This window comes from Eublepharis macularius, chromosome 10, assembly GCF_028583425.1.
Source record: "Eublepharis macularius isolate TG4126 chromosome 10, MPM_Emac_v1.0, whole genome shotgun sequence".
In the NCBI taxonomy this organism is placed as follows: domain Eukaryota; kingdom Metazoa; phylum Chordata; class Lepidosauria; order Squamata; family Eublepharidae; genus Eublepharis; species Eublepharis macularius.
In genome coordinates, this window is record NC_072799.1 from 6,700,539 (window position 1) to 6,807,500 (window position 106,962).

Consider the following 106,962-nt stretch of genomic DNA (forward strand, 5'->3'; position numbering starts at 1 on the left):
GCCTCCGCAACCCTGGTCTTCGTCGGAGGTCGCCCATCATGTGTTCCTACATCACCCTGAGCTCTGTTGATAAAGGGAAGGATTAAAAAGTACCCATCTCGTTTCCTTTAACGTGTTCATGATGATACAGGATCGGGCAATTTCGGTTGGCAGAACCAGGTAGGGATTCAAGGGTTAGCTCCCATTTCACCTCCCCGCGTAGCCCTGATCCAAACTGGGGCTTGCACTTTGCATCTGAAGATGAGCGGAGATCTGGGATCTTTCATCCTGATCGTTTTCATTCAATAGCCTGTTAGCCTTGGATGGGGAATCTTTGCCTTTGGCTTACCAGGACTACCACTGTTGGGGGAGGCCTCCTGCCATTGGCCCGCTGTCTCTGTGGGGAAAATGGGGGAAGAAGAGTCATTGTTGCATTTTTATATTGGGGATTCCTCCAAAACTCTGTGGTAAAAACCCCACCCCCTCCCCCTCTGTCTCCCTCTGGTTGCAAATGGCTGGCAACCCTGTGGTGGAGAGTGCTCTCAAGTCACAGCTGACTCACGGCGACCCCTGGTGGGGTTTTCATGGCATGAAACTAACAGAGGAGGTTTGCCATCGCCTGTCTCTTCAACCTTGGTCTTCATTGGAGGTCTCCCATCCAATTAGTAACCAAGGCCAACCCTGCTTAGCTTCTGAGATCTGATGAGCTCAAGCTCACCTGGGCTGTCCAGGTCAGGGTATGAGACTATGGGGAGTGCCATTTGGATTTTCTTCTTCAAGTATCAAAATATCGGGAGCAATGAAACTTCCCACGCTGCCGGTGTGGTACTTTATTGCGATCCTTCTAGTTTGCCGCTTGGGTCGCTGGTGGAAATGACTGTGGAAATGCTACATGGGTATGCATGTGTGTACACCTGCGTGCCTGTCAACATGAACCTATCGTGGCTGATAGACCCATCCATTAATGCGTCTTGTTTTTTAAAAATAAATAAATGCTAGATTTTAAAAAATAAATAAATCCTCAGCTTGTGTCAATGAATTCTGTACATTAATATGCGAGGGGGGAAATGATTGTAGTAACTCTACAATGATCCATGAAATACAAACATTGTACAAGCACAGTGGGCAGGAAAATATGCACTGTTCTTTCAAGACACTGCGCTAAAGAGCTTGGGTTGCATTTTTTCAAAAATGACCAGAGTAAAGCTCATTCGGCAAAGAGTATATTAAGGACGAGGAAAACCTGGAAAGTGGACAATTGCAAACTGGTATTGTGTGGAAGCTTAAAAAAACCAGCGCTCCAGTTTGGAAGCCAAGGCAGAGAGGAGCCCTCCGTTTGGAAACAGCCTATGCTACATCTCTCTTGTGCCTGATGAATTTTGGAGTGCTCAGAAGCTTGCATGAAATAGGAGTCATGGGGGACGGGACATCTTCCTTTGTATTCACTGCTCCTCTCTGTCTCTCACATAGCAGCTCTTCCCCCCCTCCCCAGTCTCCAAGCCTCTTGCTGTTCGAGGCAGCTGATAGGAGAGCCTGGGTCAGAGACGCTTGCCCTTCCAAACCAACTTCATCATCTGGACTGTGGCACCAAAGACAAACTTGCCCTGTTTGTTGGCGACTTATTGGCCAACTGTGCAAAAGAGCATGCTGGACCGACGATCTGATCCGACCGGGCTTTTCCGATTGTTTTTGGAAAAGAGAGCCCACAAGATGGGCTATGCTTGGAGTGGAAAGTGTAGCGCATGTTGTGCCGCCAACCAGCTGATGGAGTTGGTGGGGGAAGGCAAAGCACCTCTGATCCATCCGTCAGCTAGATAGCATGGAAAGAGGCTTGGAGATGTAGGAGGGAGAGAGAGAAAGCACTGATAGGGGAGTGATGTCTCCTCCCTTTCCTACTACTGTGGTGACTTTCTCCTTCTTCTCTTCATCCAGCTGCTGCCTCCTCTTCCTCTCCACCCGCTGCCACATTGGATAGGTGCAGGGGTCATTTCGTAGAAAAAGAGCTGGAGGAACTCATTAGCATGACTCATTAGCATATGCCACACCCCTTGCCATCACCGGAAGTGTGTCATTAGCATGACTGATTTGCATATGCTACACCCCCTGACATCACCTATCCTGGCTGTTTTGGACCCAATCCTGGCCATTCAGGACCGAAATTGGGCCCAGAATGGCAAAAAGGGGCTGAAAATGGCCAAAAAGGGGCCCCAAATGGTCATGATCGGGCTGCTGCTGAGTGGGAGAGTGATCCAGCACCCGTCAGAGGCCCAATCCGGGCCGTTTCGGCCCCAATCCAGGCTGAAACGGGCCCAAAATGGCCGAGAGTCAGGTGGGCGGGGCCACCTGACATGTGACCTCTTTGGGGAACTGCCGGAACTGCGTTCCTGCGCGTCCCCCCTCAAAATGAGCCCTGCACAGGTGGATGGGGTGGGGAAGTTGAGCCACCCCCATAATGGCTGAGCTTTCACAATGTTACATCATAAGATCTATTTTTTCTTTTGATTTGGTTTTTTAAAAAATGTATCTCCATATTTGGGGGAGGGGGGAGTTGGGAATTTTTATGCAAACCTAGTGTTTCCCCCAAGATTGTAGAAATATCTCTCTTCTCTGTACACGGGGCCATTGTGTGAATATTTTGATCCTCGCTCTAATTGTCCAGAATTAGATATCAAGACAGAAAGATACTTTCTTACCTGATTTGCCCTGCAACTCAGAACCTATGCTTGGAAAGTTCAGCTAAAAGAATGCGCAAGGAAGACTTCTTTCACCTTCTCAGAGGAATGCTAAGCGTAGCCCGCTGTGCCCAACCTCTGACAAAAAGCATTGCGGAAAAGGCTTTTTAGCTTGCGCTGCTTTTTTTAAAAAAGGGTTTTTAATGTGGCTATTAAGATACGCAGCATTCTGAAGTGTCCTTACAACACACCCTTCCCCCCTTTTCTTTTTGCATAAGCAAACATTGGTGGGGACATATGTTCTCATTCAACAGCACAAGGCACAAATCAACAATTAAATCCATGGTGTGTTAAGTCAATACACACAGAACGATGGGCAGAAATTCAAAGTAATCCTTGCAAAGGCCGTGAAACGAGAACTGGAGTGGATAAGACAAGAGAGGAGGTCCAGATAATTGTATATTACGTAGTGGCAGAGCTCCTGTCGATGCTGGATTTTGGGGTGGAAGTTCACAGCCCTGGCTCACAGGGTGAGCAGAGGCACCTCAAAAGACAGTGTGGTGTAATGGTTGAAGCATCAGATTAGGATCTGGGCGATCCAGGTTTAAATTCCCACTTTGCCTTGGAAATCTGCTGGGCTACCTTGGGCCTAACACTCTCAGCCTAGCCCACCCCCCAGGGTTGTTGTGAGAATAAAATGGAGGAGTGAGAACATTGTAAGCCACTTGGGGTCTCTCCACTGGGGAGAAAGGTGGGGAATAAATGAAGGAAATAAATACATAAAAGCAGGCTACAGCTTTGCATTTGAAGAATGTATTAGGGTTAGAGGTTCACCAACCCACACCTCCACCCTTTTCTTCCCTTGTGTATGGTGGGCAGGGAAAGGGGGAAGGGTGCCCCACCTGGAATGCGGATATCCATGTTTGCAATGAGATGTTATTTTATTGGTTTTACCTATTGTACCTTATTTATGATTGTAACCCGCCCTGAGCCTGCTTGTGGGGAGGGCGGGCTAAAAAGCTAATCAATCAATCAATTATTGGGGGGCATAAGACCAATAGGTGCGGACTATAGAAAGTACCTAATTATGTGCTGGCCATTCATTAAATGACTGATATGTGTGTATGTACAGGCAACCAGGTGGGGAGCTGATGGTATTTTTATCAATTCAGGTTATCTTTGATTGAATGCTTACTAGCAAGTCTTTGGCAAGAGAGTAATACTGAACGGATTTTCCTGGCAACTGTACAGACTGCCATTTTCAGTACAGCCAAGTAAATCAAAATTGCGTTCCTTTTAACCAGACCACAGACGGAACAGGGCCGTTTCCAGACGGCTGACCTGCATGCAGGACGTCGCACCACCTTTCAGATTGTGCCGGGGAAAACGTGAAATATTGCGTTTTCTCGCTCGAGTTTTGCGCGACGTCGTGCAAAACTCGCACGAGAAAAAGCGATATTTTGCATTTCCCCCGGCACGATCCAAAACGTGGAGCGACGTCCCGCGTGCAGGTCAGCCGTCTGGAAACGGCCCAGGTGTTTCACTTTGTATCTTTGTAGTGAAGTCTGTTCCGTGTTCCGCAATTCTGTGATTGCACCAGGAAAGCTGTATGTGGTGCAGAATTCAGCACCGTGTAAACAAAACACAGAAAGCAATTTTCTGGCCCGTATGCGTGCAACATTTTATGCAGCAGCTTGTAAAGCTCGACAGAATATTGTAGTTAACATCGAAAAGTTGGTACTAAGCCTCTGTCAATAGAAGACACAAACTAGACGGCATAATTTTATAGGCTAATGCTGCCATAACTATTGTAACAACTTATTTGGAATTATTGTATTAGTTATATGTATATAATTTTTTAATTTTTTAATGTATAGGTATCACATTTTAAATCATATATTGGTTTTACGTTTTAAAATCATATTTTAGGTTAGTGTAATTTCTTGTTTCTGTGTTATGCTGGTCATTGACCATAATAAACAGATTGATTGATTGGTTGGTTGGTTGATTGCAATGGTAGGTTTGAACGTATGGGGCAAAATTCTTAGCAAAGTCATATAACCAAAGTCATATAACTTAGAGGTGGAGTGGGAAACTGTTTCTAGGCTGCTGGGCTTCACTTTCCCTGTGGAGCGTGACTCACAAAATCCAGCTTAACAACTAAAACAACCAACAGCAAGAACATTCACTGAGCTAAAGTATGCAGATTACAGAATTCAGCATTCATTGGGGGTGGTCTTTGAGATTCGTTCTTCAATGTATGCAGAGACTTGTTTGTAATGTGGTGGTGGAGAGTGCCCTCAAGTCATAGCTGACTTATGGCAACCCCTGGTGGCAAGAGACTAACAGAGGTGGTTTGCCATTGCCTGCCTCTGCAACCCTGGTCATCCTTGGAGGTCTCCCATCCAATTACTAACCAAGGCCAAACCTGCTTAGCTTCTGAGATCTGACGAGATCAGGCTCAGTTGGGCTATCCACGTCAGGGTTTTGTAAGATCCCCCTCCCCCAAAAGAAATCAGGCTGTTACGAAAGATAGTTTTCACTCTCTCTGTCTAGTCTTCCTTGCAAGGTTGTTGTGCATTTAAAGCTAGGTTTAGCACCTTAGGACTTGGAGAAACGATCAGATAAAAGTGTACTAGATCAATTCAAAAGAGAGAAATGGTCTTGGGATGGGGTGAAATGACCTTGATTTGGACTTCCTTTCCATTGGTTCATGTTGCACTGTCTCCGCCCCTCAAGCATTCCATCTTGTTGACATTTCCTTCCCACTATGGTTAACTGTAGTGTGTACTCTGTTTTCTGAGCAGAAATCTGTCCTCACCCTTTGGGCTCTTATTTCACCCAAGGCACTAAATTTAGGGATTGTTTACTGGCGGGACGTAAGTTGAGATATGTTTGCAACTCCAGGAGGAGGAGGTGGGGAGGGCACTTGAACTTAAATTAATTACCTCAAGAGGCGACCTCTCCTTTTTTTGCATCACAAGTAAGAGGAATTATAATATTTACACTTACGTGGCACTTGATCAAAGCAGGTTGTATTATCTCAGTTATTCTTACAACAAACTAGTAGAGTAGGCCAGCAGCTTACAATCACCTTTCCTTCCTCTTGCCACAACAGCACCCTGTGAGGTGGTGGGGCTGAGAGAGCTCTGAGAGAGCTGTGACTGACTCAAGGTGCAGGGGGTTGGACTAGATAACCCTGGAGGTCCCAATCCTATGATTCTATAATTCCTCCAAAACTCTACGGTAAAACTCTTACCCCCTCCCTCTCTATCTCCTTCTGGTTGCTAAATGAGTTGGTTTTATACCCCACCCATCACTACCTGAAGGAGTCTTGGAGCAGCTTACAATCACCTTTCCTTCCTCTCCCCACAACAGCACCGTGTGAGGTGGTGAGGCTGAGAGAGCTCTGAGAGACCTGTGACTGACCCAAGGTCACCCAGATGGCTTCAAGCGGAGGAGTGGGGAATCAAACCTGGCTCTCCGGATTAGAGTCCTGCCGCTCTTACCCACTATACCAAAACAAACACCAAACCGACCTGTTGAGCTCATGGCTGGGTTAAGATTTGACATAGGAACCTCTTGAGATCACTTCTTACACTGCTGGCTGCTACAACTCTACTAGTTCTTTGCCTAGGGAATATCAAATGGGTAGATGCTGTGGAGCCATTCTGTTAACAAGGATGCTTTCCTCTGGTAGAGGTGCCAGCTCTGGGTTGAGAAATTCCTGGAGATTTTGGGGTACAGCCTGGGGAGGGTGGGGTTAGTGGAGAGAACAGCTCCCAGTGGCGTATAATGCCCTAAAGTCTACCTTCAAAAACAGCCATTTTCTCCAGGTGAACGGATCTTTATGGGCTGGAGATCAGTAGCAATTCCAGGAGATTTCTAACCCCTACCTGGAGGCTGGCTTTTCACTTCTGAACTCCAATTTGCACGAGGGGCAGCGGCCCAGGAAATTTTGCTTTCTTAAATGCTGCCAGCTACATGTGATCCAAGCAGTATGGCTACCGAACCCAGGACATAAGAACATTCATGAGTCAACTTCTAGATCAGGCCAATGGTCTGTCCAATCTAGAACCCTGCACCAACCGTGGTCGACTGGGAAGTTCTCAGGGAAGGCATAAAGACAGTCTGTCTCCTGTGTTGTATGTTGTCAACATTGTTCCCTTAGAAGTACGCAGCTTCTGAAACTGGAAGTTCTGTTTAGCTGTCTTTGCACGGTCACAAATTAGTTTTTAAGGCCATCTAAAACAATGACCCTCACTAGCTCTTGAATGGCATGGGAGGGGGGGGAAACCCACTTGTCCTGGATCTTCTGCCAATTTATTTATTGGGATAGTGGGAGGGGGAGGGTATAGGCTTAGGTACAGAATGTTTCAGGTTCAATTCCCAGCAGGGCTTCTTTTCAGCTGGAACGTGGTGGAATGGAGTTCTGGCACCTCTTGAAAATGGTCACATGGCCGGTGGCCCCGCCCCCTGATCTCCAGACAGAGGGGAGTTGAGATTGCCCTCCACGCCGCTTGGCACGGAGGGCAATCTCAACTCCCCTCTGTCTAGAGATCAGGGGGTGGGGCCACCGGCCATGTGACCATTTTCGCCAATGGCGATTTAAACTTTAAAAAACTCCTCCCAGCCGACCCAAGCTGATGTCATTGTGTGGTCCTGGGAGCGTGCACACACTTTGCAAGCACGCATGTGGTACCAGGGGCACCACTTCCTGCCAGGAGTTGCCCCCTGTGCTGGCAACCCACTGAGTTCCAGCACCTCTTTTCCCAGAAAAAAAGCCCTGATTCTCAGAACCTCCAGTTAGAAGGATCTAGGTAATAGGTGATGTGAAAGACCTCTATCTGAACCACTGGAGAAATTCTTGCAGTCAGAGTAGTCTAGACTGACCTCGATCAATGTTCTAAGGCAGCTTTACGTGGTTGAAAATTCCTTAAGGATGAAAAAGGTACAACTCTGCTTTCTGTCTGAGAAAGTTGTAGCCGCTCTCAAGGGACTGAACCATCAACAGCCCTTTTGCATAACCTCGGGAGAATCCTCACAGGCCACTCTGTTTCTGAACAGCCATTTAAAGTCTATCCCACCATGTGGAATTTCTAAAATGTGAATTTATGCACAACTATTTATTAGGCACCGTTCCTACCTCCTGGCTGCTGTTCCTCACCATCCTTCTGATTTTTTTCATTTGGGGATGCCAATGGTCATGAGCGCATCTTGTGGCAAGGAGTACCGCATGCCAGCTACACATTGTATGCACTCTTTTTTGTCTACTAGCCCGCCAGTTTCACCCTACTTCTAGAATTTTGGAAGAAGAAAAAAACGTGTCCGAGGACACTATGTCACACCACAAAGTGTACAGCTTTACTCTTTTCTTATGTATTGCCAGCAGCTGAGAACCAGAGACATTCGGCCTCTGAATGCAGAGGTCCCACTGGGCTCTCATGGATAAGTGCCAGTGGTAGATAATGATGACATCTATCCCCCATAAATTTGTCCATACACTTTTTATGTCCATCTAAGCCGGTGGCCATGACCGCATCTTGTGGCAAGGGGTTCCGCACGAAAGCTACGCATTGTATGTACTCCCTTTTGTCTCCTAGCCAACCAGTTTCACCCTACTTTGGGGATTATGGGAGAAGAAGAAAACGTGTTTGTGGACACAATGCCAGTTCGGGCCCAAAACGGCCAGGATCAGACTGCTGCTGGGTAGGGACGTGTTCCCCACCCGACAGTGGCCCGATCCAGGCCAATTGGGCCCGTTTCAAGCTTGGAATGGCCAGGAGCAGGGGGAACAGTTTTGAGAACTGCCAGAATGCTGTTCCAGAGCGTTCCAGCAGAAAAAAAGCCCTGCTGCTGACTTTCTGGTGGCATTCACTCTTTCGTACCTTCCCGTTAAACGTGGGTTTTTCTCTGTCAGGGCTGGATTCCCTAACCATTAGCTATCAAGTATCTAAGGATTTGCTCGACAGGTGGCATTTGAAAGAAGTCTAAATGTATGGGAAACCCCCCTCCCTGTGTCACCTCAGCCCACTATTTGCAATAAGCGGGGGATACTGGACTACCTTAAAGGATTGTTGTAAGAATTACAAATTGATGTTAATTCTAGTTGGGTAATGTTGTGAAGTCCTGTGAACATTGGAAGTGTTATACAAATGCATATTACTGCTGAATTCTCTCAGCAAAGAGCAGTTCCTGTGCTTTTTGTCATAGCAGGATAAGATCCAGAAATGGGTAACTGCTGACATCTTGTGGAGAGATGGAAGAATGAAAGATATAGCCACTGGAGGGGGCATGGCAGCTAGCTAAAAATTTGAAAACGCAATCACTGAATTGTGATTGCTGTAGCCTTCCTTATCCCAAGGTTACACGTCATAGGAATAAATGTATTTAGTTAGGAATGATTTTGCTGTTTTGTGCATTTCTTGAGTGATTATTTGAATACTAGCAACAAAGCCAGTTGTGGCAAAAAAATACAACCTCTAGAAAGGGCAGGGGGGCTAGGGTGGCCATTGCCCCCTCCCCAGCCCCCCCAATCTGGGGTGGGCATCGAAGGGTGGGGCAGCATGCCCACCTCCATGCATCCTCACCCCCCAGTCATGGCTTTGGGGGGCAGGGCAGGCAAGTGAGGCATGCCCGCCACTGCGCCCCCTGTCCCCCCAATCATGGCTTTGGGGGGCAGGGCAGGTGAGCGAGGCATGCTTAACTCATTTATGCTGCTGGGGCTTCCCAGCCTCCAGAAGCCCCGAGGCGGCGGGAAGTCAAGCCCTATTGCCTCCAACTAAGTCCTTATCCCTGCGTACTGCACCTGTACAGGGATAAGAGGTGAGTCGTCGACAACACAGTTAGGCTAAATAGTTTTTAGAAAAAGCTAAATATTTTTTAAAAAATCAATAGACTTTTAAAATAAAAGCGACTGGAATTCTCAATTCCTGAAGGAAGGCAGTGCTGTTTAGTGGTTAGAGATTTTAAGCAGGATCTAGGAATCTCAGTTGAAATCCTCTGCTTAGCCAAGTTTAGTCAAGTTTAGTGAGTGATCCCGGGCCCTCTCTTTCCTTCAGCTTAGCTTGCTTCGCAGGTCTGTTGTGAAAATAAAATGGGGATATCATTTATATGTCACCCTAAGTTCTGGGAGAAAGGGTAGGATGAAAATTTAGTAATTTAGCACCTGCAAGACAGAAAGAAATGAAGCTGCATCACTGCATCTACTACTGGAAAGAGATAGTGATAAAGATACTCAAGGCTTGTCTCCCAATTGATCATGACGGTCAAATCCGGTATGTTAACCAGCCGAATATGTTTGCAACATAGTCTGCCGCATCCTATCCTATCACTTCACGTGGTGCTTATTCTCCTGGCCTTAAGATGCCAGGTTATGGCATTTTTTTTTTAAATTGCCCAGGCTTTTATCTGAGCTATCTCCAACCTTTTAGTTATTTTACAATTGGGCTATTTCAGGATTTCCATCTATTTTATGGCCCATTTATTTTCATACCGTTTCTCATCTTGCTTGCATTTACGACGATTCTGTACATGATTTAATTGTATTGCCTTTCTGCCGTTGTCTTGCTGTGTTGCTTCTGATTTTTGTATAAGGTCCTGCTGTTGCTTTGGACTGGTTTGCCGCTGGTTAGTTATTTCATTGACTGATTGATTATATTACAGTTTTATTTTGTTGCACCATTGCTGTCATTTCTGGAGAGGCAACAAAGAAACACACTGAGCTAAACAAATATTAAATACTAAAAAAATGCCACCAAATGCTATGCAGTATTGAAATAAAATATTCCAGGAAATTAAGAGCGAATTAGAAAATATTTGGTAAAAATGTAGCAAATATTCCAGCATGCAGAGAATATCTGTAAAATATTCCAACACCCACACTTAACCAAGAGAATTGGGAGAGAGAACAAATACATTTCCGTTCCAGTAAAAAAGAGCAAGAGTCCAGTAGCACCTATAAGACTAACAAAATTTGGGGTAGACTATAAGCTTTTGTGAGTCACACAGCTCACTTCTTCAGAAGTGGTATCTGAAGAAGTGAGCTGTGATTCACAAAAGCTCATACCCTAGCCCAAATTTTGTTAGTCTTATAGGTGCTACTTTTCTACAGCTACAGACAGACAAACACGGCTACCCATTTTGATCTATTTCAGTTTTAGTCCTTGTGACTCCTTCACTTCAAGTTTGTTTAGGGTCAGACTAAGGCTGGAGAGACCTGAGTTCGAATTCCTATTCTTCCAGCAACTTCCCTGGGTGACCTGGGGCAAGTCACATGGCCTACTCTACAGGATTTTTGCGAGCATGAGAGAGGATGAACCACTCATGCCACGTGTCGGTGGAAAAGAACAGGTTTTGTGTGTGAATGGGTCTTGATCTCTGGACTCTTCAATTAAATGGCAGCAGATCCAGAGGAATTAGCCGTGTTAGTCTGTAGTTGCAAAATAGCAAAGAGTCCAGTAGCACCTTTAAGACTAACCAACTTTATTGTAGTGTAAGCTTTCGAGATCCACAGCTCTCTTCGTCAGATGCATCAGATTTGGGGTAGGTGCATCTGACGAAGAGAGCTGTGGTTCCTGAAAGTTTATGTTACAATAAAGTTGGTTAGTCTTAAAGGTGCCTACTGGACTCTTTACTATTTTGAAATTCCAAAGAAGGAGGAGATGATACAGAAGCAGGTGGAACCAGCGGTTTGACTCAGTATGAGGCAGTTTCATGTCTTCCTACACCACCCTGAGCTCTGTTGAGAAAGGAAGGATTAAAAAGTACCCGTCTCTTTTCCTTTAATGTGTTCATGATGATACAGGATCGGGCAATTTTGGTTGGCAGAACCAGGTAGGGATTCAAGGGTTAGCTCCCATTTCACCTCCCCGCGTAGCCCTGATCCAAACTGGGGCTTGCACTTTGCATCTGAAGAGGAGCGGAGATCTGGGATCTTTCATCCTGACTGTTTTCATTCAATAGCCTGTTAGCTTTGGATGGGGAATCTTTGCCTTTGTCTTACCAGGACTATCACTGTTGGGGGACGCCTCCTGCCATCGGTCCGCTGTCTCTGTGGGGAAAATGGAGGAAGAAGAGTCATTGGATCATCTTTACGCTGGAGATGGTGAGAGATGGTGATGGGTCTGGAGGCCGAGTCCTATGAGGAAAGGTTGAAGGGGCTTGGTATGTTTAGCCTGGAGAGGAGACGATTGAGAGGGGATATGATAACCATCTTCAAGTACTTGAAGGGCTGCCATATAGAGGATGGTGTGGAGTTCTTCTCCGCTGCCCCAGAATGTCAGACCAGAAGCAACATGTTGAAATTAAATCAAAAGAGTTCTTGGCTAAACGTTAGGAAGAACTTCCTGACAGTGAGAGCAGTCCCTCAGTGGAACAGGCTTCCGCAGGAGGTGGTGGGCTCTCCTTCTTTGGAGGTTTTTGAAGCAGTGGCTAGACTGCCATCTGACAGCAATGCTGATTCTGTGAACCTGGGCAGATCAGGAGAGGAAGGGCAGGAAGAATTACATCAGCGCTTAGTTCTTGTGGCTCCTTCTTACATACCCAGGGTAATGCTGATCACCACCTTGGGGTCAGATAGCAATTTCCCCCAGGCCAGTTTGGCTAGGGATCCTGACGGTGTTTTGCCATCTTCTGGGCATGGGGTAGGGGTCGCTGGGGGTGTGTGGGAGGGAGAGGTAGTTGTGAATTTCCTGCATTGTGCAGGGGGTTGGACTAGATGACCCTGGAGAATGCCTTCCAACCTATGATTCTATGAAGCTAAGAGAGAATACTCTGACGAAGAAGAAGAGTTGGTTTTATACCCCGCCCTTCACTACCTGAAGGAGTCTTGGAGCAGCTTACAATCACCTTTCCTTCCTCTTGCCACAACAGCACCCTGTGAGGTGGTGTGGCTGAGAGAGCTCTGAGAGAGCTGTGACTGACTCAAGGTGCAGGGGGTTGGACTAGATAACCCTGGAGGTCCCTTCTGACTCTATGATTCTATGATTCCTCCAAAACTCTATGGTAAAACTCTTACCCCCCTCCCGCTCTGCCTCCTGGTTGCTAAATGCTGGCAACTCTAGTTATCACCCTACATTTTATGAAAATTCCTACCTGGATCCATTGTTCACATGCTAACTTGAACTTTGACTCCTGGGCAGATGGGGGGACCAAATGGTGAATCCAGATCTTATCCATGCCTGCCATTGATTTGGCGTCATCCCGATTTTCAAAGATGAAATATTAGTCTCTGTTAGAAAATGATGTTGTCCAGATTGGGAAGGAATACTTTTATGTTTTGTGCTGATGCAATTGTGGGTAAAGGAAAAGAAATACAAAACGATTGGAAACTCTCATGTGTGGTAGGAATCCTTTCTCCGTAGCCTTTAGTAATACTTACTGCACAGGAGCATTTCCTTTCCTTTTGTATCCTTTCGGCAGAGAACTTGACATGGGGATGCCAATATTAGAGGCAGTCCTGCGTCTCCTTCATGCAATGTTCTGCCCTTTCTTGGATGGAAGCCACACCAGTTGCACTGGCTCCTTTCACTCTAAGCCGTGGCCCACAAGAATCAATTGCTTACATAACACAAGACTTAAAACAACATTCAGAAATCAATTTGTCACATGACGAACATCATCACTGATGGGGAACAGACGTCATAGACAAGACACTTGCTCTGTCCTTTCAGCAGAGAACTTGACACGGGGATGCCATTATTAGAGGCAGTCCTGCGTCTCCTTCATGCAATGTTCTGACCTTTCTTGGATGGAAGCCGCAGCAGTTGCACTGGCTCCTTCCAAATTAGTGTTTCTGATTCATTCGTAATCTTTTGGGACTTGGGGGTTTGTGTTGGAAGGACTGATGGATTTAGAATTGATTTATAGCTTGTTTTGGCTTGGAAAGAGTCACCATGTGCCCTAAGCCGTTGGGACAGGGTGGGATCCTGATGGAGACAATGTCGCTCTAAGCCGTGGCCCGCAAGAATCGATTGCTTACATAACACAAGACTTAAAACAACATTCCGAAATCAATTTGTCCCATGATGGACAACGTCACTGATGGGAAACAGACGTCATGGACAAAACACTTCCTCTGTCCTGGGGCTGCCGATTTCAATGACAGCCAGGAGGACTAGCAAGTTTAGCATTCTGCTGGAGGAGAGTTTTCAGGCAATTTAACTCTGTCCAAATGATTCTGCTAGTTCCATCTCGTTTTGTGCTAACGATCTTTAGCTCATTATCTATATTGGCTGTGGCAGCTGTAGATCAATGGATGTCCTTGTCCCTTGGGAGTCACAATGGCAAATGAAGAGCGGAGACTGGCAGGATGTAACCAAGTGCTTTATCAGAATCAGACACCAGCTCCCTTTTGATGCCAGCAAGGTTTTCAGGCCTTGGAATTCAGCTCTGGGGGATTACTAGGATTCCCAGATGCTAGCCGGTGGCAGGCAAACTCCTGGGGTTTTGCCAGCTTGCCCGCTGACCCGCCAGTGTTTGGTGGGAAGTGGCAAGCTCCTGAAGGTTGCCCACCACCGACAGGCACCTCAGAAGCACGTGCCGTGTGTGCGCTCCCAACAGGCACAGCGACGTCACTTCCAGAAGCGATGTCATTGCATCGGCCATGAGAGCGTTCCTGTGCTTCGTTTGGGGCCGATTTGGGCTCCAAATGGGCTGAATCAGCCCTGCATGGAGCGTGGGAGTGCTCCCATGGCCGGCACGATAACGTCACTTCTGGAAGTTTGCGAAACGGTTGCAGGCTGTTCAGTTTCAGTTTTCTTGGTGCTTTTTCTGGGACCATGGAAAAGTGCGGTCACAGAAAAGGCACCAAAAAATGGAAACCACAACTGTTTTGCAAATGGAGATGTCTGGAATCCTGGGGAAAAGCTGTCAGTATTCCGTGAGTGGGACGTGCCTATAAGGGCGTGTGGAAACAGCCTGTGTGTGTGTTTGTGTGTGTATGAGAGAGCTATTTTTGATTTTTTAAAAAATCTCGTTTTAAAATATCTCCCTGCGCAGAGTAAACTAGCACATCAGGGGAAGAATGTTAGCAGAACGCTCTCCCTGAGATGCTGGTTCACCAGCGGTGGGCAGATACTGACATAGGGAAGCCATTCAAAAATACGGGCTCCACTTTCACAGTGAAATGTTACATTTCAGAGATGTGTAGAATCTCCCGACCGAGAAGTTTCTTAGTATTTTTGCAGCTCTTTTATGCCCTCTGTTATCTCTTAGATAGTGACCCCAAGAGGAATCCATACATTTGCTTTTGATTTCATCACAGGCAAAAATTTCATTGGCACTTCTGACTCCGAGCAACGAAGCCCTTCTTGATGCTGATAAATCACACATCACACCTTTTAAACAATGCACTTTCTTAGGCAGCATTGTGCGCATATTTGGTACAAACAAACAAAAAAAGGTGCATTCTGGTTTGGCAAGGTATACAGAAATCAACTTAGCAGAGTTTGCATCATGGAACAGGAAAAGAAGTTCCCCCATTCTGGCTAATAAATACATTTGCAGATTTTTTTTTTAAAAAAAAAGGAGAGAGAGAGAGAGAGAGAGAGAGAGAGCGAGAGAGAGAGAGAGAGAGAGAGAGAACTAGACATGTAATATCCAAAGATTTGTTAAAGGAAATGTACACTTATGTACACATCTGTAAACAATACAATAGAAAGGTTATAAAACGTCAGTCCACATAACTGCTGATGAAGTCGTCTTTCTTTTGTTGGCTGATGTATGGAGTGCAATCACATATTTTGAGCAGAGTTAGCTCACGAAGCAGAGAAAGAGAAATGAGGATGTCAGACCTGTAATTGCAAATTCTCCCCTCCCTACCAATCATACTGGCTTGGTTCCAACCAACTTTTTCACAGATGAAAAAGGATGGGGTGGTGGTGACTTTGACCACCAAAAAGACTATGTTGAAGGCCATGGGGGGTGTAATAAAGAGGGGAATTGTTTAAGTTTGAGCGACAAAGCTGGCCTGATCCAAGCCACAATATCTTGTAGAAGTTTCACTTGGTCATTTTTTGTAGTTCCCACTGACAAAGAGGTAAGCCTTTTTTCAAAATGAAGCCATGGCTTGTCTCTTTAGCGGTTGCCAAAGGACCAAGAGAACAGAAGTTCTCATGGCGTGCCTGTTTGCACCCGTCCCTTCTTTGGCTTCAGTTTACAGCCACAGATCCCCTGAAGTTCCAATCACACCGCTGCATTCCACACCCCAGGCGGATTCAAGCAAGTCCTTATTTGTAACCTGTCATCGCTCAACTTGATTGTGTTTTTGCAATATATGTTCCTGTGAATTGCTACCTAAACGGCCAAGTGGCAGATACTTTTTGCTGACCAGGCACACTAGGTATGCTCCTAGGGTTGCCAACTCTGGGTTGGGAAATTCCTGGAGATTTGGAGGTGTTGCCCAGGGAGGGCTTGGTTTGGGGAAGGACTTCAGCGGGTATAATGTCATAGAGTCAGTCCACCCTCCAAAGCAGCCAATTCCTCCAGGGGAGCTGATATCTGTTGTCTGGGGAGCAGTTGTAATACTGGGAGACCTCCAGGCCCTACCTGGAGGCTGGCAATCTGACATGCTCCTGAGAAAAGTGGGGTTTGTGTAGGACTTTTTCCAAGACGGAAGCCCTGCAGAGGCTTTGTATGCTACAGCTCAAATAAACTAGATTTATAACTTTGCCTTGCTGGTGTGGACTCCTAACATTAATTTTGTTCGCAGGTTTGCAGTGGTCCGAAACGTACATGTCATGTGACAAATCGAGACTGCAGTTCATTCCAGCAAGGACCTCGGTTTGCAGTGACTTTTCTGATGTGGTGCTGTGATCTGGATACACTTTTTTTGGGGGGGGGAGCATTGGTTAGACTCGTTTAGGTCTCCCTAGAAGCTGTGACCTGTCATTCCGGCAAGTTAAAAAAAGAGTTCTATTTAGTTCTAATTTGAGGGTGGGGTGGGTTGGTCTCGTGGCCTCCCATTTATGGATACTCCAGGTGGTCATAGAGTTGCCATCTCCAAGCTGGGAAATTCCGGGAGATTTGGAGGGTGAAACCTGGAGGCAGGGTTTGGGGAGGGAAAGGACCTCAGCAGGGTATAATGCCATAGAGTCCACCCTCCAAAGCGGCCATTTTCTCCAGGTGAACTGATCTCTGTGGCCTGGAGATCAGTTGCAATTCCAGGAGCTCTCCAGCTTACCGCCTGGAGGCTGGCAACCCTAAGTGGTCACTTTTGGTTTGGGTTGACTTCGTGTGCAGTTGGCTTCCACTTCTGCTACTGGTGCTCCACAGCAGAGCACACCTTTTGCATGTAAAAAAGGCTGGCATCTTCCTTTTAAAGGTCTCAAGCAGCAGGTGTGGAGAAAGCCCTTCCTCTGCCTGAGAGCCATTGCCTGAGCTAGATGGACCAATGGCCTAACTTGGTAGAAGGCAGCTCGTACGCTCTTTGGGAAGAGCTGTGGCTTAGTGATGGAGCACATACTTTGTGCACAGAAAGTCCCAGGTTCAAGCCCCAGCATCAGCAGGTGAAGGTTCTCATTCACGAGGTGATGGGAAAGACCCCTCTTGGCCTGAGAACCTAGAAAGTCTCTGCTAGTTACAGGAGAACCTACTGACGGATCCAGAATAAGGCAGCTTCATGTGTGACCCCAAGTTGTTGGCGTAATCGAGAAGGTAGGGCTTTGAGGAATCACAGCAATTTGGAGGTCCCTCAAGGTCTTAATTCAGACTACCTGAAGATGCATGTACAACTTCAGCTCCTACTGGCAACGGGAAGGAGAGCTGGAATTATAACCACCCCCTTAGATACTGGGCAGAAGTTGATCATCACTAGATATTAGGAATTGCCCGGCCATGAACCTCAAGGCATGAGACCAAGGAAACCGCCATGTGAGCATTTTGATGTCCTTGGGCACTTTTCTCTTTATAATTTAAATCCGGAGGAGTGAGCCGAGTTAGTCTGTAGTAGCAAAACAGTAAAGAGTCCAGTAGCACCTTTAAGACAAACCAACTTTATAGTAGCATAAGCTGTCGAGAGCCACAGCTCTCTTCGTCAGATGCATCGACAGCTTTCGAGAACCACAGCTCTCTTTGTCAGACGCATCGCCGAAAGCTTATGCTACTATAAAGTTGGTTAAAGGTGCTACTGGACTCTTTACTATCTTATAATTTAAGTTCCCTCTGCTTAAAAGGGAAGCGCAACCTCAGGAAGGTTGTTGGACTCGATTTCCTCAACAAAAGTGTTTCTCAGGACCTGAACATCAATTCCTGTGTGTACTGTGATCCCAGGGAGATCAACGCCCTGTAAAATGTTGAGCACTCCCATTACCTTCAGTTACAAATTTGATTCATCCCACACTGTCGTGGCAGCATGCACGGACACCTTCCCTCAGTTTCTTTTATGCTTCTGAGTAAGTCGGCTTCCATCTCTGGAACTTCAAGCCACAAGATAAGAGGAGCCCTCTTGGGGCTAGTTGTGCTAGAGTTCTATTGTGGTAGAGATTCTATTCCACGTTACTCCAGTTAAGGAAGCCATGTGGGTCACAGAGGAAGGTTAAAGGGATAGTTGTGTTAGTCTATTATAGCCTAGAAAAGTGAAACCGAAGTCCAGTGGTACCTTAAAGACCAAGCAGAATTTGAGTCCAGGGGTACCTTAGAGACCAACAAGATTTTCAGGGTGTGAGCTTTCCAGAGTCAGAGCTCCCATCTTCAGATACTAGCTTTGACCCATGAAAGCTTATATCTTGTTCATCTGTAAGGTGCTACTGAGTTCAAATCCTGCTGTTCTACTGCAGACCAACACGGCTACCCACCTAAAATTACCTTAAAGTCTAAGAACTTTTATTCCAGCATGAGCTTTTGTGAGTCAGAGCTCATTCCTTCAGGTGTCTGAAGCGATACCCGATATTTGAGGAGAAGCGAAGTGGGCTGTTACTCACAAAAGCTCACATCGACAAAAGTTGTTAGTCTGTAAGTTCCCACTGGACTTTTGTTTTATTTCACAGAAGAAGGGCAATGCTACCACCAAGATGTTTTGAGCAGAAGCAGGCCTTCACAAATGGTTCCTGTATCCCTACATTGTTGGAGAGGCAAATTCATCAGCAACTGTGCCACTCCGGTACAGAAGGAAAACAATTCCTTTGACACAGAAGGCAAACATGTCAGGGAGAAAGATTCTAGCCTAGCCTTCACCTTGATAAGCTGCTTCTCTATGAACAGGGATTTATTTATTTATTTATTTATTTATTTATTTATTTATAAGTTTTGTATAGAGGAGTCATGTGATTAATCCTATGGGCCTGTGTGGGGCGGCCACATTTCCAGATGGGGTTTCAAAGGAATGACTGGAGAATTGGCGATTTCCTCATAATCAACAGAAACTCCTAAAACCTTCTTATCAAGATTGTATTATTTTTTTGTAATTGTTAAGTGTTATCGTCGAGTAATGTTATATGTCGAGTAAGAAGATTCCCCCCCCCACAAAAGTTCAAGAGCTATAACTATTGAAAATGGACACCTTCCTCAAATTAAAAAAAATTGCTTTATTGGAGTAGCTGTAATAGCTAAAGGCCTTGGGCCAGCCCTATAGCTCTGTGGTAGAGCGTATTAAATTGAGGAGGGGTCATGGCTCAGTGGTTGAGCATCTACATACAGAAAGTCCAAGGTTCAATTCCCGCCATCTCTGGTTCAGGGAATAGGAGATGTCACAGACTTAAGAGAGTGCAGGGCAGGAGAGAAGTGACAATGGTAGCTCTAGGAATTGCAGAACTCTATGGTAAAACTCTATGGTTTTATCACAGAGTTTCCAGCAATTCCTAGAGCTACTATTGTCACTTCCAGTTTATACCCCAGAAGTGATGTTCTGGCAATAAAGACAGAGCCTTATTTCTATTTATTTTTCTCTCACTGTTGCTTGAAGCAGCGGCAGGCAACAGAAAAAAATTACCTCAGAAATTTCCCACCATAAACCGGCAAATGGACGTGAGACCCGGGAGATCTACTTGCGATCAGAGGAGACAAGACTGACCTTGACCAAACAAGGATCTGACTCAGTAGAAGGCAATTTCATATGAGAATGACTTTTAATAGGGCCAGTTAAATATGGTAACAGGGACAGCATTCGGGAACAGTCACCCCAAACCAAGGAGAATATTGGGTGGGGTTTGATGCAGCTGAATTTGGAAAACCGTCTATAGTGGACCCTTCAAAGGAACCAAAATGTTTGCAACAAATAATTCTCTTCTCCAGGTCTTTCCAACTGACTGGGATTTTTGACCAGGTGCCAAAGAGATAGCGAGACGGCTGGTAAAAATTTGCCTATTAAAACACACGTACACAGACTTGGTGCAATGACTACCAGGCTATTTCTAGCTCCTGGGTTGATTTACAGTTGCTGCAGGCCTTGGCTTCTTCTCAAGTCCAAATAAACAAAAGGAGGGGAAAAATACATTTTCCACCAAGAGGCCCCGTTGGGAATTTTGCCATCGATTTAACAAGTTTGGGGTCTAGAGGGTTTGCTCACCCGCTGTTTATTTCTAAGTATTATTTGGCAAATCTGTCTGTTATCTATCAAACACACGCAAGAGGGACAAACCAGCTGGGGCTATGTCAGTTCAGTCAGGGCCACTTTGGCCTGACACTGTTAGCTGCTGGGGAGAGGGGAACAAGGGGTGGGGAAAACATTTTGACAAACTCCAGAATCACTTCCTCTGTTATTAATCATTCATTGTAGCAGCAAGAGATAACGGGAACAGAAAGATCTTTTCTTCCTTCCCAAATGTTTCATTTTGCAAGGTCACAATAACTAGACAGGGGAAAAGTGTTAAAATACTTGCACTCTGACAAACTTTGCAAATGGTTTATTCCAGGTAGAAGGGCTGTATGTAACCCCTCCATTTTGGCAGAAATTGGGTTCATGATCTTAGGCACAAAACTGGGATTCCTAAGAATCTTCGCTGTTGTTTTTTTTTAAAAAGAGGGAAAAAAACTCTTAAGATTCTAGTCCATGTGGCAATACCTGGTAAGAGTAGACTCAATGGTAGCTGAGTAAAATATTCTGTTGTCGTGTGAATTTCGTCCCCTTAAGAACTTCTAGCCCATTCAGACAGGACTAGCAAATTATGCTAAAGATGGAAATGTAATATCAAATTTCCTTCAATTATCTGGATCTCAAATAGGGTTGAGATTTTGGGTGTGAAGTCTGGGGATTTGAGGAAGGGAGGGAGCTCAGTGGGGTATAATGGTGTACTAGAGACCCCTCTCCAAAGCAACCATTTTCTCCAGGGGAACTGATCTTTGTAGTCTGGAGATCAATTGTAATTTGAGGAGATCTTCAAGAATTACCTTGGGGTTGGCAACTAGGCTTACCAGATTCCTGCTATGGTGGAGGGCCTCTCTTGTTACCCGCTGTTGCTCTGAGCATCAGTGAGGGGAAATAGCGATGGCACCAATGTTACTCCATCTACTTCCAGGTACAAATCAGAAGTGACAAAAGGGTAGCTCTAGGAATTGTCAGAAACTCTATGGAAGTGACATAGCAATGTTGCCGATGTCATACCACCCATGTCCCCCTCCCAGCTCTCCAACCAGTTGCTTTGCAATTCTACGGGCAACCGTAATTTTAAAGTTCTGCTTTTCTTGGCGCACAGTTTTGTTCTTTTGAGGGGACACACAGAGTACACACAGCCTTGTCCTCATGAACTTTCTCTTTTTGGCATCCAGTCCTGTCACATTCCCTTTTTTCCAGTGGGCTCGTGAGGCAGGGCTAAGAAAACTAGAAGGTCAGTCGGATCCCCAGTTTAAGATTTTTGTAGTTCATTTTGTAGACAAAGAAAGAAAAACTGGAAAAGTGGCTCATCTCTTGAGCAGCAAAGGGACCAAACGGAGCTCTTGGTGGTTTTCTCCTATGTGTCCCTACCTTTTCCTCAGAAGTCTGCCTCAGAAAGAAATATCTACATCTTACATGATGCAGGTTCTCACATTCTCTCTCTCTCAGGGAGTAAAGCCATCAGAAAAGGGCAATTGGGTGGGAACAGCTGGGAAGAACTCATCCAAAGCTTCCCACCCAGCCACTGAAGCCTTGAGCACTTTTGGAAGTCTGAGAAAGCATAGTGGAGGCCAACACAAAATGGCTGCTGCGAATGGCATTCACAGAACATTTGAAGCTTCCAAGCCAAGCCTCCTGCTATGATTGGGGCAGCTACTTTAGAATGGTGCAGACAGTCATAGGGTCTTCTGAAATACCTCCTGCTCCAACAAAGCAGAGGAAAATCAAGATTGGCTATCAGGCAGAAGCCAAACGGGCACCAGGAAACACATTGGTGGGCATCATGGCACTCACCAGCGCAAAATGTGAGAGCATTGAACTAGCCCCTCTTCCCGCCAATCCCTCACAATCCTGGGCAGCACCTATAGCATCTTTATCTGAAACAAAGAGCCCTGGGAGGGGCGTGGGTGGAATCACAAAATGACTCATAGTTCTGACCTGAGATTAGAGATTTGGGGAAAATCTTAAAAATGGCAAATCGTTGGCTTTATTTTGTTGCCCCTGTGCAAGGCACGCAGGTGGATTTTCTGTCTCAGGAAGCAACACGTTTGGGACAAACCTATTCCTAATCCTGGGACTGAGATGCCGCTTTTGATGAACATTCGAAACTGTCAAATGCAGGCTTACGAATCTAAACCCTGATATCCAGACATCGATGTACTGAATCCAGAGCCTAATTTTTAGGCAGAAAGCAGTTCCGAAGCCTGTTTTGAATGCCAGGATCCCAATTCCAGAACTTTGTATTAAAAAGGGGACCTGCCTGTGAGAATGTACAGAATGTTTCCCCTTCATTGCTGAGTAACTAGAACCAGCCGATAGATATCTGGGAAGAGGGGATAGTATAGGATTTTCAGGGGAGAGACTGGGTGGAGATAGGCCATATACATGCAATGCACAGTCATCTATAAATAATCAATACTCTGTAGAGAACATCCACTAAAGTGACTTATACCACATTCCTGCAACCAACTGGAAATATAAAGTAGCTTGGAAACAATATATTAAGGAAATGTAGAGTAGTAGGGCATCTGGTGAAATCCTCCTAACCCCCTAGCAGTGACAAGTGCCACTCAGAGCATTTGAGGGGATCTTTCTCGTACTGGATACTTGCGCAGTTGGACCTTTTTTCCCTGTCTTCTGCTCTTTCAGGATTTTGAAAACTGTTCTCGGCCATAGAACCTGAATTCTTAAGATTCTTGGACCTTGCATTTAATTGTTTTGCAAATTAGGTTGGACAGTGGAAACCAATAAAAAAAGAGAGACTGCCTCTTTCTTGGTTGCTTTGCAGCAAAAGAGATCCTTTGAGTCCATCTCTTTTTCTCATCGACCCACACACACATAGCAGCTTGATCAAGGGTGTAGTGGATCTTCTGTGCTCTGATTGGCTACTTGCTCCTGTCTTTTCCATCTTGTCCTTCTCTACCCCTTCCCACTAACTGTACTTGCTTTTCTCTTCTATTACTGCAATAGCCCCCTAATCCAGAATTCTTCCATGAACTGAATAGTATGTACCTGATGGGCAAATTTAAGCAAAATCCCTATCAATTTGCATAATTTATTCCTGAACCTCGGCATAAATTGGGCTTTTCATGGTAACGTGTGAAGTGTTTTTGGCACATATTATGAAGAACGTTGCCTTTAATGTTAAGGTATCACCCCGATCTACCAGGAGAAATGGATATTTCTCACTGATTCCACACCAATCAGTTTCTCTACCCTGTCTCAAAGTTTGTGCAAACCGATTGTCCATGAGGCCAGTAGCATTTCCTCTTCATTAGGAGCCCATCCTAGATAGAATCCCAACACCTTCTTCCGTCTTCCACTCCAGATTTATCACCCAACTTTGTCAGGTAACCGCATGTAAGACAGAGACAAAGCAAAATGGAACCCAAAAGTTTATCCCTGGAGGCATTAAATATCAGTTTCACTGAGACCATGGGACTCTGAGTCTGTTAATTCATCGTACATTTGATAGTCAATCGACTCCATGAATTCATTGGGGATTCCTATGGAGACAGATTCCACCTCTGTTCGGTACGAGGCTGTCATGCCCCCTTTGAGGGATCCTCCCCGTATCTTGTTCGAGAGGCTGTTCATTTTTTCTTTCAGCTGCGTTGTAGGTTTTTGGAAAGGGGAGAAAATCCTCCACCTCTTGAAGTTTAGAGTTTTCCTCTTGCTGGATCTCTCCAAGCTGCTGGAGTTCAACATGAACGAGCCGTTAATGGTAGAAATCCTGGACCGTGATTCTCCATCAGAATCTTGTCCGGCACCATTGATGGAGGCTCCTCGCCAGTGATTACCATATACCCTCCAGATAGGCCTTCTTTTCCGACGGCACTGGCACTTTAGAAGCCTGATGAAAGCTCTCTTGAACTCTTTGCTCGAGCAAGGATAGATAATGGGATTCACACAGCTGTTGAAATAGCCCAGCCAGAAGATTATCTTGAAAACGATCTCCGAGGGCTTCAGAGAAGGAAAATAGGCACCTGAAAGGAAGACGCAAATATACTTAAGCATAATAGAACTGTTTTTTTTTCTGGATCAGACCGTGATCTATCTAGCATGTATGAGCGAGTGACTTGTCCAAAGATACCTAAGTGAGGTTCAAGGTTGAGCAGAGATCTGCACCCCCTGTTCCCCTAGTCTGGGTCACACACTAATCCATGCAGAGGTGCAGCCAACAGTTTCTTCTGTTGGGAAACATCCATGGAAATTAGAGATGCTGGTGAACATTTGCAACCCCTAAATTATAATCCTTGATTTAGAAGTCCCCTTCTGGAACGCCTGTTCTAGGCCTGGGCTTAGAACATCAGGATCCGGTATGAAGGGGATCTGAAAGCTCCTGAAGTCACTGGATTGTGGCTCAATGAATACATCCTAAACAGCTGACTCCACATCTAGTTTTCCACTTCAAGAAGGAACCCCCTAGCTTTCCCCTTCATAGTAATGCAACTTAAGGAATGCCCCATGTGTGGTAATGGCAGCCGGAATACGGATTCAGCTATCTTGACGCATGCCAATTATGTCATCATTGCATGCAAAGGCCTCTAAGGACCTGACTTTAGGCTTCCCAGTTGGTAAGGAATTCCCTGCTTCCAGCACCAGTCTCCCACTCTCAAGAAATTGAGGAGCAGGAGAAAAAAAAATAGCCTCCACAGTGACACTCTAGGATTTGACCCTAGTCTCTATAGTCTTTATCACAGAGATTAGAGGAATATTCCTCAAGCGTCCCTTGGAAGTGACACAACGTCCTCCCCAAGCTCTATTGCCTCCAGGCACTGCAACCAAATCCTTAACGGAAAACTCAGAAAGGGTTTTCTTTGCAAAAATTCTTATGTGAACTCACCCTAATATAAAAATCCTCCAAGAGCCTTTCTTGAGTGAAGGAGGGAAGGCAAGAGGGAAGGTCCAAGCAAAACACAGGACAAATCTTCTGGCCGTGGCATAATATTTATGGATACATGGTAATGGGTTTCTTTGCAGAGCTACCATCTGTTAATCTAGGTGTTTGTCCGGGTCTAGAGTGTAACACTCCCCAATAATGCCAGCAGGTGGCCCCCTTGTATTCCTTTACACGCTTGATGGCTATTGCCCAGGGAGTTCTAAGAATAACTTTCTGACTCAGGCTGAACGTCTTTTAATTTTAGATGAATCATGACGCTGCGTGACTGTGGTGTTAATTTGTATTATGGGTAAATAACATTCGCTTCCAAGGTATTGGCGCTAAACTCTGGTGTCAAAACAGCTCGGAGGGAAGCATTTGCCATCGCGAGCACAGAAGCATTAGGCACCTGAAAAGGGGAGTAAAAAAGAAAAGCATTTTTTCCCGAGAGCAGCAAGTTTCTAAAACGTTGTTGATGGGACCACAAACCACCGGAGCTTGTAATTACGTGCTTAATTCTACCTGACCGTTAGAAACATGACAGCAGCAGCAGCAGCAAGTGTGCTGCTTATATCTTACCCCACTGGACAGATGAGTGCCCCACTCAGAGCGGTGAACAAAGTGTTATTGTTATCCCCACAATACAGCTGGGGTGCTGGGGCTGAGAGGAGTGGCTTACCCAAGGCCACCTACAGAGCTCACGGCAGGAGTGGGAGTCAAACCAGCTGAGTGCTGGCTTGGAACCCAGCCACTTAACCACTGTGCTACAGCAGCGCCTATAGAGATGGAGGGGAGCCCAAGGGTCATCTAGTCCAACTCCCTGCACAATGCAAGAAATTCATAGCTACCCTTCCCTCACCTGCCCCCCCCCAGTGACCGCTGCTTATTGTCCAGAGGAAAGCCAAAAACCTCCAGGATCTCTGGCCAATCTGGCCTGGAGGGAAATTCCTTTCTGTCTCCAATCTGCATTACCCTGGGCGTAGAAGAAAGGGACATGAGACCCTAGCACCGGCTTATCCCTTCTTGCTTTCCCTCTCGCAATTGGTCTATATTGAGCCGTGGAATCAGCATCGTGCAGCTACTGTAGCATAATGGTGAAGTGGCTGGGCTGTGAATCAGCACTCTGCTGGTTCGACTCCCACTACTGCCATGAGTTCAGTAGGTGGCCTTGGGCCAGCCACTCATCTCAGTCCCAGCACTCCGGTTGTATTGTGCGTATAATAATAACAACACTGACTTTGTTCACCTCTCTGAGTGGGGCTCTAATCTCTCTAGAAGAGGGGTATGTAAGTGCAGTTTTTGTTGTTATTATTAAACCTTGATTATTTTTTGTTACCCTTCTCGCTACCTTTCCCAGCTCTAATATCCAGTTTGAGAAAGACCAGAACTACACACAGTATTCCAAATGTAGCTCCTCCAGAGTGCTACCCAACTTTTCTGGGTTTGACCTCTTAACACTCTGAAAGAGGATGCCCACTGAGTCTCTGAATGAGTCACTGCTCTGAGAATAGGATTACCTAGTCTCAAAGTGGCTGATGACTCTATGAAGTGCTGTCTGACTAAAATTGTTTTTTCCCCGCTGATTAATTTGGTTGATGAACTGATTGAAGTGATGACAGGTTTCACTTAAAACAGGATCTATTGGGAAGTTCTCTTGCACAAGCCCCATTGAAAACATGCAAGGCCATGACTTGAAGGGGTGCAAAGTGGGGAAGGTGTCAGTCCCTGAAGCCAATGAGTGCTGTACAGATCTCTGTGACGGCAGACTTACTTACTGTCAGAGATGGTGCCCATTGCATCTCTGGATGAGTCACTGTCCTGGGATGGCAGAATTACCTACCCTCAAACAGACTGTCTGTTGCCTCTCTTTATGAGTCACTGCAACAGCCTCTTTCCCATTGGCAGTCCTAAGCAATGCAGCCACTCGTCCAGAAATACAGGCAGTGGGTGTCATTGAAAGCGGGCAGTTCTTATGCCTTTAAATCAAACCTTTCCAGGCATAAGAATGAACGATTCCTGTGAATTTAATTCAGAGGGGAAAAAATTGAGTTGGCCATCAGAAATTTAAGAAGCACAGTTTGCAGTGCCTTGGGGAGTTGTCAGCACCATGTGCCTAATAATAATGAGAGAGAGAGGGGCTCGCGCTCAGAATCGGCTGACTTTAATTTTGGAATCTGATGCAGGGATGCGGTCAGAATCTTTGAGTGTCTCCTTCAGCCGCAATTGGCATGAAGCACAGCCTTTTGGAAGGGCACTCCGGATCGCCTGCCGTGAATTCCAGATTGGCCAGGGCCTTCCTCTCAGCTTGAGCTGCCTCTTGACCGTGTTCCATCAAACTCCTTAAAACCCACTTTTTCCGCAGAGAGTAGAATCTCACAGAGTGGGGCCGGGGTTTCTGAATTTTGGCACACCTCCCCAAAGGACACCAAGACTACTAAGCTCTTGAAGCTGAAATGAATGTGAAGTCTTGCCCTGGTTTCTACCCCCATCCTCTATTGCCTTCTGAGTGTCAAATTTGAGACTGCAAACTGTCCTGGGTAGGATCTGTCTTTTTATTTTTGCTTGGTAAAGAGCCGCGTGTATGGCTTGCTTGTGCACTAACCTTTGAAAGGTCAACCCATACATTACAAAACTCTTCTGTTCCCCCACACAACTACCTTGGGTCCTGTGGATCAAGTGTGTACTTGGAGATCCGTGCTTGGGATTGAAGTTCCAGGTGCACATGGGACTGCTTTGGATAGGGACCGTGGTGCATGGGAAGAGGATAGGGTTGGCAGATCCTCCCTAGCAACTGGTGGAGGGACTTACTGGTCAGCAGAGCTTGCTTGGGAAGTCGTTATGTTACTGGCGATGTGCTGATGTCCCTCCCTGTGTTCCTAGAAGTGACTGCAGTGTGTCGCCAAGGGATGCCAGCTGTACTGTGGCATTCGGGCAAAACTCTATGGTTAACCATAGAGTTTTGCCCAAATGTCTCTGGAATCCCCTGGTGACACACTGATATCACTTCTGGACACACAGGAAGTGATGTCATCATGTTGGGACACTGCCAATGTTCCCCGTTTCCTGCCATCCCCACCATCCCATTGGCCATCTAAGCGATAGTGGGAAGCATCATTTGGTGACGGGGAATCCCCTGCCACTACCAGGGGGATGACAAGCCTAAGAAAAGGGGAGTTGATCCTTCTCCTCCCCAGTGACCTTTTCCCAACCCAAAACCACCTTGGAGAGATGCTGTATTCCCACTGGGGAGATGTTTGTGTACAATAGGCTATATCTAAGTTCTCCAATGGGATAAACAGTAGCTTCTGGGAACCGTTACAATTGGGGGAAGCCGCACAAAGGGAGATCTAATCCCCTCTCCATATGCCCTACGATCCCAGTCTGAATCAGGCCTATGTACACCTGGGAATTCAGTTCCAAGCATGGAACTTCCTGAATATTGCAAGTGGGAGATGAGGATTTTGTAACATGTGTCCCTTTTTACCGAGAATCCAGACAACTTGGTTGTCAATCCCATTTTTTCCCATGTTGTTTCGCATCTTTTTAAAGACATGATTCAGGGTGATTTTCCTTCACAGCTTACCATGCAAATGTACCACAAAAGGAGTGGGCACATATCCTAAACCTCTATTTAAGGCCCGAATCTCTAAATCGTTAAGAGGTCAGGTTGACCGATTGAAAACAAGGTTCTCTTGCGATTTTTGCGGAATGGGCGTTGATTGCCTTTGTCTAAAAAAGGTGTCCTAGGGCCAGAGGAATAATTTCTGCTCCTAAGTGGACATACAGGTACCATTTTGTATATTGATGTTTATTACATATATTCATGTAGCACTTTGCACTTTGGAATACATTTGAAAAGCAGAAATGCATTTGAAAAGAAATACATTTGAAAAGCAGAAATGCATTTGAAAAGAAATACATTTGAAAAGCAGAAATGCATTTGAAAAGCAAAAATGCAAAAATGCAGAGGGGAACAATAACAAAAAATTCTAGAAAGTATATGTATATTTCCAGGGCTTTTTTCTGGACAAAGAGGTGGTGGAACTCAGTGGGTTGCCCTAGGAGAAAATGGTCACATGGCTGGTGGCCCCGCACCCTGATCTCCAGACAGAGGGGAGTTTAGATTGCCCTCCGCGCCGCTTGGCGGCGCGGAGGGCAGTCTAAACTCCCCTCTGTCTGGGGATCAGGGGGCAGGGCCACCAGCCATGTGACCATTTTCAAGAGGTGCCAGAACGCCGTCCCCCGCGTTCCAGCTGAAAAAAAGCCCTGGAAATATACATATACTTTCTAGAGTTTTTTGTGATCGTTCCCCCTTGCATTTTTGCATTTCTGCTTTTGTGGTCCATCTGTTAGACGGTTGCTTTGTTTTTCAGGTAACCACCATGCAAACGTAGCATCGGCCATGTATGGGACTGACAAAGCACTTATGAGCTTTTCCAAAGCAACTGTCCCTTTAATTTTTTCCCTCTTTGCCTCTGTTGATTTAAAGCAGCTTCTGGTTCGTAGCTCAATGAATTTCTTGCGGTTCAAACAGACCTTGAATCAGTTCACTTTCCAGGAAAGGAAGGTTGAAAGGCTTTAATTACTGCTTTTCTCTTTGGCTGCGGAATGACTGTGCACCCATTTTTTCTTTTTTTGAAAAATGATCTTATTTCAGTAACATGTGCAAAGACAAACCTAAAAAATAAAAAAGCAGTTTAACTCTGCAACCAAAGCAGGAGGGTCTATTTATTAAGTCCTCTTCATAGGGGAAAAAAGCAACTTGAGAATAGCAGGGACCAAACCCCAGGAAGGGAACAGGAATTAAGCACAGAGAAAAAGAGGCGGCGAAGGAGCAATTTTAAAGGGACAATTGCATGGGAAAACGAGACCACTCCTGAGTTCCATGTAGTTGTAATGATAGGTTCTTGCCCATGTAACTGGGCTGGCATCGCCAAGTCTTCTTACTCTCCTGGCAGGAGAGGAGCGGTCCTGGCACTTACTTCTGTCATAGAATCATAGGGTGGGAAGGTACCTCCAGGGTCATCTAGTCCAACCCCCTGCACAGTGCAGGAAATTCACAACTACCTCCCCCCCACAACCCCAGTGACCCCTGCTCCATGCCCAGATCCCCTCGCACATGTGCCCAGATCCCCTCATGTGCATGCCCCTGCTCCATGCCCAGATCCCCTCGTGTGCGTGCAAAGTGCATGAGCACTCCCGTCGGGCACAATGATGTCACTTTCACCTCATTGTGCCCACACTTCATAGGGGCCAATTTGGAAAGTGATGTTGTCGTGACTGATGGGAGTATACCCCTTGCATGTTGGCCCGGGAGGTTTTCTGCCTCCCGGGCCCATTCTCTGGAGCCTTTCCCCCCTGCCAGCCGGGTGAGTGGGAACAGAGGCTCCCCTGCCCCCACTGGGGGACCTGGCAGCCCCAAACTAGGCATCACTGGAGATTGGGGGGGGGGGATATATTTATATATAATTATGAGCATAGTTGCAAAGAGATGGTCAAAAACTCCACACAATGGCACCAGGTATGGATCAGGGAGGTTTTTTTTTATAAATTTGAGGCGACCCTAGGTTTTCAAAAAAGTCTTAATTTTTAAAAACGATGAGGTAAAATCAAAAAGTTTGAAAATGCCGAGATCTTGAGATTTCCTCATGAAATGTTGCCAGCCAGTTTGGATCGCCTGAGCAATAGCTTTACTCACCTGCAAGAGGGGCCTGGAGATCTCCCAGAATTACAACGGAGCTATAGATTACAAAGAGCAGTTCCCCTGGAAGGAATGGCGACTTCAGAGGGTGAACTCTAAACTCCCTCACCAAATCCTGCCCTCAGGCTCCACCCTCAATCTCCAGGAATTCCCCAACTCGGAGTTGGCAACCCCAGTAGGCAACTGTAAACACCATCCTCGTTGATCTCTGTGCTTGCCCAGGTAATCCAAAATGGTTGCTGCAGTTTCATTTCGAAACTTGAGGTTATGAAGGGCAGGAGAAGTGGGCAGGCAGGAAAAACGAGAAGGTAGATGGGTTGTATGAGGGTGGTGGTGGTGGTGGTGGTGGTGGTGGGGTGAAGCTAGTAGAGAGGGAGAGATGGAAGAAAAATGGAGTGCGGAAGAGAGAAGAGGGTTGGAGGAAGGAAAGGGAGCAGGGAAAAGGTTGAATCTCCAAGGTGGAGAGGGAGAAGGAAGGATTGAAGGGAAAGTGGTGGTCCAGGGATGGACTGAGAAAGGTGGGAAGGGTACAAGGAAACAGGGAAAGGGAGGAATATCTGGTGACTGCAAAGAAGAAGGAATTCTTCTGTCATATAATCATTGGGTTGGAAGGGACCTCCAGGGTCATCTAGTCCAACCCCCTGCACAGTGCAGGAAATTCACAACTACCTCCCCCCCCACTCCTCCAGTGACTTCTGCTCCATGTCCAGATCCCCTCGCACATGTGCCCAGGTCCCCTCATGTGCGTGCAAAGCGCATGAGCACTCCCGTCAGGCGCAATGATGTCACTTTCACAAGTAACCTCATTGTGCCCATTGGAATTACACGATAGAATTCACTTGGGGGTAAAAGAACCATATTAAACTCTGAGTGGAATCTTCATTTTCCTCTTCCTTTACTGCTTGAAGAGGGGTGCCAACCCTGGCTTGGGAAATTACTGGAGATTTGGGGTCAATCCCTGGAAATGGATGAATTTAGGAAGGGGGGAGCTCAGCATCACTCTAAGACTTCCATTTCTTCCAGACTCACATCTGGGATTACGAATCAGCACCTGCTATTTCATCTCCCACGACTGCCATGAGCTCAGCAGGTGGCCTTGGGTCAGCCACTCCTCTCAGCCCCAGCTCCCCAGCTGTATTGAGAGGATAATAATAACACGGACCTTGTTCACTGATTTGAGTGTAACACTCATCTGTCTAGAAGAGACAGTACAGTTATTATTATACAGAGCTGCTGTAGCATAATGGTTAAGTGGTTGGGTTGCAAATCAGCTCTCTGCTGGTTCGACTCCCAGTATTGCCACGAACTCAGTAGATGGCCTTGGGTAAGCCATTCCTCTTAGCCCCAGCTCCCCAGGTGTATTGCGGGGATAATAATAACACTGACTTTGTTCACCACTCTGAGTGGGCACTAATCTGTCTAGAAGAGCGTTATATAAGCATTGTTATTGCTATTGCTATTGCTTTTGTTATTGTTATTGCTCTTGTTATCATGGAGAAAGGCTTATTTCTCCCTTCCTGCATGCCAGGGCTTTGATCCAAAATAGCTTCCCCCACTGTATTCGAAAAATATTTTTTTAAAAAAAAATTACTAGGAGCTGTGAACATAAGAGCTAGTGGGTGACTTTTGGCCACTCGTTCACTCTCTCTCAGCCTGACCTACCTCAAAGAGTTGTTGTGAGGCTAAAATGTAGGAGGGGGAGGATGAATGAATAGATAAACGGGCAGAGCAGTTGGGGGGAGGGATTGCAAGGAGAAAGTGTGAAGGAAGTTTAAGACCCTCTCCCCTGCCGCTTCACAAATTGACAAGGAGATATTTTGATGCAGACTGTGTGGCCCAGCTCTTGCTTGGGTTTCTAAAAAAATAAATGAGGGAAGAGCAGCTGTAAGGATAAAGATCATCAAATCCAAGCATCCCAGACCAGGAACAAAACAAAAGCACTTCTGTCTAGAAAGGCAGGTCTGTAGCACCACCTCGGAAAGAAATCAAATCAGTCTGACTGGATCGTTCCCAGGGGGAATAATACGAATGCCTGTCTGATCTGAATTCTATTCATTTGTGCAAGGTGGGATAGCAAAAGCATTTTTTTGTTTAAAGTCAGGGCATCTTTCCTTTATGCCTTTGCTTTTAGCCGCTGGAAAAATGTACAAGGCTACCTTTCAGCGTGCCGTGAAATGTCCTGTTACACAACCAACAGTGAGATTTATTCCTACCCCGCCTCCCAGCTCTGCAGAGGAAAGCGGGCTTGCGTGTGTTGCTTGTGAATCAAACTGCCGGTTGAAGAACTGCTCGTACATTACGAAAGGCAACGATCGGTCCTCACCAGCCGCATGCCAGAGTTGCTATTCTTGGCACCCAGCTTCCCCCAGGGCCACATTCGTCCTGAAAAGCAACCCCTTTGCTGTGAATGAATTTGCACCAGAGGAGAGCTTGGCCCTTGCCTCAGAGAGCCATTAAGCTCTTCCACAGATTAAAATGTGGAGCAGGGAAACAAATCCAGGGATATTTATCATCCACTAAGTCCGATGAGCTTAATGATCAGATCATAGAAGCGGCCATTTTACCGATGAAGTACTACAGATGAGGATGAGCAACTGGGGGTCTCTCTATCTGCCTCCCAGGGGTGGCACAGTCACCATGCCAAGGGTCTCCTCTTCTTGAGTACTTCAGCTGAGCGTCGAACTAGGATTCAACGGTCAACATTGACCACGGAAGCTTCGCTCATCTGCAGGGCCGGATCGAGGGGGGGCAGGGGGGTAGCCTGCCCCCGGCACCGCCAAAAAGGGGGCGCCAGGCGCGGCTGCCAGCTGCCCGGGAGGCTGAGTGCAGGGTTGGGAGACCCTTGCCAGCCACGCTGATGGGGCGGCTGGCTGGCTTGCCGTGCAGGACCTCCCAGCCCTATGCTCAGCCACCAGCATGGCAAGCCAGCTGCCCCAGAGCACGCCCTTGCCACTGCCAGCTCCGCGGCTCACTGTGCGTTGGGCGGAACAGGGCAGCGGGGCACGCTAACTGCGTGGAGGGCCTCCTAGCCCTGCGCTCAGCTGGTCGTGCGGCAAGCCGGCCACCCCAGCACCTGGTGAGCCGCGGAGCTGTCAGCAGCAAGAGTGTGCGCTGGGCCAGCTGGCTTGCCGTGCGGGGTGGCTGAGCACAGGGCTGGGAGGTCCTGCGTGCGTGGCAAGCCAGCCAGCCACCCCAACGCACGCCCGCACCGCTGCCAGTTCCATGGCTCACCGGGCGCTGGAGCGGCTGGCTTGCCACGCATGGCTCCCGCCCTGCGTGATGACGGCACAAAAGTGATGTCATCACGCAGCGCCGGAGCGTGCGTGCAGGAGCGCCCGGGCAAGGTTTGCCCCGGGTGTCCGCGCGCCTGGATCCGGCGCTGCTCATCTGAACAGGGTTTCTTGCAGGTGCCAGCCTGCACATGGGCGAAATCAACTCGTACACGGGCCTTCCCTGTGGTGGCCCCTACCCTGTGGAACGGCCTGCCCGAGGAGGTCAGGAGAGCCCCCACTCTCCTGGCTTTCCGCAAATGATGCAAAACTGAATTATTCAAAAAGGCTTTTTACTCAGGTAGGAGGAGATGGTATTGTAGGGAGGGGGTCTCAGATGCTTCGGTAATGAGTTAGGGACCGTAGACCTCTCCACTATGTTGCCTTACATATTATTTGTTGCTTTAAATATGTCCTCCTATGCTTCATGTTGTCTAATGTCAATAGTAGAATTTATTATGTTCTGTTTCAACATTTCTTCAACTCTGTATTGGATCCTTGCTAATGCTATGTCTTATCCTTTGATTGGATAAACATATGGAGCAGAGGTCCATCAGTGGCTATCAGCCCCAAGGTATAGATGGAACTCTCTGTCTAGGGCAGTGATGCTCTGTATTCTTGGTGTTTTGGGGGGCAATCAGTGGGAGGGCTTCTAGTGTCCCTTCCCCACTGGCAGACCTCCTGAGGACACCTGGTTTTTGGCCACTGTGTGACACAGAGTGTTGAACTGGATGGGCCATTGGTATGATCCAACATGGCTTCTCTTATGTTCTTATGTACTGTGCCCTGATCTCCTTAGAAGGAAGGGCAGGGTAAAAATGTACTAAACAGACCGCTAGGGGTTGATGCATATACTACCAAAAGTATTTCAGGTTGGTAGCCATGTTGGTCTGTAGTAGAATAGCAAGATTCGAATCCAGGAGCACCTTAAAGACTAACTACATTTCTCTAGTTAGACTAAAGACTAGAGCTCATACCCTGGAAATCTAGTTGGTCTTTAAGGTGCTACGGCACCTGAATGTTGCTGTTCCACTATAGACCAATACAGCTACCCACCTGAAACCATATACAAAGGGTAGTGGGAGTTACTTTATGAAGCTTTGTGTTCTGTTGAGTGTTGACTTGAATGGCTGGTTTGCTGTCGAGTATCCTGTGGTCGACCATGGACTATAGAGTTGGAGGGTACTTTAGACTGGGGCGGGCAGATTTTTCAGTTGGATGGGCCATTGGCCTGATCCAACATGGCTTCTCTTATGTTCTTATGTTCTTAAATGTGTGTATATTTACCCTATGGCATTGTTTATGGAAATGTCCTTGACGCTGGATAGAAATGTCCTCATACTGATTGTACTATGTAATCCATCTTGAGTCTCAGTGAAAAAGGCAGACTATAAATGACATAAATAAATAAATAAATAACATAGGTTTGCCAACCTCCAGGTGAGGCCTGGAGAATTCCCGGAATTACACCTGATCTTCAAACCACAGAGATCATTTCCTCAGGAGAAAACGTTTGCTTTGGAGGAGGGGTGTATGGCATTATACTCCACTGAGGTCCCTCCCCTACTTAAACTCCACCCTCCCAGACTCCACCCCCCAATCCCCAGGAATTTCTTAACATTTATTTATGTATTTGTGTTATTTATAGACTGCCTCCCCCACTGAGACTCAAGGTAGATCGCACAGTGTCCGTGAATTGTATCCTGAGAATAGCATCTATTGTCTTCCGTTTATGAATATTGACTTTTAAATATTTGTGAGTATTTATGAGAACACACTAGTCACTTTGCGCCTTAATATAATTCCTTAAATATTCATTGTGGTATTTTGTTTTTGACTTTACCTCCAGTTGTGGTTTCACCACTGAGTGATTGGGACTGTATAACTGGGGGTGCCTGTTAGTTTACGAAATTGGAAAACAAGTAGAAATCTGATACAGAGTGGAAACGGCACTGAAACAAAGCATAAGCATTTAAACATGACATGTTAAATGATGCAGAAATGACGTAGTTGGAGCTTAGAGCAACAGACAGTACACAGCAGTATAGTCTACAGTCCCTATTCCTTTACCAAAGCATCTTTCGGAACCATTTCCTTGCAGTACAGGCCTCTTACCTGTGTCAAAAGGCCCTCCTAAATAATTCAGTTTTGCACAGCAAGATATGAGTAGCACCTTAAAGACCAACTTGATTTCTAGGTATGAGCTTTCGAGATTCAAAAGAACCCCTTGCCTCTCGAAAGCTCACACCCTGGAAATCTAGTTAGTAAGATTTGCCTAGTTTGTGGAAAGCCAGGAGAGTGGGAGCTTTTCTAACCTCATCATGTAGTCCGTTCCATAAGCCGGGGGCCACATCAGAGAATGCACACGTACGGGCAGTTGTTGACTCTGCCCATTTGCAGAGTGCCACCTGCAGAAGGCCCTGCTCTGAAGAGCGAAGCTGTCATGGCAAAGCGTAGAAGCGTGGCAGTCCTGCAGACATTAGGGGCCATGACCATAAAGGGCTTTGCATGTGACAGCCAAAACGTTGAACTGAGCCTGGTAAATGATGGGCAGCCAGTCCGTTGGCAGCCCTAGCAGTGGATATTGGCTGGCCCATCTTCATGATTACTATTTTAGAGGGGGGACTCTATGAAATAAGTGATTTAATGAACCCAAGTTGAAACTAACGAGAGCCTAGGTAGAATCTTGTTTCAAAGGAAGTCTTCCTCAATGTCAACTTCAGGAATTCAGCTTAAATTCACAATCAGCCTTCTTCAAATAACAAATAGCCAATCACGTTTTTCTAAAAGCAAAACAGACTTCCGATTTTGGCGAAGTTGGCAATGTTTCACTCTTTTCAGAACCATTCCACTTGGGTATATTCAGTTATAATTGGCAGTAATTTTCCCAGTGGTTTCTATATATGTTTGCAGTTGATTTTGTTAATTTTCTCGAACACAATTGTTTGTATAATTTTGTGCTTTAATTGTGTTTCCATTGTAATGAGATATAGCTTTACTGTCATTATAATAGCCTTATGGTACTGCTTTTGATTAACGTATGAGATTTTTTTTAGATTTTTAAGCCAATAATTTAATGGGTATAATTCCATGGAGTTTCCTTTTTTATTTTGTGACCTGTTTGGAGGAAAGGCAGAAGGTAAATGTTCCAGAAGAAAAGCAGAAATGAAAAGGAGGGATGGTCTCCGAAGGGCCCGTCCTTTTACATGTCCCACCTGTGCACTGAGATGCGGATGGTTTATACTGACATGTCCACTAATCTCCCTTACAGTGCAGTGGCGATTTGCTTGTGTGAATGATCCAACACCAGTACAACATCATCATCATCATCATCACTGCGCTTATATACCACTCTTCTGGACAGATTAGTGCCCCACTCAGAGCAGTCAACAAAGCCAATGTTATCGTTATCCCCACAATACAGCTGGGGCTGAGAGGAGCGGCTGACCCAAGGCCACCTACTGAGCTCATGGCAGGAGTGGGATTCGAACCAGCAGAGTGCTGATTCGCAGTCCAACCATTGAACCACTATGCGAGAGCAGCTCTCGTAACATAAACTTTTATGTCACCTTGACGTGGAGATGTACAAGTGAGCATCAGTAATGAGGGGTAGAAATTGTTGCCCTCTATACTTTTCCTTGGAAAATTTTCCATCTCACATATGCAAACATAGTCCATTTATGTATAGTTGCCTGGGCTGTAGCGCTGAAAACCAGACATTTTAGATGGGCTAAATGTGGGATGTAAAGCAGACCCCATTGCTTGTATATGGCCCAGTGTCTTTGTCTTCTTTTGATAACATTGTTTAAACTTTGCCCTGACCCGGATAGCCAAAGTGATCCTCATCTTATCAGATCTCAGAAGCTAAGCAGAGTTGGCCTTGTTTAGACCTCCAATGAAGACCAAGATTGCAGAGGCATGCAATGGCAAACCACTTCTGATAGTCTCTTGCCATGAAAACCCCACCAGGGGTCGCCATAAGTCAGCTATGACTTGAGGGCAGCACACTAACATCATTGAAATTATTTATTTGAATCGGAAAATTTTCCCATTCAAATTTTCTTGGAAAACCCACATCATTGGAGTGCATATGAGACGGCATTTTCCATGAGACCTCCTGAGCCCTGAAATACTTGCCCTTAGAAGCTCTTGTGTGCTGGACATAACGAAACTCTTTGTTTTGTTTAGCCTGGCTTGGAGTCATCAATGATAGCTGCATCTCCTTTCGGTTAATTGTGTTCTGGTTGTGATGTTTTTTATTGTGATATTTTTATGACTTTTAAACAAACAAGCCAAAAGGGTATGTTGCGTTTTAGCTAAGTATGTGGATTGGTGGTATAAAAATCCAAAATTGAATTAAAAGATGAAAGTTCCCTTTCTGGTCTTGCCAGTCTCTCCCCCCCCCCCCCGCCCGCCTGCCTCTCTCTCCTGGCCTGTTTCCAGCAATGGGAGTGGGGAAATTTGGGGCTGGCACCTGGCAAACCAAATGGCCATTCTCAAAGGCCGGAGGATAGCCAGCTGTCCTGCTTCTGGAGAACGCATGTCCAGACTTGATCTTTCCTCCCCGCTGTTGTGTGAAGTGATCCATACGTCCTACAGTTCTGGCAAGCAAACAGAGCAGGCAGGCGACAGCGCAAGAGAGAGCTGATTTAGCCGTAGCCTTTCAGAGGCGGCGCTAGAAATTCAGAACCCCCATTTCAAATTATGCCTCTGCTATAAGCTCAGTAGGAGGCAGTAGGCAAATCTCTCTCTGTGTTCTCTCTGCCCCCGCCAAATCTGAGGATCAGAAATCTGACCCTACCCACTTCACAAATATATTATTCCTTTACTTCAGGGCTCATTTTGAGAGGGAACATGCAGGAACGCAGTTCTGGTAGTTCTCCAAAAAGGTCACACATCAGGTGGCCCCGCCCACCTGATTTTTGGCCAATTTGGGCCCATTTTGGCCTGGATCGGGGCCAAAATGGCCCAATTTGGGTCCAAAATGGCCAGGATCAGGCCCAAAACAGCCAGGAGTGGTCCCGAAATGGCCAGGATCAGGCCTCTGATGGGTGGTGGATCACTCTTCCACTCAGCAGCGGCCCAATCCTGACCATTTTGGGCCCCTTTTCGACCATTTTCAGCCCCTTTTTGCCATTTTGGGCCCAATTTTGGCCCTGAATGGCCAGGATCAGGTCCAAAACGGCCAGGATAGGTGATGTCAGGGGATGTGGCATATGCAAATCAGTTATGCTAATAACACACTTCCAGTGATGACAAGGGGCGTGGCATATGCTAATGAGTTATGCTATTGAGTTACGCTAATGAGTTCCTGCAGCTCTTTTTCTACAAAATGACCCCTGATTTACTTCATTTATACCTTGCCTTTCTCTCCAGTGGGGGGCCTGAAGCAACATATTGTGTTCTCCTCTCTTCTATTTTATCCTCACAACAACCCTGTGGGGTAGGTTAGGCTGAGATAGGGTTACCGGGGGGCCCAGAGGCTAAAGTGGGAGTTCAGGGGCTTTGGGGGGTGGGGTGAGCAGCAGGGTACCGGGTAGAAAACAGAGAGAACCTCCATGTTCACAAGCAGTGTACCTCTGGAAACCAGAGGACAACGGAAGAGGGAGGCTGTGGCCTTCATGTCCTGCTTGAGGGTCTCTCGGGGGTATCTGTTTGGTCACTGCGGGAAACAGGAAGCTGAATTTGGTGGATTTTGGGTCTATTGTAACACCGTGCAATTTTGCGGCCAATATGTGGCACTCTCCCCCTGATTTTATATAGGGTAAAATCTTTGTTCAGATCACTACAAACTCAGCTTATTGTTATAACGGCATAACTGACGGTGATGTATAAAAAGGTACGAACAAATGTCGGAAACCAAATTTTCCTGTTAATGTTTTGTTTGTTACTGTTATATTTGAAAAACTAAATGAATATATATTTTTTTAAAAAGCCAGCTTCTTGACCTCTTCAGTTCTCATCTTCAACTCTAGCCAAGCTTTAAGTTGGTGAAACTGTCTTTCCTTTGGTCATAGATCCAGAGGAGTTAGCCGTGTTAGTCTGTAGTAGCAAAATCAAAAAGAGTCCAGTAGCACCTTTAAGACTAACCAATTTTATTTTATTGTAGCATAAGCTTTCGAGAATCAAGTTCTCTTCATCAGATGCCTGATCAGAACTGGTCAAATACAGAAGATCTACCCAGAAATACTGTATTTGACCAGTTCTGATCAGGCATCTGATGAAGAGAACTTGATTCTCGAAAGCTTATGCTACAATAAAATAAAATTGGTTAGTCTTAAAGGTGCTACTGGACTCTTTTTGATTTTGTCTTTCCTTTGTTTCTCTCTCTCTCTCTGCTTCCCCTGTATCTGTTCTCACTTGTAAGTTCCTCGAGGCAGGGACCTGCTTTTGCCAGTGATAAACTGTGAGACATCGTGTCAACATCTCTGCACAATCTATAACCTTAAAAAGGGATTTGGTCTCGCGGCCTCCTCTAATCAAACACAACACGCTCTCTATTGCACCTTGCTGCGAATTACACCATGCTATTTCTCAACCGTTTCGAATCTTAGTGGGTTGAGCATATTGTCTTTTTAAGAACGCACACACACACTCAACAGTCAGTTGAACGCTTTGCCTTCGAGTTTATCCAGATGCAAGCATGCTTTTGGTCATCCCACGGCATGACGCTGGAGCTGCTTTGGGAGCTGAAGGCAAGCTTAGTGGGATTCACTCATTTGGAGACGATTTCCAATGAGCTCGGCTTTAGCGCACCCAGCAGCTCCTCCATTGCTGGCTCAACAGGGGAGCATGTCCCCCCCATGCCTTTCCCTCTGCCAGCCGGGTGCCCAGGGCTGGGGGTGGCATGTGGGATGAGTGTTTTGCTGCCCACGGTGGAGGGATGGCAGGCCTAGGCTGAGATCCAGAGGAGCCAAGCCTTACGTTACAACCGTATCTGCTCCAGTTCAGGACTCCCACTTAAGAGATTTACAACAAGCATTTTTGGGGCTACGGTGCCCACCAAATGAAGTGAGGAAACAAATCAACAGGGCCAGACTAGTACCCAGAAACAGTCTGCTCCAGGACAAACCTAAAGGAACTAACAACAGAACACCTCTGGTTGTCACCTATAGCTCCCAGCTCAAACCCATCCAACGTATCATCAGTGATCTACAACCCATTCTGGAAAATGATGCCTCTCTCTCAGAAGCCCTGGGTGGAAGACCTCTCCTTGCCTACAGACAGCCCCCCAACCTTAAACGACTTCTCACCCACAATCATGAATCTGCTAGCAGAGTCACCAGCACAGGTACCAGGCCCTGCAACAGACCCAGGTGCCAGCTCTGCCCTCATATCTACCCAGAAATACGATTACAGGACCCAATGGCATCAACTACACTGTCTCTGGCTCTTACAGCTGCTCATCCTCCAACGTGATATATGCCCTCATGTGCCAACAATGTCCATCTGCTCTGTACATTGGACAAACTGCCAACCTCTGCGCAAAAGAATAAATGGACACAAATCTGACATTAAAAATGGCAACAGCCAGAAACCAGTGGGAGAACACTTCAATCTACCAGGACATTCCATCAAAGACTTAAGTTGAATGTATTGTCGAAGGCTTTCACGGCCGGAGAACGATGGTTGTTGGGGGTTTTCCGGGCTGTATTGCCGTGGTCTTGGCATTGTAGTTCCTGACGTTTCGCCAGCAGCTGTGGCTGGCATCTTCAGAGGTGTAGCACCAAAAGACAGAGATCTCTCAGTGTCACAGTGTGGAAAAGATGTAGGTCATTTGTATCTACTCAGGAGGGGTGGGGTTGAGCTGAGTCATTCTGTAAGAGTTTCCCAGGGTGTGGAATGCTAATGGCGGGAGGCTTCATTGTATCCTGAGGAGGTTCTTTTGCATATGGATTGGTGCTTGATGTGCTAATCTTCTCTGCAGGGCTATTGTCGGGTGTGGAGTGTTTTGTTGGCCTGGTGTTTTTCAGAACTGGAGCCCATGCTCTGTTCATTCTTAAGGTTTCTTCTTTCCTGTTGAAGTTTTGCTTATGCTTGTGAATTTCAATGGCTTCCCTGTGCAGTCTGACAAAGTAGTTGGAAGTGTTGTCCAGTATTTTGGTGTCCTGGAATAAGATACTGTGCCCTGTTTGAGTTAGGCTATGTTCAGCCACTGCTGATTTTTCAGGCTGTCCAAGTCTGCAGTGTCTTTCATGTTCTTTTATTCTTGTCTGGATGCTACGCTTTGTGGTCCCGATGTAAACTTGTCCACAGCTGCAGGGTATACGGTATACTCCTGCAGAGGTGAGGGGGTCTCTGCTGTCTTTTGCTGATCGTAGCATCTGTTGTATTTTTCGGGTGGGTCTGAATACTGCTTGAAGGTTATGCTTTTTCATAAGCTTTCCCATCTGATCAGTAATTCCTTTGATATATGGCAAAAACACTTTTCCTGTAGGTGACTGTTTTTCCTTGGTTGTTTGATTCATCCTGGGTTTGATTGCTCTTCGGATTTCATTTCTGGAGTAGCCATTTGCCTGAAGTGCGTGGTTTAGATGATTAATTTCCTCATTGAGAAAGCGCGGCTCACATATCCGTCTTGCACGATCCACTAATGTTTTCATTATGCCTCTTTTCTGTCGGGGGTGGTGATTGGAGTTTTTGTGTAAGTACCGATCAGTGTGAGTTGGTTTCCTGTAGACCTTGTGACCTAACTGAAAGTTTGCTTTGCGGATGACCAAGGTATCCAGGAATGAGAGTTTTCCCTCACTTTCTTTCTCCATTGTGAATTGTATGTTCAGGTGGATGTTGTTGAGATGATTCAAAAACTCCATCAATTCTTCCTCCCCATGGCTCCAAATGATGAATGTATCATCCACAAACCGGAACCATACACTGGGTTTGTGGGGTGCTGATTCTAGAGCTGTTTTTTCAAAATGTTCCATGTAGAAGTTTGCTATAACTGGGCTGAGTGGGCTCCCCATGGCCACCCCATCCATCTGTTCATAGAATTCGTTGTCCCATTGGAAGTAACTGGTTGTCAGACAATGATGGAATAAGGCTGTTACATCCTCTGGGAAAATCTGATTAATCAGTGCAATAGTGTCTTTTACTGGAACCTTGGTAAACAGGGATACAACATCAAAACTGACAAGTATGTCTTGTGGATTGAGTTTCAGAGAACTGATTTTGTTGATGAAATCTGCTGAATCTTTGATGTAAGACGAGGTTTTCCCGATGTGGTCCTGCAGGAGATCTGCCAGATGTCTAGCTAATTCATATGTCGGTGAACCAATGGCACTCACAATGGGTCGGAGTGGGACTGAGTCTTTATGTATTTTGGGGAGTCCATATAGTCTAGGTGGCTGTGCTTCAGTCTTGCATAGTTTGCTGTGCGTGTCGGGATGTAGTGAGGAATTCTTGATCAGCGCATTTGTTAGCCTGGTGATTTTGCAAGTGGGATCTCATTTTAGTTTTTTGTAGGTGGAGGGGTCCAGGAGTTCCTTAATCTTCTTTTTGTATTCCTCCGTTTTCAAGATCACTGTAGCATTGCCTTTATCAGCTGGTAGAATGATGATGTCTGGATCTGCATTGAGGGTCTTGATGGCATTTCTCTCCTTGCGTGTTATATTGCTGGTGGGAAGCTTTCCAACAGACCCGAAGATTGGAAACACTTCGGAACAAGAAAGCACATCTACTCTGTTCTTTGACCTTTCTTCTACGCTGCAGGGACACAAGAACCATTCCATCTTTTCTCACAACTAAAAGAATCTTCAAAACCACACAGGCGAACCGCATTTATGACCGTCTAGAACAGGCCCTCTTACGTGAGAGAATCCACACTACCCGCAGAGAACTTGCTGCCACAGACAAGGAGCTATTTTGCTTGCATATCAACACCAGCCATAAAATGAGAAGTCAGGATTGGGACAAGGTCGATAATCTCACCTACAGGAAGATGGAACAAGTGTTTACCAACCACACATCCAGACAGAAGCAGAAGTTTAACAAACTACAGGAAAAAAGACAGACAAGCCCAATGCTCGACAATGCACGCATTGTCATCAATCTGACAGACCGTCAACTCTCACCAGAAGAAACCTCCATCTTGGCAAAGGGAGGAAACTTTGCAGTCACCCCCACCAGAATTCCTGTGGAAGACATCATTGCAAATGTAGAAGCTGCCATCCGTCATCTACCTGAAGAGGAAGCTGAGGAAATAAGAGGAGAGACAGCCAGGATTCTACGAAAGGCAAAGCTTCCCACCAGCAATATAACACGCAAGGAGAGAAATGCCATCAAGACCCTCAATGCAGATCCAGACATCATCATTCTACCAGCTGATAAAGGCAATGCTACAGTGATCTTGAAAACGGAGGAATACAAAAAGAAGATTAAGGAACTCCTGGACCCCTCCACCTACAAAAAACTAAAACGAGATCCCACTTGCAAAATCACCAGGCTAACAAATGCGCTGATCAAGAATTCCTCACTACATCCCGACACGCACAGCAAACTATGCAAGACTGAAGCACAGCCACCTAGACTATATGGACTCCCCAAAATACATAAAGACTCAGTCCCACTCCGACCCATTGTGAGTGCCATTGGTTCACCGACATATGAATTAGCTAGACATCTGGCAGATCTCCTGCAGGACCACATCGGGAAAACCTCGTCTTACATCAAAGATTCAGCAGATTTCATCAACAAAATCAGTTCTCTGAAACTCAATCCACAAGACATACTTGTCAGTTTTGATGTTGTATCCCTGTTTACCAAGGTTCCAGTAAAAGACACTATTGCACTGATTAATCAGATTTTCCCAGAGGATGTAACAGCCTTATTCCATCATTGTCTGACAACCAGTTACTTCCAATGGGACAACGAATTCTATGAACAGATGGATGGGGTGGCCATGGGGAGCCCACTCAGCCCAGTTATAGCAAACTTCTACATGGAACATTTTGAAAAAACAGCTCTAGAATCAGCACCCCACAAACCCAGTGTATGGTTCCGGTTTGTGGATGATACATTCATCATTTGGAGCCATGGGGAGGAAGAATTGATGGAGTTTTTGAATCATCTCAACAACATCCACCTGAACATACAATTCACAATGGAGAAAGAAAGTGAGGGAAAACTCTCATTCCTGGATACCTTGGTCATCCGCAAAGCAAACTTTCAGTTAGGTCACAAGGTCTACAGGAAACCAACTCACACTGATCGGTACTTACACAAAAACTCCAATCACCACCCCCGACAGAAAAGAGGCATAATGAAAACATTAGTGGATCGTGCAAGACGGATATGTGAGCCGCGCTTTCTCAATGAGGAAATTAATCATCTAAACCACACACTTCAGGCAAATGGCTACTCCAGAAATGAAATCCGAAGAGCAATCAAACCCAGGATGAATCAAACAACCAAGGAAAAACAGTCACCTACAGGAAAAGTGTTTTTGCCATATATCAAAGGAATTACTGATCAGATGGGAAAGCTTATGAAAAAGCATAACCTTCAAGCAGTATTCAGACCCACCCGAAAAATACAACAGATGCTACGATCAGCAAAAGACAGCAGAGACCCCCTCACCTCTGCAGGAGTATACCGTATACCCTGCAGCTGTGGACAAGTTTACATCGGGACCACAAAGCGTAGCATCCAGACAAGAATAAAAGAACATGAAAGACACTGCAGACTTGGACAGCCTGAAAAATCAGCAGTGGCTGAACATAGCCTAACTCAAACAGGGCACAGTATCTTATTCCAGGACACCAAAATACTGGACAACACTTCCAACTACTTTGTCAGACTGCACAGGGAAGCCATTGAAATTCACAAGCATAAGCAAAACTTCAACAGGAAAGAAGAAACCTTAAGAATGAACAGAGCATGGGCTCCAGTTCTGAAAAACACCAGGCCAACAAAACACTCCACACCCGACAATAGCCCTGCAGAGAAGATTAGCACATCAAGCACCAATCCATATGCAAAAGAACCTCCTCAGGATACAATGAAGCCTCCCGCCATTAGCATTCCACACCCTGGGAAACTCTTACAGAATGACTCAGCTCAACCCCACCCCTCCTGAGTAGATACAAATGACCTACATCTTTTCCACACTGTGACACTGAGAGATCTCTGTCTTTTGGTGCTACACCTCTGAAGATGCCAGCCACAGCTGCTGGCGAAACGTCAGGAACTACAATGCCAAGACCACGGCAATACAGCCCGGAAAACCCCCAACAACCATCACTTAAGTTGAACTTCTGCAGTTCAACAGAAACCTTTCAAAAACAGAATCCAATGGGAAGCTGCTGAATTGGAATTCATATGTAAATTTGACTCAGTCAGGCTTGGATTGAATAGGGACTATGAATGGTTATCTCATTATCAGAAGTAACTGATTTCATTATCAGAAGCCAACTGATCCCATTATCAGAAGCTATGGATTGCATCTACTCCCCCCTCCCCTCCCCACTGGCCAGTTTCTTCATACCCTTCATGCATCTGATGAAGAGAGCTGTGGTTCTCAAAAGCTTATGCTACAGTAAAGTTGGTTAGTCTTAAAGGTGCTACTGAACTCTTTTCTATTATGCCTAGGCTGAGACCATGTGGTTGGCTGACGGTCAGCCAGCAAGCTTCCATGGCATTGGGATTTGAACCTGGGACTTCCAGGCCCTTGCCTGACCCTCTAACCACTACACATGCTGGCTCTTCAACAATATAGTTGAAGGCAGGAGGTAAATACTGTTATTGGATGATATCTGGGATTATATTTTATGGTGCAAAATGAAGGCGCCATCTTTTGCACACTCGATGGTTTGCTAATGGGCAACGCTTGTCTGTTGCTTTTTCCTGTGCCGGTTGAAGATGCTCAGTCATGGCTGAAAAGATGTTTGTGGGGTGAGCGAAGCTACCTCCTGCATGCTCTGATGGAGGCTAGGGAGACAGCATAACTGTTGGGATTTTAGCAAGTGTTTCCATTTCAGTCATGAAAGAGTTAAACTGTTTTGTGTTACCTAATGAGTAAATTTATTTGCATGTAACCACTTAGGCCTCAAATATGGATTCCCGCCATAGAAAGGGGAGTCTCTAAGCATAATGAAGTAGAATTAGGATTTTCTATGGGGCAACCTGTTTATTGTGGGGTCAATTAAGTGATGCTATATACTGAAGTTTTATTGTTCTTTGTCTTAGTTGTTCTCACGATCTCTCAGTTACTTTTCTAGCAAGATGTAATCAGTTTAGCAATTTATTATTTTTCTCCAATATATCCCTAATTTTTATCCTTTAGTAAAATATTATCACACAGCTACACTGCAGTGTGTGTCTATTCTCATTAATTCCAATGCACAATCTCTGCATTAACTCTGCAAATTTCTCAACAACAACTCATATTTTATTTATTTTATTTATTTATTTGATTTGATTTATACCCTGCCCTGATTTGATTTATACAGAGGGAGAAATGCTCTGAATTGAACAGCTGTATGGAAGAAAGAACTTGTAGGATGCTCCATCTGAATACTTCTCAGGAGCTAAATGGAACTTCCATGTTTAGAAACAGAATACCTTTAAATATCAGATGACTGGGGGAAACAATGAGAGACAATTACTGTATTTTTATCCTACTTGTGATAGGCACCATTTGGAAACTATGCTGATCTAAATGGGCTGTTTGTATGACCTAGCAAGGCTCTTCTTATCTTTTTATCATTTGCAAACATATTCAGGATAAGAAGTGGGAAACTGCGGGTGTATGTATGTGCACGCGCCATGTGTGGGCTTTTAACTATTTTTAAAAACGCCCCTCAACTATATCAGTTTTACATTTTATTTTTTCTGTCTGCAATTGCTTCTTCAATCTGCTCGTGAGTCAATGACAGTTTCTCAATAACGGCGTTCCTTTGCTGAATCATCCCAGTCAATCGGGGATCACGTAGTAAACACAATGAGATCAAGATGTCATATGGGATATCAAGCTGAGCTCTATGGCGACATCACAAAGCCAGTTGGCTGCAAAGGCAATTTTCCTGCCCTCGCTCTGAATGAGCGGTCACTTTCCTCCTTGCTCGTAGCCTTTCCAAAATCACCAGCGGGGGACACTTTTTACAGGGATAAAAGGGGGCATAGAAGGTGTTCCTTATTTTAGTTCAGCCTTAGCTCTTTTATTGGAGAACTGATGCTCCCTGCCAGCTCTTTTATGTCCAACATGTAAAGGAGCAAGTATAAGGGTAGAAGAAAAACCCAGAGCTCTTTTCTTCTAAAAGAAACCAAACCTTGTAGTTCGGCCTCCCGGGACCTTTTTACTGTTTGGGGAAGTAGGGAACTGTTTAATATCAAAATTGCTTTGACCACCACTTGCTTCTCAACGTGTCGCCCTCCTCCGTTCTTCCCCCAAACTTCACACACTCCTTGTCCAAACCTAAAGCCCTGCAAGATGAAACATCACTTCAAATCAGTGTTTTCTTTGAACTTGAGTGGAAATACCAAGAAACGCTTCCTGTGAAGGAGCAAAACGTGACTGTAGGAAATCGAGGAAGTGGGGGGCAGGAGAGGGTCCATGACAAACAAACAAAAAAGCCAGGGTGACAGATGCTCCAGCTCTTTGCAGGGAGAGTTGGAGAAAACAGCGAGGTTGCGGAGTGTCTCTCAAGGCTATTATTTGTGTTTGTTTTTCCAGCTTTGGAAGTTCTGCCCTCCCTTGGTTTTCTAAGAATGTGAACTTGGAAACGGACCCCAACTCTGTTGAAATTCTCATACATATGTAGATCAGGCTCAGCCATGAACCATCTGGAAAGATGACTTGGCTTGGAACTGGAACTTCATGTGTAAGCTTAAGTTACAGAAGGATCAATTTCACTTGAACGTTAGGAGAAACTTCCTAACGGAGAGAGAGCAGTTCAACAGTGGAAACTGGGAGTGGGGTAGACTCCATCTGGTTGGAGGTCTGCAAGCAGAGGCTGGATAGCCATCTGTTGGGGATACTCCAGCTTTGGATTTCTGCACTGAGAAGGAGATTGGACCAGATGGCCCCTTCCTACTTTTAGGCTTTATGAGTATGAGTCTCTCTACATGAGATACCTGGGCGCATGTTCATCAAGTGCTGAGAGATGCAGTGTTAGCCGGGAAGTGTAGTTTTAAAAGACAGAGCCGGTGCAGATTGCTCCGGAGGGAACAGATTCTCTCATAGCCCTCCACTGCCTATGGTATGCCAGACTGACTCCCCTTCCGGATCCTTTGCCCTGCCATCCTCACTGCTTAAAACTTTGAATTAACCCAGCATCAACAGAGACAGTCTGGTATGCCAGAGGAAGCAGAGGTCTGTAAGAGAATCTGTCCCCTCTGGAGCTATCACTGCCAGCTCTGTCCTTTAAAACTACACTTCCTGGCTAACATTGTCTCCCCCAGTACTTGACACACACATGCCCAGGTGTCTTGTATAGACAGACCCTATACTTCTGTTAGGATTGCCGGACCTCTGCCCTGAATCCCTGAGAGCTTTGGGGGGGCTAGGCATGGGGAAGAGAAGTGTTGATCAATGCTGTGATGTCACTTCTGGGTTACCTTAAAGTGATGTCACAGTGCCCTAGGAAATCCCCAAAACTCTATGGTAAAACCCAAAAGTTTTGGTCACTTCCTAGAGCGTCATGATGCGACTTTGGGATAAAGCCAGGAAGTGACATCTTGATATTGATTCTCTCATTTCTCCCCTGCTGCTGTTATGAGTGAGGGTGGGGGACATGGGAGCATTAGCAGGAGAATCCCCGCCACAGGCAGGTAAGTGGCAATGCTAGTTTCTATGCAGCTATGGAGCTTCCGTTCACTTTGAAGAAGTTCCATGCATTCAAGAAGGACTGTTGCCTAGGACTTCCTCCTTCACTGAATGGGGAAACATCTGTGGATAAGGGCTTCGTCTCCATGGATGTGGCTGGAGAAGCCTTTGTGGGCAAGGAAAATTCCTCCATAGAAATAAATACCGCATACTTTCTTGGGGAGGAGTGCCTGAATGAAGCAAACTTTAAGGGCAGTGGGGTGGACCTCTGACTGGAGCAGCCTTTGGGGCACGGAGAGCTCTCTGACATAGAAATGAATGGAGAAGCTCTTACAGGTGGGATAGCCTTTCCACAGAAATGAATGGAGCAGCCATTGTGGGCTGGAGGGTGCTCATTTTGAGCAAGAGAATGTTGTCAAGTTGCAGCCAACTTATGGTGGCCCAATAGGGTTTTCAAGGCAAGGGGCAGTCAGTGGTGGTTTGCCGTTGCTTTCCTCTGCATAGCAACCTGAGATGTCCTTGGTGGTCTCCCATCCAAGTACGAACCAGGGCCGACCCTGCTTAACTTCTAAGATCTGATGAGACTGAGCTAGCCTGGGCTATCTACATCAGGAAACGCTTAAGTTATGAAGGCTTGGTGGTGGAGAGTGCCCTCAAGTCAGAGTTGACTTATGGCGATCCCTGGTGGGGTTTTCATGGTAAGAGATTAACAGAGGTAGTTTGCCATTGCCTGCCTCTGCAACCCTGGGCTTTGTTGGAGGTCTCCCATCCAATTACTAACCAAGGCTGACCCTGCTTAGCTTCTGAGGTCTGATGAGATCAGGCTCACCAGGGCTATCCGAATCAGAAAATGCTTAGTTCATGAATGCTTAAGCCACTATACAGTTGTTACTCTTTAAAGTGCCACAAGCTTTGCTCATTTCACTAAAAATATTTACAGCAAATCTTGAGGTCTGCGCCGCAATCTTTCACAACATAGAAGTCTGGATTTTATTTCACATTTGCTGAGTTCATCACAAATTAAATTCTGGCAACATTTGGTTCTGGCTCCAAGTATATGTTCACACAAATGCATTCATTACCAGATGATGGGATGCTCCAGCAGTGATTTGCTTGGGTGGAAAAAGCCATTGGTAACCGACATCACCCTGTAGCATCTCACATGTTCCACATATGTTATTTAGAATTGGAGAAAAGAGTACAGATATGGGCAGTGGCTCACATGGGGCGTGATTGCAACTCAGTTTTAGGGCTAAATTCAGTCCTTTCCCATATGAAACTTGGTTTTCTTATTCTGATCATTTTAAACTTCACTAAAATTTCTTATATCAAGAAATTGTCTTTAAAGACTACCATGTTTATGGCATATTTGTGGCATAAATTTTGTCAGCCAGACCACTTCATTGGATCCATGAAGTGTTACTTACAGATCTGGTTTATGCATGCAAAGATTCGGACTGCCAGGTCTGCCAGACTGGTGGGAGACTATGTGATCAAGTGGAGTGCAACTGGAGTGCAAGTGAACAGGGAGGAATACACGTAAGTCATTCATCACTTGTAGCTTGGCCCTTAGTGCTTGCTGGCAGCCCTTATTCCTTGCTGACGTTCAGTGGGCTGGTAGGAGTAAAAAGGGTAGATGGGGGAATTGTCATCGCTGGCAACGCAGTGACATCTCTTCTGGCATGACTTAGAAGTGACGTCACTGCATAAAATGGAAGAGAGGAGAATGATGTGAGCCGCTTTGCGGTTTCCATTAGGGAGCAACGTGAGGAATAAATGAAGTAAGTTTGTAAGTAAGTAAATAAATAGGAACAACTCTCCAGCACCCCCTCTCAAACTCTATGATTAAACCATAAAGTTTTGGGAGAATGCTAGAGTGACATTTGTGTGTGATGATGTAACGTCCTGGTTGCACCAGAAGTGAAATTATTGCATTGTCAGAGAGGCCCCTCTCCACATCAGTAACAACAACAACAGCAACATTCAATTTCTATACCACCCTTCAGGACAACTTAATTCCACACTCAGAGTGGTTTACAAAGTGTGTTGTTATTATCCTCACAACAAACACCCTGTGATGTGGGTGAGGCTGAGAGAGCTCCGAGAAGCTGTGACTGACCCACAGTCACCCAGCTGGCTTCAAGTGGAGGAGTGGGGAATCAGACCTGGTTCTCCAGATTAGAGTCCTGCTGCTCTTAACCACTACACCAAACTGGCAGGAATATATAGGTCTAGAATAAGAAGACACCACTTCAGGTAGTAGGTGGTAGATTCCAGTTTTTAATATTCCTTTGCATAAACCATTCCTTGCTCATAGAAAACTAGCAACAGTGGGAGAAAGGTTCTACCCCTCTTTTTGCTTGCTGTGCTTACTTGCTATTTGCAGGGGAGCATTTCAAAATGGGATCCTCAGGTCTCCTCCATCTTCAGTCAGAAGTGATACAACCCATTCAACTAGTACTCTGCCATCTTGTTCCCCTGCATGTGTGAACCAGATCTTTTGTTTTGCAAGATGACCTTAAGATCTAGTGCGGCACAGTGGTTAGAATGCTGGACTTTGATCTGGGAGACCCAGGTTCGAATCCCCACTTTGCGTGGGTGATTTTGGACCAGTCACACACACACAACCTAACCTACCTCACAGGGTTGTTGTGAGGAAAAAATGGAGGTGAGGAGATCAATATAAGCCACTTTGGGTCCCCAGTGAGGAGAAAGGCAGGCTATGAATGAAGTAAACAACTTAAGGACATTTTTACAAAAGATTTATTTAGGAAACACTGTGAATATGAAATCTTTTGATCTTTTTTTTAGCTTTTAGGATACCTCATGGAATAGGATGAATTGATGTAATAGTGGGTTTTGTGGCTTAATATTCATCATGAGTTAGGCATTGAAGAAAGGGTTCATCATTGTGTCTTCTGTGCAGTCACACATGGGAAGTGCGCATGCGCAGTTCCCATGTGGGATTGCACAGAAGATCACTCGATGAACCACAGTTACAGGTAAGTCCAACCCTGTTTTCATCATTGTGTCTTCTGTGCAGTCCCATGTGGGAACCGCGCATATGCAGGCCGGCCTGCGCATGCGCAGTTCCAATGTGTGCCTGCACAGAAGAACACTCAATGAACCACAGTTACAGGTAGGTTACACCCTGTTATCGTCAAACAGGGCCAAAAGTTTAAATCTTGTTCTCCTGAATATCCAGTTGCCTCATGTCTGCTCTACAAACTGTATCCACTGGAACATTCGTCTCATGGGGAGGCCCATTTTGTTCCTCCATTTTCATTCTAACATGGGCTTACGGCTAGACATTGAAGTCTACATCCTGCGAAAGTTAAGCAGACACCAGTGGAATGCAGACCCGCTCTTCCCTAAAGTCCACCTCAGGCTGATTAAACTGGAGGGCTGTGACGGACTCAGCTTCAGAGGCTGAGATTTCCAGTCAGCGAACATATGATTGACATGTCCCGTTCCCCCCCAATGTGGCGAGCCTGAAATGGCAGTTGGGGGTGGCATGTTGAGGGGACTGTTAGTTGGAGATGGAGGGTAAACAAGAGAGTGGAAGGGAGTTGGAGCCTGGCTTTTGACCAGAGAGGGTCAGCCAGAGAATCCTCTGTGAGAGGAAATAATGTTTGTGAAATATTTTTAGTCTTAGGACTAAAGTGGGGGAAACCAGCACTAACTCCTACTCTGGGTCAAGCTACAAGTGACGGCAAGTGGATTGAGTGGAGGGCAAGTGAACAGGGAGAAATACACTTGCCGTTCAAGTGTCATTTGTCACTTGTAGCTTGGCCCTCTGACTCAAGAGATCTGGGACTTATAGTAGGCCAAGGAAGTGGGTAGAGAGGAGTCTCCCCTTCAGTGCCAGGAACAGGGTGATAGCTCATCATAACTATAATGCCTGCCCAGTATCTAGGAAGGGTTTGTCTCAGTGGAGCACCCTAAGGTCTGGAGAGGTGGGAAAGTCGTGCTGTGTCTGTGCTTTGAAAGTAGAGCATTTGTTAAGCAATGTCGACCTCTGAAATCAGCCAGCAACTTAGAGTTATATCAAGTGTTTTGGGCCTCACACCAGCGAAGTTTCTGTATAAAAACCTTTCTGTTACTTCACTTCAAACATCTGCCTACCTGCCCTCTGACTTTACCTACTGTAAATAAACCTTCTTTTACCTTTTGAACCTCCCCAAGCCTGGTGTGCCAGTTTCTGCTAAAGGGAAGCGCAAACCCCTGATCTGTCCCCTACTAAGACTTGGCTGGGTAACCATTTTTAATATTTCCTAAGGGTGGAACAAGAAAGAGAGTTGAAGCTACACGTCAACCATGCTACCAGAGGCTTCCCAGCCCAGTATACAGCTTCACAGGCTTAAAGAGGAGAAGTTTTACCTCAGGGTAGGGGAAGGTCAGCCTAAGCCTGAGTTGGACGTGGGTTTGTGGCAAGGGCCATTCTCTCCAAGGACTTCAGAGCCTCCTCCTGAATAATTTGACCCTAATGAATGACCCAGTTCTCCAAGACATATTGGACTGATCCCAGCCAGTTCCTCCCCTTAGTGATTGCACTTTTCTTCTCCCTCTTTAATATTGTTACTCACCCAACCTTAGGGCTGTGTTTCTCCAAACCTCCTCCATGAAGCATTTTTAACTTTTATGCAAACCAGGAAAACTCCCAGTTTTAGTATCAGCTTCCTCTCCACTTTATTCTCCAGAATTAGTTTTTCTGATAGCCTCAATGCCGAACAGTATCTAGAAGTTGATCAGCCTTATCACAGCTCCATCATCTTCCCCAAAACAGCCACCTGTCACTTCCAGTCTTTTGTTCACTTATCATCGCCCCACCTTATGACCAGCGTGTTCCAGATCATGAGTCTCTGTATCATAAATATTGCCCCCATATCTCCAATACTTGGCAGCATTTTTTCCAGCTACTGCCCCTATGTGGCACAGGTTCCTTGGAAACACAAGCTGATTTCGGTATATACACTCCACTTTTCTGCTATTCGAATCAGGATTTACCCACTCTATAGGACAGGTTGTATGCTCTCACCCTCCCCGCTTTTTAGGGTTTTCCCTTATAAACAGGTAGCTGTTATGGAAAGATTTTTGGTTTCCTGCTTTGCAACAGCTCTTTCTCACTCTCATTTCTTGTAACAGTTGTTTAATTCTCTTATAGTCAGGTAGCTGTTAGGGAAAGGTTTTTAGTCAGCTGCTTTGCAATCTCTCTCATTTCTTGTAACAGTTGTTTAAGTTGGCTTATTATCTCAATAAAAAACCCTTTTCATTTTAAGAGTGCTTATTTCCCCTTATTATTCTGGGCCAGATCTGGACCTTGTTATACTTAGATTACAGATCCCAAAATAGTACCCCACTGCATACATGTTTGTGCCTTGCCGGCAAGGGGACGCCTTTGCTTACTGGGGGCCTTTGCATGTATAGCAATTTGTGTAACAAAATCTAAACTGGATTAGCTGCTATAGCTTCTTCTCAAAGAATCCTGGGAATTGTAGTTCTGCAGTGACTCATGAACGTCAACAGTATTATGGTTGTTGTGGGTTTTCCGGGCTGTATTGCCGTGGTCTTGGCATTGTAGTTCCTGACGTTTCGCCAGCAGCTGTGGCTGGCATCTTCAGAGGTGTAGCACCAAAAGACAGAGATCTCTCAGTGTCTCAGTGACACTGAGAGATCTCTGTCTTTTGGTGCTACACCTCTGAAGATGCCAGCCACAGCTGCTGGCGAAACGTCAGGAACTACAATGCCAAGACCACGGCAATACAGCCCGGAAAACCCACAACAACCATCGTTCTCCGGCCGTGAAAGCCTTCGACAATACGTCAACAGTATTCTCAATAACTTCCCAAGCCCTGACTCCCCAGTTTTCTTGGGGGAAGTCATGAGAGTTTTAACAAGGTTAATTTGTTTAGTATAAATTTATGACCCTTGAACAGATATTTTGTATTCTCTACGCACTCCACTATAAATATTTCAGAGGCATAAAATGGGGGAAAGGGTAGTCTTCTCCTCCTAAATCTGGGAAAGGAGAATGGTGTAGGCATTGGAAGCTTCTCAAAAGGAGAACCATGCGTACGGGAGAGGGCATATTCTCCTATGTTTCCAGGAGCTGCAGACTAAGTGTGCCCCCAAATAGTTTTTCAGATCTCTCCAAATCGTTCCTGTTCAAGCTCTGCTGCAGCAGTTTGCCAAAAGGAACAGGGCTGACTTGCCAAGTCCCAGCCTTTGCCCAGCTGATTCCGTGTGAAAAAATGTACATAATTTCCCATATTTTTTGACAGCAGTGGGGGACCTCTGCTCATTTCCCTCCCCCCAACCCTTATTCTGTCTCCCTGGAATAACATCATTTCTTGAAAGTTTTCACACACAAGCTCGGCACTCTCGGCTTCTGGCAAAGCTGGAAAAGTTACGGCTTCCGAAAGGATGTTCTTATTTTGTTTTAGAAAAAGGGGGAAAAGAGGGTGGGTGGGTAAAACCAGGACACTGTGAATGGGTCTGCTTTGCTAGGCTGTCTGCTTTCCACCTTCTGCCAAAGGGAAGACAGGGGAGGCTTTGTTCTCCTGACCTTGATGAGCCAGATCTATGCTTCCACACACAATGAGTTACTTCCGATGGGATTCTTTCAGCTGTGTCCCCACCAGCTCTCCTTTGTATCTTTTCAGTTGATGCCTTGTTACTTTGGGCTATTCGTGTGCTGCTCTTTCTGCATTTGTAGTCTCAACCCCATGCAGGGATGGATTGAGGGGGGGGCAGGGGGGTAGTCTGCCCCCGGCGCCGTCGAAGAGGGGGCGCCGGACGCAGCTGCCAGCTGCTGGGAGCGTGACGGCGGCTGAGCAGAGGGCTAGGATCCTGCCTGCGCCATTCGCGGGGGCACATGGCAAGCCTGCTGCCCCATCAGCCTGCCACCCACGTGGCAAGCCGGCTGCCCCCTCAGCGGGGCAGGCGAATGGCATGGGTGGCCTCCCAGCCATCTGCGCTGCCGCTGCCAGCTCCACGGTGCACTGGGGCAGCCGGCTTGCCATGCAGGTGGTGCACTCCGCCCTGCGTGATGATGTCATGGAAGTGACATCATCACGCAGCACCGTGAGCATGTGCGCGCTGTGCGCACATGCACACGTGGCCAGACTTGGGTTGCCCTGGGCGCTGGCAACCCTAGATCCGGCCCTGACCCCATGCTAACCCCAACCCCAGCCAGTAGTTCAACATATTGGCTATCTCTAGGGTTGTCAGGTTCCCTTACCCTCCCAGTGGGATGGTGGGAGCGGGGGAGACCTGGCTCTTACCTCCGCCTTCCCCTCTTCATTATTTACTTTGTGCTCAGTCTTGGCTGTGCAGGGATTTCACTTCCAGTGATGTCACTGTGCAGGCTCAAGGTTGCATGCGTACTTCACAATGGGCCGATTGGGGCTTCAAATGGGCCCCATTTAGCCCATTTGTGGCCCAAACCATCCCACGGCAAAGCATGGGAGTGCTCCTAGGGCAATGCAATGACATCAGTGACATTGTTGCACTGCCTATGGAGCGTACCCGGGAGGCCTGTCCCCATGCCCTCCTCCCCTGCCATCCATGTATGTGGAGGTGGGGGGCGGAGGTTGAAAGTGGGGGATCTCCCACCCCCATCAGGGGAATGGGATCCCTCAGTTTCATATACAAGGCTCTTCATGGCCTTGGTACAGCATACCTATGGGACCGCCTCTCCCCCTATGTCCCTTCTTGGCAGCTTTGCTCATCTGAACAGGGTCTGTTGCAGGTGCCACCCTGCACATGGGTGAAATCAACAGCTGCACACACACGGGCATTCTTTGTGGTGGCCCCTGCTCTGTGGAACGGCCTACCTGAAGAGGTCAGACAAACCTCCACTCTCCTGGCCTTCTGCAAACAATGCAAAACTGAATGATTAAAAAAGGCTTTTTACTCAGATAGGAGGGCGGTATTGTAGGGAGGGGGTCTCAGATGCTTCACTAATTAATTAGGGACCATAGACTTCACCACTATGTTGCCTTACATACTATCTATTGCTTTAAGTATGACCCTACTGGGTAGTTCTACATTGTCTAATGTCAGTCCTAGAACTGCTTATGTTCTGTTTCAACATTTCTTCAACTCTATATTGGATCCTTGCTAATGCCATGTCTTTGTAAACTGGTATATTTACCCGATGGCATTGTATATTGAAATGTCCTTGATATTGACTGTACTAATTTCACACTATGTAATCTGCCTTGAGTAGGGTTGCCAGGTCTCCCCGCCACCCCCCGGCGGGAGATCAGAGACTTGGCACTTACCTTATACTTTCCTCTGTCATTCGCACACTTCTGGCTTGTGCTACAACATCACTTCTGGGAAGTGATGTCATTGTGTGGGTCATGGTTGCCCTGGGCCTTGCTCCTCAGGGGGCCCAATTGGGCCCGATTCGGGTCCGATTCAGCCTGATTAGGGCCCAAATCGGCCTGAATCCGACTGCTTTAGAGTACAGGAGCGTACTGCACTACCCAGGGACACGCCACACTGCCCGGGGCGCACCCCCTTGCCAGCCAGGTAAGCAGGGGCAGGGGGTTGAGGGTGGGAGAGGGGGATTCCCCAGCCCCCAGCGGGGGACTGGCATCCCTAGCCTTGAGTCTCAGTGAGAAAGGTGGACTATAAATGACATGAGTAAATAAATAAATAAACCAAAAAAGATGGCTGATCACCTGAGTCACAGGGAAGAGGGAAGGCTATTACTCTGAGGGAGAGCACATACCATTCATGTAGAAGGTCCCAGGTTCTATTCCCTGTTCTTCTGAGGGCCAAACTACAAGTGATGCCTGATACTATTTGGACACTTGTCAGCTTTCCTCAAGTTTTGATGGGAAATGTAGGCAGCTTGGCGGAACGTTGGACAAGTGACAGTTGAAAAGTCCATTGGACAGCCGTCGGAGAGCCAAGCTGCAAGACCAGGACGGCTACATTTCCCATCAAAACTTGAGCGAAGCTGACAAGTGTCCAACTAGTGTCAGGTGTCACTTGTAGTTTGGCCCTGAGTCTCAGGAGGCCCATAAATGACATTTCACCTGCTGTCGACTGCTCCATTAGGATGGATGGATTACCGGTCAGATGAAGTCAAAGGCAGCTTCCTATGGATGGTTGTCAACTCTGGGTTGGGAAACTGGAGATTTGTGGGGTGACAAGGTTCGGGGAGAGGAGGGAAGTGTGGATGTCATGTTCAACCACTGTAAAATTTAAGTACGTTTTTGGCAACGAATGACTTTAGGAGAATATTTTCTGTCCTAAGCATTTGAACATACGAAGCTGCCATCTACCAAGCCTGAACATTGGCCCATTTTCCTCAGTATTGTCTGAACTGACAGCTGGTTCCTAGTCTGTTTCCTCCTGGGCCAATAGTAGCATGGCCAACTCTGGGTTGAAGAATTCCTGGAGATTTGGGGGGGGGGTTGGAATTCTGGGGAAGATGGAGTTTGGGGAGCGGAGGTACCTCAGTGGGATATAATGCCATAGACTCCACCCACTAAAACAGCCGTTTTCTCCAGGGGAACTGATCTCTCTAGAACCATAGAAACACAAGGTTGGAAGGGAGCTCCAGGTCATCTAGTTCATCTCCCTGTGACCCCTGCTCCATGCCCAGAAGATGGTAAGACACCATCAGGATCCCTAACCAAACTAGCCTGGGGAAAATTACTTCCTGACCCCAAAGTGGTAGATTGGCATTACCCTGGGCATATAAGAAGGGGCCATGAGAACTAAGCACTGCTGTAACCGTTCCTGCCCTCTCTCTCATGATCTGCCCAGGTTCACAGAATCAGCATTGCTGTCAGATGGCCATCTAGCCTCTGCTTAAAAACCTCCGAAGAAGGAGAGCCCACCACCTCCCGAGGAAGCCTGTCCCACTGCAGGACTGCTCTAATGGTCAGGAAGTTCTTCCTAATATTTAGCCATAAACTCTTTTGATTTAATTTCAACCTGTTGGTTCTGGTCCGGCCTTATGGGGCAATGGAAAACAACTTTGCACCACCGTCTATGTGACAGCCCTTCAAGTTCTTGAAGATGGTTATCATATCATATCATATCATATCATATCATATCATATCATATCATATCATATCATATCATATCATATCACCCTCTCAGTAGTCAGGAGTTCAGTTGTAATTCAAGGTGACCTCCCAGTTGGCAAGACTAGCCACTGGAATACCTGAGATCCTTTAACTGGAGATACTGGGTGGGGACTCAATTTGGGACTCTCTGAAGATAAAACTGGCGCTCTACCACCGACCCACAGCTCTTCCCCTTTGGCTCAGGGCTTAGGAGAGAGGAAGGACAGATGATATACATTTTCATTCAAGATCCCTTGACATATGTCTCCAGTAAACCCAAGTTCTCCATCCCCTCCTGAAGACCCTAAATTGACTTTCAAGACCAAAATCACAACATCCCTACAAAACATTGTCTTTAAAAAATAGCCTCTTTTGGCAACTGGGAGTTCATAATATTGTTTTTCATCAAGGTTGTCCCTGAAGGAGCTGTGCTTGCTCAGATCTACGGAATCTGGGCTGAGCTCCAGCGGGGGAACACTCTGTTCCCTACTACGGCCAAGGAAAGCTACGTCTCTGTTTTGAGATACCCCTTGTGCCGCTGCTGCCACCAGCAGCCCTTTCTTGGCTGGCTCGCCAGCATGTGCGCTTTTGCATGAAAATGGGAAAAGACCCAAGAGATACATGCTCTGGTTATGGCCATGCCCAAATGAGGGCTCTGGGTCTTGGGACAGGCTGCTGGCAAGCGGAGAGGTTCATTCCTCCTCAGGACAGAGCTCTTAACAGTTTGGCCAACCCTACTGCTCTGGAGACAGGCTTTAAGATAAATCAACTTTCTGCCACTTTTGACCAGCATTAACACTGAAGTCGGTGGGATAAATAGACTGACGATTAAGGCAAGCTTGGAGAAAGCTGAGCTTGTTGGATCAGAGGAAAACAATCTTGCTTGACTGGCTTCTCAGCAAGCCTGTTCAAGGAAACCTTAACACATTTGAGCTGCTGCATCAAAACAGAGCATTGCCTCTGCTGTTCTAGGACCGGATTAAAATTAATGTTGTGGAACCTGGCCTATTGAATAAAAACAGACCTTCTGAAAGACTTTAGCTCCTTTGCCAGCAAGCTAAGTGAGATATACCGGAGGTCAACTGCAAATCAATAAGGATTAGAATTTACAAAGTGTTAAAAAAAACATCATGCTATTCAGCCGTACTGCAAGGGAACGGGAAAGATCTTAATATTGTGCTTTTGTACACATTTGGAAATATATATCAAATATCTACAGGTCATGAAAGAACGATCAAGGGGATGCAGAAAATGTCCTTCCTTCTTTCTCACTTTTTGGGTTTGCAGAGAGAGCTCCAAACTGGAAGGTTATCTGCCTTTTAAGTAGAGTTTCGCTAGCCCTCAACACACGAACTCTCCGAACATTGACTGAATGCAATTGTAGAGATAGTGGGTAGGAGCATGCATGACAGCAGTGTCTGCATGTACACCCCCACTCCTGTGATGCTGCTTTCTGAACGTTGCTGATCATGGGGAGTAAGTAACAACAACAAAAATAAAAACAACAACAACAACAAATGCGCTTATATATTGATCTTCTAGACCGATTAGAGTGGTGAAAAAAAATCAGTGTTATTATTATACCCCCAATACAGCTGGGGAGCTGGAGCTTTGAGATGATCTGAGAAGGCCATGTTTAGAGTATCACCACTTCTGGAGGGCAGGTGGTTGGCTATCAAGGGTCTTTCCCCCTTGTGGCATCCTATTTGTGCCGTTCCTTGTCCAAAGAAAGCCCCGTCAGATCAGTTCACTCACCGGTTTTTTTGCATGCCGATTAAGACCTTTGGGCTTCTGTGGAACAGATTGTTGATCGGGTCATGCATGCTGTGGATCGGTGAGTTTCAATTGCCTCTGGCTTTTAAAATAGATTTAATGGTACATTTTTTTCTCTTCCACCTGCCATTTTGAGAGTCTCTTTTACAGGTTAAAGGGTAGGACATCGCTGTGCTTTAAATACATGAGCTCATCTGAGTGACGTTTCTATCTCATTCCATTGAAAACGACAAGATTTCTCAGCTCTTGTATGAGGCATTCGCCAAAGATGTACATCTCGGGATTACTCAGAGAAGCAGTTTCAGCAATGACAGGTTCTTCCACCACTTTAAATTCTCTTGTAGGGTTCACGGTGAGTAGCAAGGCGTGCTAACTGTACACACCAGAGCATGCAAATGAACGTTCTTCCTTGAAATATTCCTGGTACATTCAAGTAATTCTGATGTATTCTTAAAGTACAGGGAGGTTTTTCTAAGTGACCAGTGTTTCTCCCCCTCTGCCTACTATGGCTATCAACTGTGGCCCCCAGACTTCAGAAATTGATGTCCCTGGAGGTATATCAGAGCCTGTACGGTATACTGGTTACAATGCTGGATGTGCGCTGCTGTGTTTTTACTGAATTGTATCATTTGTAGATCTTATTGTCATGCGATCTGTTTTTAGCTTTCTTATTGTGTTCATTGATGTGGTCTGCTCTGAGCCTGTTCGTGGGGAGAGGTGACTGTAATTATAACAAAAAATCAATCAATCAATCAATCAATCAATCAATCAATCAATCAATCAATCAATCAATCAATCAATCAATCAATGAAAGAAAGAAAGAAAGAGAAAGAAAGAAAGAAAGAAAGAAAAAAGAAAGAAAGAAAGAAAGAAAGAAAGAAAGAAAGAAAGAAAGAAAGAAAGAAAGAAAGAACACACACACACACACAAACAAAAGGATTGGGAGATTCAAATCCCTTCTTGACTAAGCTGCTCTGGGCGACCTTGGGACAGTCATCCCTCTCAGTCTAAGCTACCTTGCAGGACCGTTGTGAAGTTGAACTGGAAGAGGAGAAAACTAGGTGCGCCACCTTGAGCTCCCTTTCGGAAGGATGGGTTAAAATGTAATACATAAATAGGCCCTTTAATGAAAACTTTGCAGTCCACAGAGGGTTTTTACTCCCTGAGTTTGTGGATTTTATTGTTGATTTCTGACCATTGCTGCTGTATATTAATATAACATTTTATTACCCTTTTTTTGGTGCTATCTTGCTATTCAGTTGCCTTAATCAGTTCCTGGCTGCTGTTTCAGATTGTTAGCTTTGTTTCAGCTCGTAACAATTAATTCTATGTGCTTTTAATTTCTATTGTGAACTGTTTTATGCATCATTTTAAGGACAGCAAGAGAGGATATAAATCTTCTAGCCAAATAAATAAGCAAATAAAACCAATTAAAGACTTTCCTAATCGCCTTCTGTCCAAATGATCAATTATCTGATTACATTTTTAAAAACTTGCAGATTAACAAATACCCTCCTAAGTGGAAATATCACATTCCAGACAAAGTGAACTACCTATAAATTCAATTGATTCCATGGGGAGAGGATTACGCTCTTTCTCTCCTCTTGCAATAAATATGACTTAAAAGGACTTAACTTTGGCTGGATCACGTCTTTATAATTTAACAGCCAAGAGCCTCCAAGCCCTTATAGAAAGAAAGGCTATAAATATTTTCCATTTCATTTCCCGTTGCAATCAAATCCCAGAACCAAAATACCCTAATCAAATATACAAGAATGCTCTCAAACGGTAATCCCAGCAAATAAAAATGTCATGTGCCAATTAATCAACTCAAGGACAATTTGATTGATCTGCTCGTCAAAATGATCAAATGGAGCTGCCATTCCTACTTTCTCTCATCCTTTAAATGCTAAGAAGCAAATGTGACCATATAATTCCTGTTAATTTTTTGCTAAGGAAACAAGTACTTTGTCCCACAATGATGAGTGCCAGACCCTGGGTTGGATCCAGCCAACTTTTTAATTGGAGGCCTAACTACATGATATGGCTCTGACCTGGATAGCCCAGGTGAATCTTATCTCATCTGATCTCAAAAGCTAAGCAGGGTCAGATTTTGGTTAGTTATTGGAGGGGAATCCTCCAGAGAAGGCCAGGGTTGCAGAGGCAGGCAATGGCACACCACCTCTGTAAGTCACTTGCCTAGAAAAGCCCAGCAGGGGTCGCTATAAGTCAGCTATGACTTCACAGCACTCTCCGCTATCTCTATCCCTATCTCTATCCCTCCACTCTATCCCTATCCCTATCCCTATCTCTATCCCTATCTGGTCCGCCCGTTTCAGTCCGTCAGACCGGTCCGGTCCGGTCCGGTCCGGTCCGGTCCGGTCGGGTCGGGTCGGGTCGGGTCGGGTCGGGTCGGGTCGGGTCGGGTCGGGTCGGGTCGGGTCGGGTCCGGTCCTATCTATCTATCTATCTATCTATCTATCTATCTATCTATCTATCTATCTATCTATCTATCTATCTATCTATCTATCTATCTATCTATCTATCTATCTATCTATCTATCTATCTATCTATCTATCTATCTATCTATCTATCTATCTATCTATCTATCTATCTATCTATCTATCCCCTCTGTGGTTAATGCAACTTAGATCTCCCTTTGGCTCTCCTGAACAAACATCATGGCTGGCACATGGGAGTGGTTTGGCATTTTCTTTGTTCAAAAAGCAGCGTAGGCAGAAGCGGGAGAAACTGAACTTTTCGACATGGGATCTGTCAGCTTTTGATGATCTGTGAGGCTTTCCCTCCCCCCAAAGCACTCAAAAAATAATATTTTTCTGTTGTGAGCTTTAAAAAAAAGGAGACCACATTGTCTATGGCACACTTTTATGGACTCTTGAGTGAAAGAATCGCTGTAGTTAGAAACTAGGACTGGGCAAAGCTTGATTCAAATCCCTACTCTGCCATGAAGTGCACTGTATGAAGCATTCTCTTTCAGTCTGTTCTACCTTACTAGGTTGTCATGAAATAAAATGGAGAAGATCTGAGCCATGGCTGCTTCCCTTAGTGCTTTGGATAAAGGACAGGATCCAAATGGCATGAGTAGGAATGATGCAATATGGTGTCTCCTGGCACAAAATTTGTATATGGCAAAAGGATTGACAGTTGCATCGAAAACTGGGATGGGCAAGAAATGCAAATCTCATATTGTGTGGACTGGATTGCCACCTTTATTTTAATTCTGAAGTGCATAGTTGGAAAACTGGGTTTTCCAGTGTCTAAGGCTGATTCCGCACACGTTGGATAATGCACTTTCAATGCACTTTATCAATCGTTTGAGGTGGATTTTTTGTTCCGCACACGAAAAAATCTGTTCCAAATGATCTAAAAAGAGGACTGGAAGTGCATTATCCAACGTGCGCGGAATCACTCAATGAGTCGCTTAATTTTCCAACCAGCAATTCCAGTATTTATGAAGATCACATTTCAGCTGAACATCAAGAAGACTAAATTAATGACTACTGAGGAATTGCACAGTTTTAAAGTCGACAATGAGGACATTGAAATGGTTCAAATCCTGCCAATTTAAAATTATGTACAGTAATCACACTTGCGTAATTTCTCTTCCCTTACATACTATATCCTGTTGTTTTGCATGTTTGATTCTGGTTTATATAGCCACAGATAGGAGCTGGGAACTAGGAATCTTGCCCCAACCACTGGAAATTGTTGGCCATTTCAGCTGGGATTTTATCCTTTCATCCAAGCCTCTTTTTCCAGCCGTAGAAACTAGCAACTTGTTGACGTCAGCTAGGAAGCTGAATTCTTTGCTCCTTCTGGATCTCTGCTGCCCACCCAACAAACTCTGGGATACATACAGCCTCAGTAATAGGAGGGTTTCCTACCTGGCGGTCAAAGTAACATAAACAGAGCAAATTGGATACCCATTCTCTTATCTGACCTGGCATGCCGAGCTTGATTAAACGTTGAGTCTCTAATTATGTCTTTGCTGTGGCATCTGTAATTAAGACGGAGTGCAATATTGCAGTGCTGACTAATCTGCTAAGCTCTGATGCTTCGCAGCGCTGCGGCACTGCCCCCAAGGTCACCTGCTTGATGTAAAATATTTTTCCTCCACAAAAAGCAAACCCGCTATTATCTTTTTTTTCCCCCCTGGGAGGAGGAATGAGTTTACAGATTAAATGAGTAACCTGAATATGAACAGCAGCTGAGGAGCTGGAACAGTAGTAGTATTTTTTGGAACTCTTTAAGAAGCTGGAAAAAGAAAAAAAGTTTCCCTGTCTGGCATTTTCAGGTTAACACAAAGAAGAATCACGGCCTGGGAAATCTTGAAGAACATCAAAGAACAATGAAGCTGAGAGATCTGGACATCTAAGCAGGACGGGCTGTCAAGATAATTTCTTGAAAACTGTTTGTCTGCTTCCTCGGTAGAAGCTGCCCTGACATTCCTTTTGCACACTCTAACCACCCACAGAAGCCCTTAAATTAACTGCCAAATTCAATGAGTGCCTGTGTATGATTGCAGGTTCCACAGGACTCCTTTCTTGAGCAATTTCTCATCCCCCCAGTTTAAGTGCTTGGAATGGATAGCCAATTTATTTTTGGGTTGACTGCATTCACCTTTGGTTTGCATGTGCAGAATAAGGTGGGAAGAACAAAGGAGATGCCCTACTGGCTCAGACATAAGAGCGTAAGAAGAGCCCTGTTGGATCAGTCCAGTGGTTTATCCAGTCCAGCATCCTATAACAAAGTCTCTCTACATGAGACATCTGACCCGTGAAGAACACGTGTCGGGAGATGCAATGTTAGCCAGGAAGGATAGTTTAAGAAGACAGAGCTGGTGGCAGGGCAAAAGCTTTGCTATACACTGGAGCTGTGTGAAGGGGCTGTGAAATGCCAGAAAGGAAACTTCAGTCCATTAGAACCTCTCCAGGTATAAGCCCGGCTCTGGAAGGCAGCTCCAACCCCTTTCCGTACCTCGCTGCCCTCTGGTTGCGATCCCACATAGTTTTAGACTGGAGAGGTGAAATTGACAGTCTTCGGGGAGGCGAAGATGAAATTAACAAACCCTATGAAGAGAGATCTCTGCTGGCTCTGGCTCTTTAAACTACACTTCTTGGCTAACATTGTGCCTCCCTATACTTGATAAATACATGTGGAGGCGTCTCATGTAGAGAGACTTTCAGTGTCCAACCTGTTACTTTGGAGGGCCAACAACAGATCATAGAGTCCAAGGACTCTGATATTCTCTTCTAGAACTGATATTCAGAGGTTTACTGTCTCTCACCTGGGAGGTTCTCTTTAGTCACCGTGGCTTGTACTATTGATGTACCTATCCTCCATGAACCCCCTGAAAGCCTAATGTTTGTGACCATCACTGCATCCTCTGGCAAAGAATTTCATATTTGAAACACTCCTTGGGTAAAGAAGCATTTCCTTTCATCTGTCCTGAATCTACTGCCTATCAACTTCATTGCGAGTCCCTGAGTTCTAATATTTTGGATGAGGGAGAAGAAGTTCTCTCTGCTACTGTTTCAACTCCATGCATATTTTACAGACTGTTATCATGTCCCCTCTAGTCTTTTTTCTAAACTGAAAAGATCCAGACTCTTTAGTCCTTTTCTTCATAGGAAAAGTGCTCCAAACCACAGTTGCCCTCTTCCGTGCCCAGTGGCTGTCCTCCATCTCCCAGAGCTGTGCCTGTTCTAGTAATCCTTCCACCATATCGCTACTTCCTTCATCCAGCAACTCAGCTTCCAACCTCAAGTCTTCTCTTTCTGCCTTGAACCATCCCTTTCGAAGTAGTTTCTCCTACTGCTAGGCTGAATGTGTTTCTCCCATCCAAACTGACATTTCTCTTCCCTCATAGAAACTTAACTGCCAACATTCTGTTACTTATCCCTTCATTCTCAGCAGCTAGAATGTGTCAGGTCACAACTCAACCTAAAGCTGCAGACCCCAGTAAGAACCAGTGTTGAACACTGTGTAATTTTGAGAGCCCCTGATGTTAAAAGGCCTCCCCTTTCCAACTGGTTCAACTAAGTAAATTGCCCTAAACTGCCATAGTCTACACACTATATCTGCCTCATACAAACAATTTAGAATTCAGCACGTTCTTGAGAAAGCAATTAGCAAACATCTGGTTGCTGCTGAGGGTGCTGTCGATGCTGTCTTCTGGTTGTCGTTTAAAATGAATCTATGGCTAAAAATGGAAACTTGCATATCATCTTGGGGAGAGGTCATGGCTCAGTAGCGGAGCGTCTGCTTGACACACAGAAGGTCCCAGGCTCAATCCCTGGCACCACCAGTTACAGAAAGATGGTAGATTATGGAAAAGACCTTTACCCGATATTCTGGAGACCAGCGCCAGTCAGAAGAGACTAGGCTGATCTTGATTGGCCATGGACACAAGTCGTTCTTTATCTCCCAAGCCCATTTCAAATCTCGCTCAACCTGGCAGCTTACAAATGTTAAGAAAGAATTGGTATGAAATGTTTTTTAGATGGTATATCACTCCTAAGTATCTTGCAAGAACCAATAAGGATTATAGTGTTGGAAATGCCAAGGTACCAATGGAACGTTCTATCATATGTGGTAGACACGGAAGAAGGTGAGAAGATAGTGGATAAAAATTCATGATTAAATATTTTTCCTAATATTATAAAAATACAGAGTGATTTTTTTTTAATATATAGTGATGGCAGCAAGGGTGGTATTTGTGACAAAATAGAAGGCAAATTCTTGTCCAGATGTGGATGAACAAATTGTGTGAATATTTCGACTATGGCTAAATTAAATTCCTATATGAATAACAGACCAAACTTAGAATTTCAGGAAAAATGGGAAGTCTTTTTTGACTGCGTAGCTGGGAATTAAGAAAAATTAAGAATAGTTTTTTATGGAAGCGGTCTAATTAGAAAAGTATAAAGTAAGGAAGGAGCTGGGCAGGAACAATATTTTCTAGTTTAAATGTGCTGTTATATATTCTGTTAATGTTATTTTTTTCTTTCATGTATTGTTATTGTCTTTTTCTTTTCCAATAAACTTAAAAAAAACCTGGCAGCTTAGAAGTGAACCATCCTCCCTCCCATTGTGATGTGTACTACACTTTGAAGGATGCGGAGAAAGGCTCCAATGTATGTTGACCAGTGGGCCTAGATGGAGAAGAAGAAATGCTTTACACAGTGGCAGAAATCTGTGGCTTAGGCCTTCCTCGACACCCTTGCTGTCAGGCACGTGCACGCGAGTGCTCTATAACCACATAAATTTCCAATTGGAAATAGTGCTTCATTCTTTACCCTTATTTCAGGCTGTTGGAGGACGGGTGCTCCTTGACCCAAGATAAGCCAAGAAGAAGAAAAGGGTGGACTTATCCTCATGTTTCCATGCCATTTGACCCCGCCGGTCAAGGGCCCGCCAAGGGCCTGCCAGGATGACTCACCACTAATGGCTTCCTGGAGCCACTTCGCCTGAAGGGAAAAATCTTAAAATGTCCTAGACTTGCCAATGAGCAGAGGTTGGGAGACTTGTGGAATGGAGGGCGACAGCTTTAAAAGGCTTCTCTGACTGGATTTTTCAGATTTTTCTTCAGTTGACTGGCAGGGCTATTTTAACTAGATTGACCTCAGAGGAGGGCAGTGGTCAGAGAAGTGTTAGGCCCTATTAAGGAACTCGACTCAAAGGAAAGAAGCACGGACATAAAGTTACAATTGGGATCTTGAAGCATGCAGTGTGTATGTGTGTGTGTGTGTTTGTGCGTGTGTGTGAATAACTTCCTTTTCTGATTTTTTATCTGGTTGCGTGATCCAAGCAATGAGGATAGTCATTTTCTTTTTTGCATGTTTGTAAGGTGACAAAATGGAAGTCGCAGAGTGGTAAGTGCAGTACTGCAGCCCAAGCTCTGCTCACGACCTGAGTTCGATCCTGGCTGAAGTCGGGTTCAGGTAGCCGGCTCAAGGTTGACTCAGCCTTCCATCCTTCCGAGGTTGGTAAAATGAGTACTCAGTTTCCTGGAGTAAAGTGTAGATGACTGGGGAAGGCAATGGCAAACCACCCCGTAAAAAGTTTGCCAAGAAATCATCGTGATATGACGTCGCCCCGTGGATCAGTAATGACTCGGTGCTTGCACAGGGGACTACCTTTACCTTTTAAGGTGACAAAATTGCCATGAACTTCTGGTGGGTTGTGACAATAAAGACTCAACACACGTTGAAACCTGAATCCAGGTTTTGAAGATGGTCTCTAAGTATGTTTGAAAATATCAAGTTTTTCAGACCTAAATCCATGTTTTCTTAGGGCGTCATATAACAGATTGAAAAAAAACATGGTGGAGTCCTGCTGATGGTTGCCCAGGAAATCTTGTAAGACCATAGGAAGAGCTTTGCAAGGTCAGACCAAATGCCCACTGAGCCCAAAATTTTGTTCACAACTTCAACCAGCTAGTTGCCAACAGCAGCAGCAGCAGCAGGAACAACATTCTGTTTATATGCTGCCCTCCAGGACAACTTAATGCCCACTCAGAGCAGTTTACAAAGTGTGTTATTATTATGCTTACGACAATCACCCTGTGAGGTGGGTGGAACTGAGAGAGCTCCGAGAAGCTGTGATTGACCCAAGGTCACCCAGCTGGCTTCAAGTGGAGGAGTGGGGAATCACACCTGGCTCTCCAGATTAGAGTCCTGCCGCTCTTAACCACTACACCAAACTGGCTCTCTTTTCACCCATGTCTGTAATTCAGAGGTACACTGCCTCTAAACATGGAGGTTCCATTAAGATACTGTGGTGAACAGAACAGTAAAAAATCTTCTGTGCTGTACTTTGTATAGTAAGCAGCCATCACCACTTCTTGTGGCAGTGAATTCCATGTAGTCATTAAACATTGACTTAAGAAGCTCTTTCTTCTGTCTGCCCTGAATGTACCACCAATTAATTCATTGGGTATTGTGAGAGAAGGCTGAACATTTCTATCGGACCACACTCTACCCAATTCACAATTCTAAAAACCTCTGTCTAAAAGACATCTTTTTTTCTTAACTGTAAAACCTTTAAATTTTTAATAATAATAATAACAACAACATTCGATTTATATACAGCCACATTCTTTAAGTATATAAACCATTAACAACAACAATAACAACATTTGATTTATATACTGCCCTTCAGGGCAACTTAACACTCACTCAGAGTGGATTATAAAGTATTTTATTATTATCCCCACAACAAAAACTCTGTGAGGTGGGTGGGCCTGAGAGAGCTCTGAGAGAGCTGTGACTAGCCCAAGGTCACCCAGCTGGCTTCAAGTGGAGGAGTGGGGGATTAAACCCGTCTCTCCAGATTAGAGTCCCGCTGCTCTTAACCAGTATACCAAACTGGTTCTCATTTAGATTGCACAGTTAGTGATTTAAAGAAGTATTTCTTAAAGCTGCCCAAGTCAGTTTTCTTAAATGGCAAAAGCTGTTGATCTGCCTAGATCTGAAAAATGTCCTTGCGCTGCCTCATGGGAATTGTAGTGCTTTCAGCCCTTCTTTCTCATCCAATTCTTATCATTTTAATCTTGTATTAAAAGCTGTTTTTGCACAGCTTTTGTACTCTTTCTATTCTTGTTCCATAGAAGAAGTGGATCATAAAATAGTTCATGTTAATAGCCTATGACCCTGTGGAGATAGGCGCCTTCCCCAAAGAACAAGAATGTCCTATCCACTGATGCATAGACAGAAAAGTTACTGCATGTGGCAACATGAAAGTTAGGAATGTAGCTTGTTTGCCAAGACACAACTTAGTGTCCATGACCACTTAGCATATAAAGAAACTTTTGAAGGAAAAGCTTTTAGAAGTGTCCACAAGTGCAAAGTTGCTTGATACGGGGCCCAAACTGAAATTTGACCAAAAACATTGAGGCAATGGGGAGAGAGTGTTGATTGCATTTCTTGCCACGTCTACAGGACTTTTGAGGGGTGCTTTGTTGGAATAGGTGACTCAGCATGCTGTAGTCATTGGGGGAGCTGCACGTCTGTATATATATGAGTTTTACTCTTTTGATAAGCAAGCTGTTTGTCATTGTCTAATGTGGGAATGCCTCCTGATTCCTTCTCTCTGTTTTCTTTGAGAGAATCTCTCTTCTTGCTTCATGGCCTTCCAAAGAGCTCCTACCATGAAGTTCTCATCCATGTACACACCTGCAGCCTCAGTGCTGAACTAGATGGCCATGGTATAGGACACAGGTGGCCAAACTTGCTTAATGTAAGAGCAACATAGAATAAACATCAGATGTTTGAGGGCCGCAAGACATGATGCATTGAAGCGACTTCAGATGAAGAGGTGGGTTTCGGGGGGTGTCTTGAAAGTGGCATCACAGGAAGGGGTGTGGTTTGGGTGCAGTATGCTGGAAGTGACATAATCAGAAGGGGTGGGGCTTGAGAAGAGCCATCACCTGACTTTTGACACAAGTGATATCACATCCTTGATAGGCTTCACCCCCAAAGTACCGAGGTATTTTTTGAGTTGGACCTGGCAACCCCAACATTTTTATTGAAAATATGAAAGACATGGAAAGAAAGAAGGAAAGGGAGGGAGGGAGGGAAAGGCATGGAAAGAAAGAAAGGAAGAAAGGAAGGGCGGGAGGGAAATAAACTAAAATAAAATAAACTGTACAGCCACGGTGATACTCAAAGACCTTCAGGAGCCACACAATATGTCTAGAAGAGCCGCATGTGGCTCCCGAGCCACAGTTTGGCCACCCCTGGTATAGGAGAAGTAATGCTTTAGACTCATACTCTTTCTCCTACAAGATATTGCTGTGAATGGAATCTACCTCCATAAACTGTAAGTTCTATTTTTCTACAATTTAATTGTCTGAAGATTAATCGCTGCACGTTGGGGAAAACGCGTCTGACTTGGTAACTGCTACCATATGAAGTATAACTATTTTTAATATGGTTGACCTCCTTGTCTCCTTTCTTGGCAGACAGAGAGCAACCAGCCTCATATCCATTCATTTCCTTTCTAGCTCAGCTGAAGATTCAGTAGCCTGAGTGATGATCTCAAGACTCTTTGTAGTGGGACATTCCATCTTTTAATCTCTCTCTCCTCTTTGGTAACTCCCCAATGATGTGGCAGTATGGACAGACATATGAGGATGCTATTAATCTCCTGGCTATACAGCCGAGTCACGTGACGAACTTAGGTCAGCTGCTCTGATGGTTTCCAGAAAGCTGAATGTTAGAGAAGATTCCAAATCCATAAGAACGTACAAGCAGCCATGCTGGATTTGACCAATGGTCCTTCCAGTCCAGCAAGTTGTTTCATACTGAGGCAAAATGGATGACCCCAGAAAATTTGTCCTCCCAGAATCCTGTTGCCTCCCATAACTGGTTTTCAGACAATTACTGCATCTGAACATGGAGGTTCCATCTAATTGATAGGCCTGAAAAATGAAATTCTGCCCTTGTGTCATAATTGACTTTTAGAGACCCCTGGTGGGGTTTTCATGGCAAGAGACTAGCCTATCTTTGTTTAATTGCTTGACTCCCCTTTTAACGACATCTTAGCCAGTGGTTATCACTACATCCAGAACTTTGTGAGTAAAGATATAATTCCACTTGCTTTCTTAAGGGTAATCTAAACATAGTAGTCATAGAACCATGTATTTAAAGTTGAATGTGCACAAATCAAGTGTGTGTGTGTGTGTTTCTAATGCCCTGTTCACATGTAACAGTGAACACACATGTACATGCATACACTTGTTTGTAAGGAAGAGGTGATGTGCATTTAACTTGCAAATGAAAACAGGGTCAAGTACCTGGCTAAATATGTGGTTTAAATCACACATTCACCTGCACATGTGTTGAACATGACATGAGAATTACTTGACACATGTGAAAAGAAAAATGAAGTGTACACTGTACATGTGTTCACTGCGATGTGTGAACAGGGCTTAAGTTTTCGAGGAAACGGCACACATATTTGCGGGTGCTAAGCCTCCCTTCTGCTGCAACTTACTTATTTATGAAAAATATTTATCTCCTGCTGGTTTCTCTGGAGGAGGTTTCCACCAATGAAAAATTCAAGCGATAAAAATTCAGCACTCACCAATAAAATACCAATAGAGTTGAAGTTAATAGACCTGCAATACAAGAAATAAACAGGGCAAGAAGATTCTAAAAATGAACAGAAAGGCATCAGACTGCAGATATAAAATAAGAGAAACCATCCGAAGACAGGGCGTGCACACGCACAAATCCCAAACCAAACACAATTCACACATGCACACGCACACAAAGAAAACCACTGGGGGAAATACAACCGGTCAAAGAAACTCAGGGTAAAAACAGATGTGATACGCCATTGGCTGCCTGTCAGTTTCCGGGCTCAGTTCAAGGTATTGGCTATCACATAAAAACCCTTCATGGCCTTGATCCTTATATCTGGAAAATTGCCTCTCCCTTGGTTTGCCATTCCCCCGCCCAGGGTGGGGGATCCCCTGCTCCCACCTCCTCCCCCCACCCTCATCTACCTGGCCAGTGGGGGGGGGGCACTCCCCAGGGTGCTCCTTGGCGGCGTGGTGCACCCCTGTGCCCTGCTACAGCGTGCTGCTGCACCCCGCAACAGGCCTGTTTTGGGCCGAATCGGGCCCGTGGGGGGGGATTCAGTCCTTTGGCGGGTGCAGGAGCACTCCCAGGCCACCCTTTGACCTGCATGATGATGCCACTTCCCAGAAGTGACATTATCATGCATGCCAGGAGCATGCGCACAGTGCGCGCAAGCACAAGGAAGGACATGAAAGCCAATGCAGGGTAACTGCCAAGCTCTAGTCTCCCGCCAGGCTCTTAGTCTCCCACCTACCTCTCCCACTATGCTTTGCCATGATAGCTTTGCTCATAAGATCAGGGCCTTCTGCAGGTACCACTATGCAAATGGACAAAATCAGCAACTGCCTGTACGCACACACTTCATTTGATGGGATAGCCTGCCCGGGGAGGTTAGGAAGGCCCCCACTCTCCTGGGTTTCCACAAACGATGCAAAACTGAATTATTCAGGAGGGCATTTTTACACGGGTGTCATGATCTGGCTGTGTCAGCAAGGCCTCAGAAGCCTGTTAGCAAAGGGAGTAGGTCTGCCTACAATTTCCAGGAGCCTCTGGGCCCTTTTGGCGCCCTTTTTGGCCAATCAGAACACAGGGGGCTGATGCTATATAAGTCTAGGAGGGACAAAGCCTGGGTTCTTTCTCCCAGGGAGCAGGCCAGGTGAGGTTTCTGCTAGGGGGAGAGGCCCTCATCCAGGTAGGGCGGGAAGACAGGCCTGGCAGACAGAGAGACTGTGAGTTCAGTCGCGCTAGGGCCTTTGGTTTATTTTACTTTCACCCATCTATTGTTGCTAATGCACCTTGCTTGCTTGTTTAATATTAACTGACCTCCCTGTAAATAAACTCTTTTGTTTGTTGTTACTCTGCTGGGTCCTCACGCCTGTTTATTGGCCAAGCTACGGAGGTCAGAAGGGTTGGGAGGGTACTCTGGGCCCTCCCAAGGGACCCTAAATCCCAGAGTGGTGGCAGCGTAAGGTGGCTCACCCCACCTGAGGCATGACAACGGGTAATAGGATTATACTGAACAAAAAGCTTCAGAAGGGTGCTGTGGTCAAGTAGACTATTCTACTGTGTACAGAACATACTGTCTGTTGTTTTAAGTATGATCCTATTATGTAATTTCTGCATCATTAAATGTGTCATGTTTATTCTTTTTGCTGTGCTTCAGCTTTCTGCTGGTTTTTAAATTTCTGCAGTCCAAACCTTACTGCAATGATCATTGGATGTCCCACCTGGTTGATTGTATTGACTTATTCAGTGTAATCCACCTTGAGTTTTAGTGAGAAAGGTAGAATATAGATAGAGAGATAAGGGGCCTCCTCATGGGCTATGTAAGGAAGGGAAGGGGATTTAGAGTCTCTCTACACGAGATGCCTCAGCGCATATTGGTCAAGTGTAGGGAGACACAATGTTAGTTGGGAAGCGTAGTTTAAAAAGACAGAGCCAGCAGAGATCACTCTTCAGAAAGTTTGTCAGTTTCATTTTTGCCTGCCCGAAGCTCTGTCAATTTCACCTCTCCAATCTAAAAGTGTGTGGGATCGCAACCAGAGGGCAGCAAGGAATGGAAATGGGCTGGAGCTGCCTTCCAGGGCCGGGCTTGGACTGCTAATGGGCTGAAGTTTCCTTTCTGGCATTTTACAGCCCCTTCACACAGCTCCAATGTATAGCAAAGCCTTTGCCCTGCCACCAGCGCTGTCTTTTTAAACTATCCTTCCTGGCTAACATTGCATCTCCCGACATGTGTTCTTCACATGTCAGATGTCTCATGTAGAGAGTCAAAACCTTTCAACCTCTACTTGGTTTCAGTATTTCAGTATTCCTGCTTTGGTATTAGCATTCTAAGGAAAGGAAGATGTGTTTTTAAAGGACTAGACTTTTCCCTTGAAAAAGCTAATAAGAGCAGGGAGTTGCTTTCTTTTAGCAAAACTGAGCGGAGGCTGAAGAGTTAACCCCGCTCCTTTCCCCACAGGGCCCTGCTTTTTCAGCCTAAAGCTTGCATTTTGCAGACAGACTGGAGGGGTGTGCTGTTGATCACATCTGGTTTTACCCTGAGCTTCTTTGATCTGGAGAAGATTATTTTTCCACCGGATGGGCCTGTACTTTGCTTTTTAGATACAGATAGTGATGTGTGATCTTCATCAAGCGACGCAATGTGGGGAGGGATCTCCCGGGTAATACGCTAAAGGTCAAGCTAAACGTGCAAGTTTTTAAAGAGCTGGGTCTGGGGAACTCAAGTTCCCTACAGCTAGAAAGCAGCTTTGGGAAGTAGCTGTTAAAAATCAAGGAAACCCTAAATAGTCTCATAATGTCTCTGCTGGGGAGGAGGGCTAGGGCTCCTCCTTCGCCCATCAAGCTGTTTCCCCATGTAAAAATAGCTGGGGAGGGAGGTTCCCCCCTTTTTTTCTTGCTTCACATGGAGTATTCTGTGCAGGTGGAACTAGGGTTACCAGCCTCCAGGTGGTGGTTGGAGATCTCCCGGAACTACAGCTGATCTCCAGGCCACAGAGATCAGTTCCCCTGGAGAAAAGGGCTGCTTTGGAGGGTGGACTCTATGGAATTATGCCATGCTGAGGTTTTTTTCCCTCCCCAAACCCTGCCTTCCCCAGGTTTCACCCCCCCCCCAAATCTCCAGGAATTTTCCAACTTGGAGCTGGCAACACTAGGTGGAACAGTAAAAATAGGGTGAAAAAACTCCTCCTGTGCTATCATGACATGGAAACAGCCGGGGGGGGGGGGGAGGAGCCACTCCTCCACCTGTGGAGCCATTTAGGCTCTCTTTTATTTTTAACAGCTGTTTAGTTTTTAACTGCTGTAGGCTGTGGAAATCTGAGTTGGGTCTGGGGAACTTGGACCCAGCTTTGTCGAAGGCTTTCACGGCCGGAGAACGATGGTTGTTGTGGGTTTTCCGGGCTGTATTGCCGTGGTCTTGGCATTGTAGTTCCTGACGTTTCGCCAGCAGCTGTGGCTGGCATCTTCAGAGGTGTAGCACCAAAAGACAGAGATCTCTCAGTGTCACAGTGTGGAAAAGATGTAGGTTATTTGTATCTACTCAGGAGGGGTGGGGTTGAGCTGAGTCATCCTGTAAGAGTTTCCCAGGGTGTGGAATGCTAATGGCGGGAGGCTTCACTGTATCCTGAGGAGGTTCTTTTGCATATGGATTGGTACTTGATGTGCTAATCTTCTCTGCAGGACTATTGTCGGGTGTAGAGTGTTTTGTTAGCCTGGTGTTTTTCAGAACTGGCAACCATGCTCGGTTCATTCTTAAGGTTTCTTCTTTCCTGTTGAAGTTTTGCTTATGCTTGTGAATTTCAATGGCTTCCCTGTGCAGTCTGACAAAGTAGTTGGAAGTGTTGTCCAGTATTTTGGTGTCCTGGAATAAGATACTGTGCCCTGTTTGAGTTAGGCTATGTTCAGCCACTGCTGATTTTTCAGGTTGTCCAAGTCTGCAGTGTCTTTCATGTTCTTTTATTCTTGTCTGGATGCTACGCTTTGTGGTCCCGATGTAAACTTGTCCACAGCTGCAGGGTATACGGTATACTCCTGCAGAGGTTAGGGGGTCTCTACTGTCTTTTGCTGATCGTAGCATCTGTTGTATTTTTCGGGTGGGTCTGAATACTGCTTGAAGGTTATGCTTTTTCATAAGCTTTCCCATCTGATCAGTAATTCCTTTGATATATGGCAAAAACACTTTTCCTGTGGGAGACTGTTTTTCTTTGGTTGTTTGATTCATCCTGGGTTTGATTGCTCTTCGGATTTCATTTCTGGAGTAGCCATTTGCCTGAAGTGCGTGGTTTAGATGATTAATTTCCTCATTGAGAAAGTGTGGCTCACATATCCGTCTTGCACGATCCACTAAGGTTTTCATTATGCCTCTTTTCTGTCGGGGAAGGTGATTGGAGTTTTTGTGTAGGTACCGATCAGTGTGAGTTGGTTTCCTGTAGACCTTGTGACCTAACTGAAAGTTTGCTTTGCGGATGACCCAGGTATCCAGAAATGGGAGTTTTCCCTCGATTTCTTTCTCCATGGTGAATTGTATGGTGAATTGTACACCCGACAATAGTCCTGCAGAGAAGATTAGCACATCAAGTACCAATCCATATGCAAAAGAACCTCCTCAGGATACAGTGAAGCCTCCCGCCATTAGCATTCCACACCCTGGGAAACTCTTACAGGATGACTCAGCTCAACCCCACCCCTCCTGAGTAGATACAAATAACCTACATCTTTTCCACACTGTGACACTGAGAGATCTCTGTCTTTTGGTGCTACACCTCTGAAGATGCCAGCCACAGCTGCTGGCGAAACGTCAGGAACTACAATGCCAAGACCACGGCAATACAGCCCGGAAAACCCACAACAACCATTGGACCCAGCTCTTTAAAAACCTGCAAGTCTACAGAGACCCTTAGCCACTTGGCTCCATTAGGCTAGCTGTGCAGGGCCATCAGGGCCAGCGCCAGAGTTTCTGGCGCCTGCGGCCACTTGTGAACGCACAGAGTGTGCGCGCATGCCATGGACTGCGTGATGATGTCATCATGCAATGACATCATCACACAGCGCAGGATGGCTGGGGTGGTGCACGGAAGCTGCTCCGTGCTCCGCACGCCACCCCAGCAGTGGCTCGCGGCTTCTGTGCCCAGCTGGGGCGTGTGGTGGCAGCGGCGGCACGGGGCTGGCTGGCTGCAGCAGCAGCTGCAGCCCAGTCACGCCAGCTCTGCTGTGCGTGCCTCCGCCCCTGACACCCCCTCCAGTGCCTCTCCAGTGCCCTCGCGCCTGAGGCCACTGCCTACCTGGCCTCAATGGGCACGCTGGGCCTGAGGGCCGTATTAACCCATGGCCGGACCCCTAGGCTTTCAGGTATTTTATTTATTTATTTATTTACTATTTACATCATTTATAGTCTGCCTTTCTCACTGAGACTCAAGGTGGATTGCACAGTATGAGGTTAATACAATCAGTATCAAATAAGTACATTTCAATACAATACCATAAGGTATACAAGTTTAAAGACGTAGCATTAGCAAGGCTCCAAGATGTAGTAGAGATACTGGCACCTCAATCTTTCACCCCAGTACAGCTGACAGCCTGACCTTGGTACGGTAGGTACTACACCGCAGAACATAGCCGTGTATCCATTTTGAGGGTCTCCTGAAGAATTCTATTCACACTTTTAAAAATATTTTTATTGCACAAGTAGAACTCTTCGGGAAAACACATTTTGGGGGTATAATTGTTCAATACAGTAACATTTTGAAGTGAATAGCTTTTTAATTAATTATTAAAATATATAATTTATGGATAATTGTTTTAATATAAGAGGCAATTTGTTTCACTTCAATAAGGAAGCAGTTAATTATCTTATTAATAGAGGTTATATAAGAGAAGCAATTATTTGTAATTGATGTGGGGGTGTGCCTCAGCAAAAAAAGGTTGACGGGCCCCTCGTCCCTAGTCAGCCTTATGAATAATACGTTCCTGCAGCTGCCCTCATATCCACCTTGGCTTGGTCCCTAAGTTTGAGTAAAATTCTCTCAGCTGTCTGAGCTGGTAAATAGCTCCATGCTATGATTGCAACTGCCTTGTGCCAAACTGTTATCTGGAGATAAGAGCCTCTTACCATGAAACTCTTCTTCTCTTTGGGTCCTGTAAAAATGCAAAGGCTGAAGGAGATGCTGGAGCAAGTTCCAAATCCCTGGCTTGGGTTTTGACCTTGATCTTTGCTCTTGACATTTGAAATGTTGGAAAGCAGAATTGTGTTGGAACTGGAGGGAAGCTGTGCCCAGATGAAAATTACCCCAAGTTCCAAGACCACTTTGTGTGTGTGTAATCTTCAAATGTCAGCATCTGTCTCAATTCACTTTCAGAGGATTATCAAATGCTGTCTCATCTGGGAGCTTGGTTAATCTGCATGCAGAGATCGCGAGTGTGGGTGTTGTCACAACTAAAGGCTGCTTGAAAACATGAAGAATTACACCTTGAATCAAGTTATTACTTACCTCGGAGGTGGCTGGCTTTCCCTTTGCACCAACTCCATTAAAACAGCCATCATTAGTGATATGCAAAGACTCCTGTGCTTAAATTGCAGCTTGAGCTGCAATTTTATTTATTGACTTATTTAAAACATTTCTACGCCACCTTTCTGCTCAAAGAGAGTCCTCTAGGCAGCAAGCACCGCCCTCAAAAGCTTGGAAAAAAGTTGGCTTTTGAGCGGGCTGTCAAAATTGTATTGCCAATCGTTTCCCCATTTGTTTCTTGCACTCTCTCTAGTACTCCAAGCTTGCCCAGCTGAGACGGGAGTAACTCTGCTTAGGATTTCACTGTTTGTCTACTTGACTAAGGGCCAAACTACAAGTGACGCCTGACACAGGTTGGACACTTGTCAGCTTCCCTCAAGTTTTGATGGGAAATGTAGGCAGCTTGGCGGAATGTTGGACAAGTGACAGTTGAAAAGTCCATTGGACAGCAGTCGGAGAGCCAAGCTGCAAGACCAGGACGCCTACATTTCCCATCAAAACTTGAGGGAAGCTGACAAGTGTCCAACCTATGACATTCGTCACTTGTAGCTTGGCCCTAAATTGGATCATAGACCCTTGGTGCATTTTCACACTGCCTCCTGGGAGCTGTATTTCTCCTAGAGTAAATAATGAACATGCATTAACATAATGAACACTGCACACCGTGCAGGCTCAAACACAGCACATATGCACAAAATGCAGCTGATGAAAAATGATGCATGAACTGCCCACAAGACCCCGGAGCATATGTCATCCAAGCATGCCAGTGCACATGTGCTGATATCGTTGATCCAGCCAGCCGCTATGCCTGGCAGCATCAATGTCACAACACAACTGCTCAAAATCCTCTTAACAACAAAAACAACAACAACAACGTTCGATTTATACATTGCCCTTCAGGATGACTTAACACCCACTCAGAGCCGTTTACAAAATATGTTATTATTATCCTCACAACAAGAAACACCCTGTGAGGTGGTTGGGGCTAAGAGAGCGCCTAGAAGCTGTGACTGACCCAAGGTCACCCAGCCGGCTTCAAGCGCCGGAGTGGGGAATCAAACCTAGCTCTCCAGATTAGAATCCTGCACTCTTAACCACTACACCAACTGCAATCTAGTTATTAATGTGAATGCATGGGGTGCTCAGCTGCAGAGAAAATGGTCGTTGTGCGCAAGTTTGATTTGCAACCACGTATTTTCCAAAAAATCAAACCATTACTACTTGCTCTTTATTAACTACATGTCAGTCTGGTTGCTGGAATGCACCGGGGGAAGTATTGAGGCGGCCAGTGTGGGAGTGTCTCGAACAACACTGCTACTAATTTATACCGTCATTACAATACTATTAGTGTGCTGCAGCCTGTTCGAACTTAATCTGGACACCAGACTGATAGCTGAATTAATTATAAATCAAATATTGTCATTAATTCAGAAAACGGATGAATAACAAAGCAGAACAAGAAGGCACTGCCCCTCCCTGATCTATGTCGACATTCACAGCGACATCATAATTGAATCTATCATCATTTTCTCAATTCTTTTTCATTTATTCAAAAATATTTCTCTCCTACCTGCGGTCCCAGAGACTCCCCAAGTCTCAAGTGTATGTTTTTCAAGGCAATGGGCATTCAGAGGTGGTTGGCTATTGCCTTGCCCCTACAGGGCAACCATGGCCTTCCTTGGCAGCTTCTGTCCAAGTAGGGTTGCCAGCCTCCAGGTGGTGGCTGGAGATCTCCTGGAATTAGAACTGATCTCCAGGTGACAGAGATCAGTTCCCCTGGAGAAAATGGCTGCTTTGGAAGGTGGACCCTATGGCATTATACCATTCTGAGGCCCCTCCCCTCCCCAAACCTTGCCCTCTCTAGACTCCACCCCCCGAATCTCCAGGAATTTCCCAACCTGGACCTGGCAACCCTGTATCCAAGTATTAATCAAGGCTGATCATGCTTAGCTTCCAAGATCTGACAAGATCTTGGGCTATACAGAATGGTCAGGGTGAAATCTCTTACAATTAGGGATGCCAGGTTCACCTGGGCTCAAACTGGGGGACAGGGGAGTCGCAGGGCGGGGGGGGGGGAGTGAGAAAAGGCATGGGAACAGGTCCCAGAGAGCACTCCCTCATGCTCTGGATTGCTTTTGTGTCACACTGGGAATTTTACCCAATTAGCCCTTGGCACAACCGCATTCTTCTGCATTGCTTCAGAAATAATATCATTCTGGCGCAACACAGATCTGGAGTGTGTGGGAGCATGCTGGTGGGGGGGGGGGGCAGAGTTTAACCCATTTCTGCACATTTCCCCTCATTGTCCGGGGGAACGGAGGCTGGAAGTGGGGCATCCTTTGCCCCCACCGGGGAAATGGGATCCCTACTTACATTAATAAAATCCAATTTCAAACCTGTCATCAGGAGCAATTAAAAACACAACAAATCTCCCCCACCCAAGCTAATAAATAAAAAGACTCATTAAAATTCCGGAGCACACCACAACTGGAGGCATTCATTTAAGTCAGACCAAAAGCCTGCCTTAAAAGAACTACCATAAACCAGTCTCTGAAGATCTGAGAGGGACAGAAGCTGGTAGACCTTATTGAGGAGAGGGAATTCTGTTGGCTTGGTGCCACCCCCAGCAAGGCCCTGCCATATGGATTACTGAAGGTGAGGGAATGCAGAGCATTTGCAATGATCCAGTGTATCTAATTTGCCAATGAATCATAACAAATGGCTTTATCAGCTTGGGGACTTTTTTTTGTTTGCTTTCAGAAGAACAATAAGCTTCTCCCTACAGCTTTCATTATTTTTAGCTGCACACCTTACAGCGTATACCTTACAGTTTCAATCAAAATTACACCCTTTTAAATCTGTTGAAGTTAATTCACTTAGAAGAGTTTCACTCTGCTTGAGATCACACTGCTAATGTCTTTATAAGCCTCTCTCTTTCTCTTGCTCAAAAAACCACCCTCCCTGAGTCTTTTTCCAGTAATAAAAGTAAAATGCAAGAAAACCTGTTAACAATAAGATTAAAATTCAGTGGATACATAAAAATAATATGAATGCATAGACTGGTGTAAAAGCAAACAGCACAAAACAGCAACAAACCAAAGTTAGCACAAACATTTAAAAGACTAGCAGTAAAAGATCAAAATGAGTGACCAGCCAAATCTTTGCCTGGCACTGAAAAATCAACATGATTAGTGCTAGGTAGTGGATCAAGGGGGGATCAGACTACAGATGGGGTGCTACTACCGAAAAGTCCCCTCACCACATTTCAGAAGGTGGTTGTCCATGAAGCAAGGCCTCCAAAGAGGATCTCAGAAGTAGAGATGGGCATGGACCAGGAAAAAAACGAATCGTGCGGTTCATGGTTCGTCGCGTTTCATGAACCACGAACCACGAACTTTCATGAACCTGCCCTAGTTCGTGAACTGGTTCGTCTGGTTCATGAAAATGCCACTTCTGGGTCAGCAAATTGTCACTTCTGGGTCAGCAGATCACTTCTGGGTCAGCAGAAGGTCTATAGAAAGCCCATCCCCTGTTGCTTAGAAAACTGATTGATTGGCGCCAGGCTGTCTGCAGTGATGAACCAAAAAACAAACCAAACGAACCAGCCTAAAGTTTGTGGAGGTTCGTCAGAAATGAGCTCTGATTAACTACTGGTTCACAAACCATGAATTGGCCTGGTTCGTGTGAAACTTTGGTTCATATTTCGGTTCATGCCCATCTTTACTCAGAAGCTGAGATGGCTTATTACGGGAGAATGCTTTTAGGCTTAGCTGCTGTGTCACGGACCTTGGTTGCACTCCAGATAGGGTTGCCAAGTCCCCCCTTGGCGGGAGGTGGGGGGAACTTACTGGTGTGTGTGCAATCATGTCCTGGGCTGATAACATCATTTCAAGAGAGCTGTTTTGGGCCGAGTGTTTAGGATTTGTCCCTGGCATGACACTGTCACTTCCAGGTTGCACTTGAAGTAATGTCATCAGCCAGTAGGGTTGCCAGCCTCCAGGTGGTGCCCAGAGATCTCCCAGAATCGCAACTCATCTCCAGGCAACAGAGCTGCGATGTAGGCTATACAATCGTGACCCAATCAAAGTCAGCCAGGACACTTCACGGAGGAATGAAGATTTGAACTCGATTTTCACAAGCCCAAAGATTTGCCCCTGACACTACAGCACACTGAAATATTCATAGGCATTTCTGTGAATGACGTGAATTGTGAGATAAATGCATACGCAGCTGTGGTCATTAAATGTCTTGCAACATTTCTCACCCTTCGCTTTCACCCACTTGCTGAAAAGCGAGTCTCATTCTAGCCATTTTACAGATGGAGAAAACTGAGGCTCAATGAAGTGCTTTCCTATTTTGTGGGGTGGGAAAAGGCAGGCTACTTCGTCATCTCCGTCCTGTTCTCATGCCCCTTAGACCTCAAGATTGCCACATCCTTATTAGTGTGGTTATGTAAGATTCTTTGCCAGCACGTGAGATCTCTGTTCGCAAAGGGCACTGCTGGGAAATGAAACGGCGTCTCTTTTGCTACCTGTCAGTGGGATTTTTATGTCTGCATGTTACTATTGGAGACTGCAGTTTTCTAGCTTTCAACTGCATCAGCGAAGGACCCTATCAACAAAGCCCTATCCATTAGGAGGAGAACGTGAAGAGCTGATTCCTCCAGTAAAATCATGCCTGCCTTTTGCTGTGCCAATAAATTATGGGGCATTTATGAAACACAGCTTTCTGTTTTTAGCACAGAGAACTTTGTCTCGGTGGAACAGCAATTCAACTAATGGTGGAATGGGTAGCATTTGGACAGAAACTGTGGTGGCTGGAGACATAGAGGGGAAAACTGAGAGGCAGTGTTGTGTAATGGCTAGTGTTGGTCTGGGACTAAGGAGAGTGGGGTGCAATTTTGCCAGTGTGGAATAAGAACATTTTGCTCTGCCGAAATGATGGGATGATTTTCAGTAGCCAAAACAGACTGCACACCCGTCACATGCAAAGAGGCTCAAGTGCTGGAAGACCTAGCACAGCTTTGTGCTTGCCACAAACAGATGGTGATGTTACCACCCAGTTGCTACATCGGAGCATACACCAGAGCAGGGGTCATTTCATAGAAAAAGAACTGGAGGAACTTATTAGCACAACTCATTAGCATATCTCATTATCATATGCCACGCCCCTTGACATCACCAGAAATGTGTCATCAGCACAACTGATTTGCATATGCCACACCCCCTGACATCACCTATCCTGGCTGTTTTGGACCCAATCCTGGCCATTCAGGGCCAAAATTGGGCCCAAAATGGTAAAAAGGGGCTGAAAATGGTCAGGATCAGGCCACTGCTGAGCAGGAGAGTGATCTACCACCCGTCAGAGGCCCAATCTGGGCTGTTTTGGCCCCAATCCAGGCCAAAATGGGCCCAAAATGGCCGAGAGTCAGGTGGGCGGGGCCACCTGACGTGACCTTTTTGGAGAACTGCCGGAACTGCATTCCTGCGCGTTCCCTCTCAAAATGAGCCCTGCACAAGAGACATGCTGAAGGCCTACCAGGCCTCTCCTCATGTGCTCCACCTTATGATGCCTCTGGTGAACTACAGATGTAGCAATAAAACCACACCTTTGCAATTAATTAATTTGCCATATAGCAGAAATCTTGCTAGGAGCAACTGGCCCTTACGACGAGGGCGTATGTGACGCTTCAGACAAAGCGCAAGCTCTGATGGGGACTTAATTTTCATGTAGAACATTCTTCTTAATATTCCTCCCCATGACCTTTTCAGGATTGATGGAGAACATCATTTCTGTGGCCCCCCAAATTAAATTGGAAAACCAATAAAACTACAGTTCCCATCAGCCCTGGGAATCCAATACAGTCCAAGAATGCAGCCATTTGCCTATATGATAATGAAAGCCACCATATGCAAATCTGTGTAAATGATGCTTATTTTCAGTTACAAATGAATCATACATATAATAATAATAACATTCGATTTATATACCGCCCTTCAGGATGACTTAACATCCACTCAGAACGGTTTACAAAGCATGTCATTATTATCCTCACAACAAAACACCCTGTGAGGTGGGTGGGGCTGAGAGAGCTCCGAGAGAGCTGTGACTGATCCAAGGTCACCCAGCTGGCTTCAAGTGGGGGAGTGGGGAATCAAACCTGGTTTTCCAGATTAGAGTCTTAACCACTACACCAAACTGGAGGTGTTGGAGTGCTTGACCAGGAAGGAAATAGGCATTATGAGTGAGATCAAGCTGAATTTTAAAAATGTTTTGTACTAGCTTTTTATCTTGTCTTCCTCTAAGGACATGAGTGGCATACATAGTTCTCCTCTCCTCCACTTTACAGCAACCCTAGGCTTGCCCTCCCTTGCTGCTATGAAGGGAGGCCTCCTTCTAGCAAGCCCTGTTGCTATGTCACTTCTGGATACAACTCGGAAGTGACAACGGGTAGCTCTAGAAATTACCAGAAACTCTATGGTAAAACCATCGAGTTTCCAGCAGTTCCTAGAGCTATTCTTTGTCACTTCTGGGTTATACTCAGAAGAGATGGTGTAATGTCAGCAAGATTGGCAATGTCTCTGATGTCACACATGCCCCTTGTTCCCACCTCCAGCCCTCCCACTGGTTGCCTGGCTCAGCCTGGTAATCCTAAACAACCCTGTGAAGTATGTTAGGCGGAGAAAGAATTACCAGCCCAAGTTCACACAATAAAATTTCACGTCAAGGGAGGAATGGAACTCGGGACTACACAAATCAAACAAACACTAACTACTACATCACACCATCTCTCAAAGTTTCTCATGTCCACTGTGCAATTTGTTGGGTTGCCTCATGGAAGCAATCGAAACTGAGCTTGCTTCTTCCCTCCCCATTTAAACACAGAGATAACAACATGGGCCTGTCGTACAGGGCTGTTGTAACTATGATCATCTTCATGAAGTACTTTGAGTGGTTAGAACAGATGTGATACAAATAGCAATACGCAGCTGAGAAACCTTTACAGGAAACGTATCTCACTGCTTCCTAACCACATTTCCTCCATTTTTTGGCTGTCTAGGATATAGTCAGGTATTAATATACCACACAATGTCCTACAAAGTAATTGAATTACTCTCTTTGAAAGTGGATGGCTCAATGTTAAAACATTTTAAAGGGGGACATTCTGTTTTTGGACAATAAATGTCTTTGATGACAAGCTCTATTTTGCAAAACACAATACCCTTATCCAATAAAAAACCCCGTTTGGCTGGCAGGTGATAAATTCAGGCTGTTTTGTCACCTCGAGTCCATCTATTTTGGTAACAACACTGCCGTACGAGAGAGAATACATTCACACTGGAGAATGGCCACACAAAACTCTACAGATACCGTCATTTTTACGAACTTGGAAGCTTTATTCTTTGCAAGCGTAATCGAGAAGGGGATGTGGAACAAAACTGAAAGCTATAAAAAATCCTAGAGGTTTGGCGGGAAGGAGTGGGTGGGGTTGGAGGAAAAGGGGCCTTATGGTTGTCAACCTCCAGGCAGGGCCTGGAGATCTTCTAGAATTACAAGTGATCTCCAGACGACAGAAATCAGTCCTTGCCTTGGAAGGTGGACTCTGAAATTATACTCCACTGAGGTCCTGTCCCTTCTTAAATTTCACCCTCCCCAAAACATCCATCCCAAAAGCTCCAGGAATTTTCCAATCTGGAGCTGGCAACCCTAATAGACCTTCTCACTAGCACTCTTCCATGGACACTCTTAAAGTCCTTATATCTCTTTCTGATGATCTGGGAAGTACATCTGAAGCCCATGGAAGCAGAGTTACTACACCAGAAGTGACACCACCAGATTACAGCGATGCTCTAGAAATCCCATACATCTTTGTGATAAAGACATAGAGGATTTCTAGAGCATCACCTAATGTGGTGATGTCACTTCTGGGTCTTTATAATGTTGACCCATTATGCAACGTCTTTCCCCCCTTCCATTTCATCACCAACACTCTACTGAGCAGCATCAGCAGGGAGGAGAGATGCTCTGGTGGGGGACTGTCCACTGGCAGTAGGTAAGTCGCGCAATGCTAGCTGAGGCGCAGCTCATGAGTGATCAGGACACTCCAAAAGAATATAATCTATAGTATCGATATGGTTATTACTAGAGATGGGCACAGACAGAAAAAAACCCGAACATGATGTTCGTTGTTCATTGCCATCCACGAACAGGGACTCATGAACAACCATGAACATGGCCCTGTTCACGAACATGTTCGTGGTTGGCTGTTCGTGGGGGCCAGCAGGCTCTCCTCCAGCCATCATCCAAGTGAAGATCCCTACCGCACCACTCCCAGAAACCTGACCTGAGCAGGCACCAGGAAAGGTACCAATAATAAATAGTAGCTTGGCCCAGAGCCTGGCAGCAGCCCTGGAACGTGAAGGGGAAGATCCCTAGCCCACCCCACGCAAAGAAAATTCAAGCTCCAATGCACTCTCTCTATCAAAATGCCGACAGCAACTGTCTCTCCACTGTCTGCAAAGTCAGAGCTGGGAGCCCCCTCCTCCCTGGTCCTTTCCTCTTGTAACAAATTTGGAGCTCCACACTTGGAAGGAAGACCTGCCCATCAAGCTAAATTGGGCTTAGATTGGGGTTTCCAGGGCAACAGCAGGAGTTCAGACAGAGTTCAGGCAGTCCCTGCCTCCGTTTGCCAAGGGAATTGATTGCAGGTGCCAGACTGTCTGGCTTGACGAACAGCAAGGGACAGCAACGAATGAGGCTTGCAACAACCACCTGTTAGTTTAGAATGGAGCCTCATGAACAGCTTGTTTGTGAACAGCCGATTGGGCTGTTTGTGGATTTTTTTTGTTCGTATTGCTGTTTGTGCCCATCTCTAGTTAGTACCACATCCACAGAGTCTGTTAGAGTATGGAATACCACAAAACCTTCCCAACAACATTGCCAGTGGTAAGGCATTCAAACTTACAAGCAAAAATACCTTTCTATACTATCTGGAGGAGTTAGCCATGTTAGTCTGTTGCTGCAAAATAGTAAAGAGCCCAGTAGCACCTTTAAGACTAACCAACTTTATTGTAGCCTAAACATTTGAGAACCACAACTCTCTTTGTCAGATGCATGATTCTTGAAAACTTATGCATGATGCATCTGACGAAAAGAGCTGTGGCTCTCAAAAGCTTATGCATGATGTATCTGACGAAGAGAGCTGTGGTTCTCGAAAGCTTATGGTACAATGAAGTTGGTTAGTCTTAAAAGTTCTCATGGACTCTTTACTATTTCGCTTCTATATTATGTTGTTAACTCAGACAAATAGTTCAGCATTTTCATTGGAGGAGGGATACCAACTGAAAAAGAACATACTCTGCGAGTTCCTTTGTTCTGTATTGACAGCTGTCCACCGTATGGCCTTGGGAAGCCCATGCAATTAATTATTACTGGCCTAGATGAACCAAGGCCCTGACTCAATATGTCTGCTGCATATGTTCCTATGTGTGCAATCTGGTTTTGTTAATGTACCACTGGAGAATCCCATGCATTGTACCAGAAGAAGAAATCCTCCAGAGCCACCTGTCAGGATGGCAGTCAGAATAGAAGCTGGCAGTCTCAGAGATCATTTGATACCTGAGCACCAGAATGAAGGACCATGCCAGAATTGGTAGCCATAGCGGACCCACTGGAACAAAACCTACCCATTGTGTCACCCGATCCCTACAGTACCACCCTATGCTGTCTGCAGTGGTGGCACCAGGGAGCGGGTGAGAAGATCTCCTTTCTAGCACTGTACAATAGAGATTCAAGGAGAAAAGTGCCCGTCATCCATTTGAGACCTTTGATGCCCCGTAGCAGTGGAGATAATGATGGAATCTTGCAGTTCGACTTTCTTTTTTAGCTACTTGTAGAAGCCTCATTTTTCCAACTCAGATCTCTAAGTCTTCATCTAAGATAGGTAACCGCTGAGTCATGCACGCTGAATCGGTCAGTATAAAAATAGCCAAGTCACATATCTCTCCCCTCCGCCATCAGATAAATCGTCTGTGTTGAATAAATCCCAGGGCAATCTAAACGAAGCAATTGGATTCTGGACATCCTTCCTTCCCCGTTTTTTGAATTAAAGCTTACATAGCTTGAAGTCGCCAGATGTTTGGCTTCCCATGCTTGCTGCCGTGATGCCCAAATAAGATATTCTGGGCACGGTTTGGAGAAAGAAGCAGGGATCATTCGGCTTCCTTAGGGATTTACAAGAATTTAATGGAAATCACTGCTTGAAGTGGAAGGTGGCAGGCGGGGGGGGGGGGCGGGGAAGGAATCATTTCACTTCACATTGGACCAATTTAGCCAATGGTTTATTCATAATCTGTAGGTATATAACTACCGCAAACTTCTGAGCTAACAAGCTTGGATTAGGAATTCATACTCTGAAACCTTTGTGACTTATTCATCATTACCAATAATAGAGTAATGAAGTCAAAAGCATTTATGAACTTGATCTGATCAGCTGTGGCACACCTTCAAAAGTTTCCAGAGAGGCTGGTTATGTAATTTCATGCATTTCCACATTAGTTCTATGTTATCTAATGTCAGTCCTAGAATGGCTTGTGCTCTGTTTAAGCATTTCTTCAGCTTTGTATTAGATTTTTGCTAATGTTATGTCTTTGTAAACTTGCATTTATTTTTCCTATGGCGTTGTTTATGGAAATGTCCTTGATATTGACTGAGTTAATCTCACTCTATGCAGGGGCCATTTAGTAGAAAAAGAGCTGCAGGAACTCATTAGCATAACTCATTAGCATAACTCATTAGCATATGCCACACCCCTTGCCAGCACCAGAAGTGTGTCATTAGCATAACTGATCTGCATCTATCCTGGCTGTTTTGGACCCAATCTTGGCCATTCAGAGCTGAAGTTGTGCTCAAAATGGCAAAAAGGGGCTGGAAATGGCTGAAAAGGGGCCCAAAATGGTCAGAATTGGGACACTGCTGAGTGGAAGAGTGATCCACCACCCATCAGAGGCCCGATCCTGGCCATTTTGGGACCAATCCTGGCTGTTTTAGGCCCAATCCTGGACATTTTGGGCCAAATCCAAGCCGAAACAGGCCCCAAATGCTCCAAAATCTGGTGGGCGGGGCCAACTGACATGTGACCTCTTTGGAGAACTACTGGAACTGTGTTTCTGCATGTTCCCCCTCAAAATGAGCCCTGACTCTATGTAATCCTCCTTGAGTTTCAGTGAGAAAGGTGGACTATAAATGGGTGGCCGGCTTGCGGCTCATCGCCGCCTCCCCGTGCCCGCCGGGCCTGGCGGCCGCTGCCACCAACCACCATTCCTATATCGCTGGAAACAGCAGGGCACCTCCCGCTTTGGCCTCCCCGATTCCCAATTCCGGATCGGAAACAGGACTTGATCGGTTAGAATCGGTGACCTGGGTTCGGCGGCGGCCCAGATCCACGAACGGCTTGATTGGTATTTTTTTTTTGATCGTGCCCACCTCTACTTCTCTTCCTGTAGCACAGGAAGCCCTCCATCACGGTCTCTCTGAGAACCTGCCTCCCCAGTGCCTGTCTCTTGGCCTGATCAGTCCTTGAAGGTGCATTGCCAGTTTTATTTTCTTCCCATTGCTGAAGCCAAAAGCTCAGCAGAGCTGAAGTCCAGATAGATTTGCACAGACAGGCATGAGTACGAAACCTTTTCTTAAGGACATTTGGCAATATTGGTATGACCCTGTTCCATTTTTAGATCGTTTCCATCCAGAGAATAGCGTAACTTCCTCCTGAAAAGAAGTGTGAGGACATCCAAACCCATCCCTTCCCATGTCGAGCACTGCCAGAATTTAAATCTTCTTCACTATTTAATTTCACACCAGCTTAACATGAGCGATGGGCAGTCAAATATTAAGTAATCATAACCCACCCCCCTAAACCTCTCTTTGTTAATATCGTTACTACTCAATTGAAATGAAAAATGGACAGCCATCTGGAAACCTTTCAGATCTTTTATTCTGACACCGAGCTGCTCGGCCTGGAATTTAGGAAGGTCCGATGGAGTAGGAGGGAGTGACTCATAAACTGCGGCTGGAAAGGTGTTTCCCATTGTCTGACTTCAAAGGAAATGTACAAGGTGAAAGTGCTGAATTAGAAGTCATCAAGAAATTAGACACTTAATTCAAATTGAGACTTAGATTTCCTCACTCATACTTTCAAATAGATAAACAGGACCCATTGTTTTCAAACCTTAAAGAGACTGTTCTTGAGATGTTGCATCATATCAATTTTCTCAAATGGCTTCTTCCTTAATTAATTTATGTATCCTACTTTATTTCACTTTTGTTTACCTTCACCACATGAAAGAGAGGCTAGAACCCCTGACATTATACATAACATCCTAAGCCATTCAAGTCTGTGATCTAGAGAATCACACCTCATTCATGATACCAGGCCGCTCTTGGCCCAATTCCTCCTCCTTTCCTCCTCCCCTTCTAAAATTTTCTGGATAAATATGGGGAGAATAGTTTCCTTTCTTTCCATTGTGTTTGAAGAAGAGAACTTTGACTCACAAATTTCCATGCTGGAATCAATGTTGCTAGTCTGGCGTGGACTTCAGTTTAGTTTTGCTATGGTAGATTAACACGGTTATCCCAATGGGATTTTTCATTGGAACCAATGAAAATAGGGGTGTGTGAGAGCGTGGGGGGATTATATAATGGAAACGAAGTGCTTTAATACCAAATTTCACAAAGCCAATTAAGCCTTTTTTATAAACAAACCAAAAGTGATTTTTTATTTGTGCTCACCCCTATTCAACATTATCTACCACAGTTTTATAGCCCGTTCATGAGAGGAACTTCCTTGCATGTAGATTGCTAAGTCTTCAGGAAGAAGACATAGCTTTCTCCTTGACCTTCCAATTTACTATATGCAGGCAGCTTCTTACATGAAGGAGCAATAAAAAATATTCCACTTTATCCCACTTTATTCCACCTAAGTGGAATAAGAGCCCCGTGGCACAGTAAGCTGCAGTACTGCAGCTCAGCCTCTGCTCACAACCTGAGTTCGATCCTGGCGGAAGCCGGGTTCAAGTAGCCGGCTCAAGGTTGACTCAGCCTTCCATCCTTCCAAGGTTGGTTAAACGAGTACCCAGTTTCCTGAGGGTAAAGTGTAGATGAATGGGGAAGGTAATGGCAAACTACCCCGTAACAAAAAGTCTGCCAAGAAAATGCCATGATGTGACGTCCCCCCACGGGTCAGTAATGACTCAGTGCTTGCACAGGGGACTACCTTTACCTTTTACCTACCTTAAGTTTTAGATATTGTCCCAGCCTCATAGATTACCTGTGCATATCCAGCCTGTGAGTTCTCTTTCTCCAAGCTCTGTTTAGTATATAGGTCTGGTGGTAGTGTAACCCCTGTGAGGTTGATTGGTTTAGCCCAGTGGGGTGGAGTCAGAAGCTAGGGGCAGGCTGCTGAAGAGGAGGCTGTTTGCTGGGGAGCTTAATAAATTATAAGCTCTTATCACCTTGAATAAGGTAATCAAATGTTGTATGTAAAATATGATTTAAAGTGGTGTTTGTGTATTGTGTGTAGTTGGTGTTACTGGGGTTGTATTATTTTTTTGCAGGGCTATAATTCCCAACAAGAAGCCTGAAGCCTGGGGTACAGCTGCTTCAAATGGATGAGAGAGGACTCCTCATCACTTCTTGGATGTGGAACTGTTTGCCTTTTCAAGGACATTGTTGATTTGGAGTTTTTTTGTATGGTTGCACTTAAGAGTTAATTTTTGTTAAAGTTGCATTTTATTAATTGTTAAAAAGTTTAAAAGGAAAAAAAAAAGTTATTTCTTAAAATTTTGTGAAAGTTGCTTTCTAAGCCCCAAAGAACCCATGACAAGAGACGTTACAGTCGCTCTGCTCACTCGTAGCAAACTGGAATTGCTACAGGAGAGCAGATAAGGAAAGGTTTTGTAAACTAGATGATACCGGATTCTTCTCTCTCTCTCTCTAAAGCACAGAGAAAAGTTCAGCATAGACCTTTCCCAGATCTTACTACCTGGAGAAAGTTTTTTAAATAAGGAAATTCACACAAAATGAGATGGGAGGAGGGTAGCCAACAACCAAGAGTGGAAAAAAAAGACCTGTCCCTTTACTAGATTCTTATTCTGCAATCCTAAGGACGCTTTCCTGGAAGTAGGTCATACTGAATATAACGTGAGATCCTTCTGAGTAGAACTGCTTAGCATTGCTCCCTTAATCTGTGAGAATGTGCAGAGGAAGTTTTGTCATGGTATGGTGCTAAACAAGCCCTGGTAAATAACACACCACTCCCTGCTAAAAGGACTGGGAAAAAACGTTTTCCCAGGCCATTGGCAGCTCAAATGGGAGACTGAGATGAGGAGGGGGTGTTCTGTGTTCTGCCTCAGAATACAGGTATAGATTGCATTGTAAATGCTCCCTCTCACTACAAAGGAACCTCCCTGCATGCAGAAAGATAACATCACTGGGGAAAAATGTTTAGCATAACCCTGATGTGCTAGCTAACAGCATGCAGGGATCGGTCAACAATAACCACCCTCCTTAATCTGAAGAGGTATGACCTCAAGTTTGACTATCATCTCATTCTACCACGTCATTGTGAGTAACGCGTGGACCGTTTTTTTCAGGCTGCAGATATGCCACAGGTGATTTTGGTTGCTATAGTTTTTATTTATTTATTTAGAACACTTATATGCTGCTTCTTTCCTGAGACAAAGGACTCAACAAGGCTTAGAAATATCAAAGACAGAAAATCCAAGATGAGTAGAATTGCTTAAAATTCTAATATGTCAGAACATATCTTGCCCGCACCCCCGTTAACCGCAAAATTTAGAATTGGAGTAAAACACTGCCCCAGCAAGAAACCATCTTAAGAAACACAAAAGTTAAAAAACAGGGGGACAAAATCTACAAAAGGTGGCAAATTGCAGGCCTAGCTAGTAACAACAACAACAACAGCATTCAATTTACATACCACCCTTCAGGACAAATTAACACCCATTCAGAGCAATTTACAAAGTATGTTAGTATTATCCCCAACAACAACAGGCCTGGACTAACCTAAGCTCACCCAGCTGGCTTCAAGAGGAGTGGGGAATCAAACCTATTTCTCTGGATTAGATTCCTGTTGCTCTTAACTAGAGTTGGGCACGAACAGAAAACCCCCCGAACATGATGTTAGTTGTTCGCTGCCATCCACGAACAGGGACTCACGAACAACCACAAACATGGCCCTGTTCACGAACGTGTTTGTGGTTGGCTGTTTGTGGGGGCCAGCAGGCTCTCCTCCAGCCATCATCCAAGTCAAGATCCCTACTGCACCACTCCCAGAAACCTGACCTGAGCAGGCACCAGGAGAGGTACCAGTAATAAATAATTGCTTGGCCCCGGAGCCTGGCAGCAGCCCTGGAACTTGATCGGGTAGATCCCTATCCCACCGCACACAAAGAAAATTCAAGCTCCAGTGCACTCTCTCTATCAAAATGCCAACAGCAACTGTCTCTCCCTCTCCACTGTCTGCAAACTAAGCCAGAGCTGGGAGCCCCCCTCCCCTCTGCTCTTTGCTTCCTTGTAACAAATTTGGAGCTCCACACTTGAAAGGAAGACCTGCCTATCAAGCTAAATTGGGCTTAGATTGGGGTTTCCAGGGCAACAGCAGGAGTTCAGACAGAGTTCAGGCAGTCCCTGCCTAAGTTGCCAAGGGAATTGATTGCAGGTGCCAGACTGTCTGGCTTGACGAACAGCACCGAACAGCACCGAACGAGGCTTGCAACGACCGCCTGTTCGTTTAGAATGGGGCCTTATGAACATCTTGTTCATGAACAGCGGATTGGGCTGTTCGTGGCTTTTTTTAGTTCGTATTGCTGTTCGTGCCCATCTCTATTCTTAACCACCATACCGAACTGGCAGTTGCTTCTTTCCCAGTCCCAGGTCTTTACAGCATCTCTAGGCATGGGCAGGGCTACAGCTCCACAGGTGGAACAACGAACAATTGGGCTGCTCAAAACTTCTGTAGGCCAGCAGCATTTAAAGATTTATTTGCAAGGCAGGTACAAGGTGTTTGTTGAGATTAACTGTGGCAAGTGTCAGACCGCACAGAAGACGAGCTCATTACGGGATGCAAATCACGGTCAACCAAAGGATGATTTTGCCTTTCCTTTGCGCAAGTGCTCGGAGCACCCAACGTACTGCTCAAGGGATTTTTCATGCTGGGTGCAAGGACAGGGAGAGAAGGAAGGGAAGGGCTCTTACTTCAGCAGAATTCCCTCCCTTGTTGAACAAACCGCTTCTGTAAATTGCCTCGTTAGCCACGCAAACATGTCCTCATTAATTGCAGCGATATTTCTCAATGGCTACATCCTGCCGCTTGTGAACCAGGAGCATGGAGAGCTGCAATGGACACGTTTTGTGGGGAACCCGGTCACTTGTTTGAAAGGGGGACATCCTCTAGGCTGGGGTGGTCCTCTGAGGATCTGTTTTAGGCTTGCCAAGCTCCAGGTGGGGCCTGGAGTTCTCCTGGAATTACAACTCATCTCTGGAATCTACATCCGTTCCCATAGAGGAAACGGCAGCTTTGGATGGTGGCAGAAGGGCCGTCAAGTCATAGGTGACTGATAGCGTCCCTTGCTGGGGTTTTCAAGGCGAAAGACTAACAGAGATGATTTTCCATTGCCTGCTTCCACAACCCTCATCTTCTTTAGAGGTTTTCTATCCACTTTCTAATCAAGGCAGACTCTGCTTAACTTCCAAGCAAGACCAGGTTTTCCTGGGCTATCCAGATAATGGCAGACAGACTCTATTGTAGATCAAGAGTCCAGTAGCACCTATAAGACTAACAAAATTTGTGGTAGGATATGAGCTTTTGGGAGTCATAGCTCACTTCTTCAGATACAGCTAGCATGTGAGTCCATCTGTCCTTGTATCTTGGTGAATGGAGTGGGTTCGGATGCCAAATGTCAATGGCAAGTAAATGACAAAAGCTGTAAATGATAATAGCAGGTGTGATTGGATAGGGTGGGGTATGCAGAGAGGTGGTGGGTGTGGAGAAATCAGCATTGGTAATGAGACAGGAAGCCTAGTTCTAGATTCAGTCCAGGTGGCGGCATGGACTTGAGCTTCGTTATCAGTTGCAATTCAGCAGTCTCTCTTTCTAATCTCCCTTTGAAATTTGTCTGCAGGAGGAACTGAATATCCTGGAAGGTTAAAATGTTCCCCCACCAGTTTTTGAATATTGTGGTTTCTGATGTTAGTCTCTATGGCAGGGGTGGGCAAATTGCGGCCCGCGGGCCACATGCAGCCCGCTACAGAGTTTTTTGTGGCCCGACAAGACAGTCAGAAAAATCTGCCTTGAACCGAGATTTCCTTCCCGTGCGCGACCGAAGATTCGCTCACTCCTGATTTCAAAAAATCTCACTCCTGATTTCAAAAAAATTGTAGAAAAGTGTGATAGGGTACATTTGTCTCATTAAACTGATTCTAAAATTAAATGTGCTTGCAGCTATAGATGATCTGAAATTAGCACAATAAATAAATTGAACAAAGCTACCATTATTTTATTTAATTTATATTTATTGATTTTTATGATACAATTTATACCTTTTCTGAAATGCAAAGTTAACTAATGAATGCAATCATTTTAAAAGGTGCGGCCCTCCGCTAACCTCCGCTCCCACAAAGTGGCCCCCGAGCCAAAACAATTGCCCACCCCTGCTCTATGGTATTACATATCTGCTCTGCTCTCCCCCCCAACTCTGCCCTCCAAAGGTGCCCCCCCCAAATGTCTGGGACTATCTCAAGCCAAAGCTGGCAAACCTATTTGTCTTGCCTTCAGGTAACCTTGGTGGGTGGAAGCACTTGAGATTTAGACATACAAGGAACTAAGGACACCAAGCAGGGTGGTTTCCGCTCCCCTTTTATCTTCACAGCAGCCCTTTGAGAGCGATTGCCCCAAAGTCACCCAGAGATTTCGGAGGGCTGAGTGGGGATTTGAGCCTGGGGTTCCCTAGTCTGACCCTACACCATACTGGCTCTCAGCTACCACAACCAACACTTCAACTGTTTTAAGGATCAGCGAGTTGCCAACTTCCTCCCCACCACATGCCGCTGGAGCGGTGCGGAGGTCAATCTAAGCTCCCCTCTGTCTGGGGATCAGGGGGCGGGGCCACCAGCCATGTGACCATTTTCAAGAGGTTCTGGAACTCTGTTCTACTGCGTTCCAGCTGAAAAGAAGCCCCGTATATATATATAAAACTATGCTTGTATACCACTCTTCTAGACAGATTAGTGCCTCACCCAGAGCAATGAACAAGTTAATGTTATTATTATCGACACAATACAGCTGGGGAGCTGGGCTGAGAGGAACGGTTTACCCAAGGCCACTTACTGAGCTCTTGGCAGTAGTGGGATTCAAACCAGTAGAGTGCTGATTTGTAGCCAAATCACTTAACCACTGCGCTACAGCAGCTCTTTTTATATCTTTAAAATATTTTTATGTATTTTTTATTTTTGTTTATTTTAAAAAATATTTTTATATTACCAGTTTGCTGTACCGTAGTTAAGAGCGGCATGACTCCTGGAGAGCCAGGTTTGATACCCCACTCCTCCGCTTGAAGCCAGCTGGGAGACCTGGGGTCAATCACAGCTCTCTCAGAGCTCTCTCAGCCCGACTCACCTCACAGGGTGATTGTTGTGGGGATAATAATAACATATTTTGTAAACCACTCTGAGTGGGTGTTAAGCTGTCCTGAAGTGTGGTATATACCTGTAAATTAAATGTTGTTTTTATATATTTTTGTGCCTTTGTCAACAATATGGAATTCTCAGCACAATCGCTGAAATATTTTGTTGGGTGGGGTGAGTGGACATGTGCCTACCTGCTAACCTAGTATCTTTTTTGCTGTTAAGATGGGCGAGGGGCACCACTTAGTGGCAGAAGCTCTGCTTGACATTCAGAAGGTACCTTGTTCAATTCCTCGAATTTCCAAGTTAAAAAGTCCTGGCAGTGGGTGATGTCAAAGCCCTTTCCCTGAGACCCTCGAGAGCAGCTGCCAGTCTGAGCAGGCAATACTGACCTTGATGGACCGAGGGTCTGATCTGGTATAAGGCAGCTTTGTGTATTCATGTGTCCAAGGTGGCAGCCCAGATTCTTGAATGCTAATCAAGAGATCCCAAGGCGCTGGTTGCCACAGAGTCTGAATTTCGCTCCTTGCTTTTCTTCCTCTGAACAGGTTCAGGTGGTCTTCAGTAGAACAGCAAGATTGGAGACCAGTAGCACCTTTACAATGAACAAGATTTTGGAGTATAAGCTTCCGAGAGTCAAAGCGCCTTTTGTCAAGATGCTTGATGAGTGGAGATTTGATTTTTGAAAGCTTATATCCCCCTAATCTGGTAGGTCTTTAAGGTGCTACTGAACTCATATCTTGCTGTTATCCCAAAACAGCGTTTGTCATGAAACTTATAATCATAGGGTTGGAAGGTACCTCCTGGGTCATCTAGTCGAACCCCCTGCACAATGCAGGAAATTCACAACTACCCCCCCCCAACACACCCCCAGTGACCACTGCTCCATGCCCAGAAGATGGCAAAACACCGTCAGGATCCCTAGCCAAACTGGCCTGGGGAAAATTGCTTCCTGACCCCGAAGTGGCGATTGGCATTACCCTGAGTATGTAAGAAGGGACCACAAGAACTAAGCACTGATGTACCGGGAAGCTTTGGGCCAGTCACTCTTTTGCAGCCTAATCTACCTTCCAGAGCTGTTCTGAGAATAAACAGGGAAGGGGAGAACCACACATCTCCCCCTTGTTCTCTTTGGTGGAAAGTTGGGATAAAAAATGTAGTCAACGACTGAGACAGATGGGAAAGGTGCCTTTTGTTTGGGGAGGTGGTCAGGGAGGGAAGAACATTTCACGGGACCACTGAACATTTGAAGTTACCCGACACTGCCCTGCCCCTAATTCACCTAGCCAAGGACGCAAGATCACTTGCTGGTTTGGCTGACAGCCAGCTCCCCACTGGCAATGACTGGGTTCAAATGTTTGATGCGCTCAACAGTTCAAACATGGTCTAGTATGAAAAAAAAAAAGATGGTTGCACATATGTGACCACATTCTGCTTTGCCACATCTGTCTCTCTTCTCCCTGGCTCCTGTGTCTATCACAGCCACCAAGAGTTAAAAAGCTCATCGTTGAAAGCAGGCAGGCAGGCAGTCAGGCAGTCAGGCAGGCAGGATGGAAGGACGGATGGGCAGGTGGACGTACGGAAGAAGGGAAGGAAGGATAGATGGACAGAAGGACGGAAGGAGAATATTAATCTTAAATTTTACTGCTTGATTTTCTTATTAGTTGGGAGATGTCTCTGTATCCCTTATTCCTAGTGTTATTCAGTATTTTTAAATAGCTGCTGAGTGGTCCAGGTCAGATAAATTCACACAAACACATTCTTATGGGAATAGTAATTTCTTTCCTTCACCTCGCACACACACCACTGCAAACATCTTGTTTTTCAGACTTTTAGATTAATAAAAAATGTGATTGGGGCTTTCGTCACAACAACAGAGCTAGCACACAACAGCCCCCTTGAAAACTAAAATGACAGCTGTCCTGATGAGGATATATTTACGCATGTGTGCTCTGCCAGACCATGTATCTACTGTTGGTCATTTAAATAATGCTGCCAACTACACCCGTGCAAAGATGGAATGAGCTGTAAATGATACTTTCATGACTTGGCCATGACCCTGGAGTACATGTACCTTCACCCGTGATTGTGAAGATTTCATTTGCTGATTGTGCACTGATGCAAATGCAATCACACGATGCAACACCCACCTTACAAAATTTGTCCTGGCCATGACGCTATGTCATGAGTTTCTTCTAAGACGCTAGCAGGCAGGGCGTTAGGGCACGAGCACCTGGGATTTTTAGTTTCCAAAATTTCTACCCTACCTTTCTGTCTAGACAAGGGCCACCAAGACAACTAACAAATTAAAGCATACATAATTCAATCGCCTTGTACAACCATTAAAACTAAGCAACTCCTGCAACACACAATTAAAACCAGAACTAAAACACACACAAAAACCTAAAAGTGAAAATTAAAACATTGGGAAGAAAGGAGGGACCACTGAGGGAACGCCCACTGAAACAGAAACATCTTTATCTGCTGGTGAAGAAGGCAACAGAAGAGGACAGGCAAATCTTCCTAGGGAGAGAGTTTCAGAATTTTGGCGCCACTACCAAGAAGGTCCTCTCCTGGGATGCCAGCTGCCAAATCTCAGAAGGTGGGGGCACCCAAAGCAGGGCCTTTAAAGGTGACCATAGTGGTAGGATAGTTTCATAAGGGAGTAGGAGGTCCTTCAGGAATGTTGGTTCCAAACCATATAGGGATATATGGCTGGTACACTGCTGCTAAACATGGAGGTTCCATCTAACAATATAACCCTCGATCATTAAAGATAAGAACTTAGGGTAGGGGGAAATCTGAGGAAGGGTATAATAGGAGTGTTTTGTAAGGGGGAGGGGGTTGGATTTATAGCCATCCCTTTTTCAAAGCATAGGTCCCCACCCAGCCGGAAACCCATTTCAGATTGTTATTAATCTACAGTGTGGATGAACGTGAATTAGATCAACAAGGCAACACGCTCCTTTCTGCCCAATAACTATAAAAAGAACATTTCCATCAGCGTGAAAGTTCATAAGCTTTCTAAATAGAAAAGGAGAGAGAGAAAAAAACCTGTTTGATTGCCTCCCACGCTGGACCGATCCCACCTGTACAAGCTACCCACTTAGCTGTTTAGAAGGCAGCGGGGACTTAGTTTGCCAAGAAGCAGATTGCAACGGGAGACATGCCTCAGCACCCCCTTGCAGTGCCCCAAAATATTCTGGGGCACAACCTCCAGATTTGCATGCAGGGTTTCAAGTCCCCAAATCCTTTGAGTCATACCAAGGGCTCTGGGGACACTCGTGCTGGACTGCAGCTGCTTGAGCCAGAATAATGCTGTGGCCGTTCCGATCTTACCGGAGGCCTCAGGACATTTGATTGGCATGTTTGCATCTGCAGTGTGACGGGCACTTCCTTTCCCCGATGGAATGTGGCCATTTGGGGAGTGACCGATGCACGCACTGCCTCATGGAGTTGAGAGTGTTTAGCATATCTTTTGCTATCTATCTGCTTCATGAGCCTTCCATACAAACAATGTAATTCTATGGGCAAGTGGACGTAATCGCTGGATGTTACTCTACTCTTTTCTTAGCTTAGATCTCCTCATCTCACTCAACCACGGAACAATGATGTGATGTGTGGTCACAACAACCCTATAAGGTAGAGCATAGCTCATCACATGACAGGTGAGGTGGGGAGGCGTAGTGGAAGCTATCTGGTCCAATCACAGATTAATTCAAAGTCAAAGTCAGATCTTTTAGGTCCATCGAATAACCCATCTTGGCTGAAAATGATTCCACTACTGTAGCAAGTTGAAATTTGTGAGAATTTGACTTCTAACGACGCCTAGAAAAGTAATCAAAGAAAGATGATAATGCTGCCCTTCGTCATCACCTTGATGAAAAAGTGGAGTTTATCAATCAAAATGTGAATTTTGAATTTCTTGCCCTGCTATTTCAACCCCCCAAACCCTTCATTTAACTTTGCTTGGGCATGCTATTTTCTGTTTCCTCGCGCCAGACTTTCTCCTAAAATAAATGCATTTCCCAACATTATTCGTGCATCATCCATCAATCAGCATTGAGCTCGAGACTCGTGTCGCTGTATCCATGAAGCAATCTGTATGTATAAATGCAGAATGAATTGCACAGGAAAATCCATACAAGACGTGCACACAATACAAACAGCTCTACGAACCCAGTGGTGCAAAGTGGAAAACCAAAGCTGGCAACCCAAACGCCAGCACCCAGAGAAGCCCAGATCTCCACTTACCGAAAGGTAGTATGAAAAAGAAAGGCAGCCAGCAGAGAACGAAAACTCCAACTACAATCGCGAGAGTCTTAGCAGCTTTCTTCTCCCTGGAGAACTTCAGGAGGCGCACAGACAGAGAGCTTCTGAATGTGTGCCCTTTGCTCTTGGTGCTGGCGAGGGAGTCCTCCAGCACGCTGCGGCAGTGGATGCGAAGGACCACTTCCATGGACTTACTCCGCTCTTTCTTGACTCCAGCCTCCAAGCTCTTGGTGGTCCTCCTTGCCACCACGTAGATGTTGAAATACATCACCAGAATGACTGAGAGGGGCAAGTAAAAGGAGAAGAGAGAGGAGAAGATGGCATAGCCAGGTTCTTCGGTAATGGTGCAGACATTCGCTTCTTGGGGTCTTGGCTCCTTCCAGCCCAAGAGAGGTCCAATGGAGATGACCATGGATGAGAGCCAAACAACCACCAAGATGATCACTGCTTTCTTCTCGGTCATAATGGTGGGGTACTTGAGTGAGTACTTGACCCCAATGTACCTATCCACTGAGATGATGCACAGGCTCATGATGGACGCGGTGCAGCACAGGACGTCCACCGCTGCCCAGATGTCGCAGAAGATGCGGCCGAAGACCCAGAAGCCCAGCACGTCCAAGGTGGCCGAGAAGGGCAGGACGGTGGTGCTAAGGAGCAGGTCGGCGATGGCCAAATTGATGATGAAGTAGTTGGTCACCGTCTGCAAGTGACGGTTGCAAGCCACCGAGAGAATGACCAAGATGTTGCCCACGATGGCCGAGAGGATGAAGAGGGCCAGGAAGACCCCCACGCCCACCGTCTGCAGGTCCAGACTCAGAGCCAAGGTGGTGTTGTTGGAGCCGCCACCCTCCCCTGCCAAGGACCCGTTTGCACCGTCGGCCTCTCCCGTGTAGTTCCCATTCAAGCTGGCATTAATCTGCTCAGGGAAAGTCATTCTTTTTCAAAAAGGTCCGGTCTCCATGGGGGATGGGTTTGGCGTGAAAAGGATGCCCGAGACAGGAACGACAAATCTCTTTCCCCCAGGAATCCAATCCTCTTTCCCTTCTCTCGACTCTCAAGGAAGTCTCTTGAGCAAGGTTTGGGTCCAGTAGCACCTTAAGGAACAACTAGAAATCCAGGGTATGAGCTTTCGAGAGTCAGAGCTCCTTTTGCCGGAGAGAAAGTCTTTCGTTTCCCGTCATGTGAAGAGTTTGTTCTCACCTGTCTCTCCTGTCCTCTACAAAAGATCTATTCAACAGACCCCAGGGAAAGGTGGGCACTCTCTCCCCTACACCTCTCCCAGCCTCCCTCTCCACCCTCAAAGATGCTTTTCTGCACAGACCCTCCCCCGATACAGCAGAATTCTTTGTAGCAACAGATCTCAACTACTCCATCCACAGTGCCAGAGCTTGGGAGGAGATGCCCTCTTCCATTTAGCTCCCGGTGACTTGTCTCACCTTGTCTATCAGATTAAGCTTCAAGAAGGCCCCTCTTCAGCCAACGCCTCCACCCCCCCCACCCAATAAAAAGTATTTTGCATGCAAACTCTCACGCTTTTCTGCACCCTGTCAATTTTTTTTTAAAAAATCCCTTTTATAAAAAAAGGATTGAACGATAATCTTAAAAGTAGACGACAAATGAGGGGAGCGTGATGTTTGAGGGGGAAGGAGAAGAGGAGAAGGAAATAAATAATCCCCGTTTTCTTTCTTAAGCTTCCTTTAAAGGAGCAGAAGGGAGAGCTGCAGATATTTGGAGAAGCAGGACATTTGAAAAGTAAATGAGAAATGAGGGGTGGTGTGATGCTGGGGGTGGGGGGGTGGTGGAGAAGAAGAAGAGGCAATAAATAATCCCGTTTTCTCTCTTAAGCTTCCTTCATACAGGCAGACGGGCGAGCTGCAGCCGTTTGGGGATAGAAGGACCGCGCCGCAAGAGTCGCCTGGTCAGTTTCAAAAGCCGGCGTGTCAATTTCACAGGCATCCTTCCCGACGGTCAGTCCCGGGATGCGCTGCGGGGGCTTTTGGTTTGAACGAGATGCAAAACCTCCGCGTTTGCAACTGAATCCAAGTCCTCCAACAGGGGCGAGGAAAGGGCGAAAAGACTAACGGCAGCCGTTCAGGTGTGCAAAACTTTGCATTCAGTTGTTGCTGCCCAAGCGGCGGCGAGATGCGTCCGCTTCAGCGTCTCCCCGGCTGGACGCTCCAGCGAGATCTACGGCGACGGCGGCAGCAGCAGCAGCGATCCCCGGCAACGAGGCTTCCCAATTCCCTCCTGGGTGGCGGGGGGTCTGTGGCATTCTCTGGCCACCGGGGCTGGAGGGGCCACGGCAAGTTTGGCGGAGGCGCGGGGCAAGCGCTGCAGTCTGTGCGCAGGAGGCTGGGCGAGGAGGAGGAGAAGGAGGAGGAGGAGGCAGCGCCCAGTTGGTGAAGAGGAGATCCTTTGGCTTTGGGGAGGAAAAGCAGCGCCGCGGAGCAGCTACGCTCTGGGTCGCTGAGGAGGCAGGTTGGAAAAAAAAAGGACCGAAAATAGATTCATTGAAGGATTTCCAAGCGCCGGAGTAAGGCGCGAGAGGGTCGCTAGGGGGCAGCAAAGGGCCGGGATGCTTCCCTTGGCGGAGCTGCGGCACAGCAAAAGGCGGAGTTGTGCAGTTCCTTGCAATGCCGTCCAGTCTATTAGGGGAGAAGGTGTCCCTAGGAGGAGGACGCCTCCGGCTTCCTTGCGCCTTCTTTGGTGGGATTACTCGTTGGGGGAACAGGTCAGGGCCGGTTTTGCAGGTCAGACTTTTGAAAGCTCCTGCCCTGAAAATCTGGCTGGTCTCTAAGGTGCCGCCACTGAGCTCAAATCCTGCTGTTCTACTGCAGACCAACACGGCCGAAGCGCACGTTAGACAATCGATCCTGAGATTTGCAGAGGAGCAGCTACGTGCAAGTTTCCCCCTTGGACAATCCTGCGCAGGGGAGGCAGTACAAAATGCAAACTTAACCTTTTATTCTGGAAGGGGACAGAGTCCCTCTGCTTTTGCACAAACACTGCAGTCTGCTCTTTCTATTGCCTTCAGCTGGTGATTTAAGTGTAAACATGTGACAGGAGCCATCTATCGTCGTCATCATCATCATCATCATCATCATTTGTTGGAGAAAAGAGCAAGAGGCAAGAGTCCAGTAGCACCTATAAGAGTAACAAAATTTGTGGTAGGGTAGGAGCTTTTGTGAGCTCACTTCTTCTGGTATCTGAAGAAGTGAGCTGTGACTCACGAAAGCTCATACCCTACCACAAATTTTGTTAGTCTTATAGGTGCTACTGGACTCTTGCTGTTTTCTGCTGCTACAGACAGATTAGCACCGCTACCCTTCTTGATCTATTATTATTTGTGTCACTTATGGCCCGCTTTTCTCAAGGCAGATTACACAGTGTGAGATTAGTACAGTTAACATCAAGGGCATTTCCATAAAGTGTGCCATAGGTAAATAAATCCAAGTTTACAAGACATCGCATTAGCAAGAATCCAGTATAGAAGAAATGCTGAAACAGAACATAAGCAATTCTAGGGCTGACATTCGACAACATGAAGCACAGGTAGCTCATAGGTGCACATATTTAAAGCAACCCTATGTTTTTTTGTTTATTTGTGTCCACCTTTCTCACTGAGACTCAAGGCGGATTACATAGCGTGAGATTAGTACAATCAGTGTCAAGGACATTTCCATAAACAATACCATAAGGTAAATAAATACAAGTTTACAAA

At 45.7% G+C, this 106,962-nt stretch overlaps 1 protein-coding gene across 1 annotated transcript; it reads right to left on the reverse strand.

Moving 5' to 3' along the window:
* Positions 1-23,555: 23,555 nt before the first annotated feature.
* Positions 23,556-104,175, reverse strand: ADRA1D (adrenoceptor alpha 1D). Its single transcript, XM_054990268.1, has 2 exons — positions 103,224-104,175; positions 23,556-24,164 (listed from the first exon to the last, which is right to left on the reverse strand). The coding sequence occupies exons 1-2, from the start codon at positions 104,173-104,175 to the stop codon at positions 23,590-23,592; spliced, it is 1,527 nt and encodes a 508-aa protein (XP_054846243.1). The 3' UTR covers positions 23,556-23,589.
* Positions 104,176-106,962: the final 2,787 nt, after the last annotated feature.

What these genes read in the sequence shown, in the direction of transcription:
- ADRA1D (XM_054990268.1), bottom strand. Translation starts at nt 104,175, where the DNA reads ATGACTTTCCCTGAGCAGATTAATGCCAGCTTGAATGGGAACTACACG. An exon ending in CTTTTTCATACTACCTTTCG is followed by an intron (nt 24,165 to 103,223) that starts GTAAGTGGAGAT and finishes TCTTCCTTTCAG; the next exon opens with GTGCCTATTTTCCTTCTCTG.